Source organism: Pipistrellus hanaki (assembly GCF_964339955.1).
Source record: "Pipistrellus hanaki genome assembly, chromosome: 2".
NCBI classification, from domain to species: domain Eukaryota; kingdom Metazoa; phylum Chordata; class Mammalia; order Chiroptera; family Vespertilionidae; genus Pipistrellus; species Pipistrellus hanaki.
In genome coordinates this window covers 19,213,370-19,357,548 of record NC_140504.1, presented here as the reverse complement: position 1 = coordinate 19,357,548, position 144,179 = coordinate 19,213,370, and the positions used below count along the sequence as shown (strand labels likewise).

The 144,179-nt window shown below is 38.6% G+C and overlaps 1 protein-coding gene across 1 annotated transcript; it reads right to left on the bottom strand.

Moving 5' to 3' along the window:
- Positions 1-23,001: 23,001 nt before the first annotated feature.
- On the bottom strand, positions 23,002-143,252 carry LEKR1 (leucine, glutamate and lysine rich 1). The gene is made up of 13 exons (XM_084876051.1): positions 142,952-143,252; positions 139,510-139,599; positions 125,090-125,304; positions 97,291-97,410; positions 90,893-91,068; positions 79,174-79,359; positions 63,942-64,023; positions 55,036-55,113; positions 53,980-54,183; positions 44,051-44,144; positions 38,354-38,518; positions 34,897-35,196; positions 23,002-23,549 (listed from the first exon to the last, which is right to left on the bottom strand). Exons 2-13 carry the CDS (start codon positions 139,555-139,557, stop codon positions 23,142-23,144), a joined length of 2,076 nt encoding a protein of 691 aa, XP_084732177.1. The 5' UTR covers positions 139,558-139,599; positions 142,952-143,252; the 3' UTR covers positions 23,002-23,141.
- Between the last annotated feature and the right edge of the window lie 927 nt (positions 143,253-144,179).

Below are 144,179 nucleotides of genomic sequence, written 5' to 3'. Positions count from 1 at the left end.
TGTTGAAATGAAAAGAGGTGCATTTTTGCCAAGGAAACTCAAGGTCATCTCCATTCAAACTGTAACCAAAGGCAGAGATTCTGAATCGGGTGGGAGGGCCCCCAGGGAGTCTGGATTTAGAGAAGTCTGGGCTGGAGCACTTGGAAGACTTGGCGGCCACAAGCAGTGAGGGTCCCTGGGGGGGCTCCCCACCTCTCTCACCAAAGGGGAGCTGTCTGCTCTGCCAAAAGGCCCGGATTTCCCAAAAGGGCTCCAGTCCCTAAACAGTCCCTGGTCAGACACTCTATCCAGATGGACTTTGACTTCTGACTATTGGCCATCTTGACTCTTGTCCACATCTGCTTCTAGGAAATCTCTCTGGCTTGGATCCCTCAATTGGTACATAAATGAGGACACCTCACCCCCATAAATCCTAAGCTTGAATGGCTTCCTATTGCTTTTTAGGCTTGCTTACACACACACACACACACACACACGCACACACTGCTAAGATTACCCCCTTGTTCTCTGGACAGTCATCTCTGGGAAGAACCGTTTGGACAATGGTTACTGGGCCCCCCCAAATCTGGAGAACTGTACCTCTTAACCAATGCACTGGTAAAAAAAAAACAAAAACAAAAACAAAAAAACATCCTGCCATTTAATATAGCCTTCTTCTCTGTCTGAAATGTGCAGACATATGATTGTCTCATGTGCAACATAGCGGTAACCAGAGCTTATCTGGCCAGACTGGACAAAACCAAACCTTAGCATTTCTTGAGCTCTCTCCCATCCCTAGAATCTACGATTTTGAGATCCTTCCAAATATGTGAAATGTGGCTCACATGAGATTACTAGTGACTGAACCAAGTGCAGGATCTTATTTAGTTCTGGCCTCAAGAGGAACTTTATAAATTACTTTTTGGGTGAAAACTCCTTTCCCCTTTAAACACTGCACTGAAATGGCAAGATTTTCTACTGAAGGTTAATGCTACCACAGCAAAGGAATGGGGAGGCTATGACAATCTGAAATGGAAATATGTGGTGTGTTATTTAAAGAAAGTCAGTGCAACAAAAAGAAGTCGGCCTCATTCTCCATCCTGATGCACCATGCAGCCCCGGGCTGGCCAGCAGCACAGCTCCTCTGGTCCTCTCACACCCTGCAGCCTCTGTGTGTCTTTGCTTAGTCTTTCCCAAGCCTTCAGTACCACCCTTCCCCTCCCCCCGCCTTTGTCAGCTGAGGCTTCCTTGTCTATAAAGTCCCGTCAGTGCAAATCCTCCTTTGGAAAAACTCATTGCAGCTGGGAGACTCATTCATCTCTTCCTCCCAGGTTCTCAGCCCTTCTTAGCTGAGACAGCTTTCTGGCTTATGTTCATTACATCGTGTAGTTTGTTCATGTGTCTGTCTCCGCCGCTGGACTGAAGCTTCTGGAAGACAGAGACGCTATCCTAGCTGCCATTGTCCCCCCCCCCCCACGGGCCCTTGCATGGGTTAGACACATTCCATACATTTTTGCAAAGTTTAGGTGAAGAAGGGGGACAATCCCCCTAGTCCAGATGTGTTTGTGTGTATGCCATAGATCACTTGGAATGTCGTGCGGTGGTGGGAGCACCTTATTGGATGTCATCAGGGTTTCTCAACCTTGGCACTGTTGACATTTGGGCTGGACCATTATGGGTCCGTCCTGCGTATCAGAGAATGTTTAATAGCATCCTACAGCAGATGCAGGCAGCACTCCCCCACCTCCCTAGCTGTGATGGACCTAAAATGCCACTTGGCATTGTCCATGTCCCCCTAGGGCAGGCAGAACTGGCCCCAGCTGATGAAGGTGACCCCGAAGGAGGCTGAGAGGAAGTGTCAGCCACCTTGCCCAATGAGGATCCCACACACATGTGCTCCTTACTCTAGTAATCATCGTGTGAATGCATCAGCATAAAGCAGCTACTTATACCCTCTGGCCAGATAGTTTACCCTGACAGCCTGTTATAGTGCTCGTCAAACACTGGGATTTCCTTACACGGGGTGGGGAAAGAGAACTGGGTAAGGCTCACCCCCTGGGAAACACAAATATATTTTTTGGGTAGGTCGTAGTCTTGGAGACAGCACAGCCTCTACTAGGAGGTGCCTGGGGTCACAGCAGGAAGACCACAAAGGCAGAAAATAACAACAAAAACTAAAATTAAAAAAAACATATTTTTTCTTAGCAGGTCCTGGAGGATCATCACTGCTTAATAAATGAACACATACAAACCCAAGGAAGGTGCACACCGATTTTGGCACAAGCCCTGGAGCTGTGGGAGTAGATGGTTTGAATATTTTGGTGTGCACGGAGGTAACCCCCACGTATTGTCACCAGTCTCCTGGGGTTGGGGCCATCCATCAGCTACAGAGCATCCTACAGGCAGGCGGAGCTGTGAAGAAGGTCATTTGCTTAAATATGGCAAGTGGTGTTTGAGCGAACCACCCCCTCTGCTTCTCTGTGAAGCTATTACACTCTGTCATGTCTGTGAGCTGCGTCGGAGTGATGCCCAAGTGGCCAAAATAGACTCCTGGTCCAGGGCCTGGGGGAGCGGGGGGATTGCTTTTTCCCTCATCGAGGCAGTAAAGATTGATTTTTCAGGCAGTGACTGAGGCATTACGCATTAATGACTACGCAGGGACTTTCATTTCACACATTGCTCTCTGACAGTGGAAACTGGGTCTGTTATGTAAGGCATTGGCTCGATGCCCTTCCATGCGTGACTCCTTCCTCATCTCATCATTTACCTGCCCCAGGCACGGCCTGCAGACTCCTGGGAATGGTTGAGTAAGGGCCCACGGTTTGGTGCAGAGCATTTCAGACCGACGAGATATGAAAAGGACTGAGGCAGCTGCTGTGGCGAGGAGGTCTGCCTGCCATGGCAATAGCCACCTGACTGCTCTCACCTTTAACTTTGTGTTGGCTGCTTTGGGGAACCAAATGGGGACCTCTGATGAGAAAAACCAAAGATGTGAGGCAATCAGCAGGTGGTGGATAGTCCATTCTCCTCAATGGCACCAGGAGAGGAGCTCTCGTAAATCCCTGCAAGACATCAGTTGAGCTTTGCAAAGCACCATTTCGTCAGAAGCCAAAGGTTGAAGCAAGGGCAAGAATGGCAAGAATGACAGAGTCCGCTCTGACATCCAGGTGTCGACAGAGGAGGCATTTCCCACATGGAGCTTGTATTTCTAAGGACAAATCTGCAACATACGTATCAAAGGAGACATGCAACCTGTGCAAGACGCCGCTGCAATTTGCCGCTCAGAGCACCCGGGAGGAGTCTCTCCCAGCCGAGGTCACACCCCCACGGCTTCCGCAGCTGCCTGGCCACGTGGTTGAAGAGCCGGTTGTAACAGGGGCTCTTCGCCTGGAGTCCATGTCTGGACAGCTTCCCCAGGCTGCTATGAGGCCCTGACATGAGCATGAGCTAGCCCGTGAGCTTTTATGTACATCCTTTCCCAGGAAAGGGTCAGCACTCTCACTCTGTTCGCCAAGCTTACAGTCGCTCTAAACAGACTGAGAACCTTTGCTTTAGATCAGGGGTGGGGAACCGTTTTTTCTGCCAAGGGCCATTAGGATATTTATAACATAATTCTAGGGCCACACAAAATTATCATCTTAAAAATTAGCCTGCTCTATTTGGTCAAACGTTTAATTAACTTACCCTTAATGCCTTGGCAGGGCCTCACCAAATGATTTCGAGGGCCTTATATGGCCCATGGGCTGGACGTTCCCCACCCCGGCTTTAGATAATGTGTGAACCTGATATGGTTCTGAAATCAATAACAATATATTTAAAAATATATATTACTTCCAGCCCACTTGCTCCCTGGTTGTTGTTAATGAGTCAAAGCTCAGAGTTCCAGATGAAAAAGAAGGGAGAAGTGAAGAGCCAAAGACTCAGTGCAAGTTAAAGCAGGATTATCTATTTTAATGAGGTTATTCATACCTACTTCAGCATAGCACCTTACACATTGTGGCTCATGTTTAGTTTCTTGTTCATTTCTTGTCAAAGCCTAACAGTCCCTGGTTCTCTGTTCATTCCCACAGCACCCTACTTCGGTGGGGGGGGGGAGGGGGGAGGGTAAGGGGAGGCAGGGGCTCAGTAAGGTAAATGAATGCAGTTACAATGCCTGCCTGTCCCTGGCCTAAGGGGAGGCATGAGAAACCTTTGAGGTCCATCAGACCACTTTCCCTGTCATCTGAAATTTGAGCAAAATCATCACTTCGAAACCTATTGAACTCATTCATTATTCACAGCGCTGTCTCCAGGTGACCCTGGGGAAGAGTTCTGTGTCTCAGACCCTTCACTCTGTGCTGCTTCCTGCCCATGGAGTGCCCAGTTCCTGCCCGTCCTGTCCTGGTTGCTGAGCCTTGTTCCCAAGCCACTGAGAAATCAGTACATTTCCTTTTGGTCTACATTAGCCAGGATTGGTTCCTATTGCTTATCATCCAAGGAGCCCTAACTCACACCACACTGAACCCGTGTTTCTGAGTGTCCCTGAAGTCACACTTTGTTTCAGAATGTTGCCCCAAAGCTATGTTAGAAGCCACCGAAGTCTTTCATTTACCCTGACTCTGGAGTAATTATTTCCTAGAATCCACCATTTTTGATTGCCAAGCCTATGTGGTCATTAGTTGATTGTGGTTTATAGCATGGCTTTTGGCTTTTTTTTTCTTCAGGATTTTTTAGCTCAATTCAGACTGGGCCAATTCTCTCCACCCTGTATCGGGGAACAGCCTGGCTTCCCAGGGGCTCTGCTGCTTGATGCTCCTCACATACATGCTGTGGAAATGCCAGTGGGACAGCAGTTTTGCAAACCAAATTGGAAAGCTATAATCAAGAGCTTTTAACATTTTCCCCCTGAATTGGTAATTCAGCTAATTCAGAAATTTATCCTAAAGAGTTAGACAAGTTTAAAAATGTGTAAGCATATTTGTTACAATATTATTTTTGTAGTAGCAAAAAATGTCTAGCAACAGGAAAACAGTTAAATAAACAATGGTCCATTCATATGATCCATTAAAAAAACACACACCCCAGTTTTGTAGAATATTTAATACTGTGAACTAAATTCTCACACTTGTGTACCTGGGGGAAACAAATGGCACACTATGTATAGGCTAATCTCCACTTGTTTTAGTCAAACTGGGCAGAGTTGCACCAAAATGATAGTGGTACCTCTTGATGGGGTATAATGGGTAGTTTAGTAGGTTGCAAACAACTTGAGGGTAGGAACTATGTCTTAAGATTATAGCTTTAATTCCTAGCTCAGATCCAAACACATAGCTTTCTCCTTGAACTAGAGGCCTGGTGCACGAAATTCATGTACAGGGTGTGTGTCCCTCAGCCCAGCCTGCACCCTCTCCAATCTGGGACATCCCTCTCACAATACAGGACTGCTGGCTCCCAAATACTCACCTGCCTGCTTTCCTGATTGCTCCTAACCACTTTTGCCTGCCAGCCTGATCAACCCCTAACCACTTCCCTGCCAGTCTGATTGATGCCTAACTTCTCCCCTGTCAGCCTGTTTGCCCCTAAATGCCCTCCCCTGAAGGCCTGGTCACTCCTAACTGCCCTCCCCTGCAGGCCTGGTTCCCCCTCTCCCCCAACCAAACTGCTCTCCCCTGTAGGCGTGGGTCACCCCTAACTGCCCTCCCCTGCAGGCCTTGTTCCTCCTAACTGCCCTCCCCTGCTGGCTTGATCACCCCCAGCTGCCCTCTCTTGTAGACCTGGTCCCTCCCAACTGCCTTCCTATGCTGGCTTTCTTGTGGCAACCATCTTGCATCCACATGAAAGCAGCCATCTTGTGTGTTGGAGTGATGGTCAATTTGCATATTACCCTTTTATTAGGATAATGAATGAATTTCTTTATGTTTTTCCATAGAATTATTTTAAATAATGTACATTCCATGTAAAATCAGGAAAAAACAACAACAACCCACTTTAGGTAATAAAGCTTTAGTGCATGAAGTTTATTGAAATCCTATTCATGCTTCAAGGTCCTGTGACAATTTTGTTGTTGTGTGTATCCTCACTTAAGGATATTTTCCCTTTGAGTTTTAGGGAGAGTAGAAGAGGGAGGGAAAGACAGAGAAATATTTATGTGAGAGAAACACATTGATTTGGTTGCCCACTGCATGAGCCCTGATAAGGGCCAAGCCGGGAGGAGCCTGCAACAGAGGTACATGCCCTTGACTAGAATCGAAACTGGGACCATTTTATGCAGCCAAACCAGCTAGGATGTTTGGTAGTTTTAAAAGGTGGCAACAAATATTTGATCACTCCTTTCAAAGAGAGGTGAGGTCTGTGTCCCTTCCCTTTATAGGGAACTGCTTCCAGCAATAGAGCATGGTGGAAATGGTGCTCTGTGACTTCTGAGGCTAGGTTGTAAGTCTATGCAGTTTTCATCTCTTTTTCAAAAAGCATGGATGTGAAAGCCCTGACCTCCAAGTAAGAGGTCGACCACCTGAGGCTGCTCTGGTCAACATTCCAGTTGAGTATGTCCTTCATCCTTGGCACATGAATGAAGAAGTCATCTGGGCCCAGGCATGGCAGCCCAGTGGTTGAGTGTCAACCTATGAACCAGGAGGTCACAATTTGATTCCTGGTCAGGGCACATGCCCTGGTTGCAGGCTTGGTCCCCAGTAGGGGGCGTGCAGAAGGCAGCTGTTCAATGATTCTTTCTCATCATTGACGTTTTTATCTCTTTCTCCCTCTCCCTTCCTCTCTGAAATCAATAAAAATACATGTTAAAAAAAATTTTTTTTTAAAGGAGCCATTGGAAAGTGGATGCCTTTAGCCCCCCTGTCCTTTCTGTCATTCCCAGGCAACTGAGGTTCAGACAGGCAAGCTGTTCACATTGTGTCCGCCCAAATTCCTGACGCACAGACAACCTGAGCATTATGATCGGGATGGTTTTACACCATTCAGATGGGAGTGGTTTGTTAGACAGCGGTAGATACCAAAACAGTCTTACTCAAATGTCTCCCTCTCTGAAACCGGCCCTGATCCTTCCTGTCCTCCCACAATCCTAAAACCAGAATTAAAATTAGTCATACTTGTCTGTGAAAGCCACGATGTCAGTGTCCTGACTCATGTTGTCTATCCCTAGAGTCTAGTAGACGATGCGTTCCTTGAGTCATTTTTATGTCCTTTGTGCACCCAGCACAGTACCCAGCACAGTGAATCTGACTGAGGGCCCTTCTATTCTTTTTATGCTGCTAGCATAATGCACAAGAGAGATGGACATTGGCAGAGAAGACAAATTGGTGTGCACATCAGGCGTTTATGGCACTCTGGCTGCCTCCATGTTTCTGGGCTGCAACTGGATACCGCAGGGAGATGGCAGGATGCCTGCAAACCATCCTAATGCCTTAGGCCATTTGGGCTGCCAGAACAAAATACCACAGGCTGAGTGGCTTAAACGTCACAAGTTTGTTTTTTCTCACCGTCTGGAGGCTTCAAGTCCAATCAACCCTGTTGGCAGGGTTGATTTCTTCTGAGTCCTCTTTCCTTGGCTTGTAGTTGGCGAGTCTCCTCACTGTGTCCTCACAGGGTCTTTCCCCTGCACATGCACATCCTGGTGTCTCTGCTTCTTCTTTGGAGGATACTAATCTTATTGTATTAGGTCTTATCCGGATGACCTTATTTATTTATTTTTCATTAAAAAAATTTTTATTGATTTTTTACAGAGATGAAGAGAGAGGGATAGAGAGTTAGAAACATCGATGAGAGAGAATCATCCATCAGTTGCCTCTTGCACACCCCCTACTGGGGATGTGCCCACAACCAAGGTACATACCCTTGACCGGAATCGAACCTGGGACCTTTCAGTCCACAGGCCGACACTCTAGCCACTGAGCCAAACCTGTTTCGGCCGGATCACCTTATTTAAATTTATCCCTTTAAAGGCCAGATCTCCAAATGCCTTCACATTAGGGATTAGGGCTTCAACATCTGAATTTGGGATAGTGATGGGGCACAGTTAGTCCATAACACCAAGGGACACAGCGGATTCTTGGTGGTGTTTATTGTCCCTGTCAGTGTAGATGTCCGTGAAAGAAATTAATGAACACAGTGATCCAAATTCTATCCACAGACATGTTCCTGGTTGCAAATTCCAGGCTTATGCTATGCTTGCTCCCGTGCCCCTTTAAATAACGGCCAGCTTAGGTAATAGGAGTCTGTGACAACTAGCCCTTCCCGACAGTCAGTGACAAGATCTCATTTCAGGTGGGTTTTGTTTGCTTGCTTGCTTTTTGTTCGGTGTTCAAGGAAACCTCAAACATATCTTATTTAGTGTCATTGTCGGCCACAGCACAGTGATGATGGCAGAGTGACGCAGGACATGTCGCTGTGGGCAGGAGGCATTCATCCATCACAGCTCTGCCGGCTTACGGAAGCTGAATAAAGCGCACCGGGAAAGGAGCTTGGGAGAGAAATTGCTGTAAGCAGTGGGAGGATGATTTAAGGACACGCAGCAGTGCCAGGAGCTAGGGTGACTAGTAGCTGCTCTTTATAATTTTCTTATCAAATTAATTCCTAGCAACTTCCTTTTTATCAATGTCTATTTTTACCATTTTATATCATATTCTGAAAATGAGAGAGAGAGAGAGAGAGAGAGAGAGAGAGAGAGAGAGAGAGAGAAACACAATCTCCTTCTGAGTCTAATTGGATTGGGGACTGTTTTATGCCCATATCTGTGAGCTACACATGCTGAATAAAGCATGGAGCAAATATTCAAGGTCACATATTTACGCTTTGCAATTCACATGCAAGCGCACCTATCTTGCATTTTTTTTTTTTGCCCCTTGTTTTCAGCTGGTCTTTGTCACACTACCGTATTGTCAAACCAGCCCTCCCCTGCCCCTCCCCTCACTTTATTCAACTACTTAAGGAATGAGAGAACATTCCCTGTTCAGATTCATGAGATCACTAATGCTCATGGCTCCACACGGATCCATCAGCTCTCATTTTCACATAATGTAGCACATTACCACAATTACCACTGGCCGGTGTGGAGTGTTCGAGCATTAGAAAGTTCTTTAGGTGAAAATCAGTTCTGAAACACATTTTATCTGCCAGCTGAAACTGGAAAGACTTCTGTTCCAATCTGTGAGAAGTCTCTATCCCTGCTCAGCACGCTAAAGCCCTTAAGATTTTATCTTTCTTAAGTCGTCTAGAGGTAGGAAGGGATCCAATTTGCTAAGTCCTTGTCTTTGACACAAAGACAAATACCCACTCCTGCGCTGTACTTCACCAAGCGATGATTCATGCTAAAAAAAAAACCTGTCAGGATCCTGAATTCTCCAGATCAAGTGAACTTTCTTCATTCATTTCAGTGTGTTTTCTCTCTCTCTCTGCTGCTTCACTTCAGAAAAGAGGTATAATTACTATATGAGTCAGACTCACAGCCCTGCACCTGTTAAGAAATTAAAAAATACTTCCCCCACATCACATTACAGAGGGAGGCCCATTGTTTTCTCGCAGTTGTGGGTGCTCTCTCCTTTGACAAAATGACTACATGGAGGCTTTAAAAGCCAGAGTGATAATGAAAAACCATGATAGAGACATTTCCAAATGTCGATACATAAAGATAGTAACTTAAACTTGTTAAACTCTGGTTTTTATTTTTTTAAATTGTTCATAGATTAATAAAAGCGGGCCTGTTTCTCCCAAGCAAGACAAAGCAGAAGATGTAGGAGGCTCAGAATCGTTCTCTTGGATCAGACCCCAGGTAGTTTCTTAGGCGTTAGATATGGAATTCAGCCCAATACTAACTAAGGAAGGAGGCTCAGTAAGTTTGAATCTGTTATTGACATAAAGATTAAAGGATAACTGTAAGTAAAACTGACATCATGACTTAAAAACTGTGCAGCTCAGGAAGGGGGCAGGGTGTGATAAAGAAAAATTACCCAGGAATTTCTTGTCTGAATGCTGTATAAAGAGATTAAGGTCAAAATACTATTGTTCTGCCGATGACAGATATAGTGTTTGATCCTGATTCCAAACAAAAGACAACTTTACAGTGTCTGTTCTCTCAGCCCGGCCACACTTTCCCCAGGACTTCAAACGGTGTTTCTGTGTGAGGCTAACGTGAAAGGCAGTTTGAATTAGAAAACCCAGTCACAGGTTGCTGGGGTGCTACAGGGAGAGCTCTGCTAACACTCACCCCCAGCGCAGCTTACAGGTAACATCTCCAGGCCTCCCATGCACACCAACAGGGAAAAGCAAACAGCGGAGAGGTGGTACTTGCCCTTGGCCAATGGTGGTAGTAGAAGTGAAACAGAGTTAGGAATGCCTAGTGATACAAGTTTTGTCCTTTTAATTTGGGCTTTTTTGAGTGAACTTTTTTTCCTAATGTTTTTCAATCTTTTTTAAAAAAAATTGATTTGAGAGAGAGAGAGAGAAACATTGATTGAACCTGCAACTTGGGTACGTGCCCTGATCAGGAATTGAACCCCCACCTTTCAGTGCATGGAATTTTATACTCATATCTTTATAGGAACTCTTTGAGACCTGGACTGAAATGGCATTCTTCTAGAAATGATTGGCATTTGCTCTTCCCAGTTTCTGGGAGCATAAAAACACACATCAGCACACTCCGCTCCCCCTTATCCCCAACACACACACACACACACACACACACACACACACACACACACGAAAATAAAGCACTGTGAGCGCTGGTAGAAACAGTAGGTATCAAAATCAGATCTGTAAAGACGATCAGACACAGAATACAAAATAAGCATGTTTGATATGGTAAAGAAATAAAAATTTGGGAACAAGGAATAAGAGAGAAATTTTTAAAAAAATCAAAAGATTGAACACAAGTTGAATAACATTTTCAGAAATGAAAAATGCAGAAAGATTATGAGGCCAAGTGGAGGAAGGTCTAAGATGCAAGAAGAAATGGTGAGCAAAGAAATTGATAAATATGTTGGGTAAACCTAAAGAAGTGTTTACTACAAATAACAATAATCATAACAATGTCTAATTTGTGAGGTTACACAAGCAAGATGCAATTCAAATACTGGTCAATGGGGAGGATGAGGACAAATATGTGATACCTTAATCAATAAAATAATTTAAAAAATAGATAAACACACCTCCACAATCAAAAAATAAAATAAAATTGTTAGTACTCAGTTAAATATATATAATAAAAACCAAAAAACAAACAAAACAATAAGACCCCACAAATACTGGTCAAAATACAATAGAAATTGGAACAGGGTGAAAACTCATTGAAATGTTCTAAGCTTCTTGCATTGTTTGGATGGAGCATTGGAAGTGAAGTCAGCACATGAAAATGTCTAGGGTAACTCCTAAAAATAGACATACAGATCATTGTTTCCAAAGGAGCAGAAATAGGGGAGAGAGAAGGAATAATAAGCAAAAGGAAAAAAAATCCATTCACAAGATGGCAAGCCAGTGTGGGGGGAGGGGGGAGACACAGAAAGCACATAATATGATGGAAGATCAAAGATGGTATTACGATCCTCTTCTCTCAAACAAAACAATGGCAGTTTGTACTCTCGAAAATGATGGGTGTTAATTTCATCCTGATATTAACAATGAAAAGTGACCTTTGAGAATAAAAGGCTTTATTCTACAAAGCAACTGTAAATTTTGAAGACCCATGTCTCAAAAATGAACTTGTATAAGGCCATTTCTAGGAGCACTCTTATGATTACTAAATTTAGAACATATTTTTATTCTTGAAGATTTTTGCCTTTAGCTTTATCTGGAGAGTTTCTTTCCTTGTGACCTGATGCATCATTTGTTCTTTCTCTTTCCTTTTGTACCAGTCTTAATGCTTTTTCTCCTTTGTGTTTAGAAGGACCTGCTTCTTAAAGGCTACAGCTAGGATACCAGATTCTAGAAATAAATCAGAAAGCACAGGACCTAAAGACTTAATACAGAAAATGACACGTTTTAGAAAAGGGTTATAATAGTAGTACATAGCTTCCCAAAGCATCCTTTTCAGATTCTGCATCCATCCTTCATGCAGGTCTGTTTCATTTTCCTACATGCTACTTTCTTTCCTTTGTTCTATACAGTATAATGCTTTATCCATAAGGTCTAAGCTGGGGTTTTCCCTTGACGGCTCATCTTTAAAGGAGGCCAGATCTTAAGGTCAACAGGGTGCAGGGACATCTCTCAAGTTTGCTGTGGGTGGAGGATCACATTCCTTCTCAGAGAGGCAACTGGAGGGAAAGGTTAGTCCCCAGTCCGGTTCACAGCTAGTGGTGTCTATTCGCCAGTGGAGGCTTTGCCACTTCTTAGCTCTCTATACCTCAGTAGTCTCACCTGTGAAATAAAAGTAATAAATACACCAATCTCACGGGGTCTTGGGAGGATTAAATGAAATTATTTTTAAAGCCCTTGGCACTGTGCATTGCCCATCAGACAAAATAAATATCAACTATTATTACTGTCGCTGCTGCTACATTATTGCTGTTGCTGCTGCTGCTACCAGTACTGCAGTGAAAGGTATCTTCTCACAGGCCACACTCTGCCGGTGCTGCTGGGCACTGATCCATGGTGCCATTGCTGTCCTCGAGAGGATTCCTCTTCCCAGCATATACCCCCCACTGCCCTCTCTCCCTCCCTCACCACTCACTCACACAAGCTGTAGGGAGCAGTTATAGGGTTAAGCCTTGGACTGACCTGCTGGCAAAGCCTCAAACAAGTCCCAGTTTAGAGGCTGCAGCCCTCTTAGCATAATTAAGCTTGATCTTATGACTGCTCCCTAGATCTTTCCTGGGTAGCTAATGGGCTGTGGGAGGTGCAGCAAGTGCTGCCAAAACAAGTGAAACTCACAAGAACATTGTAAATTACCTTGTTTTCCTCTGACTATAAGTAAAGCATCAGCTTTGTAGTCTGGATCTGTTCTGTGGTCTCAGCCAGGCATAGAAGATCCACCTGGACCCAGCTTATTCTCTTTGTCTGTCTTTTCTTCATCCTTCACTGGCCCTCCCCCAGGCTCGCCGAACCCTTGGCTGTGCTGGTGTGGCATACAAGCTCCTTCTTTAGCCTTGTTTTAGGACTTGTCATTTCAGAACGTTCCCCGCAAATTGGCCGAGAGGGGTAGCATTCATGCTACACAGCAATGGGGGTCCGGATTACTGTTGTGACTTAGTTCTCTGTGTGCTATGTATATGTGACTTTTCCTTCACAGGGTTTTTGAAGGGATTTTGGAAGGGCCTGCACCGAGGCCTGTTAATGAGATGCCACACCATTTTGCACCAGAAATCTAGTTCCTGCTTTTAAACTGGGAACATGAAGTGAGGGCATAAGCCTGATGCCTGTGAAGACGCATCAGCAAAAGAAGGCTCCACACCTCTTTATTCATGCCCCATGGTAATGAAGGAAACTCCCTCAGTCTGACCTGCAGCGAGACCCTGACCCTAACCTGAGTGGGCTAAGGGAGTATAGAGCCCCATTTTTACCATATTTTGGTAAGTTGGAAGATCTGAGGTGAAATTATCCCCTCAGGAGGGCTGAGACCAACCCAAGAATGGCCAAGAAAAATGCTGAGACAATATCCTTATCATGTTTCCAGGAAAATTCAGAGCCTTTATGGGAAGAGCTGTATACAGAAACCCATGGAATTACACTTGGACTAATTACACTTGTATTAATCCTTTAGTAACTGAATTTCAATAGCATATGGATTCATGGTTTCTCCATTAACATCTATACTAATAAAAGGGTATTATGCTAATTAGACCAGATGTCTTTCAGATATCCTTCCTGAAAAGTTCCTCATGTTGTGGTGACCCCAAACCATAAAATTATTTTTGTTGCTACTTTATAACTGTAATTTTGCTACGGTTATGAATTGTAATGTAAATATCTGTGTTTTCCAATGGTCTTAGGCTCTACAGCAGCAGTTCTCAACCTGTGGGTCGAGACCCACAGGCTGAAAACTGCTAGCAGGGTCGCCTGAGACCATCGGAAAACACAGATATTGTTTTCTGACTATATCTGAGTCATGAATAATAATAGTAAATCAAACTAATTGGAAGAAAGGTGGGTGTACTTGACAAAGGTACACAAAACCAGATGTTCGTATTTTTCAGAAAACATATATTCCCAATGTTAAATCTTGTGAAAGTCTCTACTTAAGAATATTTCAATATACTAAATTATATGTCTCTTTAATTCTTAGGCTTGGATTATTATTTATGAGAATAATTAATAGTAGTAACAAACAACCATACAAGCTAAATATCAACTAAATAAGTATGGTAATAAAAGGTATTAAAAAAACTTTTTAGCCCAGTCAGCAGGACTTAGTAGTTGAGTGTCACCCTACAGGTCATGTATGTTCAATTCCCAGTCAGGACACATGCCTGGGTTCCAAGTTCAATCCCCAGCGTGGAAGTGTGCAGGAGGCAGCCCATCAATGTTTCTCTCACATTGATGTTTCTATCTCTCTTTTCCTCTCTGAATTCAATAAAAATATATTTAAATATATATGTTAGAAAACTTTCAATGGCAAATGAATCAATCCCTTTTATAATTTTCTGAATTAAAAAATTTTAAAGAATGTGGCTGCCCTGTGGTATGAGATGAACTGACTTAATGTTCATAGGCGAGTGAACATAATGTCTTACTGTGTTAAATACAGACTTTGAAATATCTGAAACAAATTCTCATTCAATTGCTCTTAGTTCTACCTTTAAAAAATAAATTGCTCTAGGCATAATACTGTAAATTACAGTTTTCTACTTAAGTAATTAAGAACTACTTTTAGGGGTAATAAAGGTACTCTAATATTTACTTCATAATTTTAACAAGTTATCTAAAGTTATAAGTTTCTCAGTCCTCAAAAGACAATCAGTATTATCCAATTTTCTTTTGGGAATTGAATATCCAAGTATGTACCTTTATGAGATTAACAATTGCAATTATTCAGTGAGTTGCCAATGAACAAAATGAATTTTTTTAAAAAAATCCTCACCTAAGGTTATTTTTCCATTGATTTTTAGAGGGCATAGAAGGAAGGGAGGGAAGGGGGAGAGAGAGAATATGAGAGAGAGAATGAGAGAGAAACATCAATGTCAGTGAGACACATTGACCACATGCACCCTGATCTGGGCTGGGACTTAGCCTGCAACCATGGTATGCTCCCTTGACCCAGGAATTGAACCCACAACCCTTTGGTCTATGGGCTGACACCCTAACCACTGAGAAAAACCAGCTAGGGCACAAAATCATTAAAAATAAACCTCCAATTCTTTGCAGGCTCAGAACCCTGGGTGATGATATATCATGAATATTAATGGAATATAGATTTCCTTGAATTCACTAGTTCCTCAGAGAGCAGCAGATTCACAGTCAATAAGTGAAGAGATAGGATATGAATGCTTGGGGGCTGAGGCGTTGAATGCACCCACATGTGTGGGTGGGATAGGGTCTCAGAGCAGCACTGTTTCAGTTAGGCAGCAAGCAAGGCCACTTCTGTTCAACGCTAATGCATAGCTCTTATCTGGCCGCTGGCAGGGCCAATGGCACCACTGTGAGCAGTGATTCTCATACTTAAATGCATACACAAATCCCCTGAGGATCTCATTAAAGTCAGATTTCACCCTGTAGGTTTGGGCATGAGGCCTGATCTTCTGCATTTCTAACAAGCTCCCAGGAGACGCTGGTCCTCTGGACCACCAGGAATAGCAGAAACTTAGAGCACTGATTCTGTTCTCCCAGTCTAGCTAGCAACGTGATGTGTGACCAAGAGTTGGGGGCCCAGGCTCTCTCATTTGTCTGCTATTAAGCCGTGTAAGAATGGGAAATTATTTAACCTCTAAGAGACCTGTTATCTCCTGTAAAATTACAGGTCTGCACCAGGTGGTGTGTCCCTTCAGAACTATACAGGATTCCTTATTTTTGTCTTAGCTGTTATCTTCTATATGTCCCCTCGTAAGTGGTGAATAAACATCAGAACATTTTATTGCATTGTATTATTCCCCAAAGTCACAGTTGTGCTTTGTGTTTTTTTGACACAAGATGATAGCTGTTTTTTATGTCACTTTCCACATTCTTTCCCCATAATTTTTAGAACACTATTCAGATTTGCATTTTCATTTAACTTTAAGGAGGCTTTTAATGAATACTGAGTCTGTGAGGTTAGTTCTCTGTTGCCCAAATGAGAATGTAGTTCTTGTCATTTCACATTTTTTTCAGATAAGCTGCAATATTCTGAAATAGAGGGTGATCCTTAATTCGAGCCAATCTCCTACATGGCACCCCTGCTAAGGGCAATGGCTGGTAATGGTTTCAAAGCATTTAGCAGGGAACAAATTCTTCCCTTTCTCTGAATAGAATCTGAGGCAGCTGCTTCCTGTGTATTCCCATTACCAACACTTTATTCAGAACTTGATTAATTCTTGTCTGGACTTACTGTCCTAATCTACCAACTGGTGTTCCACTTCCAGCCTTTCAACTCTGTAACTATTTCAATACATTCCTGCCAGACTGATGTTTCCAAATGTCCACAGAGTGCATGCCACTTCTGGTCAAAATCCTCTACGGGGCCCTCATTCAACACCTTTATGCCATGGGGCCAACCTACCATTTCAAGTTCCCACTACTTCCCATAGCCAAGTATTTTCAACATTTCCCACATCCATGGCTGTTTATATATCTCCTCTACCTGGTGTACCTTCCTCTGTGATACCCCACTCCACCCTTCAAGAGCACTTATAAATTCCAATTCTTGCTTAAAGTGTTCCCTGATTCTTTTAGCAAGCAGATGAACTCTTAAACACCTTGCTTTTGATTCTCTTCTCTTCTCAACACCTGCTGCCCTATGTTGTAATTTCTTCGTATCCTTCCTCGCTGCCATCCACTGCACAATTTTTAGACATCTGTAGTATGTTTTAATTATCTCTGTAGGTCGCACAGTGCTTTTTAAAATTTTTATATCGGTTGAAGAAATTAATGAATGTACAATGAGCTTCAGTATTAATCTACAGATCAAATGTTCAGAAACTGCAGAAGTTTAAAAATTATTCATCATGCCCTAACTAGTTTGGCTCAGTGGATAGAGTGTCAGCCTGCAGACTCAAGGGTCCCAGGTTCAATTCCAATCAAGGGCATGTATCTTGGTTAGGGGCACATACCCAGTGGGGAGTGTACCGGAAGCAGCTGATCAATGTTTCTCTCTCATTGATGTTTCTGGCTCTCTATCCCTTTCCCTTCGTCTCTGTGAAGAATCAATAAAATATATTTTAAAAAATTATTCATCAGTCTTATCTAGAATTTATTTTGGGCAAATTAATTTCTGTGGCTCAGTATTCTCTCTATATATATTTGGGGGGATATGTAGTAATTTTTTTTTTCTCAATGAATAAAGCAGTATGCTATATAAATGTTGGAGATGGGAGAAATCTTTTGACTTTCTAGAACATGGTAAATATTGTCATAGGATATGTGTATTTCAGATTCAACTACTGTGTTGAGAAAATTTTATATATGAATTCAGAATATACAAACATGATATACTCATATTTAAGGTTCTAAAGATTTAACACAATTACACTGGCTTTACAATTTATTAATACACTGTTAATATTTCAAAAGGAACAGTAGAACGTCTTCCTTAAGGTAACATGGGCACTGCCTTGAGAATTATCCCATTATTGTCTATCACGGTTTGGGAACCACTAAAGGTATGCATTAACTATTTTCTTAAAACACAAAAGTAAAAAAGTTTTAAAAATCCACAATTATTATAGGATTTGTGAACCTTGGGCACATATCAAATTGATTTCCAAATGCCCCATAAGATACAACATGATGACTGGGAATGTTCAGCTGCAGTGTATTAACCCTTTAGGATACGAGGCTGTTCGACCAGTGCAATACTGCAATAATCATAAGAACTGTAAAACTAAAGCTTGAGAAAAAGTGTTCCACAATCAAATAAATTAGCTATAATTTATGTTAGGTTACAAAAACTTTTTAGACTAATAGAACATTAAAAACCTTAGTTTGTGATGGGTGAAAACGGGGAAGGGATTAAAGAAGTACAAACTGAAAAAAAAATTGTAGCTACAAAAGAGTCATGGGTATGTAAATGTACAGCACAAGTAGAACAGTCAATAATACTGTAATAACTATGTGTGGTGCGTGGTGGGTAGCAGAAATTTCGGGGGGACCACTTAGTAAAGTATATAACTGTCTAACCACTATGCTGTACACCTGAAACTAATACAAAATAACATTGAATGTCAACCATAATCTATACTAATATAGACAAATATGCAAATTATCTGTTACAGCAACACGTCACAACCAGATCAGCAGGCTGTGTCCCCGTTCTCTGCAAGGCCCAGGGTAGGGTAGGATATGATAGGAGGGGATAAGAAAGGAGAGTGAGAGGAAGGCAGGCCTGCATACAGACAGAAATACAGAAAGGGAACAAGAAAAAGATGCAGGAATGGAAAAGGGAACGAAATGTGGGGTGGCATGCGGAGGGGGCGGCGACTGTGGGGGTGGGGTGGGTGGTGAGCAGGTGCACCTGTCGAGGGTCAGGGCATTAGCAGGGAGGCGCCTACAGGTCTGGGACAGAGTGGTGGATGGTCTGAGGCCTTCTGGGCGGAGGAACTCCTGCTTCGAAGCAGCAGCCATGCCTGGGCCATGTGGGCCTCGGCCACCCTCACTGGGCCAGGTGTTCTGGTCAGGGAATGGGAGCAAGATGGTAGTGGGGAGGCTGGGGAAGGGGGGTGTGTGGAAACAAACACCTGGCCAGGGCTGAGCCCTGGGCTGGGGGTTAATGCACAACCCCCCAAACAGAAGCTTTAAAAAGGGAGGGAGGAAAAAAAAGAGGGGGGGAGGGAGAGAGGGAAGAACATTATAAAGGATTCAGTAGAGAGCAGAGTTAAAGAAGGAAAGATGTATTAGTGAACTGTAGGAGCTATAATGAAAATCAAATATAGTTGTGTACTGGGGACAGATTTTATTTATTTATTTATTTATTTATTTATTTAAATATATTTTATTGATTTTTTACAGAGAGGAAGAGAGAGGGATAGAGAGTTAGAAACATTGATGAGAGAGAATCATTGATCAGCTGCCTTTTGCACACCCCCTACTAGGGATGTGCCCGCAACCAAGGTACATACCCTTGGCCGGAATCGAATCCAGGACGCCTCAGTCCGCAGGCTGATGCTCTATCCACTGAGCCAATCCGGTTTCGGCTGGGGACAGATTTTAAAAGTAGGAGTTAGAAAAGAGAAAATATGATAGTGAATAATTAGGCAGGTAGATAGACATTAAAACAGTAGAAGTAAGTAGAGAAGAATGTAAGGGAAAGGAAGGATAAGAGAGAAAGAAGTTTTAAAGGGTAGCCGATAGAGCTTAAAAGAATGGGACAAAAAGAAGAAATGGGGGAGGAAGCAAAGCGAGTCCGAGGGAGGAAGTGAAGAAAAAAATTAAGGTGGGAAGGAAGGAAAGGGGGAGGGAGGGCAGGGGTAAAGATAAAGGAAAGAATGTGGGGAGGGAGGGCAGGTAGGAGAAAGATGGAAAGAAGGATGATGGAACAGAAGTAGGAAATAAGGAGGAAAGAAAAGTTTATAAATGATGAGTCAGTAGGAAAAAGTGTTACATAAAGGAGAGAGAAAAATTGTGTGAGAGGGAGCAGCCAATAAGGAAGTAAAATACAATTGTGTGTGAAGGGAATAAAATTAAAAAAAAAAAAGTTAATAGGGGTGACCAGGCTGGCAGGGGAGGGCAGTTAGGGGGATCAGGCAGGCAGGCAGAGTGGTTAGGGCAGGCAGGCAGGTGAGTAGTTAGGAGCCAGAGGTCCTGATTGCAGTTGGATATCCCCTGAGAGCTCCCCTCCTAATCCCCCATGCACAAATTTCATGCACTGGGCCTCTAGTTGAAAAATAACATTTAAGTAATTCAAAGTTACTTACAAAGTGGAAAAAAAAAAAAGTAGATAATGGTGGATGTGGAAACCTATGAATCTGAACATTGTTTCACATCCGAGCAACAAGCTAATCATTTACCAGCTTTGCTCCCAAAACTGTAAAATACAATATTTTCTCTTCAATATAGGAGTATAGTTTTATTTGCTGCTAAAAGACTTTTGATTTCTTCCACCGACTTCTTGTTAGAGTGGCACTAGTCCTCAGTAATGACTAAAAATAGAATTGCAGGAAATATGTAATTCACAAGTCTGTCTTACTAAACTACTTTAAGTTGATCTGTGTTAAAAAAAAAAAAAAGGAATTAGTGAAAAGGACATTTGAAGTCATTGAAAAATAATAAAAAATCTTAGTCTAACAAAATTTAATGTCTTCTAGTCAATTTCATTGCCTGAAAATATAACCTTAAATCAGTTTTGACTAATTATAAATATAAATAGTAATTTAATTCAAGACTTTTAAAAATTGTTTGAAAAATCTGTTAACTATAGAGCTCTCCCATCTTTGCCCAACAATATTAGGGTTACACTTCTCTAATAAATATTTTCTATAATATTCATTTTTGACACCTATAAATCCTTCCTTTGAGGTCATGGAAAATGCATGAATATAGAAAAATTAAAACTTTCAGACTTACTATCCATTATATGGGTTTGAGAGCCTTATTTTGCCATAATCACTATTTTCTTAGCATTGATGATACTGTTTCATGATTGGATTTTGTTCATCATGATGAGAAAATTAAGGAAAATTTGAATGTGCTCCTAACCCCCAGTTTACATACTCTAATGTTTCTCTTGTTTCTTTAAGTGTCTTTCTTTAAAAGGTATAAACACAGTTTAGACTGTACCATTCAAATCATCTAGGCTGAAATAAATGTAAATCTTGTCTCTCTATCATAGAATTACCTCTCTGATACACTTGTGGAATATAAAAGTGCCTTACTTACTGCAGATCATGATGTTTCTCAACAATTATTTACAGAATTACTCATTGTAAAAGCAAGTGTGTACAATAACAACAAACCAAGAAACCAGGTTTCACACTGATAGTTTTACATCACTTTAGAAAAGCTTACGTGTGTCTTTATTTACAAATTTAAATATAATCATAATTTAGGAAAGTGTATCTATCCTTATGGTTCCTGAAGAGAGAGCTACAATTGCACAATTGAAAGAGCACATCTAATTGAATAACAAATTGTCCCAAATATTCCAGCTTTCACTAGCTCTTGCCATTTCCCTTAATGATGAGCATTTTCAATAAAAACAGACACCAGATCAGAAACATTGAGGTTTAGCGCAGTTGTCTCCAGAATTGACATGACTACTGCTGACATTATACAAGGCAATTTTAAAGGTATACCAATGAATATTTAGTAGTTTAATAGACACACATTTATTTTAAGCATATTAGAAAAAAAAAAAACTTAACTAGCAAGTCAACCTCATTAAAGTTATTCTTCCTTTGGTCTTGCTTCTTTTTTACATACATTTAAAGTTTAAAATGTGAATGCATTTAAAGAAAACATTAGGTAAATTCAGTGTAGGTGTCTCTGACAAAAGTCATGATGGAGTCCAGGGAATCTCTGGAGAGTGGAAAAGTGAGGTGGGAAGGTTGGGGTCAGGTAACAGTGGTTCTGTAACTAACTAGCTGACAAGACAGACCTCTTTGGGCATCCAAGGCCCACCCAGCTCCCCTGTTCTATGACGCTACATTCTCTTGTCAAATGCCATTATAGGGAACACCAATCTCTGTACAACAAAAATAAGCATTCTAAGCTTTAACACAAAATGTGCTAATTTAAACTGGGCAGGGAAAGTAGAGGACCTAATGTGGAGCTTTCTTTGAGGTTAAAACAAACAAAGAAACAAATCTACCACTGGTAAATTAGACTAATCTTTGAAAGGTTGGAGGTAAACTTGATTTTGCTTAGTAACTTTTGCTTTTTAGCTCAGGGAAGGGATTTCAAGTGCCCCTATCAACATGAAATCCTATCAACATGATAGCCAAATACTAGAGGGTTTTGCCTGCCATATTCACACGTCATATACCCTTCTATCCTGGGAGTAAGAAGCCTGAATATCCATGATGCAGTCTGATTGAGGATTTAAGCAAAACAAGTCTCCATCTAACTTGTATTAGATGGAGAAAAAGATAGATGAACACTAGCTTAAAATAAAGAGTTGTGTTTTTTGAAATAGGTAGACCCTGGAGGTTTAGGATAACTTAAAATAGCTTGTCTTGTTTCTGGTTTAAATTTTCACTCTGGAAATAGAAAACATATTAACCAATTACCCATTTTCAGGGGTAATAAAATTGGAACCTTTATTAAACTCTCTTGAATTAGTTCTCTTCTCAATGGCTTGAGAATACAAGTTCAAATCAAAGCCTAATTCTGATGCCAAAAAGCATTCAATGTAGAAAATCTCTACGGAGCAATTGTTTCATTACCAGGATTTCTATGTTCTAAACTAATCTCTATAGCTTGAAAAGTAAACTAGTTTTTCCTTGAATTGGAGTTGCTTGCCCTCCGCCCCCTCCTCTTTTTTTTTAAGATCCCCAGACTCACAGGGAAGAATGTCTTCTTAAAGGTTACCTGTCATTTCTTAAAAGAAATTAGGTTACAATTAGGCTGGAAAGATGATGATGATAATGGTGATGATGAAGAACTCTGTGAATATTTAAACTAAGCATTTTGGAATTTATCCAATCAAGGACTAACGTACTTTTATTTTCTATTTGGAATACTAATTACATCTATTTAACCTATTCAACTTAGCAAACAAGTGAAAGAACAGCACAAAACTACTAAAACCTATTTTTTTTTTTTTTGGTGTGGAGATATCTCTGCCTTGTAGTGGTGCAAAACAAGAAAAACTGTTCTGGGTGAAAATTTTACCGATGATGTCTGAGAGGGCGAAACTGGAGAGCACATCTGAACATACTTTCCATAAATATAGAAACTGGCCTCTGGAATCACAACAATTTCATTATTTGCTGCAATTTCAAAGGCCTCTTGGAAAATGTGGCTTCCCAGCTCCTTAGGGTTTTTGTTTGTTTGTTTGTTTCAATTCTCTTGCTAAGAATGTCTATAGACACGCATTCTTGATCGGGGGTAGCCACGTGATCTTTGTCATCCTCAGCTACATGCACGCTGTGTGGATCTGTCTGCTCCTGACTCCAGGTAGGTCACCGCTGGTTCAGTCTCCTCCGCAGCAGGGCGGCCAGTCTCCGTCTGGTGTCATTCACTGAAGATACCTGGCCCCGGGGAGGATGGGGCTGGAGGAGACTGGGCAGACCTGAGCTGTTTGCTCTCTTGGCCTGGGCTGAGGTTGGAGAAGGGATGGGTTTGGGCACCATGTGCAGGCCTGGGATTTTGGTGCCCCTTTCAGAGTTGGGTTTTGCAAGGCTTCTCTCTCCCTGATGACCGGCGGCGGAGGCGGCGAGGTTGCCGGGGCTCAGGAACCGCGGGGTCACCGGTAAACTCCCACTGAGCCTCCTGAGCTCCAGGAGCTGTTCTCGGGCCTGACTCAACGCCTCCGTCAGTTCAAAGCGTTCTTCACACTCTCTCCGCACGGTTTCCTGAAGAAGAGTGTTCTGAAATGAGAAAAAAAGGGGGGGGGGAAGCATCCCTGGCTTTATACGGTGTACCTATGGATGGTTCTTGGCAACCAATATAAACAACTGAACTGGAAATCAGGGGTCTGGGTTCTTTGACTATCTTTGTGGATACTCTGCCATATGGGACAGAAAAGTAAAAAATGCAAATGATTTGTGAAGCTGGAAAGAACTCGAAGAGAACATGCATTCAACCCTTGCAGTTTGCAGACGAGGAACAAAGAACCAGGGTCACAGATGATAGAGGTGGGGCTGGGGCTGGAACCCAGAAGCCCGAATGCCTACTCCAGTGGGGTTTCAACGTCTCTGTGCCTTGTGTCTCAGACACTCTGTCCTACCTATGTGATGTCTCACAGTTAATATCTGTAGTGCCATTAAATGACTGAGCATTGACCTATGAACCAGGAGGTCATGGTTCAATTCTTGGTCAGGGCACATGCCCAGGTTGCGAGCTCGATACCCAGTATGGGGCGCGCAGGAGGCAGCTGATTCTTTGTCATCATTGATGTTTCTATCTCTCTCCCTCTCCCTTCCAACAAATATATATATATTTTTTTAAAAGTTTGAAGCCTCATAAGTTTGAGCAGACTTGCTTTATATATCCTTAAGAGAATCTGGAGCCAAGGGTGGAACCCATGGGATTTACGTTAAGCAAGAATTTGAACAGTTAGAACTTTGCAGAGGATACTCTGAAGCAAGCATGTCAAACTCGCGGCCCATGGACCCCATGCCTTGTGTATTTGGCACATGTTAGCATTTGAGTTTGACATGCTTACTCTGAAGGGTCTAATCTCATTTGACTGGGATATATCAGAGCAAATTTAAGCTTCATATGTGTGACTGGACTAGAGATCATTAAGGCCCTTACAAATTCTGAGGCTCTACATTTCTAGCTGAGGAGTTGCCCATCTTTCAGCTGAGGAATTCACCGCAATTACTTCAAGGCCCCTGGTAAGAATTAGGTCGTGGATCTGCCTCATGCCCTGACATTTATGTCTGCACGGTGTCAAAAAAAGAGTCTAAAAAGTAACAATTCTGAGTGGTATCTGAATAAGTAAACACAATTAAAATGATTGTGGCATGAGATTCCTCGACTGAAAATGAACTTCCGTCAGGTTAGCTTGTTTGTAAAAACAGCTGAGACGTTCCCGAGTCTGACGCTCAGTGGAAAACGTCCTCCTAGGGGTTTCATGACTAATCTGCTGTCAGTGGAACTAAATAACAGGCCGTCAGGGAGAGTGCACCTTCCTGTATTTGAGTTTCTTGTGATAATGGTTAGAACTCCATTCCAATTCCAAATTTGGTAATCAATAGTGAGGAATGAGGAGCAATTGCAGATTTACAGTTGCCCTGTCATCTTCTATGAAATCAGTGTCATGCCTGGGTCACACAAAGCCTCACATGTGCATACTAGTATATTATTAACACACATACAGCATTCATATAGGCACATATTTTTTAAAACCATGAGGGTTCATCACTTACTTCTAGTTCATTTCTTTCTATTCTATTTTTATTTCTTTGAGAGACAGGAGACTAAGGACTGTGTTTGTGAACTCTACCTGAAATACTTGTTGAAAAAGCAAGGGAAGGAGGGCTGGAGAAGATTAAGATGGTCCTACGTCGGGTGTCACCTCATTTCCTGCTCCCAAGGACTATGTTTGACACTGAAGCTCACACTGGTTATGTAACTTGCTGAGTGTAACCCAGCTCCCAGCGGCCTATGCCTAAGTTAATTGTCAAATTAATTAAATCAACCAGGCAGGGGCCATTTTGTTCCAGGACACTGAAGCAATAAGAAACACTAAGACATTTAATTTCGTTTTGCCCAAGTTTTCTAAACTTCGTGTAAAATGATTAGATTTACAAGTCATTCAATAAATTCGTATAAAAATTTCTTGATTAAGAAAGCGATGAGAGTTAATTTCATTTGACAGTAAAATGATAAAAAATGGATAGCAGTTAACAACGAGGCCAATAAATTGGTGAGATGAATAATAGATACACTAATATGGACAAAGTGATGGGTGATGTGATGACAAGAGTTCTCATTTAAAAGTAACATGAAATTCGAACCAATTACTAAAATTAAATTTAGAACTCAAAGGGAAGGTGTAGTGCTCTACAGAAAACATCCATAAAGTAAATCACTTAAAAGCTATCCCAGGCAAGTGACACTCGGCTAGAGGAGGAAGTAGAAAGGCGAAATGAACCCAAAGATGTCCCCATAGCAAGTATAATGGAAACAAAGTGCCCGTCAACTCCATCTGAACTTGGAAGGGCTGCTGGCCATCCCAGTTGGGGGCTCACTGCTGTGGAACTCATCCTTCAAGGCTATCAGCTTCCAGAAACAAAGGATGAATTCTTGTTCTTATTTCCCAAACTGGGAGGACCTCTGAATGGAAAACAGGATCCAAAGTTAGGACTTTTATTTTTGACTATTCTGCAAACACTATGCAATCTCAGGTGAATCCCACAATAGCTGCATATTCTCTGCCACCATTACCTCCTCCTTTAAAACCAAGTTTATAATTCTGTGTTGTGCAATAAGCAGCTCATATATATTATCATTTTCTCACTCAGGGAGCAAAAAATGGAAACAGAGCTCATCAAGATTGCTTTTTCAGGGGTGGAGTGTGTGTGACAGGGCATGACCAGAGCACACGTGGATATGGCCAGAATCAGTAGACACGTTAATGGAAAATTCCATCATATGTGGAAAAGCATCATTCACTCGTGGTTAGATGGTTTTCAGCAATCGAGGAAAAATGTTTGTCTCTTTTTCAGTTGTCTTTTTAGAAGGTTGTATTGTAGCAGAATTTCAATATGTGCTTTTTATTGAACAACATGGGAAAATGTGTGAGATGGAATATCTTCAGTAAGCCTGAAAATTATGTGCAAGCATGAGAATAATCAGTGAAGCCATAGCATTCAGGCAGAGTTGTCATTGGCTATAGTTTAGTGTGATAAACTAGCATAACTGGATTGCAACTAAATGGAGTCAAGATGAAAAGGGAGGCATGAGGGAGGTGAAGAAGGTTTTTGAGACCGAGTGAGCATGAGTACAAACACCTGGCAGTGGGAGTGGGAGAGGCACTCTTTGGGATGACACATGGCTTAGCATGACTCAACTGCAGTGTGTGCAGGGGAGGAAAGACCAGGACTGAGGCAGGGAGGAGTGAGCAGGTCAGATCAAGCACAATTTTGGTAGCGTGCTAATACTAGAATTTTGTTTCACATAGAATCACCTAGTAGTTTCTACAAATACCTATACCCAATGCCAATTAAGCAAGGATCTCTGGGGTAGGGCCCAGCCATCAGTGTTTTTTCTTAATTCCCTAGATCAGTGGCCACGGTTTGCCGCTCTGTTGACTAATGAGTTTGCGGACCACTGGACTAGACTAAATGTTACCATATAGTTGGAAGCTGTGAGGATTAGGCTATTGTGGGATATTGTGTGTGCAAAGAGGTAAAGGGTAGTATATACAGTGGTCAGCAAACTCATTAGTCAACAGAGCCTCAGTTTGCTGACCACTGCCCTAGATGATTCCAATTCTGTATACTGATACTTTAATTTTTTAAAGTTGATTTTAGAGAAAGTGGAAGGGAGAGGGAAGGAATATTAATATGAGAGAGATACATGGATCAGCTGCCTCCTGCATACCCTGTACTAGGAATGGAGCTAGAAACCTGAACATGTCCTTTGTCCAGAATTGAACCTGTGACCTTTTGGTGCACAGGAGGATGCCCAACCTACTGAGCCACACCGTTCAGGGCTAATACTAGAGTTTTAACTTAATTCTGGGGGCCATTGGAGTGATTGAAAGGTTGATTTTAAGCAAGGAGCTGGCATGATCAAATTTAGATTAAAGGAAGATTCCTTTGCCAGCCCTGTGGAAAATGGCCTTGAGTGAGGAATGATGGAAGGAAGGGGGGACAGTAGGAGGCCAAAGTCTTCAGGGAGAAGATTCCTATCCTGAGTGGCTCTTGGTTAGGGGAGAGAGAACTAGCATTCCAGGGTCATTACACTGTGTAGATTGGTGGAAAGCATTATCTATACATATGTGTCCAACATTTTCAGATAAAGGCCACTTTGAATGAGCTTAAAAATATGGCTCAATTGTACTCCTACTGGGCAAGTAAATGTCAAAATAAAAATATAAATTGGCTCACCATCTGTTGGAAATTTTTAATATGGCCAATTTTCTCCACTCTTTGCAATGTAAGGGTGGTTTATTTTTATGTTTGTTTTCATTTTTATCCGTAGAGACAGCTGGATTGCTTTCAACAGTGGAAAAGGCAAGAGAAGGGTAACTTGATCATTCTGAAGGTGAGAATCCTGTTTGTGAGGAAAATCGGCTACATCTAGAATAACTTGGGGGGATATGCTAGGAAAGCAATTCCTCAGTGAAGAAAAGCACAGATTGGCATCTTTGTTTATGCTTTACTAGAGGCTCAGTGCACGAAATTCGTGCACAGGTAAGGTCCCTAGGCCTGGCGGGCAATCAAGGCCAATTGGGGCCTTCTGGCTGCTGGCCGGGGCCTTCCTTTGTTCCATGCCTCTCCCTGTTGGTCAGCACACATTATAGCGAGAGATTGAACTTCTGGTCTTCAGGTTGAACTACTGAGGGGGCACTTTGCATATTAACCTTTTATATATATAGATACCCAGTGAGGTCTGAACCAGTCAGATTACAGTTTCTACCAATTCAAACTAGCTATATCTCAGGGTTAGTGGATAGCCATCCAGCTGGGTGGGGAACTGAGATGAAAGGAAGCTCTGTGAAAAGATATGGAAATCAGAAAGATGAGTAGGAGTTAGCAAAGGATATGACCAAATTTCCATTTAAGGCTTCTGCTCAACTAATCTGATCAGCCCAAAATACTGCAGAGAAACAGTGGAAACTGCCCTTTGGTAAGACAGGAATGAGCATCTGAATAGATTTCCAGGAGAGGAGGATGTTGGATGTCAAGAAAGTTATTCTTAAAATTTTATTTGTGTGCTTGCAAACATAATGAACACTGTGAAATAACTATGGCAGACATACCAGAAATGGCAATAATTCTTGCACTGATATGTTTAGTTTTCTAGTATTGATTACTAACTTTTTATCTCTCAATTTGTCTCAGTACTCCATCTAATCTATGAGTTTTTCTTTGGTCTTGGAGACCTACTTCTAAAAATCCTGCATTCTTTTGCTGAATCCATCTCTTATTCTGTCACACTGCTGTAATCCTTAGACTTCCTACTGTAAGCCTGCGGATTCCCTCCACCTCTTTCCTGTGTTGGAAGGAACTCATTTTCTGATTCCAATCTCTTCTTCTTTATTTGTTTACTCCCTCATTGCAGTCTTATAGATCCTTCAAACGGCTTCCCAAGTAAGGCTGCAAGGGAAGTATCATTTTTGAGGAATCTATGTCTGAAAATATCCTTACCTGACCCTTGTACTTGATTGATCCTTTGGCAGGATGTAGAATTCTAGGTTGCAGATAATTTTCCTTCATAATTTGGAAGCCATTGTCTTCTGGCTCCTATTGTTGCTGTTAATAACTCTGATGCCATTTTTATTATTGATCCTTTCTAAGTGACCATTTTTTGTTTCTGGAAGCTTTTAAGTAATTACGTTTATCCTGAAGGTACTGACATTTCGTGATGAAGTGCTTTGGTGTGTTTGCTTTGCCATCCATTATGTTGGGTGGACCCTTTCAGTATAGAGCTACATGTACCTTCTGTACTTGGAAATATTCTTTAATTAGTTCCTTGATAGTTTCCTCCCTTTCCTTTTCTCTTCTTGGAACTCTTATTAGTGGGTTATTAGATACCCTCACTTGATCCTCTAATTTTCTTTTCTTCTCTTTATTTCTTTGCTCTTTCTTATACTTTTCTGGAGATTGCTTCATTTTTATCACCTAACCCAAATGTTGAATTTACTGCTTCAGCTCAGTAATCATGCTTGCTCTTTTTCATAGCCTCCTGTTCTTGCTTCATGTATGCAATATCTTTTCTTTTCTCTCTAAGGATATTAATTATGCTCTTTTTTTGAAGTTCAGTTTTGCTTCTCATGTTATTTTGTATGTGTTTCACCTAATTTATTTTTTACTTATTTGTTTGATTCCGGCTTCTGTCTTTCATATTAGAGGTGTTCCTCAAATAGGAGATTCTTGTCTTTTTGAGTCTCCAAAATGCTACTGGAAGTTCTGTGTACATAAGGAAGGCCTTATTGACTAGTATACTTCTCAGTGAGTAGAGTAGACAGAGATACAGCCATTTTACTGGGAGACCCCACTTGTCAGTATCAATAATTCTTTTCTTTTGATACAGATAGGGCTCTTCCATTTCTCCAGATAGGGCTCTTCCATGTTCCTGGCCGTTGGTATATAAACCTGGTTGTCTGTATTCTGGGAAGATGGGGGAAGTAGAATAGAAGGTCTCACCCTTTAATATACATACTTTCACTTCAGCCTTATCCCATACTCTGCTATTATCTATCCTTAGGTCTAAAGCCCCTCACATTGTTTTTCTAGAGTGTAAGCCTTTGGCACCTGCCAGGACAATGGGTAGGGGAAACTTGGGTTTAGGGAGGGCATCTGAGCATCTATCTGCTCCTTTAATAATCATTCAAACAGTCCTATTTTCAAATCCACTCTTCTTTCCCTCTCTCAGAGGTATCTGGTGTCTCTAATCCCGGGCCATTCCACTGCCAGGGCACGTAATTGGGTTTGCTCCTTTAAGTATTTCACCCCATTCCCACACTCTGCAGAGGCATTAGGTTTCAATGTCCTATAATCTGCTAATTTCCTTTCACCCATACTTTGCTTTCCATTTCCCCAAATGTAGTTGACATCTAGAGTCAACTTCTCTCTTGTTTTCCTTTCCTTATGAATTTATTCACTTTTAATAATTTACTGTCATTTTAGTGGTGTTTTGGGACGTGCTAGAGATAAACATATGTATTCAGTTCTCCATGTTTAACAAAAGCATTCCTTTCTATTTTTTTAATATCTTTCCTTATCATTAGATGGCACAGGAACTGGTAGAATTTAAAACGTCTGCCCCTTTGTTTTCTTTATCTATAGCCTTATGACAACAAAAATACTGAATTCTCTGTACTGTGTTTCCTTTGGTTGTTATACATAAACTGGTTTTGTTTTGTTTTGCTTTTTAAAATTTACTACATTCTTTTTCTGGATCACAACAATGCCCTTAACAGTGGGCCACACTGTCCCAACAGGACTCACATGGAGTTAGTAGGAAGGAAAACTGGCAGCGAAAAGCATGTGCTCTATTTTAACCTGCTTTTAAATGGTAATGTCCTATTCTCTAGCACTTTATGTGTTGTTGTTTTCTCTGACTTCCCTTTCTTTTTAACGTTGTGATTTTTTTTTTTTTTATTGTGAGCCTGTACCCTCTGAGGAATTTTCAGGGCCCCCTTTTACATTTACATTTCCCTTACAGTTTTATTTTCCATTTTCTCTCTTCTTATTGACCTGTAGCTTTGTGGCTTCACCTTCCTGACCCTTGTTTCTGGGGCTGCTCTCCCACAATCCCTGCTCCACACAGGAATGCCCATTTTGCCCTTTAGAAGCTGGGGCTTTCCTCCTATCCTTGAGAACTTTCTTCACACAATGAAAAGCAAAGTCCACCCATTCTCTGGCCTCTTGAGTGAGAGCAGGACGTTCCTCTCCTTAATTAGCTTTCTTATTCGAGCGCTAATTTATCTTCATTCTAAAGGGAATTTGTTCTCCACTTAAATGTGGCTTTTCTTCTCCAGGACCTAAGAAATTTCGAGTGTCTGGAATGCATGGCCAAAGGAGTGGTGCTTTTCACTTTGTATGCTGCAACCTCCATTCTTTCTGGCCAGGAACGCCAATCGCTTTTATTGGCCAACTTCCCATTTTTATAAGAAATTCTGGGTGTTGGCATGCTTAATCGGAGAAGCAGCCTTAATTATTTACTCTTACTGTTCGGTTATAATTATTTAACTTCTACTGGAAAATCTAGCCTCCCCTCCCCTCTCCTCATCCCAGCAAAGGAAATTTGCCCCCTAGCATGTCCTTGCTAGTATAATAGATAACTTTCCCTGTGGAATGATCAATCCCTCTCTACTCCCCAGTAATGATCTATAATCATTTATAAACCATCTCGGCCTCCTGATCTTTCAAAAGTCTGCTTTATATATATATTTTAAGCCCTTATAGTTGAAAGTATTACATATCTCCCATTTTCCCCCTTGACCCCTTTCTAGCCCACCCACCCTCGGCCTGAGCGGCTTCCTTTTATAACGAATGAGCAAGAAGAGCTCCAAATGTAGCTCCTTTTGTCTGAAAATGACATTCACTGTCCACTTTTAGTCATTTCTTTTGCCAAAATCACCTCCAGGGGCCCTGAGATTGGGAGCCCCAAAGTGGCCCCCTATGCCTGCCCTCCTGCTATTCTCACTCATGTGCAATCCCTTTTGCTCTGACTGTGGGCTGGGCTTATTGACTCGTTTGTGATGAGTAGAATACAGCAGAGGCCATGGGATGTCACTGCCGAGATGAGATTACAAAAAGACTGTGGCTTCTCTCTTGGGCACCATCCTCTTTTGCACTTTCTCTCATTCTTGCTCACTTGCTTGTTCTGAGGGAAGCCAGCTGCCCTGTGGTGAGCTGCTCTGAGGAGAGGTCTATGCTGTAAGGAACCGAGGGAGGCCTCTGACCTCCGGCAAGGTGCTGAGGCTCTGAGCCCAAGAGCCCACGAGGAAATAAATCCTGCTTACAACCATAAAGTGAGCCTGGAAGCCAGTCCTCCCCCAGTTGAGCCTTTGCATGAAACTGCAGCCCCTGACAACCTGATACCAACCTCATGAGAGGCCTTGAGCCAGGGGCACCCAACTAAGTCACATTCAGATCCTTGTCCTACAGAAATTATGAGATAACGTTTGTTGTTTGAAACCACTGAATTTATGGCTAGTTACTGTGTAACAATGAAAAACTAATATAGGACCTTAAGGACAATTTTTTAACTTTAGTCTATGCTTTTTATATAAGTTGCTGTTTAGGCCATTCTTGCCTCTTGATGTAAATGTAATTACTCAAATAAAACTTTCTTTGAAGTCCTCTTTGAGAGCAGAGAAGGGCTGTGTCAGTCTTGTTCATAATGGGAGATCTAATACCCAGGACAGGGTCTGGCACCTGGATAGATGCTCAATATATTTTGTGAATTTGACCTGTCTTTTTCTACTTGTCCTAGTTTATAAATTGCTTCTCACTTTACACTTTGTCTTTTCTTTGGGTTCTCTTACAATTCTGGAGCCTGGGAAATGAGAAAACCTGCTGGTCTAGTTGCCTTGATCTTTCTGCCCTTTAACGTGTTAAGTGCCCCGCCTGTTTTGTCTTCTGGATGGAAAGTATAGTGTCAGTCACCGGTGACTGACTGGGCGCTTCATGCGTTAACCTGCTGTCGCTCCTCTAGAACTTCAACACTCCTGCCTCATTTGAAGCAAAATTGTGTCACCTCTCTCCCTTCAGGGTTTCTCCAGCGGAGCTGAGTCCTGTGTGCCTCCCCTCACCCCTGCCTGCACTGGTGAGGCGGCTCCTTTGCTAGGGACATTGTTTTGCCCTCTTCCAACAGGAGACACTCAATCATCTGATCCATTAAGCATCTGGCAGAATAAGTTGTGTGTTAAAAGAAAGAAAAGAAAGGAAGGAAGGAAGGAGGGAAGGGAAAGGAAGGGAGGGGAGGGGAGGGGAGGGAGGAAGAAAGAAAGGAAGGAAGAAAGGAAGGAAGAAAGGAAGGAAGAAATGAGGCTTGGAGATGAGTGCTAAGACCTGGTGTCACTAAACTACTTAGAAGCAGAATCGCTATAACTCAGGCTTCCGAAAGAGGAAGCACTGTTATCCAGAAAGAGGAAACACTGTTATCAATGAATGTTGGCTCCACCATGCTGTGTGACCTTCTAGAAGTGATTCAACCCTCTTCATTTATAACACGGAAATAATTTCTACTTCTTAGGGCTCTTTAGGCATTGCTCTTGACCCAGCATTCTTTCCATTCCCACTTTAACTTATTTTAATAACTCCTTTGCAAAAGATTCACTTTACAAGTCTAATGATGGCATATATGTTTTACTTTGCCTGATAATTTAAATACAGCAAGAGCATGGTATATTTAGTTGTTAATAATCAATGTTATTACTAGCACTTTCTTTTTATTCCTTTATTAAGATGCCCATAAAACCAACAAAAGTATTACTTGTCATTAACATTCAGAACCTTCCTCCATTTGCCTTTATTTGCTATACTGTCATACATGGGATCACATATTCTGATGTGACATAGCTTTGGTGACTAGAGAGTAGATTAATTGCTCAACTGCCTTAGTCAGTTCAGGTTGCTATAACAAAGTACCATAGACTGGGTGACTCAAACAACAAATAGAATTTATTTCTCAAAAGCTCCAGAGACTGGGAAATTCATGATCAAATCACAAGCAGATCTGGTGTCAGTTGAGAACTTGCTTCCTGGCTCATAGATGTTCTCTCCCCTGTCCTCACATGGTGAGAGGAATAAGGGAGCCCTCTGGTTCTCTTTTTATAAGGTAACTCATCCATTCATGAGGGCTCTACTTTCATGACTTAAATATATCCCAAAGTCCCCGCCTCTAAATAATCATTACATTGGGGCTTAGGTTTCATGACTTTTTATGGGACATACACATTCAATCTATGTTTGTTTCTGCCTAGCAGTTCAGAAATCAGACTTTTATTAGAAAAATAAAATTAATCAAAATATGTCTACTCCAGTTTAAATAGAAACATTGCTAAAATAATTATGCATACATAAAAAAGAAGACCAGCACATGTAAATTACCTTATAAATTTAGATTGACAGAAAGATAAATCCCTAAAGAAAAATCACATGTAAGATATATTGTCCAAGCATTATCTGAACTAAAGCAGCAAGTGCTCTAAAAGTTTTTTGTTTTTGTTTTTGTTTTTGTTTTGTTTTGTTTTGCAAAGATTTAATGCCAAAACCAGCAAGACATATAAAGATGACTAGTCTCAGATGTTTTAAAAGGTCATTTGCCACTCAGTAGAACTGGGTAGTGAGAAAAACCTTAGAGATTATGTAGTTCAATATATTCATTTTACAGAAAAGGAAGCCAGGTCTAGAAAGGTTAAGTGACTGTCTAGTTAAGGACAAAACCAGGATGTGACCCCAGGTCCAGAACGTTTTGCATGACACCAAGCTGCCTATTATGTGTTTGTTTGTTTGGTTGTTTGGATGGTTTTTGAAGGAACATGTGCTCTCTCTCTAACTGCAGTGGTGCCAACGTCTGTCCTACCTCTTGCTGGGACTGCTGAAACTGCTGTGTCAGCTGCGTCTGTTCCAGCAACACTCTCTCCAGTTCATCGGACTTCTGTTTCATTTCCTTCCTCAAGTCCTCTGAAGCCAAGTCACTCTGGTCAATTTCCTTCTTCAAGCGAGACTCAAAATCTGCAACCAGATTTTTAAGGTTTTCAATTTCCTTCTCCTTCGACTCAGATTCTTCAGTATATTGGATACAAGATTCATGGAGCTTTTTTTCGAGAGTGGCCACTTCCAGCCTTAGATCTCTAGTAGCGTCTGTGATTAAGTCTGATATCTGTAAGATAAATCTTGTATTAGTTTTTAGGCAATATCTCTAGGTAGACACAGTTCTTATGGTTTTAAGAGGCTTATTCTAAATAATCAGTGTACTCTGCTGATCAGAAGAAAACAAATCCTATGACGTATGTAGGCCTCCGAGATTTTCTTTTTAAAAGTTAAAGACTAACACTTTTATTTTTGCCACCTTGAATGAATTGCATTAATCATTTGGGCATCCTTGGAAATATATTAATCTCTGTAACTGAATTAAGCTATCAAGAATAGCTTGAGTTTTTATCTGGATTCACTACAGGGTGGCTTTGTAATTAAAAATGCCCAATGCTTGTGGATGCATGGGGAATACAACCATTGTATTTTATTCATTATCAGACCAATAAGTTTTCCTTTGAGATTGTTTTCCTTCTTATCTCTAATGACTGGATGTAGCTCAGAAACTATACCTTCTAGAGCAGCAATCTTCAACCTTTCGGACCTCACGGACCACCAGTCCACAGACTACTGGTTGGCGACAGTTGTTCTAGAGCATTACTGCCCACTAGAACTCTCTGTGATGATAGAAATATTCTGGGATGTCCAATAGGGTACCCCACTGGCCACAGGTGGCTACGGACAGTGTGTGCTGGTAAATGTTTAACAACTGACTCACAAGCACACACAGCCAGGTCTTATCTATCTCCACAGCATAAATATGCTCACTGTGACCAGTTCCAAGCTACCAAGGGGGCATCACTTATCGCTGAGTCTGGAAGAGAAGCGCACAATAGGCTCTCACTTGCCAGTACCGCCCAATGAGCATTGGAAATGTGGCCAATGGGACTGAGGGACTGAATTTTTCATGTGACTTCATTTTAATTCATTGAAATCTAAGTAGTCACATGTGGCCACCATAGTATACAGTACAGTTCTAGAGGACACCAGAATACTATAAAATAGACTGCTTTTCAAGGTGGTGCCTCTTGATAAAGAGAAGAGAGAATATCTTGGGGAAACTAGTCACGACAGTCTTTAGAAGGGGAAAGACTGTTTTCTCTCACCTTGAAAAACAAAACAAAGAACAGAAAGCAGGAAGAGCAAAGCTGCTTCTGATGAAACAGATCCTTATTATTTATGCCATGGATATTGACAAGCAATACATATTAGGACAACAAGAAACCAATCCATGGAAGAATCTGGAAAACATTCGGAGACCAAAGTCCCAATGATTTTGTGAACTCTTACTTAAGAATTAAGCCTCTACAATTTGTTTCAAATGTTAAACTTACATTAAGAATAACTTCTTCAAGAAATCTATTTACCACACTTAGTGGTAATTTTATAAATTAAATTAATATGCCATGATCTCCAATTAATCCAGGAAGGAAGAGGGTCACTGCTAGTCCTGGACAGTAGTTTCCATCACCCCAAGGAGACATGGCACCGAAAAAGAGCAGGCTGTCCCTGGCAGAGAGGCTCACATGGCCACAAGTGTGTTCTGATTTTTTTAAAAAAAGGGAGTCAACATTTAAAATTCAAAACGTTCACTTTAAAAATCTGGACTTAGGAGTTCTCTTGAAAAAACGGGAACCCTTGCCTTTTGACATTTCCCTGCAGATGGGATCCTGAGACAGCAGTCCCAAGGTGACGGGGGGTGGGGTGGGGAGAAGACATGGGATGGGAGGGCATGCCAAGGGGAGCCAGTGGTGCCCTAGGGTGCAGGGGATAGGGGATGGGAAGCAAGAGGTCTGCCTAGGAGAGAACCTGCCTCGGGGAGGCGGAACCTTGGGTGAGCCAAGGCTCCAAATTCCCCTGCATGTGCCCCATTATTCCAATAGGACTTCACTTATATGATAAAACACAAATTGAAAGATAAAATTGAGGAGTATTATGCTAAGGGAAATAAGCCAGAAAAAGACAAGTATCACATGATCTCACTTATTTGTGGAATCTAATGAACTAAATAAACTGATGAACAAGATATATCCGGAGACACTGAAGCATGCAACAGACTGATGAATTTCAGAGGAAGGAGACGGGGCAGGAAAAGATTAACCAAAGAACTTATTGGGCCTAAGCCAGCAGTTGGATATCCTTAGCACTGCCACCACCTCTGTACTCGCCAACCTTGAGCCCAGCTTCTGGCTGAGCGGCACACCCACTGTGGGAGCTCACTGGTCACCAGGGGGCAGCTCCTGCATTGACCTTCTGCACGTTATAGTGACTGGTCATTCTGCTGTTCAGTTGGTTTGCATATTACCATTTTGTTATATAGGATATGCATAATCCATGGACAGACAATAGTGCAGTAAAGGCCTAGGGAGGGGTGGAAACCAAGTGGAGGGGGACAATTGGGGGAAAAGGGATACTGTAACACTTTCAGATAAAAAGGGAAACATTATTAAGAATTTCAAAATAGCATCTGCAGAGCATTACACCCAAAGCATGAGGCCTTTTTGAGTATGGGGCCCTGTGATACTGTACTTTTCATACAAGCTTGTAGCCGGGCCTGCCTTTGAGAAGGTTGTACCATATCCCCTGTACACCAACCAGAGGCCATCCAATCCCATTTGATGCTTACTTTACACCAACTTAATGATTTTATAAAATATATATATTGATTTTATATATAGAGACAAGTATCACATGATCTCACTTAGAAACATCGATGAGATCTCTCTCTCTCTCTCTCTCTCTCTCTCTCTCTCTATATATATATATATATATATATATATATATATATATAGTATTGATTTTTTACAGAGAGGAAGGGAGAGGGAGAGAGAGTTAGAAACATCGATGAAAGTAACATCTATCAGCTGCCTTCTGCCCACCCCCTATTGGGGATGTGCCCACAACCAAGGTACATGCCTTTGACCGGAATCAAACCCAGGACCCTTGAGTTCACAAGCCGATGCTCTATCCACTGAGCCAAACCAGTTAGGGCGTAAGTTTGTTTTTATAAAAAATTCCATACATAGTTGGATTGCATGCTTATATAATTTATATCAGCTATTCATCCTGGAGAATATCCAAACCATTCTACCTATGGGGGTAAAACAAGGCCCAGTGTCAATGACAAAAACTGCTGGAGTTCTAAGTTCAGCAGTGCTCTCAGGAGGAAATAACCAACATCCACAGTGTTAAACCCATTAATGGTGATCATCAGAATGACAGACCTTCATTTGTAGCTCCTCTTGTTCTTTCTTATACTTTTGGATTATTTCTTGGTGTTTTTCCCTTTCAATATCAAGTTCCAGTTTAGCTTCTTCCTTAAAGAGAAGAGCTTGCTCTTCAAATTCAACTAAATGTTGAGCTCTTTCCTTGGCGAGTTCAGCTTCAATCTAAAAAATAGCATTTAACACTCATATAAAACCATTTTACCTTAAAATAAGTAAATTAATCTTATTTTCAGACTCCAATATTTTTTTAATTCTCACCTGAGGATATTTTTCTATTGCTTTTTAGAAGGAGTGGAAAAGAGAGGGAAAAACAGAGAGAAATATTGATGCGAGAGAAACACATCAATTGGTTGCCTCCTGCCTGAGCCCTGACCACAGCCTGGTCCGGGGAGGAGCCTGCAACCAGGCATGTGCCCTTGACTGGCTGGAATCGAATCCGGGATCCTTGGGTCTGCAGGCCAATACTCTATCCACTGAGTCACTGGGGCTGGGCCAGACTCTAATATTTTTAAAATTTCTAATTCTAATTCAAAAAGTTAATCTAATTTTTAAATTCTAGTATTTTTTAAAAAGTTGACTCAGAACTTAGGCCAGAAAAATTGACCTTGGGTCAAATATTTTAAGATCTAAGAGATGAAAATAAGTAGAAAAGCTAAAACAATATATGATTACAGTTTTGAGAAATATTAATAGCTTTGTCTTCTGTATATTTATACTGTAAACACAGTCCTTGCCAGCAATCCTATTTTTAAAAAAATTTTGAGGCCCTTAGACTAAGTTCTGTTGAAAGCTCAGAGGGGATATAAAGTACAAATATTGAGTTTTTAATGGTCTTTTCTTGATGGAGACCATAGATGATCATTTTAATATGATTGTGGCCAGGAGGCTGTTTAAGGAAAACACGGGTCAGTAAGGCCTGCATCCATATTTTGACTCAGCATCTCAGTGCTGGAAGGAACTTTAGAAATCCCTTAGCTCAATTTCACAAGCTTCTATGAATAGTGGAAAGAATAAAAAAGATTTTGTATTTGAATAAAGTTGAGTTTAAATCCTGGTTCTGACACTTTCTACTTGTACGACGTTATTGTAACTACTAGTAGCCAGATGCACAAAATTCGTGCACGGACGTGGGTGTGGGGGGTGTCGGGTGTCCCTCAGCCCAGCCTGCACCCACTCTAATCTGGGACTCCTTGAGAGATGTCCTACTGCTAGTTTAGGCCAGATCCCATGGACATTCCTCTGGCAATCCAGGACTGCTGGCTCCTAACTGCTCACCTGCCTTCCTGCCTAATTGCCCCTAACCACTCTACCTGCTAGCCTGCTTGCCCTCAACTGCTTCTCCTGCCAGCCTTATCACCCCCAACTGCTCCCCTCTGCCGGCCTGCTCACCTCCAACTGCCCCCAACCATCTCTAACTACCCCTCTCCCCCCCCCCCCCCCCTCGCTGGCCTGATCACCCCCACCTGACCCCAACTACAACCTGATCACCCACAACTGCCCTCCCCTCTTGGCCCCTAACCGCCTCTACCTCAGCCCCGCCACCATGGTTTTGTCCAGAAGAACGTCTGGAAGGTCTTCTGGAAGGTCTCTCAGTCTAAGCAGCATATTACTCTTTCATTAGTATAGAGCCCTGGTACATGGATGGGGGCCAGCTGGTTTGCCCTGAAGGGTGTCCTGGATCAGGGTGGGGATTCCCTTGGGAGGCAGGGTGGCCTGGGCAAGGGGCCTGTGGTGGGTTGTAGGCATTGGGGTGAGGGTCCCCACTGGGGACAGTGCTGGCCTGGGTGAGGGGCTGGGTAGTTTGCAGGCCAGCTGTGCCCCCATGGGGTGAGGGTTCTCGCTGGGGGGCCTGGCCAGCCTAAGTGAGGGTTTGCAGGCTGGCCATGGCCCCAGTGGGAATCCTCACCCCATGAGGCATGGCCAGCCTGGGTAAGGGGCGAAGGGCCATTTGCAAGCCCCTCCCTTGGTGGCTGGCCAGGGCAACGGCAACCCAAGCCTCCCACATGCCCAGGCTGGCTCTGTGTTCTCTGCTCACAGGCCCCAGGCAGGCAGGAAGCTTGGCTTCCTCCATTGCCAATGGTGACCCAAGCCTCCTGCTCACTCTGGCTGGCTCTGTGGCTGTTGCCATCTTTGTTCCGCTAATTTGCATACTCACTCATGATTGGCTGGTGGGCTTCGTGGAATGACGGCCAATTTATATATCTCTCTTTTATTAGTGTAGGTAATTTCTCCTGGTGGGGTTATGACTAAAGTTCCCTTGTGGGTCCTTATGAGGATGAAATGTGATGAAACATCTAAGAAAAGCTGTAGCATGAGCAGGGTTATAATAGTCAATGTGGATTACTTCTGTGCCCCGATCCCTCAGTCTCTGCCATGGAATCCACACCAAATGATTGTCTGCTTTGTGCCTCCACACCACCAGAAACTGTAACTCACTCCTTTCTCAGCAGGCGTTTCCATTTCCAGACAGCACTAAGCATTAGGCACCGCTTCCTTTAGCTGAGCCAACATCTCTCTCCTTGTGGGTTTTAACCATGGGTTTTGGCTCTGCTACTGGAGCAAGAGAGTGAGTCCTGGATTCCTTAAGGCCTGGGAGTTTGTCTGGTGAGATTTAGAGAAGAGATCCCAGCGACAGGCTGGCTCTGGATTTACACTGTGCTATGATTATAAATCCTCAGGGGGAGTTAATGCCAGATAACTTGGGAGAAAAACTGTCAAACCTGACTTAGTGAGACTCTGTGGTTGAGGTCACCGTAAGAAGAGGAGAGATGTCAATCTGTATTTCTCAAGGGAACACTGAAACCAGATTACCAGGAAGCAGAGTGATTGCTATGAAGGTTTGTGGGAAGCCCTTTAAATGAAATAAAGTACAGACAGAAGCCTAGCTCCAGTGTGGGGTCGTTAGATTTATTGTACTGAGTGCAGGCCTGAGTATTTGCCCCAAGGCTAAACAATTATACTTATATTCACTGAAATAAATTCTTTTGGCTCTCTCAAAATAAATTTCTGGATTGTTTAGGGGAAAGGATGTTGATGATCATTTAGAAACACAGAGGGTTGTTCAGATGTGTTGCTCTTGGACTACTAAAGACAAAGAACACCTTATGGGCACTCAGAGAAAAGAGCAGATGTTCCTGTGAAATCCAGGTACTTACATCCACCTGCCTCCTGGTAGCCATTTAGGAACTTCACAGGTGTCTCAAATAAAGTGTCTGAACCAGAAATCCTGATACAAAAACCTGTCTCCACCTGCTCTGCCCCCAGCCCTCCCCATCTCAGGACTCAGAACCACCATCCATCTCGTTATTCAAATCCTTCCCCTCTCTCCCTTACCATCCACACCCAGTCCAGCATTAAATCCTGTTCGTTTTGCATTTACAAAATAAAAATTGGATTCTCTTATTCCCTCTTAGTGATTTCTCAGTGCATTAGTGTAAAATCAAAAGGCCTCTATGTGATTTTCTATAGGACCATACCACCAGCCTGTATGACACCTTCGTGTGAATCAACAAAGCACCCCTTCCTGAGATGAATTCAGCCTCGTGCCAGGCACAGGGCTTGGTGAGCAGAGCACAGGCTGGATGGCAGCTCCTTCTCTCCCTCGGCCTGTGCTATTGTGCAGGGCACAACCCAAACGCCGGTCTCTGACAGCCCTGGACTTCTCCAACCTAACTTTCACCACTTTCACCTCTTGATCACTGTGCTCCAGCCACATGGGGATATATAAGAACACATGGAAAAGGGAAATCAAATGCAAAACATTTGGAAAGATCACAAGGTGTGACTTAAAGAGTTAATGGCCACAAGATACCTTAACAATATTTTTTAAAAACCCAACTAAGTAACATTTTTTAGAAGCTCAAGAAAAACTAATTGTTTTTAAAAGATTTCTGTACTATTTAAAACTAAGTCAAATTAGTATTCCAGCTATAGGAGATTCCTTAATTGCAGAATTTTCACTGAAGAGTAACACATTTGTGCATTTGGGACCAATTTTAAATGTTCAGCATGCACATTAATTTCCATTCTTCACATCGAAGCAACACTTCGAGTAAACAAAAATCCATGACAATTAGTAAACATATAGTTATTTTCAAATGTGCCATCCTTGTTGCATAGCAACAGCTGATTTTGTTATGTGCCTTTTACGTACTCTAAAGTAATTAAGCACAGGCACAAATGGCTGGCTACATTTTTTAATGACAAAAAGCACTTAAGTTGTGTTTATTCTAATATGTGTATTGTATATTTATAAAGGGAACACTACATTCCTACGCAAAGGCACAGTGACCCAAGAAAGAGATGACAATGTCATATTAGTGATTCTTCTTTCTCATGAGAGGACTTTCAGGGAATTTTTTATTCACAGCTTCAATAGCTAACGCAACCAAGACATAATTATCATATCTTGGCTTTACTGATCTGGGTCTTGATTTACTGCTAAGCTAAATGATAAGATTTATTAATAAGAAGTCATGCCCTCTCAACAAAATAAAATGTTATAGAAAATTATACCTGCCCAAATACACCTATGATGTAATTAATTTATTAGAAAGATATCATGGTCTTAGTGTTACTAGCAAAGAGTTCACAGGCGATTGTATTTGAAAGTCCTTCCTGGGGTGTGGCTGAGGAGATGAGAAACATACATAAGCAAAGGCAGGAAAGTTCACTCTATTAGTATAAGAAGAGCTAAGGGAAGGGAAGGACTTGTATGTCTCTATATTACTTTCATCAGTGAAATTTCTGAGTCAAATATGGGACATTTACAATATATCTTCATACATACTGCCAAACTACTGTACAAAACATTGCTGTAATTTCCAGTCCCATAAAGAATATGAAACACTATCTCACCGGTCCTTCAGTGCAGTGCAAAAACCACTCTATCAAGCGGATGTATGGGGGAAATCTCTCATTGTTTTAATATGCTTTTTTTTGTTAGTTGTTTTTATTGTTTATTGTTTATTGTTGAAGTTGATCATCTTTTTGGTTTTTAAAACATGGATCGGTAAAGATGGGAGAATGTGAATAAGAATAGATTTGCCAACTGAGGACACCAAGACTAATAAAAATTAGAAATAATTAAAGAAGTAGGAACTTTAGCCGAAACCGGTTTGGCTCAGTGGTAGAGTGTCGGTCTGCGGACTGAAAGGTCCCAGGTTCGATTCCGGTCAAGGGCATGTACATTGGTTGCAGGCACATCTCTGGTAGGGGGTGTGCAAGAGGCAGCTGGTTGATGTTTCTCTCTCATGGACATTTCTAGCTCTCTATCCCTCTCTCCTCCTCTCTGTAAAAAATCAATAAAATATATTAAAAACAAAAAAAGAAGTAGGAACTTCAGAGAAGAAAAGAAAAAGACCATGCTAAAAAATGAAACAAAATAAGAATGAGACATTTAGAGCAACTTTAGTTCATATTCTCAAATTCAGTTGTTGCCCATATGAATCGATTTAAGTCATAACCAGGAAACCATGGCAGCAGTTAGTGCTAGGGATAGGTACCAGCTGGGGAAGAAAAAGAGTTGGGAAGGCTTCAGTGCACTGTGCATGGTGCATTGGTCTAGGAAGTTCCAGAAGGAACCAAGTATGTGCATAGAAGCAAAGAAATCTAGTTGGAATAGCCTTCTGGCAAATAAACAGACTTTAAAGAAGCAAGTAAGACACATGCTGATGAAAGCTACATTCTCATTACCTTTTCCCTCCAGTTAGCATCATCCAGCCGCTTCTGTCGAAGGGCCTCCTGTAGCTGCTTGATGCTCTTCTGATGTGAAATCAGCATCAGTTCCCTGAAAACCATAAACCTGACAAATGAGTCAAGTCTCATCAGAGAATATAATTTCACAATTTAGTCTGTTTATTCTCTTTAGTAATAGATAGATAGATAGATAGATAGATAGGTAGATAGGATTTTTACTGTTAGCAATAATTCACAAACATTGCATAGTAAGAATTTTCTCAGGCTTAATTTCTGTATAGTAAGTAATGCTATTTTTGCATGTAATAGTAACAACATATATGGATTCAAAAGTATAATAAAATGTTTTTCATTGTGGTTCTAAAATTCATGACTAAATTCTAACACTAGACAATATTTTGCTTTGTTTTTTTTTTTTTTTTTAAAGGAAAATACATTGGGATGTGCCATAAAATCAGCATGTTTGTGGTTTCTGCTAGATTTATTTTTCTTTTACTTATCTCAAATGCTGATTGGAACAAACCAAATTAAGTGGAGGGTAAAGTCTGAGGTGTGATATGGTATAGTACAAAACATTAGAAAACTGAAAACACAAAGAACATTTAATATTTTAATCCACATAAGTGGATCCCAAAGCTTAGTTTATGATCCTCGGGGTGGAGGTAATGTGGGTGATTCATGAGAACCTTTCCCAGAGGCACCAAAATTAGCATCTGACTATCACAAGTAGTGGCAAATGCATGCCTGTTGCTTAGGGCACCTTCCTGTTTCTACAATCATGACGCTTCTTACTTTCTATGTAGGAGATTCTTCCCTATTCCTTATTCCTCTTCCTAAGTCCTTTGTTTTCCATTACCAACCTCTTCCTTTTACTCTGATCCCTTTTCTCAAACTTGTGACTTTCATTTATAACTGCTGCTGGACATCTGTATCCTAGTGATCAACACCAAAGATTTCACACATCAAAACACAAATTCATTGTCATATCCTGCAATCTTGCCTTTCCTTTTGGCTTCTGAAAACCTTTCTTTAACAATCAAAATCTTTGTTTGGAATTCCCGAGCCATCTCCAACTCTACCTTCTCCTTGTTCTACCACATCCATTCAATAACAAGTCCTATGTATTCCACTTCCTTCTTGTCGAACTATTTGTTCCCTTCCTTTCCCACTAGCAACAACCTCATTAAGCTTCTTGACTTTATCTTCCACCTAATGTATCGTAATAGACTCTCTGTCTATCTCTTGATCTCTATTCTAGTTTCACTCATTGTATTATTAAAATTTTTTTTTACTGTAATAAAAATAGTGCCTACATTTCTAGTCTAGAAAATTTTAAAGACACAAACATAAGAAGACAAATTTAACTTAGTAACCAGAGGTATAAATATCACTTGAGGAAAAGTAGTTGAGAAAACAAAACTTTCCAGGCTTCTCTTTCCAGAAAATGTGTTGGATAAGATACCTTTACACTTTTCTACTAAAACCAAGTAAAATTATTTTATTTATTATAGAAAATATAAGAATTTAACTAACTGGACAAAAAGGTGAGAAAGATAAAGAGGACAAAACTCAAATGAAAGAATGGACATTCAGTGGAGAACTACTGAAATCTGAGTAAAGTCTTCTGGTTAATTATATTATACCAATGGTAATTTCTTAGTTTTGTACAGAAAAGTAGTTATACCATGATTAAGAAAGATAGGCTAAATGGGAAACATCAACTCTCTGTACTGTCTTTGTGACTTTGATATAAATATAAAATTATTCCGAATGAAAGTTAGCTTCAGTGCTCTACTTATTGGAAGAACCCCAGCAATAAGTAGAGCACTGAAGCTAACTCTCATCTTGAAAGTACTTTCCAAATATGATGAACTTGAGCTTTAAAATTTATAAGCATGAAGGGCACAGGAATCAGGAGACAAAGGAAGAGTCTCAGAGGACACTCACCTGAATGAAGTTGCATCACAAAGAGCAACTTACAGTATATGTGTGAAATTCACACTTGTATGTGTAAAATAAAAATAATATCTCCTCTCAAGGTACTAAAAGGAAACAACTGGCTTTGAATTTTGGCGCTAAGTAGAGAGAAAAATACAAATATCTCATAAGAAATCAACCAACCCTAATGCAAATTTATATCCTGAATTCATATTACCTGAGTGGTCCCAAACATTTCATGTTGAAATGATAACTTAAAGTGGTGCTAGGTTAACCTTGTCTCCAGATTCCTGGTAGGAAAAACACCAATATTTTGGGGAGAAAACTCTTAAAACTGGGGCTCAAAGAATTCCTACTGATAAAGAGATAAGACCTATAAGAACATAGTTTTTTAAAAAAATCACAAAACTATTTTTGAAAAATTAATAATAGGAAGAATGAACAAACACAAAGACAGCATAATCAAATCCACAAATACTAAAGTATTAAATTTTCATATACAGAATATAAAGTAAGGATGCTCAATACAGTAGAAAAAAAGAAATAAAAGTGATTTAAATGACTAAGTTTGAAAAAGAACCAAATTGAACTTGTAGAAATGACAAATATGTAACAAATATGGTAGCTGAAATTGAAAGCTCTGTGGATGGCCATGTAGCAGATTATTCATAACTGAAAAAATGAAGTGATAAGTTAAAAGGGATATTCAAAGGAAGTACATAGAGTGTGGTACAGGGAGTCAAAAATATAACAAGAGAAGTGGCTATCTGGAAGACATATTAAAAAGATCATATACTTATTCACTATTTCAGAAGCAAAGGAGAGAGAAAAAGAAAGGAAGAAATATCTGAGGAGAATATTCCATATTGATGAAAACAACAACCCACAAATCTTGAATCTCAATGGATTCTAAGTAAGATAAATAAAAATAAATCTTACATCTGAGCACCTGGTAGTAGAAAATTATGAACATCTAAGTTAAAGAGATCTTAAAAGCCAAAGAGAAAAAAACTACATTATTTTCCAAGGAACCCAAATAAAATGAAAACTTATTTCCAACAGAACCAAAAGAAACCAAGGACAGTAAAATAATATGTTCAAAATCCCATGAGAAAATAACCATCAACCTAAAGTTGGGTACCCAGCAAAACTATCTTTAAGAATGAGATTGAAATAAAACCTGAGTGTTTGGCACTAACCAAAGGAGCATGAAATAATATGCTTTGCAAAAAGGAATACATTCAGAAGCAAGGTCAGACATGCCAAAAGAAATAGTGAGCAAAGTAACTGACAAGCACGCAGGTGTTAACTGTAGATGCTTTTTTATTCCTATGCTGACAGCCACAAAATGCAGGTTGGAAGTTTCCTCTGTAGGAGGATGCAATGCAGTGGAATTGGGGAGAAGTATGAGTGACTTCAAAGCTAATGGCAAGGTTCTTTTTCCTGAACTGAGTGATTGATACATAGATGTTCGTTGTGTTGTACTTCTTTAAACTTTACACCTACATAAACCTTCTATGTATCTACTACTCAATATTTATAAAAATGAATGATAATAATAAAGACTAAGTGTGGAGTAGAATGTGTATGTGGAGAAAAACTAATTTAAGGGAGAGACCAAGGTGAGAGAAAGGCATATTAGTAGTACGGTGGGGTTTATTGACCACTCTGCATACTATGAGCAAGGCGGCGTCATCAGGCCTTGCAGGGACAGAGGTAGGGTCCCTGACCAAATGGTGCTCAAAATCCAGCCGTACAAAAGGGAGCTTTATCTTTGAAAGTGTGAAGCAGACCACCAGGCTCCGATGCTTGCTCAGCAGTCTGTAGGCTGGAGAGCAGCAAGAGACACAGACGGAACAAAGGAGGCGGGCTCGGCCATTCCTGTCTCCTCTGCAGACTCATCTTCCTCTACTTGTCAATTAATGTTTGTGTTCTCAGCACTTTGTTCTGGCCCTTTTTACTTCCTTTCTTCTCTTTCTCTAGGTGATCTTATCTACTCTTATAATTAAAATGCAATATAGATGCTGACAGCTCCCAAATTTTATCTCTAGCTCATATCTCTAGTTCCGATGCATCTGACTCATGCATCCAACTCTTTACCTGACTGCTCTAATTTTGTATTTCAGAGACATCCAAAACTTAACTTGTTGGTAATCTCAGAGGCTTACAGTACTAGTTTACATTTTGCTCGTTAGGTGGCATCTGCTGCTCTACTCCATTTTTTGTTCCAGGATGTAGGCCAAGGAGTAACTCTTACCTGGGAATGTTGATTTTGTGATTTGTAGAAAAGAAACCTTAACAAAACATAGGACCTGTTAAATCTTCTGCTTAGAATTGATACATATCACTTCTCTTATATTTCAGTGTCGAGAACAAGTCAAACGGCCATGTGTGATGTCAAACAAATATGGATAGCATAGTCCTCTCACTGGGAAGTGCACCGTAAGTCACCTGGCACTAGGTGGAGTCCATCACAACTCTGAAATCCTACTGGAAGCCGCTATGAGGATTCCCACCCTGGAGGTGGGAAACATTCTTTGCTTAGTCCATGGTTCTTTCATGTGGAAGTGATCTCTCAGTCCAGTTTTCTCCATGGCGCCTTGCTTTCCTCTCTGATATGCACTGGTCTATGTTGACCGCATTGGAAGTGGGCATTAGAGATTCTGCCCTATTGGGAAACAGCTTTGTCAACTTTTATCCTTTCCATAGACTATTTACCTTATATGGCAAAAGGGACTTTGCATATGTGATTAAGGATTTTGGGATGTAGAGATTATCCTGGATTATCTGGATGAGTTCTAAGTGTAATCACCACGGTTCTTTATGTAGAGAAGAAAGTTAATGTGTGGGAAGGTGATGATGTGACGACAGAAGCAGATTGGATTCATGGGTCCAGGACCCAAGTAATGCCAGCAGCCTCTAATCTAGAAAAGGCAAGGAATGGATACTACCCTGGAGCCTCCAGAAAGAACCAGTTTTCCTGACATCTGGATTTTAGTCCCTTAACACTAATTTGGTTTTGCCACCTCCAGCACTATAAGATAACAAACTGGTATTGTTTTAAGCCACTAAATCTGTGTTAATTTGTTATAGCAGCAATAGGAAACTAATAGAATGGTCTGCCTTCAAGTGATATTATGAAACTTCAGGTATAAGATTAGTACCTATAATAGTAAACTTGTTAAAAAAAAAAAGGGGGGGGGGAACAGTGGTCAATGGAAATAAAGTAGCACTTCACCTGGTTTCATAGAATGTCAGTGTCATAGAATGGATGTGGCTGGCCGTATGCTTGTTAGGAGTAACCAGACAGCAGAGTTCTGGACATTTCACTCACTTTTATTTCTAAGCCAGGTTTCCTATTTGAAAAAAGGTCTTACTGATTAGAAAATTCCAAGAAGCATTTTCAGATGGGTGTCTGTGAGTACATTATAGGTTATCTTCACTATTAAAATGGATAATACTAAATATTTAAGATGCTTGAATTTCAGTCTCCCTGGAGATAGTTACAATTTTTTTTTTTTGTTAATCCTCACCCGAGGTTATGTTTTTTCATTGATTTTCAGAGAGAGTGGAAGGAGGGGGTTGAGACAGAGAGAGAAACATTAATATGAGAGGAGCACATTGATTGCCTCTTACATCTGGGTATGTTCCCTTGATTGAAATCAAACCTGCGACCCTTCAGTTCACAGGTCCATGTTATCCACTGAGCCAAACTGAGATAGGTTTGATAGCTATAGATAGTTAGCTATAAATATAATTTTTATATCACCAAAAAGTATTATAGAATTTACTTCATATACTTTACTCTGATAAACCCAGTACAAAACACCCCACTGTTAAGTGTAACCTTTTAGAACAAAACTGGGAAAGTCTAGTATATTAGGGAAGCTAAAATATAGTAGGCCAAGGTTGAAATGATATTAATGAAGTATAGCTATTCACTGAAGTTTCAAAGAACTATTAAGTTCCTTATGAATTTGTGCAAAATATAAGGTGTTTTGAGTGAACTGTTATAAAAATTATGAACTTGCACCTGTGATGGTAAGTTTGCTTGATATGACTACAGAAATAAAGACGGTCATATGTCTTTGAGTCCTTATAACTCCAAAAGCTCTTCAGTGTGAGTCTTTCATGGCACAAGGCAGAAAGAGTGACTCTATGTGATATTACAAACACTTAACTATCCTTGATTAGCATGCATATATGCAAATACATTTCCTGGTTAGCCTCTCCCTACCCACCTTCTCATCCCCTAGACAAGGTGCAAGACCTTTCATAGTTTACTATGTAAGTGTGGTTTTTATTCTTGGAATCAGGAGTATCTTTTTCAATGCATATAATCATCTCTGTATGCTTATTTCATGCTAATCAAAGGTGGGTGTGGGTGGAGAGGGGTCAATGGGGAAAAAATCCAAAGGGGGCATCTACAATACTTTCAACAATAAAGATAAATTTTTTAAAACAGAAAGACACTGATAAAGAAAGACAATATTGTGCTGAAAGAACCAGTAAAGAATCAACTTGGACTCTCGTGAGCCTTTCTGCTAGATGTGTAGAGGAATGATAAGAAATGAAACACAATTGTTAGAGACGTATTCCATCTTTTCCATGTTATAAAAAGCTGAAAATGTGCAGCTATTTCTGGATGTCAGGCAGTTATCCAATTTCCCCTTTAGAACCACTTCTACAGATATTGCTGCTTTACGTTTACAGGAAACAACACAACATCAGGTCCTAAATTTGGATTGACTAAGAATCCAATCAAGAAGATTTTCACTAGAATACAGAATTAAACTCCCAGCTCTCATATTTAGCAAGTCATAAACTCTAAAGTCTGAATCACTGGGGGCTTCTGAGTTTTAAACCCTATGTTCAGTAGTTTGGTTGGGATTAAATTCATTCCCATCCATACATCCAGTATTAATTGAGTGTCTACCAGATATCAGGCTGTTTTAGTCTCTAGGGATACAGTAGGTTTTTTTCTTGCCAGTCTTTGGAAATAATTAAGAAAATTCCCAATTTTTAGAAGAAATGAAGACCCTGAGTGGTCGGTATCTTTCTGAAGTGGCGTTATTCACAGGAGGCAGAGCTGGCTCCAGCTCGTACCAGCCTAGGACTGTCTACAGTATGTAATGCTGCCTTCACTTTTCATATTTGGGAGAAGAGCTGGCCATCTGTAGCATTCTACCCTGCAATGTCACCAGATATATTTTTAAAATAATGTTTTAGGAGTTGGCACAATAGGCAAACTAGTATCTACTCACAATTAAGAGGATTTGTTTTTAAAACTTTAACTTTTAAGTTCTTAGATTGAAAAGCAAACGAGAATCTAATTTCTTGCATACACCCAAACACCGAGATTCCCTTAATTGTAGTAAAAACGTAACTGCAAACAAATGTCAAACCATAATGCCAAATGACAGCTTTCAGTTCTGTTTCACAAGTTGTTCTAAAGGAGATGTCTTCACATTTTCAATCAAAGAGATAATTTTGATTTTGTCACAACTCCTGCCTCTGTTAAAAGCAGTAAATCTGTGATATAAGAAGTCAGCCTCTTGCTCTGAGAGCTGTTGATGAAGAGGAAATCAGAGAAAGAAGCGAGTCTTGGGGGGAAACCCCGGTAAGGTTTGTTATTTTGGAATGATATTCCTGAGGACACTTCATTTCATAATCCTTTATACTAATAGGATGGCATCCAAATGGATTCACTCCATAGAATAGTAATCTCTTTAAGAGTAAGGCAGATAATCTTGAATTCAACAGACACACTTACTGAATATCTACATCACCAGTGCAAGGTATAAAAATTAATCAGATATGACCTTTGAAGGGTTAGCAGTATAAGGAACAATGATAGGGAGGGAACTAATACATTGTGAGCACCAACAATCTACCAGGCATAATACTAGATACGTTAATCTTCACAAAAAGATAGCTGTTACTAATATGCCCATTTTACAGGTAAGGAAAATGAACCTTTAATGGTTACGTTGTCTAAACTTGAGACTGGTCAAGGTGAAATATACACCTATGTTTGCTTAACTCTAAAGTCCGTTTTTAAAAACGCTAAGCCACGCTACCAAAAGCTCACAAACCTTAAAACATTGCTTCCAGCTCCCTTTCTATATTCTATGCTTCTTACTGCTTCTAGCCTCCATGAAAATAGGACAAGCCACAATGCACACAAACCTTCTCTTCCTCTAGAATGTGCTGTAAAAATGTGTGTATCATATTTTCATTCTGAAGAGATAGCTCTACTTCTGATTTTGCCTGAGAGTAGAAGACAAAACTCACAACGTTGTATTTATTTATAGTGAGCGGGAGAATCCTGAAAGAGTGTGAGGGTGAGGGAAGAGAGAGAGGGGTGGGGAGAGAGGGAACACTGTTTTTTTTCCTTCTTTCTGCAGGGCTGGGAGGCCCCTGAAGACCATGTTACAACATGGTTGAGAAACAGCGCTCACATGGACAGAAGCTGACAAAATCGGGCCTTTTAAGGGAGATGCTGAGGAAGTTGTGCAAACTGTAGGAGAGGCAACATGGGTTATAAAGGTTAGACACACAGACCCTGAGCGAGAAATTCACCTCACTTAACCTATTTCCTTATCACTTAACCTATTTCCTTATGTGGAAAATGTGCACACTCACACCTGCTTCACAGGTGAGGGCCCAAGCTCTGCGAGGCAGTGCAAAAAAATTGACTTCCCCTCTGGGTGTGAATTAGGAAGTGTTCCTTTTCAATTTGATATAGTCCCATTTGTTTGTTTGTTTGTTTGTTTATTTATTTATTTATTTATTTTTTAAAATATATTTTATTGATTTTGTACAGAGAGGAAGGGAGAGAGATAGAAAGCTAGAAACATCGATGAGAGAGAGTCATCGATCAGCTGCCTCTTGCACACCCCCTATTGGGGATATGCCCGCAACCAAGGTACATGCCCTTGACCGGAATCGAACCCAGGTCCCTTCATTCCCCAGCCGATGCTCTATCCATTGAGCCAAACCGGTCTCGGCCCATTTGTTTATTTTTTCTGTGTTTCCCTTGCTCAAGGCGATATATCAGAAAAAAAATATTGCTATGAGAAATGTCCTAGATTTACTGTTATGTTTTCTTCTAGTGTTTTCATGGTTTTGAGTCTAACATCTAATTAAGCACCCAGCCTGTTTTGTCTTCTGGACGGAAAGTATAGTGTCAGTCACTGGTGACGGACTGAGTGCTTAAAGTGTTAATCCATTCTGAGTTTAATTCTTGTGTATGGTGTAAGACGGTGTAAGATCTAGTTTATCTCCCTCCCTCCCTCCCTCCCTCCCTCCCTCCCTCCCTTCCTTCCTTCCTTCCTTCCTTCCTTTCTTTTTCTCTTTTGCACGTATCTGACCAATTTTCCCAACACTGTTACCCCATTTTATGTTCTTGCCTCCTTTGTCAAATATTAACTGACCATAAAGGTGTGGACTTATTTCTGGGCTCCATATTCTATTGGCAAAAATATCTAGGAAGGTTGGATGAATATGTTTCTTAGCATCCTTGATACTACCTCAACACCAGAGGTAACTGTGCTTATGGCAAGTCCTCAATAAGAGAAGTTAACAAATAACAAAGAGAAGAAAAATAGAAAGCAATAAAAGAAAAAGTGGTATAAAAAGAGTTTTCTCTACTGGAAAATGTCAGATTCCACCAGTGAATGGTCCAAGTAAAATTCAGTAAAGTATCACATGTGGTTTTTTTTTTTTTTTTAATATTTTCAATAAAAATCTAATACTAATATGGATTTCAACTCTACTTTCATTAACTAACTCTATAACTTTAAGCAAGAAATTTAGCCAATTTAAGCTTTAGTTTGATCCCTGTAAAGTGAGGTCATGGGATGTAATAACCATTCAGGTGAAATATATCTTTAATTCGGGGATTTCAGAACATTGATGTTTCAAATATATATGGAATACTGACATAAACATTAACTATTTTTGGAAGAAATTATTCTTGACTGCACCTTTCATTTTTCAGTGTTATAACCTCTTCCTTTGTCTGATTCAGAAGAGTTTTGGTTGTCTCCAGTTCATTTTCTGCAAGGTTAATACTCCTTTTTATATCTTCTTCTTGCCTTCCTTTTGCAGTTAGTTCTTCCTGTAAAGTTTTATGTAGTTGTTGACAAGCTATTAAAGAGTCTTCTTTCTCTTTAAGCAATCTAGTATGCCTAAAAAGAAATAGAAAAAAATCCCATCAATGTGCATTAGATACTATATTTTCATGTTTATTAAAGGTATGGAAATTTTCATTTGAAATTATAGACTATAACTTTAACTTATAAAAATTAAGAATGCTGCCAAAACCGGTTTGGCTCAGTGGATAGAGCGTCAGCCTGTGGACTGAAAGGTCCCAGGTTTGATTCTGGTCAAGGGCATGTACCTTGGTTGCAGCACATCCCCAGCGGGGGGTGTGCAGAAGGCAGCTGATCGATGTTTCTAACTCTCCCTCTCCTTCCTCTCTGTAAAAAAAAATCAATAAAATATTTTTTTTAAAAAAATTAAGAATGCTAAGGAAATAGATAGTTCTGCTATTAAAATTTTCCCATCTACCTAGAAGCAAAAGTCAATAAACAGCTTCAAGATATTATATAGGATACACACACACACACACACACACACACACACACACACACACATATATATATATATATATATATATATATATATATAATATTTTTTTTTAAAGAAAGCCAAAGTACATATTAAATAAAATGTTATTTAAAATGTGGTTTCAAACTTTTTAAAAAATATATTTTATTGATATTTTACAGAGAGGAAGACAGAGAGATAGAGAGTTAGAAACATTGATGAGAGAGAGTCATCGATCAGCTGCCTCTTGCACACTCCCTACCGGGGATGTGCCCACAACCAAGGTACATGCCCTTGACCAGAATCGAACCCGGGACCTTTCAGTCCGCAGGCCAACACTCTATCCACTGAGCCAAAGCGGTCTCGGCGAAAAATGTGGTTTCAAACTTAATTACTAAAAAAATATTAATTAAAATATTTGCAATGTATACCTTGATTCAGAAATAATGGATTCAAACTTCAGTTTTCTAAGTTCTCTTTGACATTCATCAGCTTCATTAGACTTTTTCCTAAAAATAATACAAAAGTGGTACAAATATTTTATTTCAAAATAGTTAAAGTGTAACTATTTTCCCTTTAAAAAAAAATCCTTACCCAAGGACATGCTTAGAGAGATAAAAGGAAAGAAAGAAAGAAAGAAAGAAAGAAAGAAAGAAAGAAAGAAAGAAAGAAAGAAAGAAAGAAAGGAAGGAAGGAAGGAAGGAAGGAAGGAAGGAAGGAGGGAGGGAGGGAGGGAGGGAGGAAGGAAGGAAGGAAGGAAGGAAGGAAGGAAGGAAGGAAGGAAGGAAGGAAGGAAGGAAGGAAGGAAGGAAGGAAAGAGAGAGAGAGAGAGAGAAAGAAAGAAAGAAAGAAAGAAAGAAAGAAAGAAAGAAAGAAAGAAAGAAAGAAAAGAAAGAAAGAAAGAAAGAAAAAGAAGGGAGAGAGGAATCCATGTGAGTGAGAAACATGGATTGGTTGCCTTCCCTCTGCTTCCTGACTGGAAGATCAAACCCACAAACCAGGTAGGTGCCCTGACTTGGAATTCAACTGGTAACCCTTTGGTACATGGAACAATGTTCAACCAATTGAGACACTCCAATTGGGCTGTTTTCCTTTTTCAAACATGTTTTTCATTTATTACTTTTCTTATATTCATATTCTATTTGTGGTTATATATGCAGATTTCCTTGAAATTATAAATATACAGTCTAAGGATTTTTCTTTGCCAAAATAAATCTAATCTGTTAGTCTGATTACAGGGTTTTTCTTTATCATTATTTAACTTATAAAAACATTCTTACTATCTTCATATTATTTCTACCTTTATGGCCAAGTAAACTATCAGACTGATCTCCATTTAAATAAAAGTCTAAACTTTGGATAACATTTTTGAAAAAATGAAAAACCCCTATGTGAAGGTATTGGAAAGTAATCAAGCAGGCAAATTCTGGAGGGATTTTAGCACTCAGAGTGAGGTGACAGCATGGTATCAGGTTTTTACTTGTTTGCCTAATGATTTTACTCTTGAGAGCAGGTCCCAGTCTACACTCACCATGTGGGGAAAACTAAAATTCATAGCAAACTCACAGTCATTCTGGCCTGAAGAACTAGAGCATAGTGTTTGGGGAAACCACAGCTGCTGTGAAGGATAAACTCTGAATAGGAGAGAGCCAGAGAGAAGGATCCCAAATGCTGCATAGAAACTCTGCCCACATGTCTGGCTGAGCTCAGGACTACATGTGCACAGGGCATATTCCAACCTGACTAGTTAAAGATAAGAGAATGGAACTATGAGGCCAAAGTAACTGTCTGATAAAGCAACAGCATCTTGCCATTATTTGGAGAAATATAACAGAATCTAGAATCTGCATAACATAACATTCACAATGTCCAGAATAAAAATTACTCATATAGGAGAAACAGAAATGCATAGCCTATTCTCAACAGAAAAGATAGTTAATAGGGACCAACTCTGAATTGAACCAAATATTGAAATTTGCAGAGATTGTTAAAGGAGCAATTAGAATTCTGCTCACAGAATTGACTCTAATTAATGAAAAGATAAGAAAAATCTTAGCAGAGAAATAGAAACTATTGAAAAGAACAAAATGGAAATCCTAAAACTGAAATAAACATTTGTCTTGATCTTATATAATTGGTTTTGTAACAATACTAAAAGTTAATATATGAAGAATGATTAATATTCCAATTTAAGTTTATATAAACTGTTCATCAAGTCATTATCCAAATGTACCTTAAAATAGCTTATACTGAACAATGAAATGTTACTTAGATTATCAATGGGTTTGCCCTACTTGCAGAATGACTTCGTTTCCAAAAAATAATTTTAAAACATCATGCACACGAATAACAGATTCATTTATTTTTAAACCTTTTTATAGTAAAATATGATAAAATTGTAAGATATAGGAAATTACATTTAAAATACATAATATAACAAACTATTATCAAGAGAACATTCTTGTAACTACCATCCAGGCCAAAAAATAAAACTTTACCAGCTACCCTAGAAGCTTCATATTCCTGGTCCCAGCAAAGTCCCCTCACCCTAAAAAAATATCCTTGTGAGTTTTATGGTTATCACTTTGATTTTCTTTGGGGTTTTATTACCCAAATTTTATTCCTGAACACTAATATGCAAATTGTCCCCTCAGGAGTTCAACTGGGAGAGCAGGAGTTCGATTGCTTGGCAGGGCGCCGAGGGAAGGAGGAGGCAGGGAGGCAGGGAGGCCTGGGGATCCTACCATGCACAAATTTCATGCACCAGGCCTGTAGTTTCCAAATAAAATGTTAGGAAAGAAGGAATCAGGAAAAGATTAACATGCCATTAGTACAGTGGGAAGAGGCTTTGCTCAGATAAGTCACAAAGGAAAGAATACCAAAGATATATATGCAAAGATACAATTTTTTTTTTTATCAGTTAAACTAGCAACTTTTTCTTTTTTCTTTTTCTTTTTTTTTAGTTATAATACCCAGTGTTTGTTAGGAGAGATGGGCATTTACAAATACTGCTGAATTTTGAAAGTCTGTATAATCATTTTGGAGGGCAATAAGTCATTATGCATTAAAAACCATAAAAATATGACATTTGGTTCTAGCAAAAACCCTAAGGAAGTAATTGTGAGTAGAAAGATTTATCTATATAAATTTCTTTTAAAAAAAATGTACTTATAAAAGTGAAAAATTTGGAAATTCTAAAAAACAAAGGATTAGTAAACAAGTTATGGTTCATATGTAGATTGAGATACTATACAGCCATTTAATAATAATCAATAAATGTATCATGTAATGATGTGGGAAAGATCATAGATCACTAAGGAAAAATACGTTTAAAATTACATTGTTTAGAAAAATGAACTATAAGGTTATATCATAATATAACTACAATGTTCTATTTTGTATTTCCCTGTATTTTCCAAGTTTTACACATTTAATTTGAAATCAAACGAAAACGTTACTTCAAAAAATGCTTTGAGATTCATCAGCCCCACCATGACTTTCATTCTGGGTTCAGACTCTTGTACACACTTTTCCAAATCCGGAGGCAGGGACAGTACAATTCCTTTTAGTGGTTACTTTATTAACTATGTGGACAATTGATCTTGGCTGCATTTTTTTTTCATGCCTACTCTTTAGAAAGCCTATCATCCCAATAACTCCCCTCACCATGGTCCACTCCCACTGCCACTCCAGTTAAGCCATTCTTTCTATGGTTTATCCTTCACTACCCAATTGTTATCTTCACCTTCATTAGGATGGGAGAAATTGGAAGGACTAGAAAGGATGCCTACATCTCTTTAAACACTGCATTCCTTCTTTTACTCTCAGCAAATAGTGTTAATCCTTTCTCTTCAAGTGCTTTGAATGAGCCTTCAGAAAGGCCCCTGGTGCTCCTGCCAATCAAAGCAAAGGGAATCAGATGAAATAATTGGATATTTTCCCCTAATCTGAGAGGCAAAGGTCAATACCACGCCATTCCTTTATATGAAATAGCCCTTCTCAAACTGCCTCCTTGATATTTCTACTTTGCTACCCAAAGACATCTCAAACTTAACAAATCAAAAGCATTTTTTTTATTTCTTTCACTCCCATATGCATATCTCTTAGAGATTTTCTCACTTCAATAAGTGGCACCAACACAATAATGATACTGAAAGGTAACACCTTATACGTCTAAGGTAACTCTCAAAGCAGCCAGTTTGCCCTTCTTAGAGTAGAAAAAATTGAGAGCAGAGAGATAGGTATCGTACCCAGCTAGCAGTGCTGGGATTTGAACTCTAGCAGTCTGGCCTGGAGTCTAGGCTCTCAGTCACTATACTCTACTGCCTCTCAACTGTCTGCCCTGATGCTGAAAAACTCCAAACACCATCCTTATTTTCACCTTTCCATTCTAGTCGCCTTCTTCCACAGCCATATCTACGCCATCAGTAAATCCTGTCAGACTGACCTCCAACATAAATTTCTCTTTGTCTCCACACTATTTACACTAACTACACCAGTCACTTCTTACTTCTATGAAGGCACAGCTTCCCACCTAGTCTCCCTGACTGCTCTTGTATTCCCACTCCAGGAGCCATGCTGACTGCATCAGATCAATTCATCCCCTCCTCCAAAATTCTCCAATACTTTTCCATTGCCCTCTGAATAAATCCAAACTCCTCACTAGGCACTGTACATTCGGGCGTATTAATTTCTTACTGCTGCTCTAACAAATTACCACAACCTTAGTGACTTAAAACCACACAAGTGTATTTACCTTACAGTTCAGGGGTCAGAAGTCCTCAAGTCAGGATGTCTCTAGGCTGTGTTCTTTCTGGCGGTTCTCAAGAGGAGAATCCATTTCCTTCCCTTTCCAGGTTCTGGAGACCACCTGCATTCTTTGGCTTGTTGCTCCATCAAATTACATCACTCCAAGCCCTGCTTCCATCCTCACATCTACGTTTGTGACTTTGAGCCTCTTGCTTTCCTCTTAGAAGGACCTTTTCTATTACACTGGGCCATCCCAAATAATCCAGGATAATCTCCCAATCTCAAAGACCATAATTTAATTAGACATGCAAAGTCTTCTTTGACATGTAAGGCAACATCCTCAGAGATTCCAGGGATTAGGACGTTTGTGTGTTTTTGGAAACCACAGTGTGTCCACTATAACTGGCCTCCTTCATGTTTCTTGAAGTTGTAAACTCACTCCAAGAATTTAGAGCCTTTGATCTCTGTTTTCAGATATTAGCATTTTAGGATAGCCAGCTCTTTCCTGTTAGTCAGATCTTAACTCATAGGCCATCTGCTCAGGGATGCCACTTCATCAAAAGTATACCATCATCCCCATTATTCGCATTCTAGTATGCCTGTTTTATATTTTGTAGTCCTTAACATTACCTGAAATTACCTAAATAGCTCTACTGGAGCTTGTCAATCTTGTACTCCAATAGGGCCTGCATACAATGGTCACGCCACATAATCACCACTCAGTAGCATCTTGCATTGAATGAATGATGAATGAATGAATTAATTAGTGAATGAATGAAGTAAAGTTAGCCTGTTCAATTTAGGATCATGGGAAAAGCAAATCTATATTCTGACAGACACTGGATGCCACCAGGCCACCTATTTGGGAGGCAAAAAGTTTTTAGGAATGACTAGAAAGGTAAAAGGAAAATTTTTTCTCACTTCTAAGGAGACACCAACAAAACAGGCCTGTCCTGCCTCTGGGGTGGTTACATATGGATGTGGCACCTGGAACTGCAGATACTTTGTGGTCACAAGGGACCCAGGCTTGGGGTGAAGCCAGGCAGCAGGATAAAGATGGAAGGAACAGCAAGATCTTAGAGATATTGCTGAGCTGCTGGACCGACTAAACTTGAAACCACTACCTCTGTCCCTTGCCCTTGTAGCCTAAAGCATCCTAACTGATAAAATTTGTTTTCCAATACATAACAAGTTCTTACAAATCTTGGAAAATAATTTCTTATAAATCTTAGGTAAAAGACAACCTCAAGTTCATCCATTTACAAACTGCCTTTCCCCCTTAAGTAAAAATACACAAAACATATGAAAACATTAAAAAAAAAAAAAACACCTTTAAATGATAAAAGAACCACCTTAAGTTAGATATGTGAAGCCCATTCCTACCCCTATCCCTCACAAAGGATGAGGACTGAAATTTTAAATGAACCTGATTTCACTGCACCTTCCTTAAACATCCAATTCATTTACAAATTGTATGTCAAAAAATTTTAGTGAGTTCTTTGAACTTCCAACTAACTTATTATAAAACAATGGCCAAGTCTGGCTTTAAGCTACAAATAAAATAGTACTTATCTGTGCCTGGGGATCTCCTGAGCTCTGAGCGCCATGAGCAGTCCCAGGCTCTGATCCTAAAATGCTCACCCTACTGCACTTCGTCCCAGGTCTCAGGGGTGAAGGGAGGTAGATGGCATAGAGATGGAAATGTTACGAACAGTCGCATGAAGAGAAGTCTCCAAAAGTAGCTCTATCTTTGATAACTCAAATTTTCTAAAGATGGGTACTCTTCCTATTCTCTCATTTTAAGAAGTTCTTATGTAAGCAGGAAGCACCCATTTTATAAATTTAGACAGCAGCCTCAGTATTTGTGCAATTGTAGAGTGATTTTCTCCAGGTAATTCATTGGATGGACTTTGGAGAGGTTATATACTTCTCCCTCCAACTCTAATCTCTTCTGACGCTTACTATTTCTCAGTACTCACATTATAAATTATGTTAGAAACACAATGAACAAAAAATACCACCACAGCATGTGTTCATATTAAGTGGGCAGTCTCCCTGAATAAACATATAGATAATTCTGTGCACACTTATTGGGTAAAAAATCAATGCATGTCACAACCAATTAGCTTTCTTCGTTTTCCTCGGTATATGTATTTATCTTCTCCACTAACTTCCCACGACTCCACTCTGTCTGCTGAGTTTGGTTTGTTCATAAATTCCATTTTAACTGGTAGGCACCAGCTCTACCACTCTGCTCCTGGACTGTTCTCTCTACACTTCATGAGCTCCAAGATACCTTCTTTCCACAGAAGGCATTCATATAGCCAAACCCCTCGCTGATGTTACTAGAGGGTGGGGAACAAGGATGGTTTTTTTTTCTTGTTTTTTTTTCTTTCTTTCTGGCAATCACTACCTTGTGTCTCTTTTTTGTGTGTGTGTGTTTCTTCTCACCTAGAAAGTTACTTCCTGGATCTAGGGAGCCAAGGACCCCTTTCCTTCAATCTTAGCCACCATACACAGAAATAAAACTCTTGTACTTACTGTGCTATTAACCACAATGTTATAAAGCACTGTTTGTTTGTTTTTTTCTTATTTTACAGAAATAAGTTATTTTGCTACAAAGAATACAAATATACATTAATTTGCATTTTTAAAATTTGTTTCTCCTATGTTTTAAGAATTTTATTAATGGGGATTGGATTAAACCTGTATATTGCTTTGGATAATATGGACATTTTAACTATGCTGATTCTTCCAATCCATGAATATGGAATGTCTTTCTATTTCATTGTGTCTTTTTCAATCTCTCTTAATAATGCTTTATAATTTCCAAAATATAGGTCTATACATCCTTTGTTAACTTTATTCCTAGGTATTTCTTTTTTTTTTTTGTTACAATTGCAAAAAAAAATTTGATTTTTTCATTTATTTTTCTGAAATTTCATTCTTAGTATATAAAATACAGTGAATTGTTGTGCATTGATTTTTTTTATGTCCTGTAACTTTACTATATTTTTTATTGTTTCTAATAGTGATTTTTTTTGTTTTTGTTTTTTGTTTTAGTCTTTAGGGTTTTCTATATAAAGAATCATGTCATGTGGAAAAAGTGACACTTTTTACTTCTTCATTCCAAATTTCTTTCTCTTGTCTGATTGTTAGCAATTCTAGTTCTATGTTGAATAGGGATGGTAAGAGTGGACATCCTTGTCTTGTTCCTGATCTTAGAGGAAAAGCTTTTTTCCCCCACTACTGAGTATATTATCTATGGATTTGTAAAAATTGCCTTATTATATTGAGGTACTTTCATTCTATACTCATTTTATTGAGTGTTTTAACATATTGTTCTTAGGAGAAGACCATGGTTAATACAAAGCTTTTGGTTGCTAAGCATTCTAAATATTTATATTTCTGATGAGGTTCATCCTTCTAAAATATCGGAACTGAAAACCAGAGTTATCAGATTATATACCACAAACTAAAATATTTACTAACTCTAAAAGATTACATACATTCTATTTTAGTATTATAATTATAGATGTGCTATATTTATACTGTAAAGTAATTTTGAAATTTCTAAAATTCATTTTTAAAATCTCTTTTATCTATTGAATTTATTGGGGTGACATTGGTTAATAAAATTATACAGGTTTTTCCCCAAATATTTTTATTGATTTCAGAGAAGAATGGAAAAAGAGAGAGAGAAACATTAATCATGAAAGAGAATAATTGATTAGCTGCCTCCTACATGACCGATACTAGGGATTGAGCCCGCAACCTGGATATGTGCCCCAACCAGGAATCGAACCATGACCTCCTGGTTCATAGCTTGACACTCAACCACTGAGCAACACCAGCTGGGCAAGATTATACAGGTTCCAGGTATACAATTCTATAATACATCATATGTATACTGTATTGTGTGTTCGCCACCCCAAGCCAAGTCTCCTTCCATCACCATTTATCCCCCTTTTACTTTCCTCTACTTCCCTCCACCCCCTTTCCCTTTGGTAATCACCACACTGTTGTCTGTGTCTATGAGTCCCCCTCTAAAATTGGTAATTTTGTTTGTTTTAAACATATTTTTATTGATTGTAGAGAGGAAGGGAGAGGGAGAGAGATTTAGAAACATCAATGATGAGAGAGAATCATTGATTGGCTGTCTCCTGGAGAACTAACTCACAACCTGGGCATGTGCCCTTGACTGGAACAGAACCTGGGACCCTTCAGTCCACAGGCTGAGGCTCTATCCACTGAGCCAAACCAGCTAAGGCTAAAATTGGTAATTTTAAGAAACAACGTCAATATTGTTTCTTCTGGGCAGATAATATAGAGACAACAATAAGAGAAAAACTTTAGAGACAATTTCACATTGTTACTAATTTGAGCGACCAGGGAAAGCTTTAATCCATGGATGAATAGGTAAATTTCTTACTGAGGGGAAAGTAATTTCATGTACTTAAAAATATTCACAGGTCCTTTGAAATAGCTGAGAAGAGCTGCAGGTGACCATACCCACACAGCCAGATCCCTGCAGAGGAGTCACAGGCATTCTAAATTCGTACAGGTAGTTTAAAGTTCAGCATCTTACATGAACTTTTCTTTATAGCCGTCCAGCTCGGTCACTGCCTTCTGAAGTTTTAGCCCGAGTCCCTCTACTTGACCTTGCAAATCTGAAATGACATAATATGTTCATCTGATTAGGACGTTTGAAGTGTCCAGATAGTTTCATAGAAGAAACCACATTCCTTTGGAGTTGCCCCTCAGCAGCTCCCTAAGAATAGGGCAGGTAACTGTTGATTCCACTTTGCCTGGATGACCACATGCAGCTTGTCCCTACTCTAAAACCCCAATGGAGTTACGGTAATGGATTGACACATTCCATTCATTGGCCTCTGTTTGCTACAACATCATGCTTATTTCCGAACAGTTAATAGGCTGAATTTTACTAATGTTTCCCAAGGAAATTTATGTAGGCAACACACATATGAATTCCTGATCACATGACTCACTTGTGAAACACCTGACTGCCTAACCTCCTCTTGTGGCTTAGAACTGAAGATGTTGCTGAGGCCTCCTGGTAGAACTAAACTAGACAAACCATGTGCAAGGGTCCAGGTAAAGCATTTGTTAACTCAGGGTAGCTTCTAATAGGCATTTTAATGACTTTCAAAGCCAAGGAAATGCAAGCAAGAAGTTGGCTTTCACAGCCTCGAAAAGCAGAATTCAAGGAGAGTTAAAGGAAGATTATTCCAACAGCCGTGTCTAACATGTCTGTGGATGCAGAACTGAAACGAAAGCACAGGAACAAATACTTGAATCCTCTGAGTCCTGCCATTAGGCTGTGTAAGGGAACTGAGATCTGAATCCTAGCCTCAGTGACAGCTCTGTAGGCACTCTTTTTTTAATCCTCACCCGAGGATATTTTCCCATTGATTTTCAAACAGTCTGGGAAGGAAGGATGAAGGAGAACAAGGAGAGTAGAGAGAGAGAGAGAAACATCAACATAAGAGAGACATATGAATTGGTTACCTCCCACAGCACCCCAACTAGGGGCTAGGATTGAACCCACAATATAGGTATATGCCCTTGACCAGGAATCGAACCCTCAACTCTTCAGTCTGTGGGCTGATGCTCTATCCACTAAACCAAACCAGCCAGGCTTGTCAGCACTCTTTTTGGGAATAAGATGAAAAACAATATGGAGCAAACTGGTTTTTCTGAAAAACAATATCTAAAACACTGGAATGATAAAATTCCTGTTATATCTTCTTGGGTATTTTAATAACACTTTTTTAAATAATAAACTTTGAAGTCTTTATGCATGCATACAAATACATTATCCTATCTAATAAAAAGAGAATATGCTAATCGACCCTCACACCATTGCAAAGATGGCAACGCCCACGGCCAATAAGGAGGGAATATGCTAATTGCTGCCACACCCTCAAATATGGTGGTGCCCACAGACACAAGATGGAGGTACCCAGTCCCTTCAGCAACGCCGAGGTGGCAGGTACACAGCAAGGCCAGGCCCACCCCCAAGTGGGCCCAGCTACTTCACGCACCTGCCTCTGGAGTCCCCCCAGTCCCTTCAGCCTCCCATCCACCCAGGGCTGGTTTGAGGCACAGGCAAGCCTCAGATGGTGGCTGCCCAGCTGCCCAGGGCCACCTGAGGCTCAGGTAACCTTGGCTGGCTGAGGCTTGTGCTGCCAGCAGTGGCAGCAGCAGAGGTGTGATGGGGCATTGCCTTCCCCTGATCACTAGGTCACCTCCTGTCCCTGAGTGCTCCCAGACTGTGAGATGGGAAAGGTTGGGCTGAGGGACCCCCCTCCAGTGCATGAATTTTCATGCACCAGGCCTCTAGTGTTGTGTGTGTGTGTGTATCTTCAATCTACCTTAACTTTGTTTTAGAAAGGAGAGACATTTTCTTAAATCAGAAAGTAAATTCACTCCAAACAAATGTTTTAATTAGAATTTATCAGATATTGGCATAACTTTTATGTATCCAGTACTTTCACAGACAGTATTTAATTTTATCCCTGAAACTGCCTTGAAGTTGCTAATAGCCCCATTTTCTGATGAGGAAAACATGAAACCCTCTCTGATTCTCTTGCCCGGTATCTTACAATGAGTAACTGCATTAGCCTACAGAAAAACCCAGTAAAGATTTTAAACTCTGCTGAGGGATTAATTTGAGAGGAAATAAGATTCAACAGGACTTACTTGGTAGATAATATTTGTGGGGTACAACTTTCCATTTATCAAGTGATAACATTATATGAGAGAAAAGATAAAATAAATGGAGAATTTATTTTTTAGTATAACCCCAATTTGGAAATATAGCAATCTCATAAATGTTGTGTAATGTGTTTCCTTATTATTAAGCTCATGTGTGCTTGCAGAGGGGTTCTAGTCACATGGGCACAGCTAAGAGATTTGGACCCATCCTCTGAAGAATACGCAGAGAGGAAGTTGGTGACTGTTGGAGGTGTTCCATGTCCCGGCACAGTGCAGAGAGCTTTCTCCTGTATCATTTCATTCACAGTCGTAACTACCATGACAGACAGCTACACGTTTTATTTTTACCAGTGAATACTCTGAGGATTAGAGTAATTAACTAGCTTATCAGAGGTCAGACAGCTGGTTAGAAGTGATCTTGTGATTCAGACTCAGGTTGGCCTCATTCCACAGCCTTTATTTTTCCAACTTTCTTACACTGACTCAAAATACGAAAGCTAGAAGGGAATATATTTGTCCATGAAAGTGTGGGCAGAGTAGTTATAGACTTGCTTAGCATATCCCAGAATCTCTAAAGAGATACATTTTAAGGCAAATGAAAAGTATTATTTTATATAATATAATCAGTGAAATTTCTAACTGCAAGTGATGGCTTATATTTTAATTCTTGAAATTTTTTAAATTAATATATTATAATTAAGGGAGATATTAAGACAAAGTGTCATTATTACCAACTTTATGAGACTAACATTTATGACTTCCTGTTAAATGTCCCTTAATGGTTTTGGCAGGATATAATCTTAAATTAGATGAAACATGGGTCTGAGGCCATGTGAAAAATTTTGTTATTACTTCTAGATGCTATTGTTAAGGGGGAGAATTGATTACCTTAAAAATCCCGAAGAATTGATACTTGATATGTGACTTTTACACAATTAATTTTCAATTATCTGATCATTAGAATAGACAGTAAAATTGGCAGATAATTCAAAACCATTTCTATAACATTGGAAATATCCTTAGACTCACATTTGAATATATTTGGTCATCACAGGTCCAGAATTTACTGGGTTTAATGGAAAAGAAACTACACAATCATACCCAACTCCAGGAAAACAAAAAACCTATTATACTCTCCAGTATTAATCTCTCTATATACCCACCTAAATTTCCCTTTCTCCCTACTTCAAGATAAACATAGAACACTTAGTCTTTAATTCACAATACCCAATGATTGGAGAAGCCGCTTCCTGCAGTTTATTCACTATGTTTTTATAGCATCTCTGAGTAAAAATAAGGAAAGCAAATAAACATTTTACTTCAAAACACAGAAACCTCTGAAGAGACTGCCATGTGAAGTAAATAGAAACAGGAAATATAAGTAATATCAACAAATAAACCACAAAGTAGAGAAGATATCACAGATAATTGAAAAAATTATTCATTATATGAATATATTTTCATAGCTGTTTTCTTTCTTTTTTACTTTTGGTTACATTTTCTCCAATAAAGGAGGGCTAAGAATTGTTTCAAAAATACATAGACCATATATTTACTGTTCTGAAAGAGGCGGTAAGCATCCTATTGGTTTATAATTGGTTCTGGTAGACTAGTAGGGTCCTTTTGTTTTTGGAAGCGGAGTGCCCAGTTCCTGTCCTTAATAAATAAAGGAACACAGTTAGGATAAGCAGCAGAGAGATTAAGCCACCTGCACTAGACAGCTCCTTCAGTTCCCGAGGCAAGGAGTTCTTAAATAAGTGTATTGTTCTGTGCAGTCCTCCTCTGTAGTTAAATAAATTCAACTTCAATTTTCTGTCATTCACCATGACATTGGATTATGAGGCAAAAGGCCCTGAATGCCTACAAGAAGAAAAGAAGCATTGGCTTTAACCACCATGCAGATGTAAGGCGGAACCCATGGAAACAATCCAAAATTCAGAACATCAAACTCCACTAAGATGGGACGGTGCTCTTTGCAGATATTAAATAAAAAGCAAATGATTTTCAATGAACAAGACAAAAAGAGCTCTTAGCCTCTCTTCATACAAAGCCAGCTGCTTGCTGGATAGCATTACGCAGGCATCAGATTTGGGGTAATTAGTTATTTAAGAGAATCCTGTTATTCTGAAAGGTTTCTAGAACCTACAAAAAACACAAAAGGTATTCTTAGTTCTTTTACAGAAGAATATAAAACTAGTCATTTGGAGGGTATAGTAAGTTAGTGTAATGTTTTTGTTTTTTTTTAAAAAAAAACAATAAAGAAAATATGGGAACATATTTCGAACTTAAAACTTTCTGGATATTAAAAATGTAAAGCCTGATTCAAAATGCTATGGAGGAAATGGATTTCAGGATGGAAGAGCAAGCAGGCAGAGGACTGGTACCCAGAGATCCAGGGGAATTTTTTCAATGAGTAGTTGAAGGCACCATAATAACATAAATATTAAATGGTGGGAATAACTGAAGAAAAGGAAAAACAAAAGCGCATTCTTCTTTTAATACACTCCTACGACCAGATAACATCAAGCTGTTGTGCATAAATCTTAAAGCCACAATGCCTTATTTCAAATTCTGGCTCTGCTTCCTACTGGCAATGTGAATTTAGGCACTTGAGTTTCCTGCCTACACAACTGTTATTATAGAAAAGGATTATTCTGAGAATTTAGTGACCTGATAAATGTAAAGAGGAGAGCAGTAGCAGGCACATAATGAGAACAAGTCACTGCGAGTTCTTATAACCGGAGGTGGCAGTAACCACCTACCCCTGACTTCTACTCTGAATTTCATCACTTGTCACCTTGGGGAACTTGTTGGGGCCAGTGTCACCAATGGTCACCTTTGTATGGGAAAGAGGAAAAACAAAAGTTTTAATGGTGCATTTCTCTTTAATAATCTACAAAGCAGTTATGGCAAAATGTTAAAACTAGTTAAATATAGATGATATCACACACTTTTGTTATCATATTCTCTGTATTTTTCTGTGTTTGACATATTGTACAGATACATTATTGAGAGTGGGGTCTTGCTTGCACTGGTCAAGGATGCCAACATGTTCTGCATCGAGTCTAATAAACTCAGTGCTGTGTGTCCAAGATACAAAAGAAATCAAGGGACAGAACTTGGGTGGGTGGTGGGAGGTGAGGAGTAAGCTTGCAACTGTAGTGAAAGGCAGCTCATTTGATTCTGTGAATAAGGTGCAGAGGGAATCAATTGTAGCAAGAGAGGGATATGGCAAAAAAAAAAAAAGTGTTTTGTTTCTGTTTTAAAATATTGGGACATGTTCATTTGCATTTGGGAATAATCCATTCTAGAGGGCACCCACCTTTATGGATTTAAGTATTTCTTCTAAGATGCTTCATATGTGTGAACAAATAGTACCTTTTACAGAAGTTAAAAAAAAAAAACCTGCACAAATAAATCTCATTTTAATTCTTACTTTTTTTCACTACACATTATGTTTTTTGAGATTCATCCATATAGCTATACATTAGATATGATTCATTTCTTTCTGACATTTAATTATGTGCACCTACATTAAATTATGTGCACATACCACATTTTACTGATCTACACCTCCAGTCACAAACCTAGGTTGATTGCAACTCTGTGACACCACAAATGATCCTGCTATAAAGCCTTTTACTGATCCTCTTATGTACTTAGAGGGGAGTTTTTCTGCAGTCTGACCTCAGAGCAAACGCCTGAGGTCACAGGCATACACATAATTAAATAACACTGAATGATAGAGACAACCCCATCCCTCCACCTCAATGGGTGGAGGTTCCTGCTTCCCCAGCATTTACTATAGAAAGAGCTACTTAAGTATATTTTTCTTTTTACCAACCCATAGGATACAAAATAGTGTCTCATTATTGGCTTAATTGCATTTTTCTGCTTACTATTGAAGCTGATCATCTCATTCTATACTTTTTAGTAATTCATATTTCCCCTTTTTATATTTGCCTTTTCCACAGTCTCTTTTCTATCCACTCCAATGGAGCTTTCTTCTTCATTCCTCCACAGAAATCAGTCTTCTTAAGGTTACGAATGAGCTTCTTTCTCTGTTGGCAATTCCAACATTTAATTTGGCACACAGTATACTTCCTCTTTGATACATTACACTACACTCTCTTGTTCCCTCCTTGGCTATTGCTTCTGAGTCTAAATGGATGATTCTCGTTCTAAATGTTGGGAAGCATCAACAGTTCAGCCCTAAGCACCTTTCCTACTTGCATTTTCTCCTTGGCTGATATCATCTAGTCTCATAGCTTTGAATAGTATTTATAAACAGGTGTCTCCCATCATCATCATCATAGCTAATAAGTTTTGGGCACTTACTATGTGCTAGATACTATATTCTAAGTGCATTATACTCATTTAATTTTCACAGTGTAAACTAACTAGAATGTAAATTCCATTTGAGCAGGAACTTGGTTATATTCATATGTTTGAGACATGGAAGGTACCAAAAAAATAACTGTTGAAAGAATGAATGCAGTTTTATAGATATTAAGTGACAAATCCCAGCAAATAAATGTTTAAAATTGTGGTTAAACTAAACATTTAACCTAGGATTAAATTGCATGGAACATAAAGAGTTGTGCAGTTTTCATTGATAATACTAATATGATGTATTTTGGCATTACACTTCAACTATATTATAAATACGTTATTTTATTCCAGTAAGACACTTATGGAGTACCTACATATTCTGTTATAGGTAGGGTCCATGCTAATTAGATTCAGCATATAAATATCAATGATAGATTCCTTTGTCCTTAGGGAAATTATAATCAAATACCTCATTTTGCCTCCATCAATGATAAATTATGTGTTAGATAACAAACCAATACCTATTTTAAACTTAAACCTGTTTTATTTTCCATTATTTTAAAATGATTTTATTTAGTCAGTTGGTTAGTTAATTATGTGGCTGAAATAGTTAATTAGGTGACTGAAATTTCTGATTAGATATAATTGATGTGAGTGAACGTAATATGCTGCATTTAGATTACTGAACCACAAATTGAAGAGGTTAGCCCTTTAAAAAAATTATATTTTTAAAGGAGCAGAGGAAAACTTTGCAGATATAGGAATATATGCCAATAATACAAGAAAGTTCTTTAATGAGTATTCAACTATATCAATTGCAAATTAACACATTGCAACTTCAGCCAACATTTTACAAAGCTCAGATGGTGATATAGCCATTTGGAAAATTCATTTCATTTTAGAGTTGATATTTCAGAGGTTTAATTCACATCTATTTTGAAACAAGTGTACTTGAAATACATTAACTTTTTCTGCATAATGCCAGAAGACACTGAAATATCATTTGGTGATTTTTATAAATCAGATGCTAGAACAGGTGTGAATGTATGTGCAGCTACAAAGTTGCAATTCAGTCCAGATGTAGTTATATGAAACCAGAAAATTATTAGCTTGGTTTGTGTGAAAAGAAGAGAGTGGGAAAGTGAATTAAATCAAGCTAAGGAGATAATCAGGTTCTTAAAATTTGGAAATAAATTATACTCTAATATTAAGGTTCAAGAATTTACTTCACGTCCAAAAAAAAAAAAAAAGGCTTCTAAACTTCCACTTTTTTTTTTTTGATTCTGAACATTAAACCAACCCACTACAACATGAATATAACTGTAATTTATATGGGCTTGTAAAATATTGCAAATTATGAATAAGATAGGAATCAATGTATTTTTTACCCTCGTTACATCATTTAACCACTCTTCTCAAGTGACAAAATCAACATACTTTTTCTATCTCATAGAAACAAGCCTTGTGGATTTAGAAATCTCTGAATACTTTAGAATAGGTCTTTGTTTTCTGACAAATTTGTACAAATAAATTCACCTATATATATTTCATAATAGATCTCATGAGAGAGAAAATGGGGGTAGAGATTATAAAACTCTATTACTCAAGACTAAAAAATACTATTGTAGTAATGTATATGGAGAACATAAAGTTAATTAAGTAGAAAGAGACAGTGACTTATAATGAACTTAATATTAGCCGAAAATATTTATGTGATTAAAAAGAAAAAGACTTAGGGATATTAATAAAGTAAATAAATAAATAGAAGATAGAGAAGTTTAGATCTATGGGAGTGGGGTGGGGGGCGGGCAATGATAAGATATATACATAAATAATATCTTAATAAAAAATAATAAATAAATAAATAAAAATATTCACATTTTCAAATAGCCACATCCTATACAATAAAAGGGTAATATGCAAATCAACCAAGTGTCAGAACGACCAGTTGCTATGACATGCACTGACCACCAGGGTGCAAACACTCAATGCAGAAGTTGCCCCCTGGTGGTCAGTGTGCTCCCACAGAGGGAGCGCAGCTCAGCCAGAAGCCAGAGTCACAGCTGGCGAGTGCAGCTGCAATGCCAGGAGCCTCTCCCACCTCCACAGCAGTGGTAAGGATGTCCAACTGATGGGTTAGGCCTGGGCCTAAGCCATCAGTCAGACATCCCCCGAGGGCTCCAGGACTGTGAAAGGGCGTAGATCGGGTTGAGGGCCCCTGAGTGCAGAATGCCGAGCACCTGGCCTCAAATAGCCATATAAACATCAATGGTCTCTAATAAATTGGTGTGTTTTACCATCAGAATGCTTACAGAGATCCCTGTCTGAAGACTAATTTTATGCAAAACTGTGAAGGGGGTGGAGTGCATCTTCAGCCACACAGAGTACTATTCTTCTCTCTATGCCTTTCTCCTTGTGCTGGGTGGCAGTAAAATAAGCAAAGGGCAAGAATTTTTTCAAAAGAGAGCTTTCATGCTACAAAACTCATTTGTGCTAATTACATTAAAAAAAAAACCTCTACCACACAATTTCATAGTTGAATAAAAAAACAAAAACATTTTATAATTTTAAGATTAAAGGGCTCTGAAAACAACATGGAAATGGGAGAAGATTTAGCTGTAATGATGTTTATTACAACATAATTTTAACAGAAAAGTGAAAACAACTGTCCAAAAATTGGATACTATTAAATAAATTATGATTAATCCAAAATCAAAACACTTGGAATGTTTTTGACATAAAAAGGTTTCCTAATAGAGGAAATGGGGGGGGGGCGGTGTTAGAGATTCTAAAACTCTATTATTCCATATTTATAAAAATATATATTCAAGCCCCGAGCCTGGTGTGGCTGGCTCAGCTGGTTAGAGTGTCACTCATAGCCTAAAAGGTTGCAGTTTCCATTCCCAGTCAGGGCACATACCTAGGCTGCAGGTTTAAGAGAAGCAAGGGATCAATATTTATTTCTCTTATCCCTCCCTCCTTCCCTCCCTCCGTCCCTCCCCTCTCTCCCTTCCTCCCTTTTAGTAAATCAATGGAAAACATATCATTGAATGAGGATATAAACATATATACAGATATATACAATATATTCAAAACTGAAAGTTTTAGAGGATACGCATCAAACGTATGTAACTATGTGAATGCTGGAATTTCCTAACCAAGAGTAAGCATGGTTTCTTCTTCTTCTTCTTCTTTTTCTTTTTTTTTTTAATAGAATACAAAAGAGCTGAAACTGATTTGGCTCAGTGGATAGAGTGTCGGCCTGAGGACTGAAGGGGTTCAGCTTTGATTCCAATCAAGGGCATGTACCTTGGTTATGGGCACATCCCCGGGGGGGGGGGGGGGGGGGGCGGGGGTGTGTGTGTGTACAGAAGGCAGCTAATCTATGTTCCTCTCTCATCGATGTTTCCAGCTCTCTATCCCTCTCTCTTCCTCTCTGTAAAAAAATCAATAATATATATTTTTTTAAAAGAAAACAGAAAAAACATATAAAGTAGCTTAACACTGAACCATGTTAATATACTTATACCCATCTTATAGCCCACTTCATAACTTATTGATGGCTTGTTCCTGTTCAAGCTTATACCTCATCATGTGGTAGATGCCTAATTAATATTGCTGAATGAACAAAATTGATGATTGGTGATTAAATGGACAGAAGAAAACTTATGTTAAGGGGGTGGGGAAGGGGAGTGAGGTTATATTACACCACATGAACAGAATGGGAGTAAGAAAGGGCAAATAAATCCATAGGGTTTTTCAAGAAAAAGAAAAGGTGAAGTCTAACACCCCAAGATCTTGAAGGGGATGGTGCAGTCAAAGAAATGGCATGGCTTTGATCTAGCCTTGAAAGAGGAAAACCATGCTGGAGGGGAAAAACAAGGGGAGGAGCGGTGGCAATGGCATGGGTGAGAAATGAGAATCCACCCCAATTACAGCCATCCCAAAGGAGGGAGAAGAGGCTGACAGGTGAGACATCCATCCCAAGTCATGCACGCTCAAGATCACTGTAGAAAAATCCTCTAAAATTCCTCATTTTACAAATTAAACATTTGCAAAATGAAGATAATAAAAAAAATAGAAGTAACTACATGAAAACTTAAAGATGGGAGCAAATAAAAAAGGCAAAGAAGATAATCTTATAAGATTCCACTGACCAAAGACCAAGTGGCTTCCTACAGGAGACCCCTGCATTGGATGCCATCTTCCAGTGGTGGCCTGGTCCTATGAATGAACTCTCTGGGTTCCAGTCAGGATTATCTGTCTTGTAATTTGTTTACTAGCCTTAGGAGAACTGTGTGCATTTTTTGTGTTCCCTTGCTTTTGGGTAGAGAAGCAGCAGCCCACAGTGTCCCAATATCAAGCTGGTCTCTTTCAAGGGCTACTGATTTCGTGTGACTAAGGATCAGTACAAACTGCCTTGGTTTTCTGTTTGTAAAATCAGCACTTCTCCCTTTTTATTGGAAGCCCAAGTTATATTATTCCTACGGGAGCCCAAGGATTGATAGGAATCATAAAAAGTGGTCAATTCACCACAGTGAGCTCCCTCTGAAATTTCATATCTGCCAGGAAAGGGTCACAGTAGAATTCTGTTCATAGATACCTATATCCACTGTTCCATAGATGACACCAATTAATCATAGCCACTCCTTTTCAACAACCTGTTCTAAGAGCAGACAGCCTACTGACTGTTACAGCTAACCAAGGCTGACCGAAAGATACATTAGTAGAAACGATTGAACCTTTGGGTAACAGGAATTAAAATGTATGCTTTTTGCCAGGCTGGCATGGCTCCATGGTTAAGCGTAGACCTATGAACCAGAAGGTTGCAATTACATTCTCGGTCAGAGCACATGCCCAGGTTGCGGGTTCCATCCCGTCGGGAGCTTGCAGGAGGCAGCCAATCAATGATTTTCTCTCAATATTGATGTTTCTCTCTCTTCCTCTCCGAAATCAGTAAAATTAAAAAAATAATAAAATGTATGATTTTCCTTTGTTATTACAGAAGCATTTAAGGAAATTCCGAAACTTTGATCCTAATTATTATAATTTGGTTTGCACCAGGAATATGCAGTATAATATTTCTTTTTTAAAAAAAAATATATTTTATTGATTTTTTTACAGAGAGGAAGGGAGAGAGATAGAGAGCTAGAAACGTCAATGAGAGAGAAACATCAACCAGCTGCCTCTTGCACACCCCCTACCGGGGATGTGCCTGCAACCAACATATATGCCCCTGACCAGAATCGAACCTGGGACCCTTCAGTCCACAGACTGACGCTCTACCACTGAGCCAAACCGGTTTCGGCCAGTATAATATTTCTATACTTATTTAGGGTTACCTATGTTTTATCTTGTTAATTCTCCTATTGCTCTAAGGTAGGCAGAGAAAGCTATCATATTTCCATTTACCAATGATGTAACTGAGTCAAAGGAATTAGTAAGTTGTCCAAAGGGGCTGTAAAAGGCATAAACAGAAAGCAGAAGTCTTTGTCTCCTCGATCAATTATTTTTCCAACTGAACATTACTCATTCTGATTCCCCCCCCCCCACTTTAATAAAGAAGCTATTAACTAAGGAATATAGTACTCATGCATGTAAAACATGGATGAACCTCAGAACTTTTATACTAAGTCAAAGAAGCCAGGCACAGAAGAACACATATTGTATGGTTCTTACTATATGAAATGTCCAGAATAGGCAACTCTATAGAGACAGAAAGTAGATTAAAGATTGAGTGGCAGGGGGCAGATAGGCAACAGAGCAACTGTTAATGACAATGAGTTTTGTTCTTAGGTTACAGAAATGCTCTAAAATTACATCATGATGATGGTTATGTAATTATAAATATACTAAAATCATTGAATTATATACTTAAAATGGGTGAATTTTATGATATTTAAATTATTTATCATTAAAGCTATTTTTAAAAATTCAATAAAGATGAAAAATATTATAGGCAAAATAATGTTATTAAAATATCTGCATATTACTTATTATGCCAAAGAGCATACTGGTGGGAAAAACATTGACTTTTTTTCCACTTGGAATAAATTTAAATGTTGGTCAAATAAGTTTTTGGACAAAAATTAATGCTGAAGTAATTTATCTGAATTCTGTCTTCCAATATTTGTGACTACTAACAAAAGTAAAAGACACTTTATTCTATGAGGTGGAAAGAAACCATTTAAGTGGACTGATTTGTGGGTCACAATGACCTCTGAGTGGAATATTGTCAAATGAGATAAATTGTGTATTTTGGAGGTTATATTAGTGTGACCTAAACATAAAATTACAAAACTTATGTAAATAAACCTCTAAAAGTAAACTTAGTCTTTAAAATTTTATTTCTTGTTTATTTTCCTATGAAAAAAGATTAAATTTTGGCATTAAGAGTTAGACTGCTATTGACAGTCTATTATTTACTCCTAAACTACCGTGTTTCCCGGAAAATATGACATCCTCTGAAAAGAAGACCTACTTACAGGTTTCCTTCTGAGTGAAATATAAGGCATCCCCCTGAAAATAAGCCCCCCCCCCCTGCCCTAGGCTAAACATGAGAGATTTGGTCCACTGATTCTGAAAGAAATGGAGTCACAAGAAATTCACCAGGAAATTCAGGAATTGGATTGTTATGATGATGTTCCAGAAGATGATGACATAATTGTCATTGAATAAATGAGTAAATTCTTGATTCTGTAGGATTCACAGTTTGTCTGGTTTGTGTTGACAACTACCGTACTACCGTACCAAATACAGGTAATAAATTTCCTTTCTTTTCATTTAACAATAAATGTGTACCATATTCTTGTTCATGAAAAAATAAGACATTCCCTGAAAATAAGACTTAGTGAATCTTTGGGAGCAAAAATTAATATAAGACATTGTCTTATTTTCGGGGAAACAGGGTAGTATTAAACCATATGCACCAGAGTTATCACTTGTATTTAAATTTTTGAGTGTCTGTATTTCAAAGAATAAATAAAGAGAAAGTGTGGGGAAAACCAAATTAAAACTTTTTATGAAGAAAATTAATAATCATAAAGACTATATACCTGAATCAAAGTTGAAATTGTTCAAGGTTGATTTAAAATGAAAAAACAAACATTTATTTAACTTTGGAAATGAACCAATTGTACCAGAATTACAGTGAATTAAAGAAAGCTTAAAGGGGTCTTTAAGAACTATAAATACAGCGTATTACAGTTCAACAAATCAGTTGCCTAGGTGTGAACCCATTACTTATCAGGGATGAGTGGCATGTCAGAATTATCTGGCTAATGTATGTAGGGTCATTGCCTTCTAATTCTTGGCCTAGAAAGCTTTCAATTAGTACCACATTATTGGGGGCAGAGGCTGGAAGACATAAAAGAGGTATACTTATATAGCTTAAAATAGAGAAAGATACTTACTTTAAAAGTGAATTCTAAAAGTAACAGGTATGGGAATAAAATATAAATGTAAAATAGTATTTAAACTATTAGAACAACTTTAAAATGTGTTTATAAGAAAACACATGATAATATAGTATTCAGCATAAGTTTAAAGTTTTAGGGTATAAAGATTATATTTCTCCAAACTCATTTTACTAGGCCATCATTACCCTGATACCAACCAGATAAGGATCCTACAAGAAAAGAATGGGCCAGTATCACTGATGAACTCAGTTAAAATATCCTCAATAAAATACTAGCAAACAGGGATTTGTTCCAGAATGCAAGGATGGTTCAACATCCCTAAATTAACCAATGTGCTCTACCACATTAATAAAATGAAAATAAAAATTATATGATCATCCCAATAAATGCAAAAAAGCACTTGACAATACAAATCCATTTATGATAAAAAAAAATTTTCATCAAAGTTATTGTGGAGATAATGCACCTCAACATAACAAGGGCCAAGGAGATGAGCATAAGGGTTGATTTGCTTTCACTCCCTGCCATTTACCAGCTAGGGGTGGACAGGCATATTACCTTTCTGGCCCTTGATTCTCTCTTCTGTAAGACATTGTACTTATATTTGCTTTCCACGGTCACTGTGAGAATTGACACAATTATCTTATATTCAGTGCTAGCATGGTGACTAGTACACACTGGGTCCTTAAAAATGTTCTTATGGTCAGTCTAGGGGCTGGGTTAGCAATAAAGACATTTTCTAATTATCTGGCTCCAATCTCTTGATATTTGGAACACCTCTATTCATTGCTAATAGCTTAGTTTTGCTAAAACACAGCTTTTATTATATCATTCTCATAATTATCAATTCTCAGTGATTTCACAGTGCGTTCAGGAAAAGATGCATACTCCATAGCCTTATTGCCAAGACATCCATTCCTCTGAGGTAGAGGGAAACAAGGTGCCCAAAACACAATTTTAATATTTTCATTTGGGAAAATGGAGTGCCTGAAAACTTGGATTCACTTTGTAAAAAGCATATGTTGTATTTTCCTTCAGTGCACTAAGCCACCAATCCACTGGGATAATGACACACTAAAGTAAATTTGCTTTGTTTTCCTGAAGTCTTAAAACATCTTTACTATCTCCACTTGCCTTGCCATTCTAAACAGACTAGGAAGGAATGACAATGAACATGGATCAAAGACAGCCATTGGTATAGTTACTAATAATTAGGCATATTTGCAACACAAGGTAATAAAAAATGATTTTATTGTGATTTTAAAAGAAATAAAAATTTAGACATTTATTATGGACAGTTGCTACCAACCACATACACAAAAAATCTTTTACCTAGGATATCTTTTTGTAAGTCATGGCATCTGGTTTGCAGATTCACTTCCTGTTGTTTAGCGGTCTCAATCTGCTGAGACCTCAGAATGGCTGCATCTGACAGCAACTTGAGGCTTTTCATTTCCTCTTCTAGGCATACCTTATTTCTGTGGGCCACTGCCAGACTTTTATTCAGTATCTCTATTTCTGTAAAGAAAATTCAGAGTTTACAAATAGACAACACTGAATTGTAATGTCCAAAAAGTGACTATTTTCTTTTAGAAAATTAATATTTGAAAGCCAAGATGACTTTCCTGAGAGTATAATGACACCAAACCCAAAGCTTTCATGGTTATTCTGAAAAAGAAAAAGAATTGTGTTGCTAAACTATGCATTATACTTTTTAGGTTGTTTGGGATTTTTTTTTTTTTTTTTGTCTTTAAAGTTGTACTAAATGGCAATTTGGCCTGCTTTTTAAATACTCACATAAATGAGTAACATATCTGTGTAATGTTCTGGGTTTTACTGAAATTAAATTATTTTCTTGGCAACATGATTCAGAAAGGTAAATTTAAATGTGCTAGCATGAGCTGGCTGGATGGCATTTCTAGGAGAGTAACTAGCATACATCTATACAAATTGCATAAACTGATGAAGAGAGAGGATCCAGAGACATTGAAGCATGGAACAGAGTGCAGAATCTCAGAGGGAAGGTCAGGGAGGGTGGCTGGCTTGGGAGATAATCAATCAAAGACCCTGTATGTATTTATGCATAACCCATGGATACACAATTAGGTGGTGAAAGTCTGGGGTGAAGGGTGGGGGCAGGCTGGAGGGGATTAATGGGGAGGGGGGAGGAAAGAGACATATGTAATACTTTCAACAATAAATTTTTTTTTTTTAAAGTAAATTTTGAGAAAAGTAATAAGGGTGGAAAGGAATAGAAAGATGCAATATCCAAAACTAATGAATTTATGGACATAAAGTATTAGTTAATATATTTTAACAATACTCTATCCCCTCAAAATGAGACCAGAATTTCATCATGGCCATCATTTGTCATTCTCCTATCTACTAAAGCAATAAAAATAGGCCTTCACAGCATGAAGGGTGATATGCCAAGTAGACCAAACGTCCTTCCAGGCGTCATTCTAGACATCCATCTGGATAAAGCCAGGGCCAGAGCAAAGGCTGGGACCCAGGTGCCTGCTGGTAGCAGCTGGAGCAAAGCAGCCTGGATCCCAGGTGCCAGAAGGAAGCCGGTGCTGGCAGCCAGGGAAGGGAAGGCCTGCTCTTGCACAAACTTTCATGCATCTGGCCTCTAGCTTTAATATAATTTCATTGATAAATGCATGGAGCATGCTATCCTTCAGAGTGGTAATTTATTACCAAGCTATCCTTTCATCAGCCTTTTTAGCAATGCTGCCTTAAATCTCACTATGAAGATATACAAACACACAATAATGACAAAATACTACAAAATTTGTACAACCACCATTAATTGAAATGATGAATACGTGAAAATCTGGACAGCTTGCTTTCCAGAGAGTTCACTTGGCATTCCTTTCCTTGCTTAGGTCATTCTGGGCCACATGATGGATGTAACATGTGATTAGAGGTCAAAGGAGGTTGGCTTGGTTTATTGGTTGTGGAGCCAATACAACAGAAACAGCAGCCCCTTGGGCCAGTGAGGAACAGAAGCAGAGATCAATGGGACAGACCCGGCAGCAGCTAATATGGCCAGGAAATGCCTATAGGAAAAGTAAAGCAGTGTGCTGGAACAGGGCACAGAGACCAGGGCTCATCTTAAAGGAGGTGGTGAGTATAGTCAGGAACATGGTCCAAGGAGAGAGAAGCAAAATGTCTTTGTGTGGGAAAACATTTGTCTGGAAGACAAAGTGGCATGTAAGACAGACCTAGGTCTGGTACCTTCTGTACTTTTAATTCTTGCTCATAATGGAAAACTGGGGAAATAAATTGGCAGGAGCCATTGGGGTCTACCATATTCCAGTAATTGCATAAAAACATTTTTCTTAAGAACAGTTATATGCTTCTAAAAACTTAAAAATGCGCACACATTTATGTAAGAAAAACTAACACATAGAGATTTAGAAAGTATGTTGTAATTTTTTTTCCGGATCTGAAAAGTCTTCCTGCGTATTTTTAATAAAGATGGTGTCTTGTGACTAACTTGTATGTACTGTACTCTAACCATCTATGCTCGAGTCAGCATGACACTGCAGAGGGGCACATGCTGCCAGAATGATGCCGCCTAGGCTAGCAGGCTGACTGGTAGTGGGCACAACCGTCTGTCTCTAAACCAACTATTCGTGTCAACATGACTTTCAGTATGACATTAAAAGAATTAGAATCAGCAATGCAGATTCATTTGTCAAATATATTCCAACACATGGAAAAGTACAGCAAGATTTCAAAACTAACAAGAGCTTCAATGTTTCTTACATGGGATTAAGAGAGTAAACTCAAGGGAGGTGAATTAACTCACCCACGGCAAACCACATATCCCTGTGGCAATCTGGTGTCAAATATTCAATCCTATTTTCATCATTAAAGCAATTTCATGCTTGTCAGTCATGTGTCCCAATTTGGGGTTCAGAACTTATGATCTCCACCAGACCAACCTATTCCGGTCATTGTTCCCGCCTTGTGCTTTCCCTGTTTCAGGACCACCCTCTGTATTTGTCCGAATTTAATTATTAAAATTTAAAAATTTAAAAAGATATTGATCATATACAAACTCATTTCTTGAAGCCATATAACATATAACAAAATTAGGAAACTGAAGTTGTATGGTTAAAATTTTTTTTCTAACATTAAACTATATAAAAATTTTAAAACATACGGAAAAGTGGGAAGAATTATACGAGAACAAAAATATACACACCATGTAGATTCTTCAATTAATATTTTACTATATTTGCTTTCTCACATAGCTACCCATCAATCCTATCATATTTTATGTATTTTAATATAAATTGAGACATTAGTATACTCACTCCTAAATACTTCATTCAGCATGCATATCAATAATTATCCCTCAATATATAAATTCCTTATTTTTTAGTATAATTTACCTACAAAGAAATACACAAATCTCAAATGTAAAGTTTTTAATAAATGCACCCACTGTGTAACCCAAACCCCTACCTAATAGAGAGCAATACCATCATCGCAGAAAGTGCCCCAGTGCCCCTTTTCCAGTCAACCCTTCACTCTAAGATAATTCATGTTCTGATTTATCTCCCTCTGTAAAATAGTTTTGCCTATTCTAAAACTGTTCTAATTTTTTTTTTTTTTAGGAAACTCCATACTGTTCTCCACAGTGGTTACAGCAGTCTGTATTCCTACCAGCCTACAAATGGAATCACACAATATGTGCTACTGTGTAAGGCTAATTTTCAGGAAGTACAATATTTTTTAGATTGATCAAAGCTAACTGGCTGGGACCGGTTTGGCTCAGTGGATAGAGCGTCGGCCTGCGGACTGAAGGGTCCCGGGTTCGATTCCGGTCAGGGGCATGTACCTTGGTTGCGGGCACATCCCCAGTGGGGGGTGTGCAAGAGGCAGCTGATCGATGACTCTCTCTCATCGGTGTTTCTGACTCTCTATCCCTCTCTCTTCCTATCTGTAAAAAATCAATAAAATATATTTAAAAAAAAAAAAAAAAAAAAAGCTAACTGTATCATCAGCAATTCATTCTATAGTTCATTTTTTAAATTTTCTTTATTAAGGTATTACATATGCGTTCTTATCGCCACTTGTCCCTCCCCCACCCCCAGCTCATGCCCTCACCCCCCTGGTGTGTCCATTGGTTATGCTTATATGCATGCATACAAGTCCTTTGGTTGATCTCTCCTCTACGTTCCTCTGAGGTTTGATGCTCTGATCAATATTTCTCTGTCTCTGGATCTGTTTTTGTTAATCAATTTATGTTGTTCATTATATTCTGCAAATGAGTGAGATCACGTGATAGTTATCGTTCTCTGAATGACTTATTTCACTTAGTAATAATGCTCTCTAGTTCCATCCATGTTGTTGCAAATGGTAAAAGTTCCTTCTTTTTTATAGCAGTGTAGTATTCCATTGTGTAGATGTACCACAGTTTTTTAATCCTTTCATCTGCTGATGGGCACTTAGGTTATTTCCAAACCTTAGCTATTGTAAATTGTGTTGCTATGAACAAAGGGGTGTATATATCCTTTATAATTAGTGTTTCTAGTTTCTTGGGATATATTTCTAGAAGTGGGATCACTGGGTCAAATGGTGGTTCCATTTTTAGGTTTTTTTTTTTTTTTAGGAAACTCCATACTGTTCTCCACAGTGGTTACAGCAGTCTGTATTCCTACCAGCAATGCACAAGGGTTCCTTTTCCTCTGCATCTTCGCCAGCACTTGTCATTTGTTGATTTATTGATGTATAACACCCGTAAATTAATAAACATGATACATTACATAAGCAAATTGAGAGATAAAAATCACATAGTCATATCAATTGATGCATAAAAAGCATTTGACAAAATCCAATACCCTTTCTTGATTAAAATCCTAAGCAAAGTAGTAATAGAGGGATCATACTTCAACATAATAAAAGCCTTATATGACAAACATACAGCCAACATCATACTCAATGGGCAAAAACTAAAACCATTTCACCTAAGAACAGGAACAAGACAGGAATGTCCACTTTCACCACTCCTGTTCGTCATAGTACTGAAAGTGCTATTAGACAAGAAGAAGGAAAAAAAAAGATATCCAAATTGGAAAAGAAGGTGTAAAACTGTCATTATTTACATATGACATGATACTGTACATAGAAAACCCTAAAGACTCCATCAAAAAACTACTAGACCTAATAAATGAATTTGGCAAAATAGCTGGATACAAAATTAACACCAAGAAATCTATGGCATTTTTACACACCAATAGTGAACTTACAGAAAGAGAGATTAAAAAAACAACCGAAGGACTTATACGCATGCATATAAGCATAACCAATGGATACAAGACACTGGGGGAGGCAGATGAGGGCATGTACTGGGGGGTAAGGGAGATTAGGGGGAGGTCATTAGGGGGGGGGAAGAAGAAGAAAAATAAAATAAAATTTCCATGGAACAATTAAAAAAAACACCACAAAACAAAACAAAACAAAAAAACCCAACAACTCATAGGCCCAAACAACAAGGTGGTGGTTCCCAGAGGGAAGGGGATGAGGGTAGTGAAGGGTAAAGGGGGTCAAATATATAGTGAGTAATGTGAAGATAAATAGATAACATTGGTGGGCACACAATGCAATATACAGATGATGTATCATAGAACTGTACACTTGAAACCTATATAATTTCATTAGCCAATGTCACCCCGATAAATTAAAAAATGTAATAAATAAAAAGAACAACAAACAATCCCATTTACCACAGCACCAAAAAAATTAAGATACCTAGGAATAAATTTAACTAAGGAGGTAAGAGAACTGTACTCAGAAAACTACAGAACACTGAAAAAAGAGATAAAGAAAGACATAAATAGATGGAAGAACATACTATTTTCATGGATTGGTAGAATCAACATCATTAAAATGTCCATACTACCCAAAGCAATCTATAGATTCAATGCACTCCCCATTAAAATACCAACGACATATTTCATAGACCTAGAACAAACTCTCCAGAAATTCATCTGGAATAAAAAAGCCCCATGCTGAAACCGGTTTGGCTCAGTGGATAGAGTGTCGGTCTGCGGACTGCAAGTTCCCGGGTTCGATTCCTGTCAAGGGCATGTACATTGGTTGCGGGCACATCTCCAGTAGGGGGTGTGCAAGAGGCAGGTGATTGATGATTCTCTCTCATTGATGTTTCTAACTCTCTATCCCTCTCTCTTCCTCTCTGAAAAAAAGTCCCTGAATAGCTGCAGCAATCCTGAGAAAGAAGAACGAAGTAGGAGGTATCTCAATACCAGATATCAAGCTGTATTACAAAGCCACTGTTCTCAAAACTGCCTGGTACTGGCACAAGAACATACATCTAGACTAGGGGTGTTGAACTCAATCAGAGAAGGGGCCAAAATCTAAAATCCAGCCTAAATCGCGGGCCGAATGGTTTACTGAACAGTCATAAACTGACAATGTTAACCAGAAATGTGAATTTAAAATGAGTGGAACAATCTTTTCCTTAACAGTGCTGTTAACCAACTCACATGCTATCAAGCAAAACAGTAATATTGGTATCAAGCAAAACAGTAATATTGGAATGTACCTAAAATGCTCATTGTTTTGTTTTCTGGCTAGATGTCTGACACCGTTTTCCCCAGATCAATGAGTCAATGTTCGGTTTTATTTCTTGGGCTGTAGCAACCCGCAAAACAGCATGGAGGTTGTCATCGGTAATGCGTCATCTGTGCTTGTTTTTGTTCAGATTCATTATTGAAAACATCTGTTCACAAAGATAGGTGCTCCCGAACATGGATAGAATACGGGCAGCATGAAGTCGGAGCTCTGGCATTGAGTCAGGGGGCAGTAGAGGGTAGAAGTCCTCAATTTCAACATCCTGAAACCTTGATTTCAGGCCACTGTCAGACTGAAGCTCGATTATCTCCATCTGAAGGTGATGGGGCACATTGTTGACATCAACTGTAAAAGGATTGGCAAAGATGTCAAAGCCTGAGTGCTGTGTTCTAAAGTCAGAGAAGCGCCGCTCAAATTCACTTAGTAAACGGCTAACTTTGGTAGCCAGCCGACTGCAAGGAAAAGTACCAGAAATAGTGGTTGAGATACTCAAACAAACGGGAAAGTGGGCAAGATTGTCCTGTTCCAGTTGGGACTTCCATAGTTGAAGTTTACGCTGGAATGCTGTGATCATGTCAGACATCTTCGTGATGACTTGTTTGCGTCCCTGCAGTTTCAGATTCAGTTGGGCGAGATGCTCGCATATGTCACACATCATAGCAAAATCACATAGCCAGACAGGATCCGACAGTTCAGGCAAGGGCTTTCCTTTACTTTCCATGAAAAGAGCAATTTGTTCTCTGAGCTCAAAAAATCTTTTGAGGACTGCGCTCTTGCTCAGCCATCTTACTTCTGTGTGGTATGGCACGTCTCCATGCTCTGCACCCACCTCCTGTAAAAAGTGCTGGAACTGGCGATGATTCAGGCCACATGCCCCTATAAAGTTAATAGTTTTAATGACTGTGGTCATTATGTCATTCATGTCCAGAACTTTTCCACACATAGCCTCTTTGTGGATAATGCAATGATAAGTAATCAAGGGTGTGTGGCAGTGACTTTTTTGCATTCTTTCCTTCATTAGTCCAACCAAGCCTTTCTTTTCTCCGCACATTGAAGGTGCGCCATCGGTAGTTAGCCCCACCAACTTTTCCCAGGGTAATTTAAAATTATTTATAGATTTCTCCACAGCCTCAAATATATCTCTACCAGTCGTCATCCCATGCATGGCAGCTACATCCAAAAGTTCCTCAGTGACAGAGAGGTCGGTCTTCGTAGCACGTATAAAGATGGACAGCTGCGCTGTATCAGTGTTGTCTGTGCTTTCATCGATAGCAAGTGAAAAAGCGAGATAACTGCATGCCTGTTCGGCCAGCTGTGATGATAGATTTCCTGAGAGTTCTTGAACTCTATCTGCAATGGTGTTTCTTGACAAACTGACATTTTGAAAACTCTGTATCTGGTCTGGGCATACTTGCTCACACACTTTTAGCATGCATTGCTTCAAAAAGGCACCCTCTGAAAAACACCTTGAAGTACAGGCAATTTCTTCAGTCACTATAAAGCTTGCTTTCACTGCAGCATCATTTTTCGCTGTAGCCTTTGTAAACATTTGCTGCTGTGATTGTAGTTTGCCTTTTAGTTCTTTAACAATTTTATGCTTTTCTTCCAAAGTATATTTGCCATACTTAACATTATGTTTGGTGTCAAAATGACGACATATATTGTACTCTTTCATCACCGACACTGTCTCATAACACAATATACACACTGGTTTGCCCTCTCTAAGCACAAACATGTATTCATTTTCCCATTTGTCATTAAATTGTCTGCCTTCACCATCAACTTTTCTTTTCCTGGACATTTTGGGATCAATATTGGTAGTAAAAGATGTAGTTTATTGGAAATCTGCGTTAGAAGGAAAAAGTTGAAAACTGCACAGGGATAGCTTGATTTGGCAGATGGAGTGGAGAAAAAAAAAGTCAGTCAATGAATGCCTGGCTGGGTACAGATAACAGATTCTGTTGCGATTTTTATGCCTGCACTTTATGCCAGGAACTGGCAGCTTCTGCTGTGTATTTTTTATGCCCGCACACTCACTCCTCTGCTCTGCCACCCGCACAACCACATCGGATGCCGGACTATAGGTCACGCCTCCTGAATCTCGCGTGACTTGTTATCTATGCGCATGCGTAATAGATAGCAAGTACAGGCGGCCGGCGAGGCGGCCAGTGAGATCACAAGCCTCCTATGTCACCGCTTGTCATTGTGATGGAACGCAGCGGAGTGCAGTGATGACAGTGCGGTGCGGGCCACATTGCAAGGCCTGGCGGGCCGGATTTGGCCCGCGGGCCTTGTGTTTGACATGTGTGATCTAGACCAATGGAATAGAATAGAGAACCCAGAAATCGACCCAAATCCTATGCCCAATTAATATTTGACAAAGGAGGCAAGAGCACACAATGGAGTCAAAACAGTCTCTTCAATAAATGGTGTTAGAAAAATTGGATAGATACATGAAAAAAAAAAAATGAAAATAGACCACCAACTTACACCATACACAAAAATTAACTCAAAATGGATACAAGACTTAAACATAAGATGGGACACCATAAAAATATTAGATGAATCCACAGGCAGCAAAATCTCAGACATATGCCAAAGCAATATCTTCACTGATACAGTTCCTAGGGCAATGGAAACTAAAGAGAAAATAAACAAATGGGACTACATCAAAATAAAAAGCTTCTGTACAGCAAAATAAACTATCAACAAAATAACAAGAAAGCCCACTGCATGGGAGAACATACTTACCAATGTTATCTCTGATAAGGGTTTAATCTCCAACATTTATAGGGAACTCATACAACTTAACAATAGGAAGATAAACAACCCAATAAAAAAATGGGCAACGGACCTAAATAGATACTTTTGGAAAGAAGACATAAAGAAGGCCAAGAGGCATATGAAAACATGCTCAAAGTCACTAATCATCCCAGAGATGCAAATCAAAACAACAATGAAGTAGCATCTATAGTTCATTTTTTAACTCAGGTTTTTGTTCTGTTTTTTTTTTCTTTTTTTTTCTTGATAATCTATTCTGATTTAATTCTGGGTTTATCCAGTTTAAGGCTATTTTAAATAAAGCCTGAATCAAGGTGTTGAATATTTTTATATTCAGTATATTTTGTGGACATATGCCTTCATTTTCTGGAGCATATAACTGGCAAAATGAAAAATTTCAGAGTTATCAGACAGAAGTCTCTGTAGTCTTAGAAAGCACATCATACATTTTTTCAAAGTGGTTATGTCATTTTATACTCTCATCAATTTGTAAGAGTTCCATTGCTTTCCTTCCTTACCAATATTTATTGTCAATCTTTTTCTTTTTACTCAGTTTGATGGGTATGTACTGATGACATCTGCATTTCCCTTATGAATGACAATATTGAGTCCATTTTAATGTTCTTATTGACCATTTGTATATCTTTCCTTGTGTCTGATAAAATCTTTTAGTCATTTTTAAAATTGGATTTTTTGTCATTTTATTGTTGACTTATAGATGTTTTTTTGTTTGTTTGTTTGTTTTGTGTGTGTATGTGTGTGTGTGTGTGTGTTTATGTTGTTAATCCTCACCTGAGAATATTTTTTTCCATATTTTTTTCCATGATTTTTAGAGAGAATGGAAGGGAGGGAGGGGGGACTGAGAGAGAGAAACATCTATGTGAGAGAGATACATCATCTATTGCCTCCCAAATTTGCCCTTCCTGAGTCCTGGATGAGCCCTTGACTGGGAATCAAAACCACAAGCCTTCAATATTAGGACCTGCTCTAACCACTGAGTAATACCGGTAAGGGCTGACTTGTTTTAATGTAACCTGTACAGCAGTTTGTTGTCACCTTTTTAAAATAATTTTTTAATTTATTGATTAAGGTATTACATATGTGTCCTTATCCCTCCATTGTACATCCCCCCCACTCATGCCCTCAACCACACTGGTGTCTGTGTTCATTGGTTATGGTTATACGTATGCATACAAGTTCTTTGATTGATCTCTCCCCCTTACTCCACCCTCCCCTACCTTCTCTCTGAGGTTTGATGGTCTGATCGATGCTTCTCTGTCTCTGGATCTATTTTTGTTCATCAATTTATGTTGTTCATTATATTCCACAAATGAGTGAGATAATGTGATATTTATCTTTCTCTGACTAGCTTATTTTGCTTTGCATATGCTCTCCAGTGTTGTTGTTTTTTAATATTTTCTCTGTCTGTGACTTATCCATTCATTTTCTTAATGGCATCTTTGATGAGCAGAAGTTTTAAATTTTGATGACGTTTAACTTAATAATTTTTGTTCTTCTGTAGCTCTTAATTCTATGCCCTATCCAAATAACTTTTATTTACTATCAATTTATGAAGACATTTTCCTGTTTCTTATTCTACAATTTTAGCTTTTATACTTAATTATGTGATTTATGTTGAATTAATTTTTATCTACTATGTGATGTAGGGATTAAGGTATATTTTCCTATATGGGTATTCAGTTGTTACAGCACAATTTAGTGATAGACTTTCTTTTCCCATTGGATTATTTGGTGCCTTTGTTAAAAGTGACATAATCACATAAATAGAGGCTATAATCTACCATTAGTATCCTATACCAGAATGGTAAATTTCTCATAACCAATGAATCTGCATTGACACATTATTATCACTCAAAATCCACAGTTTACATCAATATTCACTCTTGCTGTTGTACATTCTTTGGGTATTGACAAATGTATAATTACATGTATCTACCATTATATTATAGTATCATACAAAATATTCACTGCCCTAAAAATCCTTTGTGATTCAATGCCCTAAAAATCCTTTTTAGGTCTGAGGGAAAATTACAGCGTTCTTTCTTTCTAAAGTTTTATGAACTTCATCACAATCTATCTATTCATCCTTCCCTCTAATCCTGTCAATTACTGATCCCTTTTCCATTTCTATAGTTTTGCCTTTTCCAGAATGTCATTTAGTTGGAATCTTACGGTACAGACTTTCAGATTGGCTTTTTTTTTCACTTAGGAATATGCCTTCTCTCAATTTTTGACATTTTCACCATATGTGCCTGGTTTAGGTCAATATACAGTATTTTGGGATAATTATTTTGTCCCAAATTTATCATTGTTATCTGTGGGAAGGCTGACCTAATATGAGCTACTCAGCTATTAATAGAAAATGTTTTAAAATGCAAATCGGTACAGTTAACAGAAATAACCATACTTCTGACCACAGCTCAAGAATAGATATTTCACAGCTTATCTTAGACCAGCCTATATTTACTGAATTTTAGGGTTTCAATAGACCATAATGACCTTCTAGTCTGTCAGCCAATAACAAGTTTCAAAGTTCATCGTTAAGTCCCATCACATAAAATGCAGTATCAGTATTTTATTACTCATGATGTACTACTTAAAAAAAAAAAAAAAGACATTATATATGTATGTAACAAACCTGTCAAGGTTGTTTCACTTATGTATTTAATTTGAAGAAAAACTTCTCCTTTCAGTGAAGTCCAGTTTTGAAAATGGTCATATACTTCATTTTTAATGCTGGTTATTTCCCTTTTAGTAAAAGTAAGTAATGAAAGAGTCTTATTCCAAAAATATTTGTATTCCGACAATCTTTGACTGTAAGGTAGTAAAAACAAAGGATTTTTAAAATTGTAAGCATAGTAACAAATATTTCTTTGAAAAAATAGTTTTCTTTGAAAGATGGGTTTAGAGTGACTATAATCTACTGTCTAAATGGGGACAATTTTGAAAGTGATGTGCTGTTTGTATTTTGCTGAGATGACAGATATAAACTGGAAACATCCCAGAAAGCCTAAGGTATATGGTTTTCATAACTCATTTCCACTTTGTTATCATTTTAACTATAAAGACAGCCATTTTTATATGCAACTAGAGGTCCAGTGCACGAATTCCTGCATAAGTGGGGTCCGGCTAGCCCACCCCAATCAGGGCTGACTGGGCCAGACTGGGGAAGAAGAGATGTGGGAGGTTGGCCAGACCCTGGCTGAACTCGAACTCCCAGTTGAACTCTCAGTTGAGGAGGACAATTTGCATATTAGCCTTTTATTATATAGGATTATTACACAGGATGATTCTATTAATCTTTTAAAATTAACAGCAAACATTAAGTGAAGAAAATTAGGTCAAAAGTAACTTAGTCACAGAGCCTAAATGAGAATGTTGGATTCTTAGATAGCATTCTCCCAGCACACCATGGATCCACAGGCAGTTTAAAACCTCGGGTAAAAATAACAAAACCTTTAAAAATGACTAATCCAGTTCTGCTTCACGAAATGCCATCGCTCAATATAATCAGTGTTTTGTGTGTGTGTGTGTGTGTGTGTGTGTGTGTGTGTGTTTTAACTTCAGATGTCTTGACTATAATTTACCTAAAATCAAGAAAGATGCAGACACAGACCTGGGAATTATCATCAAAAAGATGATGAGTGAATCCATGGAGCTGTAATTATTTGGTTAATATTTATTTCCCTGAGAAGACTAAGATTTATGATGCAAACACTATATATGTCTGTCTTGTTCATCACAATCTCCCTAGCACCTAGCACAGCTCATGCTCAACAAATATTGACAAATAAATAAATGAATGAAAAAATAGATGATTCAGTTGGAAGAATGAAGAAGTAAGAAGTGCTGAGGATAAAACACTGGACAATATTAACATTTATGGGACTTAAATAGAAAACAATCCCTCAAAGGAGACTCGGAAGGCACAACCAGTGAGCTAGAAGAAAACCAAAATAATACTGTCAGGAAAGCCAGGGGTAAGACAGTTTAAAGGAGAAAGTAGTGGCCACTGTTTGAGGCTCCAGACAAAGGTGAACAGAGTCCATTGTATCTGGTATTAAGGGGGCGTTAGGTGATCTCAGAGAGAGGCATTAGGCAGGAAAGAACTGAATAGTAAAGCAGAAGTGAGTAAACAGGGGCTATGCAGTAGCTACAGTTGAGAACACTGACTGAGGCAGCAAGAAGAGAAAGAGGACACTACAGAGCAGAATGGTTTGTTAGGATGGGAGACACCTGAACGTGTGTACACAGCTGGACACAGTGTGAGTGCAGTCACATAGGCTAAACATAGCCAGGAGATGCACTTGGTTCTTGTGCAAAGTCCTAGAAAGGACAGATGTAAGTAAAGCAGAGACTAGCTTTTGCCAGGAAGAACAGGGGTGGTGTGATTTTGCATGGTAATTAAGGCCCATCGAGTGATCAGAAGCCACAGGGGATACCTCAATCAGCAGGCAGAGCTGGGAGCAGAGAGAGATGTTGATTTCAAAAAGGCACAGTAAGAGTCCAAATAGATCACTAACTGAAGAAAGCCAAAAGTGAGGGTGGGAAACCTGAATGTGTAGCAAGAAACTGGCAGAGGCAGACAAGAGCTATGAACCAAGTCAAGGTTAAGGGGCTAATGGGCCTGGTGTAAGCCATGTACCGGCAGGCTCTCGAGTGATACAGAACAGACTGAATGAGGATACAGGTGCCTCTGTAGGGAGAGAGGCAGGAAACAGAAAATTCAAGCTTGTTCGTTAAGAGAAGTTAAGAGCAAGATTTTGTGAGACTAAATCTTGTATGATTTCTCAAAAAAAAAAAAAATACAAAAAACGATGACATAGAAAATTGGGTTTAAAAGTGTGCAATTAGTTATAGAATGAGAAAAATCGTTAAATTTAAAAATAAGAATTTTAAAGTTGATCAATTCCATCAATATCACAAAATAAAGGAAAACAATATAATTTTTTAATAAGTAACAATTCCACAATACTTTTGCCTATAATTGTTGGCTACATGATCTATAAGCACCTTTTCATATGAGAACCATTTTATAATAATATCTTATTTGGAGAAAATGTAAAGATTATACAGCCTTTCATCTAGGATGGCCATTAACTTTTTATTATTGATAGTTTAAAAAAATCTTTCAGTTTCATAGCTCACTATTGATAATGTTATTTAACTACTAACTGCTGCCATATTTGGGAAAATCCTTCTCAAATTTTTTTCATAGATGATTATAAGATTTTTGGCATTTCAAGATTTTTTTGGAAAATAACTAATCTTATTTTATTTTTGAAAGAATGAAATGCGCCCCAGCCAGTTTGGCTCAGTGGATAGAGCGTCAGCCTGTAGATTAAAGGGTCCTGGGTTTGATTCCAATCAAGGGCACATACCCAGGTTGTGGGCTCAATCCCCAGTAGCGAGCATGCAGAAGGCAGACAATTAATGATTCTCTCTCATCACTGATGTTTCTATCACTCCCTCCCTTTCCCTTTCTCTCTGAAATCAATAAAAAATATTTTTTTTAAAAGATGGGCTTAAAAATAAAAGAATGAAACTCATGAACCAGTTTATCTTAGATGTCCTGGAAGTGGTATAATATGACTTTTAAGTTATATTCAGTGATGTTAGTAGTTTTTGTCAAATCAGCAAAAAACTTAAATGTTTCTCCAAAATATTTAAATAATTAACTCTTCTTCATTAAATGGATTATGAAATACTCTAAGACCTCTTATTGAAAAAATATTTCTCTTAATTCATTTGCTTGTGATGTAACATGAACAAGCATCATTACAATTTGTTTATGCCAGAATAATTTCTATTGCTGAAATTGCTTATTTTTATTGCTTTTACTCTATTACTTTTAAAGAATTCATGAACATCCAAAATTTTAGTCTGTAATTCCTTAATTGTGCTATTGAACCATTCTAAAATGTCTTTCTAAATGGCAGTTATAACGGAGTATTCCCAATTCATCTTTCCCTTATAGCCCCCAAATGCTTATGACTAGTCCAATGGCATATTGACATCAGAAACATAGAATAGGAGAAATCAAAGTAGAAAAAGATAGAATTTTTAACCAATTACTATCAAACTATCTTACTTTGCTGGGGGCCCTCTAAGAACCTTGAAAAGGGGTCCTGAGTAAAGGGTTCTGAAACTTAAACATTATTTCATTCACAGTAAATCTATCCTTTATGATATCCTAATGTTCTCTGTGAAATATGAGGCAAGACACAGAGCTAATGAGAGATGTGTTGCACAGGGAAGTCTAAACAGAACAGCGAGGATTTAGAATAGTGTTGGAGGGCCTAGTATTTAACAATCTATGCATTAGAATGAAGACTGCGGGCTTTAAGGAAAATTAAATAAGCAGAGGTAAAAGGAGTTGAAGTATAGTAAACTCCTCTAGGCAGAAACATCATCTATGTAGAAAAATTCTCTATGTAGAAATATCTTCTATATCCTATACACACACACACACACACTCACACATACATACACACTAAAAACTTATAAGTGGGTTCATCAAAGTCACATGTATACATGATCTACCTGCAAAAATCAATTTTATGGCTGCATAACAGCAATGGCCAATTCCAAAAACAAATTTAAGAAAACAATACCTTCCATGACCAGATGAAAGAGAATAAAACACTTAGAAATAAATTTAGTAAAAGGAGTGCAGACTTGTATATTAAAAGTAAAACATTTCTCTGAGAACTAAAGATCCCAATAGAAAAACATACCATGTTCATGAATTAAGATTCAATATTTTTAAGATGAAAATTAAATTGATCATCAGAATCAATGCTATGCCTATCAAAATACTAGCATGCTATTTTGCAAGAATTAACAAGCTGATCCTAAAATGTATATGGAAGTGCAAGGGACCCATAATAGCCAAAAACAATCTTAAAAACAAAGAAATTTGAAGGATTTATACTTCTTGATTTCAAAATGTACAAAAAACTACAGTATTTAAGAGAGTATGGTTCTGACCTAAGAACAGACATATAGATTAATGCAGTGTTTCCCAAACTTCTCTCATGATGAGAATCACCTGGTGGAGTTGTTAAAATACAGATTCCTGAATCCCAACTAAGAAGTGCTAAACTAGAATTTTTGGGAACATATAGGTAAAATTGTATACTTAACTAGTGCTCTAAGCTTAGAGATACAATTTTACCTATATGTTCCCAAAAATTCTAGTTTAGCACTTCTTAGTTGGGATTCAGGATTCATTTTAACAACTCCACCAGGTGATTCTCATCATGAGAGAAGTTTTGGAAACACTGCATTAATGGAAGAGAATAAAGCCCAGAAATTATTCCCCACATTTATGGTGAACTTATTTTAGGTAAAGCCACTAAGACGATTTAATAGGGAAAGAATAGTCTCTCAAACAAATGATGCTGGGATAATTGAACATCCACAAGAAAAAAAGATGAATTTAGATCCTTACCATACATCAGTCATAAAATGTAAGAGCTAAACTAGAGAAGTGCCAGAAAAAACTACAGGAGAAAATCTTTGTGACTTTTGGTTAGTCAGAGTTCTTAGGCACATTATCAAAAGCATAACTCATTAAAGAAAACATTGATACATTTTATTTTATTAAAAATAACAACTTTTGCTCATCAAAAGAGACTGTTACAAAAATGAAAACATGAACAAAGGACATCACCCAAAACATATAAAGAAGTTTTACAATCCTCAATAAGAAAACAGACCATTGGCAAACAAAACAAAATATTTTAATGGATATTTCACCAAATAAACATGCAAATGGTTGATAAGCACATGAAAAGGTGCTCACCATCATTGGTCATTTGGAAAATACAAACCAAATCCACAATGAAATATCATGTCACACTCACTAAGATGGCTATAATAAAAAAGACAGACAATAAGACGTGTTGGTAAGAATTCAGAGAAACTATAATCCTCATTCCTTATGGGGCTATAAATTGGTTCAACCACATGGAAGATAGTTTGGCAGTTTCTTAGAAAGTTAAATTTAAATTTACCATATGATTCAGTAATGCCACACTTAGGGATTTACCCAAAAGAAATAAAACATACATCCACACAAAGACTTGTACGGTAGCATTATTCATAAGTGTCAAGTGGAAAGAATCCAAAGTCCACTGACTGGTAAATGGATGAGTAAAATATGGTGTATCCACACAATGAAATTATTAAAGCAATAAAAGCAGAAACAAAGTGCTGATGCATGACACAGCATGAATAAACCTCAAAAAAACATAGTGATAGAGGCCTGATGTAAAAGACCACATATGATTCCACATATCTGACATGTCCAAAACAGTGCAAATTTACAGAAACAGGAAGAAGGTTGCCAAGGACTGGTGGTAAGAGCAGAGATTAAATGCAAATGATATGAAGATGTTTGTGGGTTGCACAACTCAGCAAGTTTACTAAAAATCATTGCATTGCCACTTAAAATGTGTGGGTTTTATAAAGTGCAATTAGGTCTCAATAAAGCTGCTTTGATCAAGACTAAAATACAAAAGCCAAAAAATGGTTGGGAAAAATCAGAGAAAAATACTAGAAACCTTAATAAGGCTGAAGAGTTGACTTGAAAGTAAGAGAGCTATGAAGAGAGATTTTTGGGAAGTGGCATGAAAATTTTCAAAGATGATGGAGTCTAAATAGATTTACAAATAAAAAAAAGGACAAGTAATTCATATTTCAAAAATTTTTTTGTGTGTGTGCCAGGAAATAAAATACACCAAGAAATACTGGTCAAAGGGAAAATGTATTGGTTACTGTGTTTTCAATCTGAATGTCACTGCAAAATAAGAACAACATGCTTGCCTGACTTAAATTTTATTGATAAAACCATTCAGTTGTGATAATGGTAAAAATAACAACAACAAAAAACAAGTGAAGTTATTTCAATTTTATTCAAGCACACTGAATACAGAAACTATACTACTACATTGTGTTTGAATGTTTATAAAGCTAGAATTAAATGTATCTTTTCGACCTTTATAATTTTCAATTAAGTAAAGATAATCTTACCTGAGGACCTGTGATTGTCTTTGTTTAATTTCTAACTCACATTGTAAATGATTCAATTCTTTCTGTAATCTCTGAATTTCATTTTGCTGATTTTTTAACTGTATGCTTCCAGCTTGGATTCTAAAATATAAACAAACAACGTCTATTACAAGCCTAAGTATTTCCTCATGCACACTTTCTTAAATTAATATTTAAATACACTTTTAATAAAAATAAATAAAAGAAGAAAACTGCATCTCTCTATATACTTAATGAGTGTACAGAAAAGGTATGGAGACACATATCAAACAGCCATTACTCCTGGGGAGGACAGTAAAACTGATGGGCAGTGGACAGGCAAAGAACATTTGAAGGGAAGTATAACTTTTACTCTCTATCTTTTGTACTGTTTGAATTTTTACAATGTACATGTATTTTTACTTGAAATATTAAGTTAAATGTAACTAAAGAAATATAAACTTATTTTTACTCAAGTAAGACATACATAACTTAAAATGTAAATTATTAGATTAAAAGTTGTAAGAGAAAAGTGATCCTTGACCTTTAACCCAATTCGCACTGCCCAAACCAACTCCTTTTAAGTTTCTTCCTGTTTATATTGATTTCTATAATGAAATACTACGCTTGTACTGTTATTCATTAATATTTAATTTTAGGTATTATCTAATGAATTACAATTCAGTTAAGATATGGTTCTGCTACATATAACCGAGACCTAAGATACGAGTATATTATCTTACATAAAACCAATGTACTGGTAGCCAGTCTAATGTTGATATGGTAGCTTTATAATGTCATCAAGGCCTCAGGATCCTTCCAACTCTCTGTTCTACATATTTGGTGCGCATCTTTTGTTTTCATAGACCATGATAATGGCAGAAATTCCATCAATTACTTTCCCATTCCAGACCAGTGGCAGGAAGAGAATAATGGCTCACTCTGTGCCTTTTAAGGAGATTTCCAGAAGTACCATTGAATATTTCTGCTAAACTTAGACACATGGCAATACCTAGCTGCAAGTGAAGCTGGGAAATGTAGTTTTAACTGGAAAGATTCGTCCCCAAAGACATATCCACAATTCTATTACTAAGGAGCAAGGAAGAATGAATGTTAAGGTAGGCAGCCAGCAGTCTCTTCCACAATCCTAATGAAAGTTGACCTTCCTACTCATATCTACTAGAACACACCTACACTCCTGTATATACACACACACACACAGCATTGCTCTCCTCATCCTCCCAATACAGGTCAATCTTTTATTTAGTAATTACATTATTCTTCACTAATGAGCCACATCTTATGCCATGATCACATTTCTTTTCTTGCACATTTTTTGTTGCCTCGGGAATAAAAACCATCTCCTTTTCTTCTTTCTCAGTTCTCTGTGTACCTAGCACTGGTCTGATTCTTTTCTCTCAGTACCTTGAGATACAGTAGATAATCCTTCCATATCATTTCTTTTCCAGGAGACAGCCTTCCTAGAGCTAGCTCTCCATTCCCCTGCGCTAGTCCGGGTTATGTTCTGGTTTGACTATGCAACTGTCACTAGGGGACTCCTCTCCCTTATCATTTCAGGGACTCTTTCATGTGAGATCTGCATTCTGGTTCTAAAGTCTTCCGTCTTGGTTTACTCCTTTGAAGTGGAATAAGGCCTCCAGGATCTTTTTGTGCATTGGGAGGTACGTTTGAGACCTTGAATAACTGAAATTGTCTTTCTTTTATCTTAGACTGGGCACTTTGGCTGGATTTAGAATTACCAATGAGAAAAATATTCTTCAATATAAAATTAGGGCACTGTTCTACTGTTTCCTAACTTCCACTGCTGCTTCTGAAAAGTCCAATGACATTTTAATTCTTGCTGCTCTGTATGATACTGCATGGAAGGCCCTCCCTATTCCACATCTACCTCGATTCAGAAGCTTTGAGATCTTCCTCGTTTGATCACAATATATCCTTATGTTAGTCTTTTGTTATCCTCTCTGTGCTGGGCACATGGTATTTGCTTTGAAAACTGATGTTCTTTAGTTCCAAGAATGTTCTGCTAGGATGAATAATTCCCTCCTCCTCCATTTTCTCTGTTTTCTTTTCAGAACATTTTCCTATTGTTTTGGATGTGAGATCTCGGAAATATCTTCCAATTTTCTTAACCTTTCTTTGCCATTTTGCTAATTAAAAAAAATATATATTTGATTGATTTTTTACAGAAGGGAAGGGAGAGGGATAGAGAGTTAGAAACATCGATGAGAGAGACATATCGATGAGCTGCTTCTTGCGCACCCCCTACCAGGGATGTGCCTGCAACCAAGGTACATGCCCTTGACTGGAATGGAACCTGGGACCTTTCAGTCCTTAGGCCCATGCTCTATCCACTGAGCCAAACCGGTTTTGATGCCATCTTATCAATTTTGACATTATGTTCCACTTTCATTATTTTCCATCCTGCCTAAAAATTTTAATTTTAGCTATCATATTTTAATTACAATTCTTAGTAAGTTAAGATCACCATTTTACTACCCCTTGTTCTTTTTTCATGGGTACTATTTCTTGCCTTTTTGAATATATATCTAGTATATTTTTAAAGTTTTCTGTAGCTCATCATATCATTTTTTTCCCTTTGTTTTGCTTTTTTCTTTCATATCTGAGGCTTCCCTTGAGAATCTGAAGATCCTTACTTAAATGAAAGACTTAAAACCATAAAACTTCCAGAAGAAAAAGTAGACAGTAAATGCTCTGATATTTCTCTTAGCAATATTTTTCTGATATATCACAAACAAAAGACAAACTAAACAAATGAAACTACATAAAACTAAAAAGTTTTGCACAGTAAAAGAAACTATCAACAAAATGAAAAGACAACCTAATAAGTGGAAGAAGATATCTGCCAGTGATAAGGGGTTAATATCCAAAATTTATAAAGAATTCATACCATTTAATACTAAAAAAAACAAACAATCCAATTTAGAAATGGGCAGAGGACCTGAACAGATACTTCTCCAAGGAGGACATACAATGGCCAATAGATATATGAAAATATGCTCAATATCACTAATCATCAGAGAAATGAAAACTAAAACCACAATGAGATATCACCTCACATCTGTCAGAATGGCAATCATTAATAAATCAACAGTATTGATGAGGCTGTGGAGGAAAAAAACCCTTGTACGCTGTTGGTGGGAATACAGATTGGTGCAGCTACTGTGCAAAACAGAATGGAGGTTCCTCAAAAAATTAAAATGGAACTGCCTTACAAGCCAGCAGTTCCATGTGTCAGGGAATATATCCAAAGAAACCAAAAACATTAATTTGAAAACTATATGCACCCCTATGTTCATTGCAGCATTATTTACAATAGCCAATATATGGGAGTAACCCAAGTGCCCACCAATAGACAAGTGAATTTCAAAAAGTGGTGACACATACATAAAGTGGAATTACTAATTGGCCACACAAAAAAAGAAATTTTGCCATTTGTGACAACATGGATGAGCCTAGAAGATACTATGCTAAGTGAAATAAGTCAGACATAGACATGAATACCATATGAACAAAATTAATGAACAAATTAAAATGGATTCATAGATACAGAGAACAGATTGATAATAGTTGCCAGAAGAGAGAGGGCCAGGTGAAAAAAGTAAAGACATTAAGAAGCACAAATTGGTAGTGACAGAATAGTCAAAGGGATGTAAAGTACAGCATAGAAAATATAGTCAATAATATTGTAATAGCTATATAATAGCCAGATGGATACTTGAACTATCAAAGGATTACTTTGTAAATTATATGGTTGTCCAACCACTATGCTGTAGAGCTGAAACTAATATAAAATAATATTTAATGTTAACTGTAACTGAAAAATGAAATTTTAAAGAGTCAAAATAAAATTATAGCTTTAGAAAAAAAGTCTGAAGATCCTTTGTTGTCTATTCATATTTATAAATGAAGAATTCAAAGGATAATGTATCCAGTTTCTATAAGGCAGCGTTTTTCAACCGCTGTTCCGCGGCACACTAGTGTGCCGCGAGATGTTGCCTGGTGTGCCGTAGGTGCAGACAAGACAAGAATTTTATAATTTTTCACTATTTTGTTTACTTAATATTTCATAATAAAGTAATTATAAAATACTTTCTTTGTGTTTATTTGATTCCTATTCAAGAGAATTACTTTATATATAGTCAATGTAGGCACAGAGTTAAATTTTTTAACATTTTCTAATGGTGGTGTGCCTCGTGATTTTTTTCATGAAACAAGTGTGCCTTTGCCCAAAAAAGGTTGAAAAACACTGCTATAAGGAATGTATAAATCAAAGGTTAGGAAAATATATATAAGACAGATGCTTTAAAATGATAAAATATATATTAATATTAATAAATAGCAAAACATTAAATGGATTAACCCTTTCACTTTCATAAAATTTTCAATCCTCCAAGAAAAATGATAATCATGAACTTTTGTATATCAAAACATACTTCAAAATATGTAAAGAAAAACCCAATAAAAACAAAGTTAATAATGATATATTAACACATTTCACACAGAAATGGACAATGACATGACAAACAGTTAAAGATATTGAGGATTTGAATAACCTAATTAACAAGTTTGATGTATGAATATACTGGAACATATATCTATAATCATTTTTTTCTAAACAGATAATCATAAAAATTGATAATATAATCAGCCACAATTGAAATTTTAATATGTTCTCAAAAAGAAAAAATATACATATCCACTTTCATTGCCCACAACAAAATTACATGAAAATGTTAAAACAAAAAGGCAGTAAAAATCTATATACGTGGAATCTTAAACATATATCTAATAAACTTTGGGCCAAAGAGAAAATAAAAATGGAAATTATAAACTATTTAGCAATAAATGATCATGAAAACACTATATATTAAAGTACTTAGAGTACACTGCTGGTAGAAATGCAGCCACCGTGGAGAACAGAAATTATAAACACCAATTGGAAAGGATATATGCACCCCTATGTTCATAGCAGCACAATTTACAATAGCTAAGATTTGGAAATAGCCTAAGTACCCATCAGCAGATGAGTGGATTAAAAAACTGTGGTACATCTACACAGTGGAATACTATTCTGTGATAAAAAAAAAAAAGGAGTTCTTACCATTTGAACAGCATGGATGGAAATGGAGAGCATTATGCTAAGTGAAATAAGCCAGTCAGAGAAAGATAAATATCACATGATCTCATTCATTTATGGAATATAATGAACAACATAAACTGATGAACAAAAATAGATCCAGAGACAGAAAAACATTGATCAGACCATTAAACCTCAGAGGGAAGGTAGGGGAAGGTGGGCTAAGAGGGAGAGATCATCCAAAGGACCTGTATGCATATAGATGGGCCTAACTAATGGGCACAGACAACAGGGGTTGAGGGCATTAGTGGGGAGGATAGGGAGGTAATGGGGGAATAAGGACACATGTGTAACACCTTAGTCAATAAAGAAATTTAAAAAAATAAAATAAAAAGTAAAAAAAAAAAATAAAAGCAGAAAAAAAATTTAAAAAAAAATAAAACTTAGTCATATGACAGAAAAAATAAATAAAAGCAATGAATGTCTCCAGGTTGAATCCAGACTATAAAAAGAGATTTTAATGGCAAAACTGATAAAAATCAAAGGAAGTATGTAGCTTAGTTGATAGTATTCTACTAGTATAAATATTTTAGTATTTATAATTGTACCATAATTATGTAAGGTGTTAACATTAGGGGAAGCTGAGACTATGGAAACTCTGTGTTATTTTAGTATCTTTCTATATGTCTAATATTATCTTAAAAAGTTAAAAAAAACACTTGTACATATTTAATGAATGATACGTACATGTAAAATGTATCTGTAGTATAAATCGTGGTGTAAAAAGGTTGGTGCATTTTTAAATTTGGAAGCTATACAATATTTTAATAGCAAAAATAAAAGGAAACAGCCTTCATTAATACTGCAGTGACACTTAAAAATTCCCACAGGATCTCTTTGACAAGATATCACATACTCTTCATCATTCAAAGAAAATAAGGTAATGTACCCATATTTATTCAGAATTCAACTTACTGCCTGCCATACTCCAAGAAAATTATCAAATATTTTTCAACTACCAATTATTAAATCATATAAAAATATAATCATCAAAATATTCTTACAGTTAAGAACCTTACATTACTTTTGGCCAGTTTTTCTGCTATTAGTATTTTCTAACTAAAACCCTGCACTGCCGTTAGGAAATGCAACGTTAATATTTTTCTTGTTAAAGATCAGCAAGGCCAAACCAAAAGATCCATGAAAGGAGCTTCTAAAAAGTGTTTTCTCAGAGCAACAACCTGGCACATTGTCAAATCCACACAGTCTGATGTATCTCATCTGCAGTTGTCTACCAATCAAGTTGCCCCCATCATGGCCTTCAAGAGCCATGGACAAAAATGACAGCTCGGGAAGGTCTTCCTAATGCCATTCCTCCACCAGGATCTGGAAGACAGAAACTACTTTATCTCTTTCAGATTTCTCCCCTCTCCAAAATATAGAACCTGAAGCCTCCCCTGACGGCAAAGGCATAACTGGGAACCCAGAGCCCCTGAGGACAGAGATTCCTCTATATGTTCTGACCTTACAAGGCTCCCGTTTCCCACAAAGGGCTCTATTGAGAAACAGACGTCAGCTAAGGAAGATGTCCTCCAAGTTTTTGGATGGCTCCTCCACTGCAAATGGGAAGCAATCATTAGTAGGCCGAGGCACTTCCCACAAGCTGGCCGTCAAACCAGGCTAAATCTTAGCAATAATTCTCTCCACTCGGACTCTCATCTGAGTCATACATTTATTCATTCATCAGAGAACTTCAGTTAATACCAAAAGCTGGTTGATGGGTCAGCCAACATTAAAGGTAAGCACTGCAGGCATGCACAGAATTTAAGTGAATACAGAGGTCTCAGCCAAGGAAGGGAAATGGCAAAGGATGAGTTAGGGTCAGCGGGGAAACAGGAGGGCATAACAAGCAAGGGATTCCAAGAGAGTATTAGCCAAAGCACAGAAGCTTGAGAGAAGATGGCATTTTTTCTGTTTCTTTTTTTTTTTTTAATACATATTTTATTGATTTTACACAGAGAGGAATTGAGAGGAATAGAGAATTAGAAACGTCGATGAGAGAGAAACATCGACCACCTGCCTCTTGCACAACCCCCACTGGGGATGTGCCCACAACCAAGGTACATGCCCTTGACCGGAATCGAACCCGGGACCCTTCAGTCCGCAGGCTGACGCTCTATCCTAGGGGTGTCAAACTCAATCAGAGAAGGGGCCAAAATCTAAAATCCAGCCTAAATCGCGGGCCGAATGGTTTACTGAACAGTCATAAACTGACAATGTCATAAACTGACAGCGGAGTGCAGTGATGACAGCGCGGTGTGGGCCACATTGCAAGGCCTGGCAGGCTGGATTTGGCCCGCGGGCCTTGTGTTTGACACATGTGCTCTATCCAATGAGCCAAACCGGTTCGGCTAATTCTTAATTGTTTATGCTAAATGACAAGAACTGAAGACAAATGGGATTGTGTTGAGCCATGTTATGTATTTGCACTTTTCCCTCAGTGCTATGGAGCTTTGGAGGATTTGAAGTAGGAATCATATTTGCATTTTAGTGTGGCACACTGGCAGGGCCATGGCATACTCAGCCCCAAGACGCCTTATGTGCCGCAGTAGCACAGCCAAGGGTGAACCTGAGAGGAGGTGGCTAAAAGGCTTAGAAAAGACAGACAGGAGAATGAAAGCTGGGTCTCGGTGGGACTCTGCTCCCTGAGAGACAGCGCCAATGCCCATAAGCCCTGTCTTTATTTTATAGCAGATGCCAACAGGCAAAGTTAGAGCGTGGTCAAGATGTTTACAACATTCTCGTGGGTTTCTATCCTACTAAATTACATGCACCTGATCAAGCTTTGTTTACTTGCAGCCTATATCAGTGTTTCCCAACCTTCTCTCATGATGAGAATCACCTGGTGGAGTTGTTAAAACACAGATTCCTGAATCCCAACTAAGAAGTGCTAAACTAGAATTTTTGGGAACATATAGGTAAAATTGTATACTTAACTAGTGCTCTAAGACAGATTTTATATACAGAGCACTAAGTTAGGTATGCAATTTTACCTATATGTTCTCAAAAATTCTAGTTTAGCACTTCTTAGTTGGGATTCAGGAATCTGTGTTTTAACAACTCCACCAGGTGATTCTCATCATGAGAGAAGGTTGGGAAACACTGGCCTACTGTATATCACTTAGGCATGTGGGGCCACGTGTTCCGACCATAGATTCAAGCTTACAACTACAGCTGTTGGCTATAATTGTTCTGGGAGGGCTCTGCCCTCCAAGCTGGGACTTGCACGTGGTGGCCACGAGAGGACTATGCCCTCTCATCGGTCTGAGGCTTGAATCTGTCCAAACGCTGTAGCCCCGCCCCTCCACCAGAAATTACCTAAGATATTTCCACCAAGACTTAGGCCCAGAAACATTTGTGTCCCTGAGACCTCCCTCTCCCAACAGTCTGTTCTCCCATTGAGTCCCCTCCTTTATACTGCTCAATTTATGGATGTTCTCACTGACTGAGAACATCAATTACCTCCCCTCCATATTGCAGTGCTTATTCTATCTCAGAGCTATGGCCATGATTTCCCTACTTGGTGACTCAACTTCTTGCCTTTCTCCTCTCTTCCCCCGTGCTTGTTAGGACCAATTCTGACTTCAGGCCCAAGTTCAATTTGCCCCTGTCCAACTCTCTGCATCAATTCATTTTTGTTGACTTTTTAACCTCCTTTAACAAATAGGCTTATGTCTTTTTTCTTTTTTTAATCTTATATTCTATTGGTAACCCCTCCTGAGATTAGATCCTTAATATTCTTTCTAGGCTAGGATCACAGCCTTGCAATTCAGGTTCTCTGTCACTGAGTGATCTGACTTTTATATTCTCTAACATGAGCTCTGCTATCCATTGAGGTAAATGATTAGTGCTTTGCCTTAACTTCTCTTCTTAATGACTTTCCCAGACATATCAACCCTCTTGAAATTTCAAAAGGTGTGTGTATGGGTGGGGGTGTAGTAAAAGACTATACTTATATAAAACATAAAGCTGAGGCTGTTTTCTTTAGTACCTGTCCTAGCCAATAGGTGGGTATAATTCTAGGTTCCAGCCCCTTCCAGTAAGCTATGTACTTGTCATAAGAAATCATCCATGTTCAGCTGAATTCAAGGAGTTGGTGAGTAAATTTATTCTAACAATTCTCTGATGAAAACCTGGTTCCTCAAATTGATCGTCACCGACATCTAATCTTACGTTGCATGCCATAAAGCAAATACATTTTGTTTCTCTCTTAATAATCCTTTAAGACATTCCTTCCTTTATCCAGATTAAAAAGATTTATAAATCTTTCCAATTTTTCTATTTATAGAAACTAAACAGTTTTGGGCCTGTCTTGTAGTATTTATAATTTATTAAGTATAGAATTGTGAAACCCCCACAGATAAATGTATGTACTTTTTGCTTACCCTTAAGTAATCTTGGGTAGTATTCCCAAAACGAAAATTTTCCTGGAGTGTAGTAGTGTGAGCAAACACCAAGTTGCTTATCTAGCTTCCCATAAATACTTCAGTTCTCTTTGTTAAAAGGAAGCATTGCTTTTAGAAAATAACTGCCCATATCTAATGTTGCTGCCTCTTTTCTAACCACCCATCTGTCAAAGTCATGCTGATCATGCTGAACTCAATTAACAGCAAAGAAGCCTCAGAGTTACCTGGGAAAGGAAGGCTATATTACAGTCTGATTGATTCCAAATATACTAACAGAGAATTTCTGATAGAATTAAAGGTTGAGCTAAATTTTGTCTACATTATGTGTGATGAAAATATTAATACCTGTTTACAAGCATCAGGAAAAATACTTAAGTATGAATTATTTGTATTTAAAAATAATTAAAAATTATAATAGTAGCTTTAAGAGTTTATTAAAGCAAATTCATTAAGTATTAAACCACACAGTGCTCTGTTGTCTTTGTTTTATTAATTATATGTACTTAAATGAATTAAAACAGTATTTATAAAATATTCTATCACTTAGATATTTACTCATTTAGATTGCTCTTGGCAAATAATGATGAATTGTGAGGCGTACTGCATATATTGAGTAAATTATCTGCAGTTTTTAACATTTCAGATTTTACTTCTCTTTATTTTGGCATTTAAATAAATAAATTAGGTCAGCATGCAATTTTATATTTTAGCATTTCATTGATATTACAATGTTATTTTTCAAGATCACATTTTCCCATAGTTAACTTTTATAACAATGATAATGAAAACAACAAAAATAATAATGAACTCTGCTGAGCACTTACCAAGTGACAGACACTGTGCTTAATAATTTAGATGAGCTGTCATACTTAAACATCACAAAATCCCTAAGATGTAGATCAATTGTCAGCCCCATTTGACAGATGAGGGGATGGAGAAGCAGAGAGCTAAGCAAGCTGATTGCGGCCATGCAAACAGCAAGTGACAGAGCTGGGATTTGAACCCAGGCAGCTTGCCTATTGTCCTGCTACTGATGTGCAGTTGACTGTACTTTGCTCTGCCTTTGTGCTTTTGATTCTTTCTTTGCACCTAATTTTAGAAGATGAATTTTTATTTGCATTTTGTACTTTGAATTCTGCCTTGATTAAATTGGTACTTAACAGGGATTGACAGGAACTGAGGAGTGTGGAATGGCGTTAAGAAGAAAGGGAATTGAGCAGCAGTTAAAAACCACAAATGTTATGCACTGAAGAAAAGGTAAGCAGAGGATTAACTTTATGCATATTTCCAAATATTTGTGTGTGCTTTTTAACATCCCCTCGCAAAACTCAGAGGTTCACAGAGGGAAAGAGTTCAGTGGTAATTCTCATGAACCTTTGTTTTCATGGGCTTAAAATGTTTTCACAATCAACCCCAGTTAGTCTCTGTCTTTCAGCATGGTAAGAATTTGGCATGCTGCTCCTTTCCTCCTGAGAGAGAAACCAGAATGCTTGCCAGAGCACTTAATATTCTAGCTTCCACAGCAAATCGCTTTCATCTCCTTCTAACTGCCTCCAAACTGACTTCAGATTCAGGCAAAACAGAGAAAGGCACTGAAGAACAGAAGCATAGGGGTGAATGTCATTGCTATTTTTTTCCCCCACTGAGATAAACAAAACATGCTTATAATTATGTGACACATAATTTTTTTATAGCATAATTCCTGCTGTCGACCCTAGAAAGCTCTCTAGTTGTCTTCTCTTCCACCATAGCATTGAATACCAGGCCGGTATTATGGTGTAAATGAGGTACTAAATGATTGGCTTTAACTCATGGACAATTTTGAGTTTTATTTCAATAGCCAACTTTTTTTTCCCTTCAAAAAAAGATAGAAAATTATAATTTAATCTTCTAGATATAAAGATATGAGTGAATAAAATTATCTGGCCAAAGAAAATATTAATAAAGAAATCTATGACTTTGCATTTACAAGAAAATAAACTTTCTTTTTCAGAAAATAAAAGCTATAAGACAGGTTTTGAAAACAATTTTTCGAAGGCATAAATGTAATATGATATGTATTTAGATTCATATTCCAATTACTTTTCATTAAATTAAAAAAAGAAAGAAAAGGAAAACAGGCTTGTGTTTGGAATGTGATGATGTGACACTGGTGAGAAAGACCTAGAACACTGGATAAAGTCTGACACAGAAAAACAATGGTGACACATATTCCCAGAAAATGTCACTTTTAACAGACACAACACAAAGACATGCTAAAAGCAAGAGGTTGGAAGAGAAATAAATGTAAGCAAAAGAAAAGGAGCAGCAGACAGAGTGCGTTTAATTAGTTTATCTCTCCCCAGATTAGCAGCCCCCAAATATGCTGGACGCTCTTTAGGAGGCATTTCAATCCTTTTATTTTTGTTTCTTTCTGTGCTTCTCCAAAATCTTCTGGCTTAATACCAGGGAAAGCCACTAGCTTAATTTTGCAAAATTATTTATTTTGCAAAAATGAAGTTACTAACAAAAGGATAAGTCTCCAACCTACGTATGGCTCGGTAAGAGAGAACTGTGGATTGGCATTAGTTCTGCTTCCAGGGTAGGCTGGAGTCTTAAATATTTTCTGCTATTAGAAATGGTCATAAACACTATCATCTCTCCCAATTGTATGTTTGCGTTTTAACAGAAGTGTTGATCAACTGTTTTGTTTTACTTTTTTTCCTTTTCCTTATCTCAACCCTCTTTCCACTCATAACTCTCCTAACTTCTTTGACCATCTCTTCTTATGCAATCACATTCAACTGGATAGTTTCATCAGACACGGTTGAAAGCTATGTGAACTGAGACCACATGTGAGACAAAATTACATGTTGAAAACGTAAACATTCATTCCCTCCCCTGATTATATCATTATGTTTACTGTTATCATTATTGTATTTGCATGTTTAACGACAAAATATGGACTGAAAAACTCTCCTGAGTTTGTTAAAATAGTAACATAAATGATAAAAATATATATATAAATAAATGTTCAAATGTCTTTCTCAAGATATACAAAGTTAGGAAATAATACCATTGATGAATAAATGAATGAATGAATGAGTTAACTCAAATCTTTATGTACAGAATTTTTTGAAATGATGGGGAGGGAATAAGATGGGGAGAGGATCATATAAAATTATGCCCCGTTTTTTTATTTTAAATCTTTCTTATAGATACAAATGACTCTAAATTAGATCAAAAATAGAATTAGAACTCATATAATTACATGAGTTACTGTTCATTTTCCCCTGAGCAATTACCAGGGGACAGTCATCAAAATACCACTAACATGCCAAAACCTGTTTGGCTCAGTGGATAGAGTGTCGGCCTGCAGACTGAAAGGTCCCAGGTTCAATTCTGGTCAAGGGCATGTACCTTGATTACGGGCACATCCCCGGTAGGGGTTGTGCAGGAGGCAGATAGTCGATGTTTCTCTCTCATCGATGTTTCTAGCTTTCTATCCCTCTCCCTTCCTCTCTGTAAAAAATCAATAAAATATATATTTTTAAAAATACCACTAACGAAACTGGTTTGGCTCAGTGGTAGAGCGTCGGTCTGTGTACTGAAAGGCCCCAGGTTCGATTCCGGTCAAGGGCATGTACATTGGTTGCGGGCACATCCCCAGTAGGGGATGTGCAAGAGGCAGTTGGTTGATGTTTCTCTCTCATCGACGTTTCTAGCTCTCTATCTCTCTCCCTTCCTCTCTGTAAAAAATCAATAAAATATATTTTAAAAAATAATAATAAATAAATAAAAATACCACTAAGATAAAATGTATAAATTAATCATTCAAATATTTTAAAAGATAATTCATAATTCACAGCTACCATTCTGATGCCCACACAAAATATCTAAAAAACAATCCACAATATTAATGAATAGATGTTATTAAATATGAACTCTTGCTCCCTGTTTTTAAAAAATCAATCTGTTATTTAATAACAATATAACATTTGTGAAAAATATGTTCTCTGTACAGTATGAGTCTTTTGAACATAAAGAGTCCTGAAGGTAAAATAAGCTTTAAAAAAAAGTTTGTAAAACTCATCTACAAAATCATTAACACAATAAAAATGTATAATTATTACAATGTGAAATTTTTTTCCTCCTCCTCTGAGCCTTATCTAAAAGCTAATACCACATTTAATATGCATCTCCCTTCTTCCCAGCTTTATTGCCACACTGCCCCTCCAACTAGGGCAAGGAAAAGGTTATATACCATTTTCCATTTCTCCCCTCTCTCTGTTTCTTTGCTTCCCTCAGGCACAGTGTCCCCAGGCATAGTGTCTGCTGGCTGGCAGCAGGTGAGACACATCCCTCCTCTTCGGAGAGCAGATGATTACAAAGCCAGGAGTAATCATACACAGTGACAAAATTCAATATAAAAACTCATGTCCATTAATGGAAAAATGGAATATAAACTCCAGGAAATTATTATGATTCAATATTTTAAATTATATTTGAATGATACACTTTCCAATGTGTCTTTGACATTCATCTAAAATCACACAGAAGCAAAGCCAGGATATCTTTCACAGCTCTCTAAGCACTTATCTGAGCACAAATATTAGAGGATTTAGCATGAGGGAGGTTGCCTGCTGAGAACAGAAACTGAAATGCCAGGAGGCATATTAAAAACCAGTGTAAATGATGCAATTCATGGCAGACAGCCATCTCTAGGCCTACATGAATTTATTGTTAATAGGAAACAGAGGTGGCAGCAAGAGGGACACCATTCCACTTCTCCATTCTTGACATACATATAACTTATAATATAGAACAAAACAGAAGTGTGACACCTTCTAGGAGTTGTGTAAACATTCTTATGTTAATACAGTGGTACATCAAAATGAAATGTCATATGAAAACCTTGACTTCAAGATTCATTTCATATGTTTCAATCACTCAGTATATTAGCAAACACCTACCATGTACCCATCACGGTGTGAGGTCCTATGAGTAATACAAGGGAAGATAAAAGCAGCTATTGTTCTGAAGGATTTTGATGCATTAAAATAAACAAGACTTGGCCTGGCCGGTGTTACTCAGTGGTTACTGAAAGGTATGGGTTTGATTCCTGGTCTAGGGCACATACCCCTGGTCATGTGTAGGACACAACCAGTTGATGTTTCTTTCTCTCTCTTTCTGTTTTCCTTCTTCCCCTCCTACTCTCTCCCCTCCTATTCCCTCCCTCCCTTCTCCCTCCCTCCCTCTTTACTTTTCTCCCTCTCTCTCCTTTCCTCCTTCCCTCCTTGCCTTCCACTCTTGCTGAAAGCAATGGAAAAAATATCCTCAGGTGATAATTAATAACAACAACAAAAAAGGCAAGACTTAAGAACAAACACCACCACCAACAACAAAAAGACACAAAATAAGACAATACATATTTAACTGCTAAATGGCTTATTGAAAAATATAAGTGCTATATGATATCAAAAAGATCATTATAGATTAGAGCAGTGTTTTTCAACCTTTTTTGGGCAAAGGCACACTTGTTTCATGAAAAAAATCACGAGGCACACCACCATTAGAAAATATTAAAAAATTTAACTCTGTGCCTATATTGACTATATATAAAGTAATTCTCTTGAATAGGAATCAAATAAACACAAAGAAAGTATTTTATAATTACTTTATTGTGAAATATTAAGTAAACAAAATAGTGAAAAATTATAAAATTCTTGTCTTGTCTGCACCTACGGCACACCAGGCAACATCTCGCGGCACACCAGCGGTTGAAAAACGTTGGATTAGAGTAACTAGAGATAACATCATAAAAAGAAGGAACTTAAAGAATCAAAATAATCAAAATAATCTAACCTCAAAAGAAGAAACAGAATGGGATAATGGAGGGGAAAACCACATATAAACACAGTGAAATGAGAATGGCCCCAGAGAGTTTTATACTAACTCAAATCTATATAAAAATTACATGGAGTGGTGAACACACAAGCAATATACAAATAATGTATTACAGAATTGTACACCTAAAACCTATATAATTTTATTAAACTATGTCATTCTATAAAAAGTAAAATTAAATAAATAAAAACAAAGTCAAAGAAAAAATGTTGCTTGGAGGAATAACTAAGATAATATAAAAAGGAAGTTCACACAATTATAGCAACAGAAAAAAAATTAGATATGACCAACAAATTGTTTAACCACTAAACATTTTTATAATTTATTGCTGAACAGAGAGACTACAATAATTTGAAGAAAAATTGTAAATGTAATTTGTCTCTTTTTGGCATGGAATAGAGAAAGAAAACTCTCAGGCTTGTGTACAACTCCAGCTGTGGCTCCTACAGCCAGAGTGAACTTGCTTCCAAGTTTTGGCAAACATTAAACAAATAATCCTAAGTATAAAGAACACTAAGAAATGGACAACAATGTGATGGGACCCCTGCAGGGTCAGAAAATACCTTTCAGAGGATATAACATGTAAACTAAGACCTGAAAAGGGCAGGAGGGAAAAGATGGTGGAAGGGTGAAGAGTCCCCAGTAGAAGATACAATAGTGCCTTTTAAGAACTGAAAAAAATAGTCTAAGGTGACTAGAACAAAAAGAGTGAGGATAACCAAGGGCCAGAGATCATACAGAATCTCAAACCATAAAGAGGATTTGGGACTTTATTCGGCTAAGAACAATCCAAACTGTTGCAGGTAAAGTGGTGGAGTGTAATGATCAGATATGTATTTTGACACAATCACCTGAGTTGTGGAATAAAGAATAGATTAGAAATGGGCAACAGGTCATGTAGGTTAGGTAGATGTTCAAACAGAGAATGAACAGGGATGATGTCTGTATGGATTGAAAAACATATGGATAGATTCAAAAGATATCCAAGAAGAAGGTGATAAAATAGGAGAAATCAAACATGGTGCCCAGGATTGATAATGTCATCATAATTACACTTTGTTATATAAGGAATTAATATATTGTATTAAATTTACATTTATATATATATATTATAGGCCTGATGCACAAAATTCACATAAGGGGCTCAGCCCCTGCTGCCACGGCTTCATCGATAAGGATGTCTGGTCTAATTAGCATATTATGCTTTTAATTATGCTTTTATTATTATAGAAGATATACTAGAGGCCCAGTGTACAAAATTCATGCATGGGGGGGTGTCCCTCAGCCTGGCCTGCACCATCTCCAGTCTGGGACCCATCAAAGATGTCCTACTGCTGGTTTATAGGGTTTGGGCCTACACTGGCAATTGGACATCCCTCTCCTAATCTGAGATTGCTGGCTCCTAACTGCTCACCTGCCTGCCTACCTACCTGATTGCCCCTAACCACTCTGCATGCCGGCCTGCTAGCCCCCAACTACCCCACCACCACCAACCTGGTCACCCCCAACTGCCCCCTGTGCCAGTGTGCTCGCCCCCAACTGCCCCCCTGCTGGCCTGCTCACTCCAAACTGCCTCCCCCTCCCCCGGCTGTCCTGATCACTTCCACCTGACCCCCACTGATCACCTGCACACTCCCAACTGGCCCCCCTGCTGGTATGTGTACCCCCAATGGCCCCGCTTCCCACCAACCTGATCACCCACAACTGCCGTCCCATCCTGGCCTTATCATCCACAACTGCCCTCCCTTCTTGGCCCCTAACTGCCTCTACCTTGGCCCCATCACCATGGCTTTGACCAGAAGAACATCTGGAAGGTCTACTGGAAAGTCTCCCAGTCTAATTAGTACATTATCCTTTTATTATTATAGATAGAGGCCTGGTGCACTTGTGGGGACCAGCTGGTTTCCCCTGAAGGGTGTCCCGGATCAGATTAGGGGTTCTCTTGGGGTGTGGGACAGCCTGGGTGTGGGGCCTGTGGTGGTTTGCAGGCTAGCCATGCCCCCATGGAGTAGGGTAAGCCTCTAGTAATAAATTATGGAGCCAAGATTCAAATTCAGGCAGTGTGATGGTAGAACCAGACTTTCAACACTACCTAGTGCTGCATACTGATGATAGGGAAAACATCTCCTAAAGTTAAGATAAGAATGGCATGAAAATGAAGAAAGAGCTAAGGAAACAGCTAGCATAAACTTCAGATTAAGTTTGTTTGTTTGGAGAGTCTTGAAAAAAAGTTCTAAATGAAGGACTATCTAAAGAAAGAAAAGGTAAAAATATTATAGAAAGAAGAATAATAGTATCAGGGTCCTGGAAGCTCAAGCACCAGTACAAAGAGTGTGGTTAGTTGGAGTTATCCACATTTGGGGTTTTCCAGGCTGATATGATGGAAGGAAAATGGGACAAGGGACTTTAAGATATTGTCAAGGGAGCCAAAACCAGTTTGGCTCAGTGGATAGAGCATCGGCCTGTGGACTGAAGGGTCCCAGGTTCGATTCCAGTCAAGGGCATGTACCTTGGTTACCAGCACATCCCCAGTAGGGGGTATGCAAGAGGCAGCTGATCGATGATTCTCTCTCATCGATGTTTCTAATTCTCTATCCCTCTCTCCTCCTCTCTCTAAAAAAAATCAATAATATATATATACATATATACATATATATACATATATACACATACACACACACACACACACACACACACACACACACACACACACATATATATATATATATATATATATATATATATATATATATATATATGGTATTGTCAAGGGAATGATTGACATCTTAGACCATGGACTTCAAAAGAAAGTGATAACAGAAAGAGACAGAGAGGTGGCAGAGGCATCAATAGATTTCAGGCCTCAATGAAACTGATCAAGTTGGAAGGTGAAGAGTGTAGAATGGGTGCCCAAATTAATAATTTCAGATATGGAGCCACTTTGGCTAGTGGAAGGAATTTTCCATTCTCACCACATCTTTATTTTATTTTTTTAAAATATATTTTATTGATTTTGTACAGAGAGGAAGTGAGAGAAATAGAGAGTTAGAAACATCGATGAGAGAGAGTCATCGATCAGCTGCCTCTTGCACATCCCCCACTGGGGATATGCCCGCAACTAAGGTACATGCCCTTGACCGGAATCGAACCCGGGTCCCTTCAGTCCCCAAGCCGACGCTCTATCCATTGAGCCAAACCGGTCTCGGCCTCACCACATCTTTAGATTACTTTAAAAGCAGGCTAGTAATACATGAAGACGATTTCTGGTTGAGTTCACATTGTTTCCAGGAACAGCTTCCCTGACAATTCTGTGAATGCAACCAACCTGTCTCTTGTTAATACTGGGTGGCTTTTTGTACATTTGGGTTTCTTCACTTGAATAAGCAAGGGTCAAGATCTGGTGTGCCCTGTCCTTCAAAACAGGTCTCTGCTGGATGGCATGAGAGTCTTCATGCCATCGCTTGCCATAGCCACATTTGTTTGGCATCTTCAACTAATCCAAATAGTGACATTACAGAAAAGACAAAAAATAAAGAATTTAATAAGCTATTTGAACACTTTCGTTTAATCTTTTGTTTGTTTAGCCATCTATAACATAGATATAACAGGAGTTGCTGATCATACCTCACTCAATGAGTTCATTCATTTCCCCCAATTTGAAATTGTTCCCATTTAGAAATACATAAATAATAATTTGAGAAAAAACAAACTGTACACTTTTTGAAGATGCATTAATTCAAACCTGTAGCAAATTAAAATAACATGATCTGACTTGTTTGTTCAAGCCTGGTGGTAAGTGAAGCAGTAAGGAGGTGGTTGGAGAGGAGAGGATGGGGAAAATGCTAACAGCAAGGCAAGCCGGGGCTGTGTTCATTGGAACCGTTTTATTGCCTCCTCAATGAGCAGCAGCATGGAGCCCAGCATCAGAGAGGCAGCCATCTATTGCCTATTAAGATGCACTTCAGATACATGGATCATGCAGGTTCTCACTAATGCCTGACTGCCCTCCAAATTATCTCCCATAGACCTCTTGCAGATTCCTTCCAGAGCTAAGTCAGCCTTGCTTACATAAATACATAAACAAATTAAATAAATAAAAAACACCTCCCAGTCCCTGCTCCTTTCCCACTCCTACAAAAAAAGGCTGTGAGTACAGAAGTGCCTGGAGTATAGGTAAAAGGAATTGCAGGACTGGCACATTTGGTTTCTTGATTTTCATCCCAACACCGCTCTTCTTTTCCCACCTATGTTGTTAACTTTACTAAGGCCTTTTAAAACACCCCATGTTCTCTTTTGGAAAGAAATGGGCATCTTCTATATATATAAAAGGCTAATGTGTCAAGTGTCCCCTCGGGAGTTCAACTGGGAGACTGGGGAGTTCGATCATTCGCTATGACGTGCGCTGACCATCCGGGGGCAGCACGGAATAAAGGAAGGCTCCGGCCAGCAGCTGGAAGGCCCTGACCAGCCCTGATCACTGGCCAGGGCTAGGGATCCTACCTGTGCATGAATTTCTAGTAATAAATAAAAAACAACAATTACGTTTTAAAGTTAAGCTTTCTATAACATCTCTACTCCACTGAGCAGAAACACAGGGTGTGGACCTAATCAAAGTTGGGCTTGGCATTTTAAAGCCCCAATTAAACTGGAATTAATTACTGTGGAAACACTGAAATTGGGATATTTCTTAGACCCAAGAATTCCCCTTGTGATATTAGGCAATACTTAGAGATCCAAAGTAGGTGGAAATGTGATGATATCTATTGGGTGGGGGTGGGGGGGTGGCAGAGAATGGTATGCTATTAACCTTAGTTAACACACATGGAAAGGTGGGGGGGTGGGGGGGGTTGGAAACATCACTGGATTCCTGCCATGCACAGAGTAATGTGAATATCATTCATGTACCTGCTTCTCTGACCATTTTATAGACAAGTAACAAAAGAACAAAAAGATTTCAAGACAACATCATGGGGCTAGGTAATAACAGGGCCTCCACTGTTTAACCATATCAAACATTGCTTCCCTTCATTCATTCTCACAATTCCCACTAGGATTTACTCCAATACAAATTGTGTTTTATGTTACAGTGATAAATAATAACAAACTATAAGTATGGAAAATTCAAGGGTAGAAGATAAATAGAAAGACTACTGAATATCTGGGACTGAAACTTTACAATGCTGATTTAAAGCTTGGGGGGAGGGAGGGGAGTCTTCCTTTAAAAAGACAAAACATGGTTACAAAACCTTGTTTTGGTAACCACGTTGCTATAGCAATAACATAATGATACACAGAAGGGCTTTCAAAGTTATACTGGTAATAAAAGATATACATGCATATATAGGTCTAGCAGTGTTGTTGACTAAATATCAATCTCCCTATCTAGTAACAAGGAAACCCATGTAAACATTATTTATACCAATAGTAAAAACACCTGTCAACTTCTGTTTACAGTTTGCACGTGTCCATAGAGAGAAGGCATAAAGGAAAACAGTATCCTCTCTATACCTAAGAACTTTGGTCTGGAACGTGACCTAGTGCTGATGTGGGAGAATAATAAAAAGATGATAGATAACAGGATTAGCTGGTCTTATTCACAGGGTGTGAATAAAACTTGCTTAGGTTTCTCAGACTTTAAGTAGTGCGTAGTACAAATGTCAATATAATAAGTGCATATTTATACTTCCGGACTAAGAAAAACAGAGGCCTGAAAGAGAATGCTTTCCAAATGGTCCTCAACCTTTCCCCTGCCTTCCCCATGTGCCCGATCACGCTCGCATCAATAGCAGCTCTCATTGCACTGCAGAGATTCTCACTCTTTCCCAAAAGGGACAGTCAGAATTTCAGAAGAGAAGTGAGGGTTTGAAAAGGCTCCCAGGGATTTGAAATGATTCCCTAAGAGGTATTCCCCACGTGATAAGAACTATACTTCTACATCAGTTCTTTGTTCTATAAAATCTTGATTATTCAAGATTCAGTTGTCCCAAACATTTTTGACATGTCTGCCTCTTGCATTACTTCCGTACACAGCAGAATACTGCGAAAGTAGACAAAGCATGGCCTGGACAAAGACGTGTACAAAAGACATTGATTTATTTTTTGAGATACTGTTCTTCCTCTCAAAGAACGACAGCAAGCATGTGCATGTGATTTTCCAGAGGAAGATGTAATGGTCAGGTGAGGCGGGCCCGGGAAGCGTCTTCTTCCTGGCAACAGAACCTGATACTGTTTCAGGAAGCAATGAGCCAGCTCCCTGTGGTCTGTTCCCCGGACGGCCCTGCAGTTGTGGGAGAGCCTTGGATTTCCTAATACAGGCCTTTCCTCCCACTCTCCGCTTTGTATCCCTGCCTTCTGGCAGTGCATGAGCCATTTTGAAATCACGAGAACCAGCGTGAGGCAGAAGGCCTACTCACTGAGAAATGTAGAGAGCGATGGGAAGGGGCTGTTTCCCGGTGACATGGCTGAACTGCCTGTACCCCTTCTTCTTGATTCAAGAAACAAATAAACCCTTGTCAATTTAAGCCTCTTTCTGCAGATTACATTCCTAACTGATATAACTGGTCTATGTGGGAAATGTGTTTGGCAGGGGAAGGTAATAATTAACAAAATCTGCCTTGTTCTCCCCATCACCCTCTACTCTAGTCAGCTACACCTATTTCCTCCAATTCTTATTTATAAACTCAGAGACACACTCTGTGTTAATTTTATCCCAAACTGTGGCCTCAATCTGGTTCTCTGAACCCTTAGTACCTACCTTTGCCCCTTCCATGGGCTGAATGCTCTCCACTTGACTTACACGGTTCACGTGATTTGTGACAACAGCTAACTACTATGTCCAACAGAACTCTTACGTCTGGTTTTTCATGGACAGGTCTATCCTGCCGCTCAAATCTCCATGCAGTCTCAATGTGGCATGAGCAGAAAAGAGGTCAAAGAGGAAATGTTTAGAAGCATAGAGAGATGCATTTATGTAACTACTGACTTTTGTGAGCTACCTACTGACATTTGTGAGAATTTAGTCAAGTATTTTTTTTAAGTTTTTATTCAAAGCAATATTTAATTTGCCAAAAATCAACCCAAGGTCACAATCAAAATGAAATAGGCCCAAATACTCCTAGGCCCTCCCTCTTAAAATTACAAAATCCTGATCATAACACATAAGCAAAGGAAGACTCTGAAAGATGGAAAGAAGGCAAGTGGCCTTGGGACTTGACAAACACCAAGGCAAGGAGATCCCTGAGTTTCCTTACTGTCTCTCCTATCTCCCAGGCAGGGTCCTTCAAAAGTTTCCAACCCAGAATCACCTACAAGCCACACTAAAAAAAAAACAAAAAACATTCTCCCCAAAATGTCCGATCTACTTAACTTATCAGGAAAAGAATGGCTCAACAACAGAAAGCATTCTCTGCAATATCTTCTCCAGCCAAACATCAATTATAAACTGTACCTCCACACTTCATAGCTTCACACAAAGCTTAATCAGGGCTGCAGCTGAGCAAGGAGTTGATCTTCTACACCATACCACCCCTGCCCCACAGAAATAGGTAGTGCACCCCAATCTACCTAACTGGTGAGTCAGTAGGGTGAGTTGGAAGCCGATTTTTCATTATCCTATTTCAGAAGCAAGCTATGTTTCAACTCCCCAAACAGAGTAGTGTCAGCTAGGCCAATGGTGAGTTGAGCCTCTATCAAACCCTGCACCAATGAGTCTAAACAAAGTACACGTTGGTAGAAGTAAGTACTCCATTTTCCTTCTATTCCTTGTGTCAGTGAGGTCCAGTGGGGAACTAAACCTCCAAACTCAACTGGCAGCAAAGAGGCCAAACGAAGCCGTGAAAACCAGGACTCCTAATGCTGCTCCCCACTCACATCCTGTCAAAGGGTCTCAATAGAGAGCCTCCAGCCCTCCCTACATCAAAGAGGTAGAATAAGGTGCTGAGAGACAGAGGAGTCAACACTCTGCTTCCCTATCACTGGTGCCAGTGAGACTAGCAGAGAGCTGAGCCTCCACTTGCACCTGGCATCAACAAGGCAGAATCAAGTGAGGGAAGGCAGTGCTGGTTGGCATTTTCCCATCCCTTGGTGTCAGCAGGGCACAGAGAGGAGCCAAGCTTCGGCCCCTACCCTGCTGCAACAAAACATTGTGAGTCAGTCTTCTGATTCCCTGCCTCCCTGGTGACAGTAAGCTCAACAGCAGGGAGCTGATCTTATATAGCCCTGCAGAAACACAGGCAGTGTAAGCTGGTGATCTACTTTGGCTGGCAAAATTCGAATGGGGCCAAGAGATGGCCCTTCACTCCAGCAGTCTGATACAAGGCAGTGTTGGCAGGACAGTAGGAAGCTGAAAAAAACATACTCACCTGGCTATCATGCTATACCTCAACAGAGGGAGTACCTGCTAAATACATACATACATACATGCATACATACATACATATATGTATATATATTTTTTATATATAGTATGTATATAGATATATATATATATATTCAATAGGATCCAAAGTCTCATAGGATAACCTCCAAAATAAACAAGATTCAATGGAAAATCAATCATCATTCCAGAACCAAGAAAATCTTAACGTTAGTGAGAGAAGATGATTAAGAGACCCTACACTGAGATGAATCAGATGTTGGAATTATCAAACAAAGATTATAAGGCAGACATCACAAAAGTTATTTTTAAAAGTAACTAAAATTTTCTTGAAACAAAGAAAACCTCAAAAAGAAAAAAAAGTTACATTAAAAAAAAAAAAGAAAAGAAATGATATAACTGAAAAACACAGTAACTGAGGGGCAAAAAACCTCATTGGATGGGTCAATAGCAGAGTTTAATGACAGAGGAGAGAATCACCAAACTTTAGGACAGATCAGCAGTATGCACTCAATCTGAACAACAGAGAGAAAATACACAGAAAAAAAATAATAATTAACAGAGTTTCATGGACCTATGGGATAATAACAAAAGGGCAAACATTCATCTGTTAGGAATCTGAGAAAAAGAGAGAGGAAGTAGCTCTAAATGATATTCCAAGAATTAATAGCTGAAAACTCCCTAAATATGAAAAGAGTTATAAACATACAGTTTCAACAATCTTTGGGAAAGATCCTATTCTGTCCAAAAAGAATAAACCCAAAGAAATCCATGCTAAGACACATCATAATTAAGCCATGGACTATGTTGTTATGCACCTGTATTGCAACTACAAAGAAACCTATAAAAAAACAATATACTAAAAATCACTATTAAAAAATCAAGCTATAACCTTAAAAATGTTCAAGAAACCAAAATAAAGGTAATAAAAAAGAAACAGAAGAGAACCAAAGAAAACAAACTACACACAAATAATAAAAGTGGCATACTTAAACCCAAGCATATCAACAACTACCTAGCCTTAGCCAGTTGGCTTAGTGGATAGAGCAATGGCCTGCAGACCCGAGGATCCCAGGTTTGATTCCAGTCAAGGGCACATGTCCAGGTTTCGGGCTCAATCCCCAGTAGGGGTGTGCAGGAAGCAGTTGATCAATGATTCTCTCTCATCATTGATGTTTCTATCTCTCTCTCCCTCTCCTTTCCTCTCTGAAATCAATAAAAAAATATATTAAAATAAATAATAATTGCTTTAAATGTGAATGGTCTAAATACACCAATTAAGAGAGACTGGCAGAGTGGATTTTAAAATCCTGTAATTCAACAATATGCTATCTACAAGACTCACTTCAAATTCAATGACATAGGTTAAGTTGAGAATAAAAGAATGGAAAAAATACAATGTAAATAGTTTATTAAATATGCAGTAGTGGCTGTATTGTTATCAGATAGAGTAGACTTCAGAACAAAGAAAAATACTAGAGAAAACCAGGTGCATTATATGATAAAAAAAAAAAAAAAAGGATCGATCCACCAGGAAGGCACAACTCTAAATGCGTTCACACCAAACAACAGAACTACAAAATTTGTGAAGCAAAGATTAAAGAACCCAAAGAGAAATAGACAAACCCACAATTAGAGTTGAGTTTGATATATATGCATTCTTCTCACATTCACATGGAACATTCACCAAAGCAGACCCATTCTGGGCCTTACTAAAACACATCTTAACAAATTTTTAAAAATTAAAAAATGTATAATGTCTGTACTCAAACCACAATGAATTTAATCTAGAAATCAAACAAAAAGCTGGGAAACTCCAAAATACTTGGGAGATTAAACAATACACATTTGTGTGCATTTTATTGAATATATTGGTTCACATTGGTTAACAAAATTATATAGGTTTCAGGTGCACAATTCCACAACACATCCTCTGTACAATGTACTGTGTGTTCACAACCTCAAAGCAAGTCTCCTTCCATCACTATTTATACCCACATACCATTTTCTACCACCCCCTTTCCCACTGGTAATCACCATACTGTTGTCTGTGTCAATGAATTTTTTTTTTAATTCTCCCCTGAGGATATTTTTTCCATTGATTTTTAGAAAGAGCCAGAGATAGAGAGGGGAAGACAGAGAGAAATAACAATGTGAGAGAAACATTGATTGGTTACCTCCTGCATTTGCCCTGACCAGGAAGAGCCTGCAACTGAGGTATGTGCCCTTGACAGGAATTGAACCTGGGAACCTTCAGTCCACAGGCCTACATTCTAGCCACTGAGCCAAACAGACTTGGGCAATTTTTTTTTTCTTTTTTGTTCAATCCCTCTACCCTCCTCACCCAGCCGCTATGTCCCTAATAACTGTTAGCCTGCCCTCTATCTATGAGTCTGTATCTATTTTGCTTGTTAGCTTATTTTGTCATTAGAGTCCACATATGAGTGAAGTCATATGGCACTTGTCTTTCTCCATGCATGCTGTCACAAAGGGTAGACTGCCTTATTTTTCTGGTTCAGTAGTATTCAATTAGGTAAATGTACCACAGCTTTTTTACCCACTCACCTACTGATGGGCACTTGGGCTGCTTCCAAATCTTGGCTATTGTAAATAACACTGCAATGAACATAGGAGTGCATAGATTCTTTCGAATTAGTGTTTCAGATTTCTTTAGATAAATTCCCAGAAGTGAAATCATTGGACCATAAGTCAGTTCTATTTTTAATTTTTTTGAGGTAACTCCATACTGCTTTCTTCAGGGGCTGCACCAATCGGCATTCCCATCAACAGTGCACAAGTGTTCCCTTTTCTCCGCATCCTCGCCAACATTTGTTGTTCGTTGATTTATTAATGATAACCATTTTAAAAACTACATGGCTTATATAAATTACATATATTAAATAAATATATCTATAATAAAGGTAAAGCATATTGGAGAATATGCACCAAACCATTAAAAGTGGGTTTATTTCCAGCAAAAAGCAATCAGCAGGATAAAAAGGGACTTTCTTGCCTTTTATCCCATATGCATCTTTTATTTTGTGTGTTTATGTACTTAAATAACACATTACGGAAAAGAAAGTATAAATAAACACCAAACAAAAGAATCTCTGACAGGCAAGAAAACCACCAAATTTTAAACTGAATACTGTAAGTTTTTTTCCCCCCACTCAAATAGTATAAAATACTTTGTTATTCAGATTTAAAATTTAAAAAATTATAACAAAATTTCCTTGGTAAAGAACTATAAAACATTGGACTCAATTGACATTTAATGTAATTATTAAAATTTGTAATAAAATGTTATAGAAGTACTTAATCCTAAGAGATTTAAGAAAGTTTCTATTTTTGTAAAGACATGATGATATTCATTAAACTAATTAATTCAAGGTTTATTAACACCAACTGTTGATATTTTAAATGGAGAAATATTCATTCCATGGGAAAAATGTAAATCCATAAAACTCCAGCAAAAAACCTTCTCTAGAAGTGTCTGTACAAGTTCATTGAAGTGTCTTGAGATAGACTAAGTGGATTAGATTTGATAGTGTTAGAAACCTATTATTTAATATTTTTCCAGTTTCAGTGACTTAGATTCAAGGGCATTTAAAACAAAGGTTAGGCATCAGAAACTGCCAAAACTCACCTAGTTTTTGACAGACAAATCTTCCTAATGATAAAATTAAGATATAACTGGGGAAAAATAAAACTTAACCTATCTCAACTTACGGCTACTAAATTAATTGGTTTCTAATCATTCTGAAATAAATGTATGTCTAAAATAATACTCAAACTATAATTAATAATTACATTTATTAATTATTAATAATAAAATTAACATGTATTCAAGTATAAATTATACCTGATACAGAAAAATTCTAGAAGAACATTGAAAGTCTATTGTCTGTAATTTTCTTCAAACTAAATAAATAACAGAAAAGAATAACATATTCCAACCTTTCTGTTTTGGAGTCATTGTCAATTTTGTATTGTTCAAAATCTTGGCTAAGAGAATGTAGCTTTTCTTGAAGTTTCTTTTCACGTTCTACACTTCCTTGATAAAATTTCATCTCTTTTTCCATTGCTTTCACTTTTTCTTCCATAGCTTTAAATTCATGAAGAATTAGATAGCTGACTCCACAGTATTTACAAACCTTTTCTTCAGGGGGCATCTAGAAAATAGAATACACGTTTACTAAAATGGTATTTTTTAAATCTGAAGAAATGAAGCCCAACAGAAGATGTTATTGCAACTATGCTTGTCAAATTAAGTAAATGTACACTGTACTGTGTCATGGAGTGATAATTATGACATTGCTTATATCTGGATTAAATTTTTTTAAATTGCCATGATATTGATTCTGACACAAAATCTTGGAATTAGAAAAGAATCTTACAGAGTAATTATTTTTCCATGGTATCTCTAAGAAGGACTTGCTCTTGAAATATTTTCCGTAAAATAAAACAAAAAGGATGAAAACATAGTTACGATTCTTGTTTTAAGATGAGTTTTCCATGGAGTGGGAAGAAAGCACTGGCCTTTCCCTGCCAACAGCACCATGAGTCTGGAGATGCCTCTTGGCTTTTTCCGGTCTTATTTTCCTCATTTATAAAATTAGCCCACTGAACCAAATGAACTCTCAGTTCCTGTTCAGTTTTAACATTTTATGATTTTTACAGAACTTTACTTTCTATAATAAAACCACAAAGAAGAAAAATACTTTGGACCTAATCTCTTCTCCCTAAATTAGTTCTTTTCCCGCAGGGAGTTATGGTTGTACTCATTTTATAGATAAGGAAAAGGAGACTATTGAAGTTTATAACCAGCTGGTAGGTGGAGACACGAGGATTAAACCCAGGTCTATTTAAAACCAATATCCATGTCTGTAACCATTTGTAGCATATTTATCTACAAAGTGGATGTCAGCTAAATTCTCTTACTTTCTTCGGATATACCGTAATGTCCACATATCTCTGGACAACATTGGGGCAGCGAAAAATAGAGTTTTAGTAAAGTCAAAAGAGAGCTAATTATTTTTTCTGTCTCAAGTACATAAATATTTTTCAAGTAACCTTTACTTGTCTTGCTATTCACAAAGGAAAAGAGACAGCTTCATTAAATATTTGCTCCAGGGCACTAGAAAGAAAACAACACTTGGGTTATAAGCAAAGTACTTACTCCGAATGTAACTTCCCTTAAGACTGTAGAAATGACTCCTGTAACTCAGAGTGAGGCCACCTTATGTGCTTATCAATGCTATTACACAAGACTAGGTTAAAACAAACTAATGATAAATTTTTATACAGTAAAATTTTGTACATTTAAACTTCAATAATAAAAATTTCAAATGTTAGAATAGTTATCAACAAGTAATAACAAGTGTTGGAGAGGTTGTGGAGTAAAAAGAACTTTCATTCACTGCTGGCGGGAATGTAAATTGGTGCAGGCACTATAGGAAACAATATGGAGGCTCCTCAAAAAATAAAGAATATAGTTATCTACCACCCAAAATTGAAAACACTTATTCACAAAGATAGATGAGCCCCTATGTGTATTGCAGCATTATTCACAGTAGCCAAGACATGGAAAACAACTGAAGTTTCCTCCGATATACAATGGAATGCTACTCAGCCATAAGAAAAGATGAAATACTGCCATTTTCAAGATCCAACAACATGGATGGATCTTGAGAATATCATGCTAAGTGAAATAAGTCAGAAAAAGTTAAGAACCATATGATTTCACTCATGTGTGGGACATAAAACTGAAAGCAACAAGTGAACAAAGAAGAAAAACAAACAAAAACTCATAGACACAGATAACAATATGGTGGTTACCAGAAGGAAGGGGGTTGGGGAACTAATTAAGGTTCAAGGGGGTAAAATATATGGTGATGAAAGATTATTTGACTTTGGGTGGTGGGCACACAGTGTAATATACAGACAATATATCATAGAATTATACACTTGAAACCTATATAAGCTTATTAATCAATGACACCCCAAAATATAATACTATAGAAAATCAATGAATGACTTCATCAATCATCTAACTGCCACTAATACCAAAATGTAGATTTAGAAAATAACAGGTTTGAAAAAAAATCATGAAGATAACCTGGTTCAAGCCCTGGATGCGTTTACTGAGTCTACTCCAACCTAGATAAGTTTTCAACACCTCAAATGACGGAAAACTGCTTTGTAAAGCAGCTTGTTGCATCATCTGACTGTTTGTCAGGACATTTTCTCATGCTGACCCCAAATCTGCCTGCCTAGAGTGTCTACTGGCCCAAAATCTAGTAACCACGTGGAACAACCATATGCCTCTTTCTTATATTTGAAGACAGCTATCAGGAATACTCCTTATCTTCTTTTCCCAGGTCAACTTCTAATTCCTACAGCTGTTTCCATTACGACATGGTTTTTAATTTCTTTCTCATTCTAGATAATTTTCTCTGAACTTGTTCCTGGATTCTACATCTGTTTTAAGTATGGTACCCAGAATTGAAGCAGAATAAGAGAGTACTCAAAACTTCCCTCTTTCCAATATCTCATTAGTAGTATCATTAGTAATATCTTCTAATGCAACCCTAGATTACAGTGATCTCTTGTACTTTTAGCAATTTTGTTGCTATTATATACTATAACTGTCTTTTATGTTAAATAAAGTCCTTATTTAAAAATACTGCACTGCAAAACCACATCACATTGTATTGAATATAACAATCCACTACTTTCCACCTTTCTTACAGATCTACCTTTCACAGTCTTGGCTTTCTATGTGGTAATGTGACCAAAATGCCCTCCGCTCACCCACCCTACCCATGGTTGGCAGATGGAAGAGGATTGGATATCACACCCAGAAGAAATAAGCCTTAAGCTGGGAATGATCCATTTAGGCCTGTAAGTATTGAAGACACAGACATTTAGGAAACTTTTGGACTAACTACCCAATTATCTTTGAAACCAGCCTACATTTATTCATACTGTCTTCAGGAATATTATGACAAAATTTGCCCTATATCTTCATAAAGTCCATATATCCTGTGTCTACTCCAGTTACTGGATCTAGTAACTCTAGAATTCATGGATAAAAAATGTTGACTATGACAAAGTTGAGGATAGAAGTTCACATTATATCTATCTCCCTGATTGATGCTGACCCATCACTCAGAATATTTCAGGTATGACTTTTCAACTTGTTATTCATCTACCCAATTATCTTTGTAACCAGCCTATATGTATTATTTTCAGGAATATTGACAAAATTTGTCAAATGCCTTCAAAAGGTCCATATATTTGATGCCTACTACTGTTCCTGGATCTCATAACTCTACACAAAATTGAAGAGCAAGGTCTACCTTTTGGTTCTCTTAATGAACATAAAACTGGCCCAATTTTATTCTTTCTCTAATATATCCTCATAAATCATCCTTTGATAGTATATTTTAGAATCCTGCCTGAAATTGAAGTTGAGTTCACCGGTTGTAGTTTATGGTTGTTTTATACATTGAATAGCATTTGTATGTTTATCCTCTTACTCCCTGTGTGTCCTCAAAGATCACCTAGAGTGGCTCTGCAATCCCATTCAAAGGTACTGTCAGTTCCCAGGAATATAACTCATCTACATCAAGAGACCTAAACTAATTCAGAGCAGACGGATATTTTTTTGCAATCGCTTTGTCCATTGTGAGTTTTGGTTCCTTCTCATCAATTTTAAAATTATATTGCTAACTCCAAGGCACTTTTATCCTTAACCTTTTGCCTATTAATCGCAGTTCTTGCCTTACTCCTAGCAGAGCACCCTATCCTTAGTCTAAAGAAAACTCTTGCTGAAGGAGCTTCTTTGCAGCCTCATGTACAAAACAGAAATAGCATTAACTTCACAGTTGTGAAAGCTATTAGAATGTTATTCCACCCTAGCAATTATGGTTGGAAGCTAAAATAAGTGAAGTAAAACATTTTATAGAACAGGTCTTCTGGAAGTTCAGCAAAGAAAGCCAAAAGGTGATATCATTATGATCTAGGAAGCAAGACAATCAAATTATAAAATACTAGGCCCATATGAGTAGCCTCCAGACTTCATCTAGTATAATCTGAATCACTGAGTGATCTATGTTAAGTAAGTATATTAAACAAAAGTCTTCAATGCTATTAAACTGTAAATAATTTTCTGTATATAAAACTGCAACAGTTTTATAAAAAAGTAATAACACTTTCAAATTCTTAGTGTCTATACAGCCTAATTACTTAGGGCATTTCTGTGAAACCTGAGAAGATATGCTATACTATAATTATGTTCTCAAATGAATTTTAAAAGTTATACTTTTTTGTGAAATATAATTTGTGCTTCATCGTTATAACTTGGTGTTATATCATCTTGTTTTGTGAGTAAAATAATGACATGCTGTCATTCTTGACAAAGTGGCTGTTATTAGCAGGATATCTTTGCTTTCTAAAAGATGTACTTTGGAAGAGCATTAGCAAATGCAGTATATTAGGCAAATCAGAACCACTGAAAAAATAAATTTTAAAATAAACTTCTCAAATGCATTTTCACTTCTTAAATTATAGTTATTTAACTTTAAAAAAAAAAGTATTCAAAGGTTAAATTATGCTTTGAATCCTTTTCAAAACTCCTGTCTGTGCTTCAATAAGAAAAGGCACTCAGTAACCCCCTGCTGCCCAATTGAGGCATTCTCTGCTCCAAAAATAGTTTCTCCTTTTTTTGCCCCACATGTCCAAATGCTTATTATGCATGGTTAAGGAGAAACAGTACCAACAACATAAACTGTTTCCCCTTCCAAGATCTGCATCACAAAGATGCTTTTCTACTCAAGAACAGTGAATGTCTAGCTAGAGAATTTCACTCAGATTGGGAGAACCATTTTGAGACAGAACAGTGGACTTTTTGAGCCACACAGATGACCTGACCATTTCATAAGGCCATCAGGACCCTTTGTCATCAATAAGTCAATTTGTTGTACCACAATTTAAAAATCAGTTTGGTAAAAAAAGCATCCACAAACCCCCCACACCTGCATCATACTTAATGGTGAAAGAGGGAGTGAATTTTCCCCTAAGGAATAAAGCAAGTATGTTCACTCTCTCTGCTCCTATACAACATAATGCTGGAAGTTCTAGCCGGAGTAATAAGGCAAAAAGAGGAAATAAAGGGCAGACATATCAGAAAGGAAGAAACAAAACTTTCCCTATTTGAGATGACATGATTGTTAACCCTGAAAATCCCAAGGAATCCTGTATAATAAAAACCTAATATGCAAATCAACCGAACAGTAGAACGACTGGTTGCTATATGTGCACTGACCAGCAGGGGGCAGATGCTCAATGCAGGAGCTGCTCCCAGCCGTCAGGCCCCAGGCCAGCCAAGGCAGTTGCCAGTGGGGGGCTCCTCCAATCACCCTCCAGGTCACCCCACAGATTGACACTGATTCCCGGCCAGGCATAGGGACCCTACCCATGCATGAATTTCATACATCAGGCCTCTAGTTCACAATAAAATTCCTGTAACTAATAAGTTCAGCAAGGTCAATGATTTAAGATAAACATACGAAAACCGATTGTAGTTCTATATACTAAAGATGAACATGTGCATGATGAAAGTAAAATTACAATCCCAATTACAATTGCTCAAAAAACGAAGTGCTTAGTGTAAATCCAACAAAACTTGTACACTGAAAACATAGATGGTAAGAAATCAAAGATCTAAATAAATGGAGAGACATATTCATACTGTGTTTATGAACTGGAAGACACAAAGTATTAAAGATATCAATTTTCCCTGGATTTATATATACATTTAATTTCTTATCAAAATTCCAGCCAGATATTTTTATATAGAAAGAGTCAGATTGTTCTCAAATTTACATGGAAAGGCAAAGAAACTACAAGAGCTAAAACAATCTTGAAAAATAAGAATAAAGTGGGAGGAATCATTTTATATGATTTCAAGACATATAATGCAACAGTAATAAATACTGTGTGGTACTGGCAGAAGGATAGACAAAAAGACCAATGGAATAGACTAGAGAACCCATAAATAAATCTATATAAATATACTAAATTGACTTTTTTGGCAAAAAAAAAAAAAAAGCAATTTAATAAAGAAAAAATAGCCTTTCAAGAAACAATAGTGGAACAATTAGATACCCATAAGTTTAAAGACAAGAACCTCAACCTCAACCTTATACCCTCTACCAAAATTAACTCAAAATGAATCATGGACTTAAGTGTAAAACATAAAAACATGACTTTAGAAGAAAAAAAAATCTAAGGTAAAATCTTCAGGATCGATACGAGACAGAGTTCTTATACTTGATACAAAAAGCATAATCCATAGATGGAAAAACTGATAACCCAAATTCCATCAAAATTTAAAACTTTTTCTCTACAAAAACCCTATGAAGGAAATGAATGAATAAACCACAAACTAGGGGCAGAGGGGATTTTCAAATCACATATCTGACAAAAGACTAGTATCTAGATTATTTAAAGAACTCATAAAACAGTAAAAATAAAAAAAAATCAAATTTAAAAATAGTCAAAAGACATGAAGAAACATTTCACCTAAGAGACTATACAGATGCCAAATAAGCATATGGAAAGATACTCAACATCATTAATCATTAGGAAAATGCAAATTAAAACCACAGTGAGCTATCACTACACAACTATCAAAAAAGCTAAAATAGGAACTAATGCCAAATGCTGGTCAAGTGTAGAGAAACTGGGCCATTCATACATTGCTGGTGAGAATGTGAAATGGTACAGCTTCTGGAAAAGTTTGGCAGTATTTTAGAAAACTAAACATGCAACTACTGTACAAGCTAGCAATTGCACTCTTGGGCATTTATCCCAGGAAAATGGAAACATATGTTCTCATAAAAACCTATATGCAAACATTTATAGCAGCTTTACAAGTAATTGCCAAAAACTGGACAAAACCCAGATGTTCAACAGGTTAAATAAACTGTAGTACATTCATACCATGTAAAAGTACTCAGCAATAAAAAGAAACTATTGATACATGCAATAACATGAATAAAACTCCAGGGAATTACAGAGTGAAAAAACTAATCTCAAAAGGTTACATATTGAATGATTCCATTTATGAAATGACAAAATTATTAGAGATCAAATCAGTGGTTGCTAGGGGTCATGGATTAGGCCTGGGGGATAGAGTGGTGTAGGTGTATGTAGGGGGAGGAGGAGGTGAATGTGGCTACAGAAGGTCAACAGGAGGAATCCTTGTTGTACAGACTGTTTTATATCTTAACTAAAGGCCTGGTGCACAAAATTTGTGCATGGGGGGTGGGTCTCCCTCAGGCAGCCTGCACCCTCTCTAACTTGGGACCCCTTGGAGGATCGTCCGATGGCTCTCTCACAATCTGGAACTGCTGACTCCTAACCACAAATCTGCCTGCCTGCCTGCCTCATTGCCCCTAACCACTCTACCTACCAGCCTGATCACCCCCTAACTACTCCGCTGCCAGCTTGATTGATGCCTAATTGCTCCCCTGCCAACATGATCATTCCCAACTGCCCTCCCTGCTGGCCCCAATTGCCCTCCCCTGCTGGCCTGAATGCCCCTAACTGCATTCCCCTGTGGGGCCGAGAGGACTGGGGGACTGAGGCTGGATGAGGCTGGATGCTGCGGGAACTGGGTGAGGCAGGGCTGAAGGGACTGGGGGACTCAAGATGGGATGAGGTGGGACTGAGGGGCATGAGGAATTGAAGCTGGATGAGGTGGGGCTGAGAGGACTGGGCACTGCCATCTTATGGCTGTAAGCACCGCCATCTTGTGAGGGCATGATGGTCAATTAGCATATTCCCTCTTTATCAGATTGTATCAATGTTGATAGCCTGGTAGTATAGTTTGCCAAATGCTACCATTGGGAGAAGTTGGGGGAAGAGTACATGGGATCATTTCTTACTAATGCATGTGACTCTATAATGATGTTAAAATAAGAAGTTTAATAAAAATTAAAAAAATTAGAAAAATTTAAAAAATCAATCTGGGACTAAAATACCAAAGATTATTCCATAAAAAAATTTTATTGAGCAATTTTAAGAAATGTTGGCTTCATACATAAACACACCTGTGTTTATCTACATATACTTCCAAAGTATATTTCCTTCAATACCTACTTTTCCACTGGGAAACCCCACCTTGGTAAACTCTGTGACCTTCCATGGCTAGCCAACAAAAGTATTTTGGACTACAAATTCACAAATGCAAATTTGTTTCAAGATTCATAAGTACATTTTTTTAAAAACCGTTTTCCTAATAACCTATCTTGGATAACAATATCCAAGTGAATAGTCTCTCCAAGAATTACACAGCTTCCTACTTATTTTCTTGTTAGGTTTTAAAACCACAACTGCTTAAAAACACAGCATACATACCCCCACACACATATACACATATCATTACTTTTCCAGAATAATAATGTTAACATTTCTATGACCATTTTCTCATTTTTTCTCCTCTATTTTAACTCAACACAAAATCTGACTCTAGCCACAGTGGCCCAAAATGACCTGGAAAATTAAGTTTATTTTTCCTGGCAATGACAATCTGTGCTTGGAAATATAAAACTGTTATTCTGAATAAATTTCAAAGTTTCAAAGTACTAAAATTACTATACCGAAACAGGACAAAATGAGCTGTTACTGCTAGAGAAAAGGACTGTTATCCCAGAAAGAGCAGTGTGTCTCCAATCCTTGCAGCACCACTTCTGTTTTATAAAATAAACAACTCTGGTCTCTTTATTTTATTTTGTGTCCTCCGGTGATAAATATCTTCCCTGAAGCCAAAATCCCATTACAAGTGTTCATTTTGTCACTGTTTAAAAAGAGAGAGATCAGCTTCACTTTGCAAAATAACTGATTTTTCCACTCATTTGTTTTGATTTCTGTGTATGTCCCCAGGCAAAAAAAAAAACGACAAAAGGAAAATTGTTCACTGCTTTTTTTTTTCCCCTTCTTTTTTTAAAGGGAGTCCCTATGTCTCTAAAATAGGTAGATTCAGGAGGGGAAGAAATATAGAATTATTACCTTGCTGATCTATAAGTGTTTTAATTATGGCAATAAAATCCTAAACATAGAACTGTACTCTTAGTACAAGTGCATTCTGCTCTCAGAAAGCTGGCTGAACATTCTAGCAAAGCTGCTAGCTTTCAGAGGGCAGAAACAGGTTATGAGTCAGCTCAATCTAGAGGGGGAACAGATTTAAAGATGTGATCTAAGTACATTTAAAAGTAAACCGTAGACTCTATCAGCAGACAAAGGGGATGAGTGTGGTTTGCTATCCAGGCCTTGGGCCTGTTTTGTGCCACCTGGGGAGATAGAAGTCTGAGATATATTTTATGCTCAGTCAGAAATTGTGATAAAAAGCAAAAAGACCCAGGAATGAAAGTCAAAAGATTACCTTATTCTTCTTTCCTATGATTCCCTAAAAAAGATGAGATCAAGAGGTAGCTGATTTTAGCAATTTTAGTCTTCTAGTCGGGTAATGACTTCTCTAATTATAGCTTATCATTGTCAGCAGCATTCTTCTCTATACTTTCCCTTCAGTGGCCATCTGCTCCACTACGTCTAATTTTTCTTGCAGGTTTTCTACTACTACCAGTTTTACTAATAATAGCACAGTATAGTGCAGTCATTTTTACGTTCTTTGTTAAGTACCTTTCATGTAAGTTATCAATCATCCTATTTCCATATCACATAGCAAAAATATGGAAAGAAATAAAGAGGAAGAGCTCCCCTCACCTTCTCTTCCCTGATTTCAACACTAACCTTCCTTCATTGCATGACCAGAGAAAGAAAAGAAGAAGAAGAAAAAAGACCACACAGAAAAGGTTTCTTAAGAACCAGCATAAAAACTAACACAAAAAAAGTTAACAGAAGAACAAGGTAGGGACACCGATCCACCCACCTCATGTTCTTTTTAACCCAATAAAGAAATGGAGTGCTGAAACCGGTTTGGCTCAGTGGATAGTGTCGGCCTGGAAACTGAAAGGTCCCAGGTTTGATTCTGGTCAAGGGCATGTACCTTGGTTGCGGGCACATCCCCAAAAGGGGGTATGCAAGAGGCAGCTGACCGATGTTTCTCTCTCATTGATGTTTCTAGCTTTCTATCCCTCTCTCTTCCTATCTGTAAAATCTCAATCATATACATATATATATATATATATATATATATATATATATATATAAAATAATGGAGAATTTCCAAGCCACAATGGATATATATATATATATTTGTTTTCTTCATTTTAATAATGAAGTATCTACACTAATAAAAGAGTAACATGAAAATTAACCACCACTGCTATACCCACAGCCAATCAGAGTGAGTATGCAAATTAACCCAACAAAGATGGTGGTTAATTTGCATATGCTGAGGGAAAGAGGAGTGAAGACTGAAGACAGCATAGAAGGAAGAGGGAGGAAAAGCAGAAGCAAGGCTGCAGCAGCAGGAGGGAAAACAGCAGCAGAGGGCAGGACGGGGCGGGTAGGGCAGTTGGCAGCGGGAGGAAAAGCTTGGGGTGAGGGGTAGGAGACATAGGTGGCAGGAAAAGGAGGGGGGGGGAGAAGCAGGAGAGGTGGCGGTACCGGGAGGAAAGCCCCCCGGAAGCCCTGTTCTTGCAGGAATCTTCCTTCAACAGGTCCCTAGTTAATAAATAATTCTAATCCAAAGTATTCCTATTACCCTATACACTATATGCAGGGGAACAAAAGTAGGTTTACAGCAGTGAGTACAGAAAACAGAGTTTATTCTTGTATTATTTATTAACTAGAGACTCGGTGCACGAAATTCGTACATGGTGGGGGGCGGGGGAGAAAGGGTCCCTCAGCCCAGCTGCACCCTCTCCAATCTGGGACCACTATGGGGATGTCCAACTGCCAGCAGTCAGACATCCTTCTCGCAATTCGGGACCACTGGCTCCTAACCACTCACCTGCCTTCCTGCCTGATCACCCCTAACGACTCTACCTGCCGGCCTGATTGCCCCTAACTGCCTCTGCTTGCTGGCTTGATTGCCCCCTAACTGGTCCCTTGCCAGCTTGGTCGCCCCCTACCTGGTCACCCACCAGTCTGGTTGGCCCCTAACTGCCCCCTGCTGGTCTGGTCTTCCCCTAACTGCCCCCCTGCCAGCCTGGTTGCCCCTTAACTGTCCAGAAGAAAGTCGGACGTCCAGAAGATATCCAGTCAACCTGATCTAATTAGCATATTAACATTTATTAGTATAGATTATTGTATTATTTTTCATATGAACAACTGTAAACCTAATTTTGCTCCACCCTGTATCTATTTAACATGATTCTATATAGAATGAAGTATGCAAGTTGACTGCATAGATATACTTCCTGATCACTAGGCAATTTAACAAGTACATTATGGGCAATATAAATAAATCAAACATAGTTAAGAAATTATGGAAAACAAACAACTTATTCTTAGACAATTCTTTAAGAGGCTGTGGGGTGCATGTACACATTTTGGTTGCTGTATAATCAGTACTCAGAACAATGCCTGGCACATATAGGCACTGGGTGAATATATGTTGTAGAAATGTATCTAACTTAGATCTGAAAAAGTGCAAAGCTGCACTTTATAGTCTAAACATTCAGCAAAACAAAGGTGTAATCAGAACATGAGTCCAGGGCCTTAGGCAGCTACGCTTCTCCTGGACTCACCTCTTCTCTGCATGGATAGCTGCTTGTCATTCCTGCTTTGACAATATAACAGCAGATTTATGAAATGCTTGGTTTCAGCATCTTTAAATGATCTATACTAATAAAAGGATAATATGCAAATTTGTCAGGATGTCCTCACAGTAATGACCCAACAGCAGGCTGCAAGGGGTGACAAGATCAGAGGAGGGTTAGTGAGGGATGCCCAAATGACTGAACGGCAGGCTACGTGGGGTGACCAGACCGGCAAGGGGGGTTAGTGAGGGACAACCAACGACTGAACAGCAGGCTGCATCGGGTGACCAGGCTGGCGGGGGTGGGGGCAGTGAGGGGTGACCAAGCCAGCAGAGAGGGGCAGTGAGGGGCAACCAGGCCAGCAGGGGTGGGCAGTTGGGGCCGACCAGGCAAGCAGGGGGGGGGGCAGTGAGGTGCAGCCAGGCCGGTAGGGGAAGTTGAAGGCGATCAGGCCAGCAGGCAGAGGCAGTTAGGGGTGATGAAGCTGGTGTGGGGGGGAGGGGGAGGCAGCTAAGGGGTGGTCAGGCAGGCAGGGAGGTGAGCAGTTAGGAGCCAGTGGTCCCAGATTGTGAGAGGGATGTCCAATTGCCGGTTCGGGCCTAATCCCTCTAGGGGTCCCGGATTGGGGAGGATGCAGGCTGGGCTGAGGGGACACCCCTCCTCCCCTGTGCACAAATTTCATGCCCCAGACTTCTAGTTTACTTATAAAGTACCTTAAACATGAGGGGGGGGGGGGGGGGGATTCTACAACTCTCATAAAAACCTTGCCAAAATAAATACATACTTTCTCATATATTCAAAATACTTAAGTTGTTAAACATTCTCTAACTTGGCCAGCTTTTTCCCACCAGTAAGCTGTTCCCTTAGCCTAGCATGCTCTATAGCCTATCTGTCTATAGCAATACTCTGCCTTCAAGGACCAATCCCAGTTCTACTTCCTGCATAAAGCTCCTCCCTTGACTATTCTAATACTTGGGGATTCCAGTCCCTACCTCTTCCTTTCTCAAAAAAAGCTATCATCTTATAGGACATTTAAATTATACACTGTCTTCTAGAGGGTTTTTTTTTTTTTTTTCATCTCATTATATGTCCTCTTCCTGACAGATGACTGGAATCTCAAGTATGGGAATTGTTTCTTGCAGATGGCTTTGTTTTCTTTTCATCTTTACCACACGGGGTAGTCTATGGGAGGAATTCAGTTGAGGGAGAGAGGAGGGACATTCCATGTCTACCAACACATAAAAGCACCATTTCTCAGGTAAGCAGAGTATAGCTGAACTCTCTTTGTGCTTTCTATCTCTTACATCTAACTTAAACCGTGAAGCAAATTAAATGCAGTGGATGAAAAGGTTTTTTTCCTGGTAATTGGACTTCCTTTCCAGTTCCTGCAAGGCTGCAGTTTACATAAATCTGAAGAACATGCAGTAACTGTAAGCATCCAGTTAAATCAATGGTAACAGGAAGCCCAAAGCAACATGAACAAAGGATAAAAGCATATCTGAGAGCTGACTGCGATTTTTCAATTAAAAAGTAACAGACTGGTGCTTAAGATTTGACTGCAGATTTACTAAGAAACCTGAATGATTAATGATAGCTAAGGTCTGAGATTTCATTCATATTTTGTCGGTTAATTTCAAAAAGCTATTTTTAAAATTATACTGTTAATAATAGATGCAATGCTAAACTAAATATAGGAGTAATGAATTTGCCTGAGGACAGATATGAACTAACAGGGAGAAGAGCAAAAAAACTCTGAAGAAGACTTGTTAACTAGATTAAATGTGTATATATATATTAAATATATATATACACATACACACACACACACACACACACACACACACACACATATATATAAAGGCTTAAAACTACCTCATGCAAGATTTAAGGTAAAACTGAAATAGACCCTTAGAGAGAGAGACTTCAAAACTTAGCATCATAAAAAAAAATTACAAGCTAACTTTAATTTCCGTGGTGGTTTACTACTAATTATTTGTTTTGCAAATATAGACTAAGGATCACTTAAAATTTTAAACTGACACATTAATTCAGTGGTTTTTCGTGGGGGTTTTTTGTGTGTTTTTTTGTTTGTTTGTTTTTAAAAACACCTTGTTTTCTTTTTAAATATATTTTATTGATTTTTTACAGAGAGGAAGGGAGAGAGAGAGAGCCAAAAACGTCGATAAGAGAGAAACATCGACCAGCCGCCTCCTGCACACCCCCCACCAGGGATGTGCCCGCAACCAACATACATGCCCTTGACCAGAATCGAACCCGGGACCTTTCAGTCCGCAGACCGATGCTCTACCACTGAGCCAAACCGGTTTCGGCTAAAAACACCTTGTTTTTTGCAAAGCTGCTAGAAAATACCTAAATATACTATCAGGCTCCGCAAACACCTGGTCAAATACGGTGCTGGAATTGTATATTTGCCTTTATTCACAGGTCAAACACTGCACTGAATTGAATTCCACAATTCTGACCATTAGGATAATTCCTTTCCCCACTTCATCAATTCATTACAGATGCCCTGATCAAAATATATATACAGAACCTCTGAATTCACTTCCCCAAGTTTTAGAATTACCTACCTGCTAACATGTTTCCGATGTTATTTTGTAATAACACAATATAATGTCATACCTTTTGGATTTCTTCAGGTAATGCGTGCATGGGAACGTGACGATCCATAATTTCCCAAAATACACTGAAGGAGCTCTGAAGTAAAATAACCTAAAAATATTGATAGCAAAGGTCAGAATTGAATAATGTAAAAGAATTCAAATTAAAATATATAAATTCTTGGTGATGCTGGAAGAAGAATGGTGATAACTATTTAAACAGATGTTTATTTCATCAGTGTTAAACAGTATAAATGGGGTTTTCTCAGTTAGTAGGCCAATAGAACAGGAAGGACCTACAGAGACTACTGATAGTAGTTGCAAATATTTTTTCTTTAGAGACATATGCAATACTTTCCACAATAAAGAATTAAAAAACATTTTAATGTATTCACACTTAACAAAAAAAAAAAGAAATTAGTAGTCCAATTGTAATTTCTGTGGTGGTTTAATACTAATTATTTGCTTTGCAAATACAAAATAAGAATCATAAAATTTTAAACGTAACCATTTATTTCAAGATTTTTTTTAAGTTTTTTTTTTTTTCTGAAAAGCTACTAAAATAACGGGTGAATATGGTATTTTAGTTTGGCAAACAAGAAAAGCAACTGTGACATGAATATAGTTTAAAAAATATATTATCAGATTAAAAATGATATGCAGGCCCTGAACAGAAGAAACATCAAAGTATGAGAAGCTAAGTGCCAAATTTAACTAAAAATGAACATTTTTATTATTTTTATGTAGGTATTTTACTTTTAATAGATTTTCATTTTATAATAAAATAATCTATATATATAAAAGCCTAAGCAACCATTATGACTGAACAACTGGAAAGACCAGTCAACCAGTCGCTATAATGTACACTGACCACCAGGGGACACTCAATGCAGGAGCTTCCCCCTGGTGGTCAGTACGCTCCCAAAGCCAGCCAACCTCCCCTGGTCCTCTACAAACCTCCCTTGGTCCCTTGTCCCATCCAATAGCAGGCAGGCTCCAAAGCCCTGGCCAGCAGGCTCCCAAGCCCTGGCCAGCAGGCCCCCAGGCCCTGGCCGACAGCCAGCAGGCCTTGGCTGGCCTTGGCTAGCCCTGGCTGGCCCGTCCAGCTCAGGACTGGATGAGATGTTACCAATAGGTCCTGATTGCCAGCAAGACCTAGGAACCCCACCCGTGAATGAATTTCGTGCACTGGGCCTCTCATTCTATGTAACACTCTATCATTACTTTCATATAACCTCAAAGAATGGAGGAGCCATTTGGATTTTGTGTGTGTGTTTTTTTTAATCTTTCTCAAATATGGAGGAAGAATAGACGGTCCAATTTCATGAGTGAGAGATGCTTATGTATACCCAAGGAGTAAGGGTGGCAACAGAGCAAAATGATATAGGCCCAATTCCACAGCAGGGAACAAGGCCTAAGGGCCAACAGCTGTAGGCAAAGAACAGGAGCCAGTATTAGTGAAGGCTTCCTGAGGTTGTTTGCTTTTGATCAGGGTAAGATTTTGACAGGAGAGGCCTAGAAGTCTATCTGAGATAGCAACTCCAGCCTAGGTAGCGGGTAAATTACATATAACAAAAATTCTTATAGTGGCAATATTTTTTTAAATTACACAACCAATGGTAGAAGATTCCCTCCCTATCCTATTAGCATAAAATCCCCTGTTTTAATGAGCTGCTGTTTACAACAAATAATTAATCATCTGTCTTCCCATATAAATATTGTGTGTGTGTGTGTGTGTGTGTGTGTGTGTGTGTGTGTTTGGTAAAGTTAACTGCAGCTGACTATGGGGTAAAGTTAACTGACATAGTTAACATTGGCCCACATGACCAAATACATAATAATGTGATGTTTGGCAGACTGTAACCGTGATGTGGCAAGCGCTCATTATTCACAAAAGGCTCATTATTCTCATTTCTGCCATTTTACAATGGACTCACCAGTAGAAAAATAAGATGGCATCAGCTTAATTAAACTCTATTGGGAGAATTTCTCCCAAATTACCAACTAAATCTCCTTTCAAAATTCCACCCACAAAATTATTTGAGAGCATGGATCTAGTGACAGTGTAAACAAGGCAGTTTTGATTTAGAACCTTGATTGTTTGTAAATCTATCCCAACTTTGTGGTCTTATTCTACCAAAGGAGAATTGGCCGGTTCTGATTATTGAGGAAAAATGAAAAATAAAATATTCTGCTAACCCAGAAAAAATCTCTCTATAGCAGAAAGATAGTAATTTCATTATTGAATATGCATTTAACCAGACTGTGAGGCATATCACAATCCATCTGCTAATGAGATTACAGAGGCAGAAAGAAATCCCACTTTTTACACAACCAGGCAGATACAACCCATTACACCCATATTCTCAAGATAACTGGTAACTTGTCCTCAATACAGCTTGCCAGTTCATTTTAAATCACCTGGTAATCCAAACAGCCATCTATTCTAGCTAATTGCGTCTGTTCTAAGGAATGCAAATCTCTACTGACAAAGTAGGTGGTTGCTTAGAAGGCACCTAAACTAAAACTGTAGGAGATATGGAAATAGGGGAGTTAATTTCCTTGATATTTACATTTTAAAGAAATGGCTCCCCGGCTCTCAAGGAAAACAATATGGGTCTTTAAAAGCTTTGCATGCATATTAAAGGAATATGCATATAAAGGAATAGAGGGAGCATTCACAAATAAGACCTTTCTCAGCAGAGGGAGGGGGAAAGGTCTCTTTCCCTTTTGGCCACAGGGAAATTTGTTCATTTTAATGTTCCTTTACATTACTTTGCATGTTTTATCAAATGAGCCCCTTTTATTCTGTCACTGTAAACTCGTGTAGGCTGCCCTTTGGCTAGAGATGCTGCGGCGATAACTGGCAGAAGCTATATAAGGTGTTTCTGACTCTCTCTCTCTCTCTCTCTCTCTCTCTCTCTCTCTCTCTCTCTCAAAAGGGTCAGCAGGAAAATGTCAAAAACACAGAAATGTTCGTTCTTGACTGTTCACTTCCGATTCCCTGCCCCACACCAGGATCTCCATGGGCTGGCAGCTCCGGTCCTGTTCATCAAGAACTAACCCCCTGGCGTGAGTCACCCAAAAGGAGCAGCAGGTCAGGGTCAGGTGAAGCGGAAGGTGTCCTGAAACTTTCTTCTCCAGCGGCGGACTTTTCCAAACACAGACCCACTCCGAGGCCAGCCAACCTGCAGGGAGGCTTGTGAGACGTGTCCCGGGCTAACCCCGCTCCCGCGGGCCCCGCCGCGGCAGGAAGAGGAGGCGGAAGGCGCGGCGCGGAGGCCCCACCACGCACGGCGGGGGGAGTGGATGCCCGGCCCGGGGGCGGACGGGCGGGCTCGCAGGGACCAGCCAGGGGGCGCCGCGCCCCGCTTTCCGGAGCCCGCACGCCTCCGCGCCGGAACTGCGTCCCAGGGACCCGGGTGCCCCCCGCGGTTCAGGAAGCTGTTCGCGTCTGCCCTCACCTAGACCTGGACGCCGCTGGGTGCGAAACGGCTTCCCCAGTCTCCTGGGAGACCGCGCTGCACGTCGGCGTGACGTCAGGGTGCGGTGACGTCACGGCCCACGCGAGGCCCCGGGGGCAAGCGGGAAGCTGGCATTTGGGGTCCGGGCTGATGGCTCCTCTGACGCTGAGTGCGGGGAGGGGGCTGGGGTCGGCGGCGACCATGGGACGCAGGGAGCGGGCCCAGCTCTGCCTCCTGGGCTGGGAGCCTCGCTGTGTCTACCTCTCACCCTGGAGGACGCCGCACTTCCTGTATTTGAGCTGAAAGGGGAGCGATGCCCTTAGAGGTCAAGGGTGTGCAGGGGGGGGGGGGGGGGGGGACGGGGACGACACACTCTCTGGTCTCTGATTGCAGCTGAGAAGACATTGGTAAAATTTTCCTCCTAGTCCAAGAGTAGTCGAAATGAAAGATTCAGCTCTAAAGCTATCTTGGGGGAACTTACAAGCAAAAATGCATAGCCCATGGACACAGACAGTCATTTGAAGGCCTGGGGGTGAGGGGCTGGGGTGGGGATGGGAGCAGGATGGAGGGAGTTAATGGGGGAAAAAGAGGGAGGGACATCTGTAATACTTTCAACAATACATTCTTTTTTGGTTCAGATTTTTTAAATTAATAAATCTTTATTGTTCAGATTACAATTGTTCCTCTTTTTTTCCCCCATAGCTCCCCTCCATCCGGTTCCCCCCCCCTGCACTTACCCCCTCCCCCCCCCCACTGTCCTCATCCATAGGTGTACGATTTTTATCCAGTCTCTCCCACACCCCTTTCCCCCAATAATTGTCAGTCCACTCCCTTTCTATGTACCTAGCTCTATAATGTTCACCAGTTTATTCTGTTCATCAGATTTTTTTATTCACTTGATTTTTAGATTCGCTTGTTGATAGATATGTATTTATTGTTCATAATTTTTATCTTTGCCCTTTTCTTCCTCTTTTATTTTATATTTTAAATTATTTTTAATCTTTATTTTTTTAATTACAGTATTAGTTTCAGGTGCACATCCGAGTGAGCATACATTATATAACTTACTAACTGATCATCCTGGTAAATCTCCTACCCATCTGGCATCATACACGGTTATTAGAATATTAGAGGCCCAGTGCACAGATTCATGCACTGGTGCTTCCTTCTCTTCTTAAAGAATACCTTTCAGTATTTCATATAATACTAGTTTGGTGGTGATAAACTC

Coding starts and splice junctions, on each gene's coding strand:
- LEKR1 (XM_084876051.1), bottom strand. CDS start 139,557: ATGGATCGTCACGTTCCCATGCACGCATTACCTGAAGAAATCCAAAAG. Junction 54,184..55,035: donor TCCATTATTTCTGAATCAAG/GTATACATTGCA, acceptor ATTTCTTTTTAG/GCATACTAGATTGCTTAAAG. Junction 44,145..53,979: donor ATAACACTGAAAAATGAAAG/GTGCAGTCAAGA, acceptor TATGGTTTTCAG/GGAACTGATGCTGATTTCAC.